This window comes from Chlorocebus sabaeus, chromosome 11 (assembly GCF_047675955.1).
Source record: "Chlorocebus sabaeus isolate Y175 chromosome 11, mChlSab1.0.hap1, whole genome shotgun sequence".
Taxonomy (NCBI): domain Eukaryota; kingdom Metazoa; phylum Chordata; class Mammalia; order Primates; family Cercopithecidae; genus Chlorocebus; species Chlorocebus sabaeus.
Window position 1 is genome coordinate 118,415,321 of NC_132914.1, and position 118,792 is coordinate 118,534,112.

The window sequence follows — 118,792 nt, forward strand, 5'->3', positions numbered from 1 at the left end:
ACAGGGAAGTAAGGCATGAGTCACAGTTGGACAAGCAGGCAGGGGCTAGCAGCCTGTGGGCCATGGTAGAGTTTGTCTGTATCCTAAGACCTAAGCCAGGTAAGGGTTCTAATCAGGAGCCTGTTAAGATCACATTTAATTTTTATTTTTATTTATTTATTTTTATTTTATTTTATTTTATTTTATTTTATTTTATTTTATTTGAGATGGAGTCTTGCTCTGTTGCCCAGGCTGGAGTGCAGTGGCTCAACCTCAGCTCACTGCATCCTCTGCCTCCTGGGTTCAAGTGATTCTCCCGCCTCAGCTTCTCGAGTGTCTAGGATTACAGGTGCCTGCCACCACGCCCAGCTAATTTTTGTATTTTTAATAGAGATGGGGTTTCACCATGTTGGCCGGGCTGGTCTCGAATGACTGACCTCGAGTGATCTGCCGGCCTCAGCCTCCCACAGTGCTGGGATTACAAGCATGAGCCACCACACCCAGCCTTATTTTTCTATTGTATTCTATTGTATTGCATTGTATTCTATTCTATTCTATTCTATTCTATTCTATTCTATTCTATTCTATTCTATTCTATTCTATTCTATTCTATTCTATTCTATTTTGAGATGGAGTTTCACTCTTGTTTCCCAGGCTGGAGTGCAATGGCACTATCTCAGCTCACTGCAACCTCTACCTCCTGGCTTCAATCAATTCTCCTGCCTCAGCCTCCTGAGTAGCCACGATTATAGGCACCTGCCATCATGCCCGGCTAATTTTTATATTTTTAGTAGAGATGGAGTTTCTCCATGTTGGCCAGGCTGGTCCCGAATGCCTGACCTTAAGTGATCCACTAGCCTCGGCCTCCCAAAGTGCTGGGATTACAGGCATGAGCCACGGCACCCAGCCACCATATTAATGTTTAAAAGATCACTGTGATCGCTGTGTGGAAAATGAGCTGGGAGTGGTGGTGGATATAGTTTTTGTTTCAGTCTTTTGCTACTCCATGAAACATTTGCCCCACATATGCAGCCACATCGAAGGTTTTTTTCTCCCCTCCTCTTCCTCTTGGGAAGTCACCAAAAAAGAAAAAAAAGGAAAAAAAAATCAGCAGCAAGAGAAAAGGAGGAAAAGCTGTGGTGTGCCTTGAATTTTGTAATGGCCCCTGTCCCAGGCTGGCAGGGATGAGTCTACGTGTTGAGCTTCAGATCACAGGAAGGAGTGCACCAAATCAGGAGACAAAGGGCAGTCAGCAGGACCCACTGGGTACACACCCTGCGGTGTAAGGCTTAAAATCAAGCTCTAATATGAGGTGCTGCCTTGACATCAGGTGAAATCAGGAGTGCCTGGAATAGCCTCACCCCAAGTTTCTCTCCCAGTCCTCCCTTGGCAAAGGGTGCCCAGTGAAACAGCCTTCCTTATCAAACAGACCAGATGCAGTTCCTACTAATCCCTAAGCGGCAGGCGTGAGTCTCTGGCCAACCCATGGAATTGTCCAAATGAGCCAGTCACATCCTCCAGGGAACCAGGGCCTCCTCACCCTCTTGGTGCTACAATGCCTGCCCCCCACTGGCCCTGGCTGTTCACTCTGTTTCTGTGTGGCCCTGCACGGCATGTGGGGTCTTCCTCCCTGAGCTGTGTGACCAAAAACTGCTGCCAATCTCATCTGCCCAGTGTTGGGTGTCATGTGTTCAGCCACCCCCATTACCCTGGGGTGGGAACTGGGAATCCCTCCCTCATCACTGAGGTAAAGAGGAGGTTATTAAAACATCCCTAATTCAGATGGGCGTGGTGGCTCACGCCTATAATCTCAGCACTTTGGGAGGCTGAGGCGGGTGGATCACCTGAGATCAGGAGTTCGAGACCAGCCTGGCCAACATGGGGAAACCCTGTTTCTATTAAAAATACAAAAAATTAGTCAGGCATGGTGGCAGGCACCTGTAATCTCAGCTGCTTGGGAGGCTGAGGCAGGAGAATTGCTTGAATCCGAGAGGCTGAGGTTGCAGTGACCCACAATTGCACCACTGCTCTCCAGCCTGGACAACAAGAGCGAAACTCTGTCTCAAAAAAAAAAAAAAAAAAAAAAAAAAAAAAAAAAAAAAGCCCTAATTCCAGGCCAACCAGCAGCCCTAAAAAATTAATCTTGGTTTGGCTTCTGCCCAAAGTCATGGTCTACACAAAGCCCTGCCTACTAGAGGCAATAAAGAACCATGACCACCACTCCCGTTTATTCAGATTACCCACTGGAATGCACCGAGTGGGGTTTTGCCCTCTGCTGCTTGTATGTTTCTCAACCCATGTTCTAATCCCATGCAGTCATCATTCAGGGATCCCCTGACTCAACTTTTCCTTTTTGAATAGATTAGAAATTCCTATCTTCTTTCACTTTTATGACTTTTCAGCTTCCTGTTTTCCATTCCTGAGGGCTATGAATCATATTTCCAAAATAAATGATGATCTATGGAGAGGATTTTGCATTTCCAACATCCTTAGCTAATTTTAATGAATTATCATGGTCACATGATCCTAAGGCTTCAGGAATCAGAGGAAGTGGCTGACAATGACTTACCATTTTAACCAAATAATCACCGCACCTAAGCTTGGATAAGGGTTAACTAAAAGTAACAGGGCTCTTATGCAAGCCCTTCGAGTCTGGTAAGTTATGAGTATTTATGTTTTATCTCCCCCTAAAAAACAATAAGACCCTCAGAGGCAAGGAACTCATCTTGGTTTTTGTCCCTTACACACCTATCTCAGCCCAGTGGTATGGTGGGCACTGGAAACAGACCACCTGGGTTCAAATCCTGGCTTGGTCACTTATTGGCCAAGTGGCCTGATATGGTTTGGCTGTGTCCCCACCCAAATCTCATCTTGAATTGTAGCTCCCATAATTCCCATGTTTTGTGGGAGGGACCTGGTGGGCGATAATTGAATTATGGGGGCAGTTTCCCCCATACTGTTCTCGTGGTAGTGAATACAACTCATGAGATCTGAGGGTTTTATAAGGGGTTCCCCCTTTTGCTTGGCTCTCATTCTCGTTTTGCCTGCCACCATGTAAGATGTGGCTTTGCTCCTCCTTGCCTTTGCCATGATTGTGAGGCTTCCCCAGCCCTGTGGAACTGTGAGTCAATTAAACTTTTCCTTTATAAATTACCCGGTCTTGGGTGTGTCTTTATTAGCAGCATGAGAACAGACTAATACATGGCTTCAGGCAGCTTCTCATGTCTCGCCATGGTAGCTATTCTTATGATTTGGATGGTACCCAAGCATCACTCCTGAGCTCCAGACCCATATATTAAACCACCTCCAGAAATTATATACTTAAATGGTTTAGAGGCAACTCAAACAGGTACAAAAGACAAATCATGATCTCAGTACACCCCACCCACATGTGAGTCCCAGAGCTCCCAAGATCAGCCAGTAGCACCACCTGCCATCAGTTCAACTTCCCAAACCAGAAATTCAAAGGATACCTATTGGGGGAACGAGCCCCCAATATTTCAATGTACATTCTTTTCTATTTTCCCTAAGTGTCAGCCAGTCTGAGAAACAGAGAAAGAGTACAAAGAGAGAAATTTTACAGCTGGGCCTCCGGGGGTGACATCACATATTGGCAGGTTCCAGGATGCCTACCTGAGCCACAAAACCAGCAAGTTTTTATTAGGGAATTCAAAAGGGGAGGGGTATATGAATAGGGAGTAGGTCACAGGGATCACATGCTTCAGAGGGCAATAAAAGATCACAAGGCAGAGGCAGACAGCAAAATTAGAATTACTGATGAAGTTCCATGTCCCACTGGGCATGCATTGTCTTGATAAACATCTTAACAGGAAACAGGGTTCGAGAGCAGATAACCTGGTCTGACTAGAATTCACCAGGCTGGAATTTCCCAATCCTGGTAAGCCTGAAGGCACTGCAGGAGACCAGGGAGTATTTCATCCTTTATCTTCAACCGCATAAGACAGGCCCTCCCAGAGCAGTCATCAATAGGCCTACCCCTGGGAATGCATTCCTTCCCCAGGGTTATTCCTTGCTGGGAAAAGAATTCAGCAATATTTCTCCTATTTGCTTTCTGCAAGAAGGAAAATATGACTCTATTCTGCCCAACCCTGCAGGCAGCGAGACCTTAAGGTTATCTTCCCTTGTTCCCTGAAGATTGCTGTTGTTCTGTTCTTTTTCAGGGTGCCCTGATTTCATATTGTTCAAACACACATTTTACAAACAATTTGTACAGTTAATGCAATCATCACAGGGTCCTGAGGCAACATACATCCTCAGCTTACAAAGATGACGGGATTAAGAGATTAAAGTAAAGACAGGCATAGGAAATTATAAGAGTATTGACTGGGGAAGTGATAAATGTGCAAGAAGTCTTCACAATTTATATTCAGAGACTGCAGTAAAGATAGGCATAAGAAATTATAAAAGTATTAATTTGGGGAACTGATAAATGTCCATGAAATCTTCACAATTTATGTTCTTCTGCCACAGCTTCAGCCTGTCCCTGCATTCGGGGTCCCTGACTTCCTGCAACAGACACCTTGATGTCTCCCTTCTCCTTCCCCATTCTGTCCAATCTCATCTGTTTATTTAGTGAACACTTACTGAGCACCCCAGCACTGTAAAGGAGCTAGGGATGAACAGGTGAATAAGACAGGCTGTTTGGGAGGTTAGGTGCAGTGAGGAAGACAGGCAATCACAGTGAAAATAAATGGGGTGAGGACAGCTTGGGATACAGAGTTTGAAAGAAACAAGCAGGATGCTGTGATAGGAGCAAGGGAGTAACTTCCGACAGGGGGCAGGGATGGTATCTCCAAGGAAGTGACATTTAAGCTAGATCTGAATATCGAGAAGGAGCCAGTTGTAATGAGTTTAAAGAAGGACATTCCAGGAAGAGGGAAGGAAAACACAAAGCTGAGGGGTGAGACAGAAATAAGAGTGTTCCAGAGCCTGGTGCAGGGGCACAGACCTGTAGTCCCAGCGACAAGAGATCATCCCTTGAGGCCAGGAGTTTGAGGCCAGCCTGGGTAACACAGTAATAATCTATCTCAAAAAGAAAAAAAAAAAAAAAAAGAAAGAAAGAAAAGAAATGAGTGTGTTCCAGAAACTGTCAGATGGCCAGTGCAACTATGCTATGAGATACACAAGCTTGCTTGTTTTCTTACTGCCTCCTAAACTGGGTGGTTCCATCTCACTGAAACAGATGCTCAAAGAAAGGTGAAATTCATACAGGCAAGCACAGCCTTGGGAGGGTTATGAAGCTCGTGAGATGTAAGCGGGCCCTCAGTGGGATGAGAGGAAGCATTCCCAACAGGACCAGCTGCACAAGCCAGGCCCAGAAACAAGTGACTATGATAGTGGAGGGAGATTAAATGGGACTGATTTGGGGAAATCTTCAAAAAGAAAAAAAGGCTGAGATGTTTGAACCAGTTGCAAAGTTAAGATGGAGCCATTCTTGTGGCTGACGGAGGACACGAGAAAAGCAATGATTTAAGAACATCCCAGCTGGGCGCAGTGGCTCACAACCCCTGACTGAGGCAGGAGAATCGCTTGAACACAGGAGGTGGAGGTTGCAGTGAGCCGAGATCGCGCCACTGCACTCCAGCCTGAGCGACAGAGTGAGACTCCTTCTCAAAATAAAAAAAAAAAAAAAAAAAAAAAATCCCTCAGACAGACATGAGGACGTGGGATGGGAGTGGAAGCCTGGGGAAGTGACATCATTTAGAAGTCAGCTGGGATTATATAGGAGTGACTCAATAAGTCACCTGTGCTACTGAATTGGTGGTGGTGATAGAAAGAAAAGGAAGATAGATAGATAGATAGATGTTTTTGTTTTGTTTTCTTTTTGTTTTGTAGAGATAGGGTTTCCCTATGTTGCCCAGGTTGGCCTCAAACTCCTGCCCTCAAGCAATCCTCCACCTGGGCCTCTCAAAGCTCTGGGATTATAGGTGTGAGCCACCAAGCCTAGCCTGGTTAAATGAATTTTTAAAAATTCCTTTAAGTCCAACAGGAGGAGATTGGTTACGTAAATTATGGCACATTCATATAACAGAAGGATATGCAGCTATTTTAAATGATGCCATAGAAAGATAGTTAATGGGCTGGGTGTGGGGGCTCACGCCTGTAATCCCAGCACTTTGGGAGGCTGAGGCAGGTGGACCACGAGGTCATGAGTTCAAAACCAGCCTGGCCGATATGGTGAAACCCCGTCTCTACTAAAAATACACAAATCAGCTGGGTGTGGTGGCAGGCACCTCTAGTCCCAGCTGCTAAGTAGGCTGAGGCAGGAGAATCACTTGAAGCCGGGAGGCGGAGGTTGCAGTGAGCCAAGATCATGCCACTCACTGCACACCAGCCTGGGTGACAGAGCAAGACTCCGTCTCAAAAAAAGAAAGAAAATACGATTGATAAAAATCTACATTTACAAAAAATGTAAATGGGAGGGGCGAGAGTAATTTTTACTTTACAAAGGGGTTCATAAGACGACAAGATTCCTTCAAGAACATCTGAATGACATTGTAAGAACTGGGTCCTCCTTTTCAGGAGCTTGTCTATTGAGGAGACACAGGGATGCACAGACCCTGGCTGTGAGAACGCTTTAGAACTCTTCTTGATTTCCTTACTTGCAAAAGAAAAGGATTAGGCTAAGCATGATCTCTAAGGCACTTTTTTTTTTAAGGCAGAGTCTGGCTCTGTCGCCCAGGCTAGAGTGCAGTGGCGCAATCTCGGCTCACTGCAAGCTCTGCCTCCTGGGTTCACGCCATTCTCCTGCCTCAGCCTCCCGAGAAGCTGGGACTACAGGCGCCCGCCACCACGTCCGGCTAACTTTTTGTATTTTTAGTAGAGACAGGGTTTCACCGTGTTAGCCAGGATGGTCTCGATCTCCTGACCTCGTGATCCGCCCTCCTCGGCCTCCCAAAGTGCTGGGATTACAGGCATGAGCCACTGTGCCCAGCCTCTAAGGTACTTTTACAATTTTTATTTATTTTATTTATTTAATTTTTTTGGAGACAGGGTCTCACTCTGTCACCCAGGCTGGAGTGCAGTGGCATGAACACAGTTCACTGTAGCCTCAATCTTCTGGGCTGGACTGATCCTCCTGCCTCAGCCTCCCAAGTAGCTGGGACTACAGGCACATGCCACCATGCCTAGCTAATTTTTTTATGTTTTGTAGAGACGAGGTCTCATCATGTTGCACAGGCTGGTCTCAAACTCCCAGGCTCAAATAATCCTCCTGACTTGGCCTCCCAAAGTGCTGGGATTACAGGTGTGAGCCACCGCACCCAGCCTGTAAGGTACTTTTAATCTCAAAATGTGAGGATAGGACGGGCACAGTGGCTCACACTTGTAATCCCACCACCTTGGGAGGCCAAGCTGGGCAGATCACGAGGTCAGGAGTTCAAGACCAGCCTGACCAACATGGTGAAATCCCGTCTCTACTAAAAATACAAAAATGAGCTGGGCATGGTGGCGGGCGCCTGTAATCCCAGCTACTCCAGAGGCTGAGGCAAGGAGAATTGTCTGAATCCGGTTGGCCAAGGTTGCAGTGAGCCAAGATCACACCAGCCTGGGTGACAGAGTGAGACTGTCTCAAAAAAAAAAGTAATAATGATAATAATCTCAAAATGCTCTCCCCATTGTACAAGATGAGACCAATTTGTACCTGACATTATGCTTCTATGAAGTGCTTGGCAAACCACCCAGTAGGTGTCAGTGAATGTACTGCATCAGCTAAGACTGAAGTCCATACTCAGGCCTTGAAGGCCCTATTCTATCTGGCCTCTGACTGTCTCTCAGCAGCTTCGCTCACATCACTCTCCTCCTTGCCCACTTTGCTCCATTCACATTGATTTTCCTTCTGTTCCTGGAACACATCAAGCTAATTCCTGCCTCAGGGACTTTGCATTTGCTATTCCCTTTGCCTAGAATACTTCCCCCCAGGAAAAGTATTTAGAGAGCTGGCTCCTTCCTGACATCCAGATCTCAGCTCAGATGGACTTCCTCAGAGAGGGCCTCACTCAAGCTATCAGACACAGAGAGAATTCAACACTCAGTCAAGAAGGTACATTTGAGATGGAGTCTCACTCTGTCATCCAGCCCGGAGTGCAGTGGCACGATCTCGGCTTACTGCAACCTCTGCCTCCCAGGTTTAAGCAATTCTCCTGCCTCAGCCTCCCAAGTAGCTGGGATTACAGGTGCCCACCACCGTGTCCAGCTAATTTTTGTATTTTTAGTAGAGATGGGGTTTCACCATGTTGGCCAGGCTGGTCTTGAACTCTTGACCTCAGGTGATCTGCCTGCCTTGGCCTCCCAAAGGGCTGGGATTACAGGCATGAGCCACTGCAGCTGGCCAGTACATTCTTTTTTAGGATGCACAAGGAAGAGTTAAAACAACAGTTATGCATTAGATCATGTATTTTCCTGAATACATTCCCAACAGCAATATGATACAGACCAGGTTCTCTAACCACATTTCAATGAAATTAGAAATTCATTTTCTTTTTTTTTTTTTTTTTTTTTTTTTTTGAGACAGAGTCTTGCTCTGTCGCCTGGGCTGGAGTGCAGTGGTACAACATCGGCTCGCTGAAACCTCCACCTCCCAGGTTCAAGCAATTCTGCCTGTCTCAGCCTCCCGAGTAGCTGGGATTACAGACGCCTGCCACCAGACCCGGCTAATTTTTGTATTTTTAGTAGAGACAGGGTTTCACCATGTTGGCCAGGCTGGACTCAAACTCTTGACCTTAGGTGATCTACCTGCCTCAGCCTCCCAAAATGTTTGGATTATAAGCGTGAGCCACCACGTCAGCCAGAAATTAATTTTTAAAAGGTAGATTTTTAAAATATTTGGAAACTGAATGAAATATTGTAAGAAATATTGCTAAATGACTCAAAAATATTTAGAACTGGATAATGAAGGTAATATATGTCAAAATCGGTGGCACACAGCTAAAGCAGAACTTTATTTTTTATTTTTATATTATTATTATTTTTATTGTTATTGTTATTATTACTTTTTGAGAGACAGTCTTGCTCTGAGGCCCAGGCTGGATGCAGTGGTGCAATCTTGGCTCACTGCAAGGTCCGCCTCCCAGGTTCATGCTTATATATTATAATATTACAACATTATAATAACATTATATATTATATTATTATATTACTTTATTATTATTATTATTGTTATTATTATTATTTGAGCTGTCGTCTCACTCCGTCACCCAGACTGGAGTACAGTGGCGTGATCTTGGCTCACTGCAACCTCCACCTCCCAGGTTCAAGTGTTCTCCTGCCTCAGCCTCCCAAGTAACTGGGATTACAGGTGTGCACCACCACACCCAGATAATTTTTGTATTTTCGTAGAGATGGGGTTTCGCCATGTTGGCCAGTCTGTTCTCGAACTCCTGGCCTCAAGAAATCTGCCCTCTTCAGCCTCCCAAAGTGCTGGGACTACAGGCATGAGCCACCGCACCCTGCCAAATGGCAGATTTTGTCCAAATGGAATGCTAAGGCTGACCCTAAGGCTAACCCTAACCTTGGCCCTAACGCTAACCCTAATAGGATTAGGGTAAAATGACTAAAGGCAAGAGACGAGCATTCTGGATATTTCTCACGGCCAGAAAGAGGTAACTTTTATCCTCCACTGACCCAAATAAATTGACTGTACTTTGTCCCCCACTTCCCACTCAATTTCCTACTTTGATGCCCATTCCCCCGCCCTTTGTCCATCCCAAGCTTCACTCTGGAGACAGTAGCTAAATCTGTGCTAGTTAAACTTGAACCAGATCTGTTAGAAAAGAAGGGGCTATTGCAAGAAGCAGGGTGGCTTCAAAGAAAGCCAAAAGAAACTGACTGTACTGAGTCACCCTGCTTCCCTCTCAATTTCCTACTGCCCAGAGAATAGAACTCATGAGATGGAAAAACCAGAAAAAGGGAAGCAAGTGAAGAAAGGGACAGGGCGCTACTCTCCACAAACACTTCCTGTTGGCTGTGCTGACATCACACTGCACGCCATGTATCTCATGACTTGGGGTGTAGCTCACACACCTAATGCCTTAGACAACAAGAGCGAAACTCTGTCTCAAAAAAAAAAAAAAAAAAAAAAAAAGAATTGGGAAAATCTCAACAGAACGTTTTGTGATTGCTTATGTGAACTTAAAGGTTATTCCTATCGACTTGTAAACAACTGAAAATGCAAAATGTTATAACACGTTGATAGTTTTGGAGTCTGAGGAGTCCTGCTGCTTTCCTTCCCTCTTAGTGACCAACTATTATGTTTTTTTCTTCTTCTTCTTTTTTTTTTTTTTTTTTTTTTTTGAGATGGAGTCTTGCTCTGTCACCCAGGCTGCAGTGCAGCGGCACGATCTTGGCTCACTGCAACCTCCGCCTCCCAGGTTTAAGCAATTCTCCTGCCTCAGCCTCCTGAGTAGCTATGATTACAGGCACCCACCACCACACCCGGCTAATTTTTGTATTTTTAGTAGAGACAGGGTTTCACCATGTTGGTCAGGCTGGTCTCGAACTCCTAACCTCGTGATCCACCCACCTCAGCCTCCCAAACTGCTGGGATTACAGGCATGAGCCACCGCACCCAGCTATCTTTTTTTAAATTATTTTTTAGGACACCATGTCTCACCATGTTGCCCAGACTGACTTTGAACTCCTAGGCTCAAGCCTCCTGAGTAGCTGGGACTACAGGCTATCAACTATTATCTTATGGAGGATAAAGGGAGGCATGAACCAGAAAAATTTGCAAGGACACCTCCAGAATCCTTTACCAGACACAAATGAATTTGAGCTTTTACTCAACTATAAAATAGAATTCTGAGTATCACTCACGAGAAGGTGGTTTTCAAAAGATAAAATGCTGTTCAGAGCCAAAGAAACGTGCATTCTTGTTGTGTCAGATTTAGATCTGCTGGAGAATGCTTACTTAGCTAATAATCCAGTAATTGTTGAGGGATGGGAAAGACTCAGCACTGTGTGTTTCAGAAAACCTGTCTTCAGCAGAGAAAAATGATGGTCTTTACAATGAGACAAGTTATATAAAAGGCACACTTTGTTATTCTGTTTTGATTCAAACTTTCAGGTAAGCCTGAAGATGTCTGATACAAGATCACAAGAAATGTAGTTTTGTATTTTTTTTTCACAGCTTAAAAAAAAAATTCCCCATGGTTTTTGTTTTGTTTTTGAGACAGTCTTACTTTGTCGCCCACAGCAAGTGCAGTAGCGCGATCTTGGCTCACTGCAACCTCTGTCTCCCGCGTTCAAGCAATTCTCCTGCCTCAGCCTCCCAAGTAGCTGGGACTACAGGTATGTGCCACCACGCTCGGCTAATTTTTTGTATTTTTAGTAGAGCTGGGGTTTTACTATGTTAGCCAGGATGGTCTCAATCTCCTGACCTCGTAATCCACCCGCCTCAGCCCCCCAAAGTGCTGGGATTACAGGCCTTTTTTTTTTTTTTTTTGGAGCCAAAGTCTCCCTCTGTTGGTGTAGTGGTGCGATCTCAGCTCACTGCAACCTCTGTCTCCCGGGTTCAAGAGATTCTCCTGCCTCAACCTCCTGAGTAGCTGGCACTACAGGTGCATGCCACCATGCCCGGCTAATTTTTCTATTTTTAGTAGAGATAGGGTTTCATTATGTTGGCCAGGCTGGTCTCAAACTCCTGACCTCATGATCTGCCCACCTCGGCCTCCCAAAGTGTTGGGATTACAGGTGTGAGCCACTGTGCCCGGCCTAATCTAGCATTTTAAGGACAAATACTAGGGAAGAAAAGAAATTGATTCAAAGAATCATTCCAGTCAGGTATGGTGGCACACACCTGTAATCCCAACACTTTGGGAGGCCAAGGCAGGAGGTTTGCTTGGGCCCAGGAATCAAGACCAGCCTGGGTAACACAGTAAGACTCCATCTCTACTAAAAAAAAAAAAAAAGGCCGGGCGCGGTGGCTCAAGCCTGTAATCCCAGCACTTTGGGAGGCCGAGACGGGCGGATCATGAGGTCAGGAGATCGAGACCATCCTGGCTAACACGGTGAAACCCCGTCTCTACTAAAAAATACAAAAAACTAGCCGGGCTAGGTGGCGGGCGCCTGTAGTCCCAGCTACTCGGGAGGCTGAGGCAGGAGAATGGCGTGAACCCGGGAGGCGGAGCTTGCAGTGAGCCGAGATCCGGCCACTGCACTCCAGCATGGGCAGCAGAGCGAGACTCCGTCTCAAAAAAAAAAAAAAAAAAAAAAAAAAAGAATCATTCTCCCTGGATGAAACAAGATGCTTCTCTTCTTCTGATGTGTGTAATTTAGATTCTAACACTTAGGCTGTTTTGTATCTTGCCTTGCCTTTTTCCTCACTTAACATTACAGCATAAGCCTTTCCTCCATATAATTAAATATACTTCATAAACATTTTTATGAGTAGCTTTAAAATTATTTTTCTTTTCTTTTTTTTTTTGTTTTTGAGACAGAGTTTCGCTCTACCACCCAGGTGGAGTGCAATGGCACAATCTCGGCTCACTGAAACCTCTGCCTCCCGGGTTCAAGCTATTCTCCTGCCTCAGCCTCCCAAGTAGCTGGGACTACAGGAGCCCGCCACCACACCCAGCTAATTTTTGTTTTTTGTATTTTTAGTAGAGACGGCTTTTCACCATGTTGGCCAGGCTGGTCTCGATCGCTTGACCTTGTGATCCGCCCACCTTGGCCTCCCAAAGTGCTGGGATTACAGGTGTGAGCCACCGTGCCTGGCCTTCTCTTAAGAAAAGTAATCAACTTCAGAGTAGACATTTGTAATAATGCAGATAAGTATGCAGAGTAAAAATCATCTATAGTTTTACCCTTCCCAGAAAAACCAGTTAAGATTTTAATTTATAATCTGCCACACTTTTTTCTATAAACACAAAAATTTGAAGACCCATACACATATTGCCCTATAATCTTTTTCCATTTAATTATCTTGAATATCTTTCCATAGCATACTATTTTATTTTATTTCATTTTATATTATCTTGAGATAGAGCCTCATTCAGCCAGGTGCAGTGGCTCACACCTATAATCCCAGCACTTTGGGAGGCCAAGGCGGGTGGATCATCTGAGGTCAGGAGTTTGAGACCAGCCTGGCCAACATGGGGAAACCCCATCTCTACTAAAAATACAAAAAATTAGCCAAGCCTGGTGGCAGGCGCCTATAATCCCAGCTACTTGGGAGGCTGAGGCAGGAGAATTGCTTGAACCCAGGAGATGGATGTTGCAGTGAGCCAAGATCGTGCCATTGCACTCCAGCCTGGGGGACACAGCAAGACTCTGTCTCCAGAAAAATAAATAAATAAAAAATAAAAAAGCTTTTCAATAGTTTTGCCTTGCTGGACTCACTGGCTCACGTCTGTAATCCCAGCACTTTGGGAAGCAGAGGTGGGAGAATTGCTTGAGGCCGGGAGTTTGACATCAGCCTGGGCAACATAATGAGACCCCATTTCTAATTTTTTTTTTTTAAGAATTTGAAAAAACGGGCCGGGCACAGTGGGTCATGCCTGTAAGCCCAGCACTTTGGGAGGACCAGGTGGGCAGATCACCTGAGGTTGGGAGTTCAAGACCAGCCTGACCAACATGGAGAAACCCTGTCTCTACTAAAAATACAAAATTAGCTGAGCATGGTGGCGCATGCCTGTAATCCCAGCTACTCGGGAGGCTGAGGCAGGAGGATTGCCTGAACCCGGGAGGCGGAGGTTGCGGTAAGCCAAGATCACACCATTGCACTCCAGCCTGGGCAAAAAGAGCGAAATTCCATCTCAAAAAAAAAAAAAAAAAATTTAAACAAAGTTTTTAAAAAAATCATAAATGTTATACATTTTCAACAACTAAAACAAACATAAAATATATACATTTTACATTATTTCCACTCTATATATTACTATTTTTTCTTTGTGGCACAGTGACATGAAATTTCATTGTGAAATTAAAAAAGAAACAAAAATTTGTTGTGAAAATCACATACAGGATTGATGAATTTGGGGCTGCCTCTTGTTTTCAGCAGTATCAGACAGTTCCCCCACACTGCCTCTTGCAGTCACGGGTTATTCTCCATCCACCTTTTATTCTATGCTGCCTATCAAAGGGTGTGATCTCTGAGATCTTTTACAGCCTAGAGACCGAATGTCAAATGTGCTAAGATGTCAAGATCCAGGTATTAGAATAGGTCTAGCTCATCTGCAGGAATATCATCCTTCCCCGTCTCCTCCATTTCAACAACCTGTAATTCCTCCCACTCACTGAATAGGAGGAAACATCTATAGATCATATATCTGATATGGAATTTGTATCTAGAATACATAAAGAAGTCTTACACCTTAAAACCATAATACAAATGGCTGGCATGGTGGCTTATGCCTGTAATCCCAGCAATTTGGGAGGCTGAGGTGGGCGGATCATCTGAGGTCAGGAGTTTGAGACCAGCCTGATCAACACGGTGAAACTTCATCTCTACTAAAAATACAAAAATTAGCAGGGCATGGTGCTGGGTGCCTGTAATCCCAGCTACTTGGGAGGCTGAGGCAGAAGAATTGCTTGAACCTGGGAGGCGGAGGTTGCAGTGAGCTGAGATCCCGCCACTGCACTCCAGCCTGGCAACAGAGAGAGACCCTATGTCAAAAAAACAAAAAGGACGTTGGGTCTGATGGGGTTGAGAGGATTATCTGTGATCAACGTATAGCCTATTAGATAAGAGTCAGGGTTTTTCTGTTCTGTTTTTTTGCTTTTTTTTTTGCTTTGTTTTGTTGTTGTTGTTCCACAATAGATTCAGTCTTAAAGACTACCCGGGGAAAGCAACAGAAAAATTATAAAATAATTTATTCCTCACTTCTGCTATCAACTTGTTCTTTATTTAGACGTTCTGTTTCTGGAAGTATATATAATTATACTGTGTGCCACACGTATCTGTCATTCTGTTATACAATGACGTATTTCACAATGTCTATGTGCCAGATAAGCGAGTCTCACATCTTTAAATGCCTAAACATTTAATTTAAACATTTTTTCATTGTAGATTCTCCTGAACAAATGACACTGTCTCTTCTGACTGGCCTTTTGCAGCTCAAGGCCATTGTGACAAATGTCAGTCTTACATAACTGTAACCAAATGACGCCCTAAGGCACATTGAGGTCTCTAAACTAAATGGCCCCAGACTGATGAGTTTTTTGGAGTTCTTGGCTCTGCTTTTTATAGAAACATTTCTTTTTTATGGGCTATTTGTGTATTGCTGCTCTTAGTACTGGTGGCCTTGGGCAATGCGTCCCACCTCTTTCTAATTTACTGCATTCATACAAATGTTTGTTTCACCACCTACTTTACTGGTGACATAATAATACATTTTTCATCTGTTAGATCCTAGGGCTATAGCCATAGTCTTTTCAATTCCAAGTTTCAGAAGGCTAGTAGCTTAAGTAAAAAATGAACATTTATTATAAGATTATGGCGGTATCTCAAAGGTAAAGGTGAACGGGGGGAGGGGACAAAACCAGGAAGTGGAAGCTCAGCAGAAACCAGAGGCTGTTCTCTTTGTCTCTCTCACCTCTGTGCGTCTTTGTCCAGCTGTTTGTTTCATTATTTTGCTTCTGCAGATTACTGTTCTCAGCTTCTCCATGCATGCGATGGTTATGTCAAATCAGTTCCAATCACCTGCAGAGAAGAAAGAGTTGTCTCTATCCCAATGCCAAAGCCAAAGGAGAGACTGGCCCGGTTGGGTCAGTTTCCCACCTGTGGTCCAGTCAGCTATGGCCAGGAGGATAAGGTCACATAGTATAAAAACGGCTGCTGCACCACCTCTGCGAGAAATGACAGCCTAGAGGAAGCGGGTACTGATGAACTGGCTTCACCAGCAACAAAAGAACCAGAAAATCGAAACTGCTCCAGTTGCATCTGAACTAAAAAGAGGCCAGGCGCAGTGGCTCACGACTGTAATCCCACATTTTGGGAGGCTAAGGCAGATAGATCGCTTGAACTCAGGAGTTCAAGACCAACCTGGGCAACCTGATGAAACCCCATCTCTACCAAAAATACAAAAAATTAGCTGGGCATGGTGGCACATGCCTGTAGTCCTACCTATTTGGGAGGCTGAGGTTGGAGGATTGCTTGAACCCAGGAGGCGGAGGTTGCAGTGAGCCGAGATCATGCCGCTGCATTCCAGCCCAGGTAACACAGTGAAACCCTGTCTCAAAAAGAGAAAAAAAAAAAAAAAAAAAAAAAAGAAAGATAAGCTTGGTGTGAGGGCCTGAGATGCTCCCCTCTGAAGAAAGAATATGAGGTCTGGCCCCATAGATTCATGATATATACTTTGCTTTTCTTGAGACGTTGGTTGTTTACTCCCTGTTTATTGGATTATCACTGAGACATAACTCACATATCATACAATTTACTCTTTTTAAATGTACAATTCAGCAGCTTTTAGTATATTCACAGGTTCCGCAACTATCACCACTTTCTTTTCCAGCACATTTTCATCACCTTAAATGGAAACCTTGAACTCATTAGCAGTCACTTTCCATCCTTTCTTTCCCCCAGCCCCTGGCAACCACTAATCTACTTTCAGTTTTCTTTTGTTTTGTTTTGTTTTGAGACGGAGTTTTGCCCTTGTTACCCAGGTTGGAGTGCAATGGTGCGATCTCAGATCACCGCAACCTCTGCCTCCCAGGTTCAAGCAATTTTCCTGCCTCAGCCTCCCAAGTAGCTGGGATTACAGGCGTGCACCACCATGCCCAGCTAATGTTGTATTTTTAGTAGAGATGGGGTGTCTCTATGTTGGTCAGGCTGGTCTCGAACTCCAGACCTCAGGTGATCTGCCCACCTCAGCCTCCCAAAGTGCTGGGATTACAGGTGTGAGCTACCGCACCTGGCCTCTACTTTCAGTTTCTATGGATTTGTCTATTCCAGATATTTCTTATACATAGAATCATACAATAAGTGCCCTGTCACATCTGGCTTCCCTCTCTCAGCGTGGTGTTTTCAAGGGTCATCCGTGGTATGGCGTGTGTCAGTGCTTCATTCCTTTCTGTGGCTGAATCACAGTCCATTGTAGGGATGGACCACATTGTGTTTACGTGTTCATTAGTTGATGGACATTTAGGTTGTTTCCACTTTTGGGCCATTATGAATGCTGCTACGAATACTCACGTACAAGTTTTTGCATGAACATCTTTTTTTTTTTTCAGAGCAGGGGTGAAGTTTATTTGAAATGCCTTAGAACAGGAAAGGAAGCTGCACTTGGAAGAGACCCAAGTGGGCATGGGAAGGTTAAAGAGACAAGGTCAAATGCCAAACATATCTTTTCTTTTTTTCTTTTTTTTACCTTGAGACGGAGTCTCGCTCTGTCACCCAGGCTGGAGTGCAATTGTGTGATCTCGGCTCACTGCAAACTCCACCTCCCAGGTTCAAGTGATTCTCTTGCCTCAGCCTCCTGAGTAGCTGATTACAGGGATTACAGGCGTGCACCACCATGCCTGGCTAATGTTTGTATTTTTAGTAGAGATGGGGTTTCTCCAGGCTGCCCAGCCTGGTTTTGAACTCCTGGCCTCAAGTGATCCACCTGCCTCAGCCTCCCAAAGTGGGATGACAGGCGTGAACCACTGAGCCATGCCCAGAACATATCTTTTTAATTCTCTGGGGAAATCCTGGAAGAGGAATATCTTGGTCCTACAGTAATTCTATGTTTAACATTTTGAGGAACTGCTGTTTTCCACAGGAGCTGGACCATTTTACATTCCCACGAGTAATGTGTGAGGGTTCCAGTTTCTCCACATCCTTGCCAGCTTTTTGATTGTCCATCTTTTTAATTATAACCATGCTAGTGGGGAGGAAATGGTATCTCACTGTGGCTTTGATTCGCATTTCCCTAATGATAATGATATTGAGAATCTTCTCGTGTTTATTGATCTCATGTGTATATCTTCTTTGGAGAAATGTCTATTCAGATATGTTTGCCCATTTTTAAATAGGGTTATCATTTTATTAGTGAGTTGTAAGAGTTCTTACGATATCTGAAATATTAGATCCTCAACAGATATAGGATATGTGAATATTTTTCTCATTCTGTGGATTTTTCCCTTTCTTGATGGCAACTTTGAACCGCAAACTTTTCGATTTTGACTGAGTAGTCCAATTTATCTATTTTTTTCTTTTGTTGCCTTGTTTTAGGCAACAAAATCTAAATCTAAAACACCACTGTGTAATCCGAGGTCACAAAGATTTGCCCCTATGTTTTCATCAGAGATATTTATAATTTTAGCTCTTTTATGTCTTTGATCCATTTTTAATTTTCTTTATCTCTCTTTCCTTATTTTTATTATTAAGACAAAGTCTCATGTGTCACCCAGGCTGGAGTGCAGTGGCACGATCTTAGCTCACTACAGCCTCCACCTGCTGGGTTCGAGCAACTCTCCTACCTCACCCTCCCAAGTAGCTGGGATTACAGGCATGTGCCACCACACCCAGCTAATTTTTGTATTTTTAGTAGAGATGGGGTTTCACCATGTTGGTCAGGCTGGTCTCAAACTCCCAAACTCAAGTGATCTACCTGCCTCCACCTCTCAAAGGGCTGGGATTACAGGTATGAGCCACACCTGGCCAATTTATTTTTTTTTTAATTTATATAGCCAGGACTACAGGTACATGCTACCATGCCCAGCTAATTTTTGTACTTTTTGTAGAGATGGGGTTTCACCATGTTGCCCAGGGTGGTCTGGAACTCCTGAGCTCAAGTGATCCACCCACCTCGGCCTCCCAAAGTGCTGTGATTACAGGCGTGAGCCACCGCGCCTGGCCTTCTTATTTATTTCTGAGACAGGGTCTCACTCTGTCACCCAGGCTGCAGTGTAGTAGCACAACTGCAGCTCATTGCAGCCTTGACCTCCTAAACTCAAGTGATCCTCCTGCCTCAGCCTCCCAAGTAGCTGGGACCACCAGCATGCACCAGCATGCCTGGCTAATTTTTAAAGTATTTATAGAGATGGGGGTCTCCCTATGTTGTCCAGGCTAGTCTCAAACTCTTGGGCTCAAGCAATCCTCCAACTTAGTCTCTCAAAGTGCTGGGATTATAGGAATGGGCCACTGTGTCTGGTCAATAAGTTAATTTTTTAAAAAGACAGAAATCAAGGGCAACAGTGTAAACAAAATAATTTTCTTTTCCAAATCATTTTTAGGATCAGCTTCTTTGGTCAGGCCTAATGATGTTACCTACTAGTAATTTATAAAAACTTGCATTTCTACATTTTTCTTAACCGACCCCATTCCAAAACACAAGCAAACCATCTAAATTCAAGATTTGTAAGGTTGGGACTAATACTATAGGGTAAGTATGAATGAAGGCTGGAAATGTGTTTTGATTGCTGCCATTATTTTTTATTTATTTTTTTCTGAGATGAAGTTTCACTCTTGCCACCCAGGTGGAGTGCAATGGCGTGATCTCAGCTCACGGCAACTTCTGCCTCCTCAGTTCAAGCAATTCTCCTGCCTCAGCCTCCTGAGTAGCTGGGATTACAGGCATGTGCCAGCACGCCCAGCTAATTTTTTATATTTTTAGTAGAGATTTTTTGTATTTTAGTTTCTCCATGTTGGTCAGGCTGGTCTCAAACTCCCAGTCTTAGGTGATCCACCCACCTCAGCCTCCCAAAGTGCTGGGATTACAGGCGTGAGTCACGGCGCCTGGCATTTTTGGGGGGTTTGTTTGTTTTGAGATGGAGTCTCTGTCACCCAGGCTGGAGTGCAGTGGCACCATTTCAGTTCACTGCAACCTCCGCCTCCCAGGTTCAAGCAATTCTTCCTGCCTCAGCCTCCCAAGTAGCTGGGATTACAGGCACCTGCCACAACGCCCAGCTAAGTTTTTTGTATTTTTAGTACAGATGGGGTTTCACCACGTTGGTGGCCAGGCTGGTCTCCAGCTCCTGACCTCACATGACCATCCGCCCACCGCGGCCTCCCAAAGTGCTGGAGTTACAGGTGTGAGCCACTGTGCCCAGCCATCTTTTGATTCTTAAGGAAATGATTTTTAAGTCTCCTTCCAATGAGGATTTAGCAATGGAGTTTTCTTCTTCTACAGATAATCTGAGGCTTCCCAACTGCACCAAGCTCCATTTGGGCAGAGACCTTACTTGTCTGTTCACTCCATATCCCTAGCATCAAGAAAACTGCCAAGCACAACACAGGCACTCAGTAAATTTCTGTCAAATGAATGAATAAAATACCACCACCTTTTCCTGGGACCATTTTGGACCAAGGTTGGCATAGGCATCTCTGTTCCTCCCTGTAACTTAACAATTCCATCTCTTAGAGGCAGATGCTGCCTGTTTTCTGCAAATTTTATTATTCACCTCTCTATATTGGGAAAAACAATTTGGTGTGGTTTACTTAGGAATCTCACATCCAGGAAATGAACTAAAAATGTTGTATCAAAGATTATGCATAGGATCCACAAACTAAGAAGCAAGCAGATGAGAGCAGTTAGAGGCATCATGGGATATTTTCCAGAAGAAATGGTCCATGGATTAAAAATTATTATGATGAGTCTGCAGTAATATAGAAACCAAGTAGTGGGAATCAGAAAATGAAAAGTACAGCCATTGACTGTGATTACAAACCAAAACTTTATACCAATTACCTGCTGGAATTTATGCTGCATGAAGGCAGGATATTTTGCTTGTCCTGTTCACTGGACAGTACCTGGCATATGGGATGTGCTTATTAATATTTTCTGAATGCATTAGGGAAACTAAATATAACATTCACCTATGAAAACATATCTGGGCCAGGCGCAGTGGCTCATGCCTGTAATCCCAACACTTTGGAAGCCCGAGGCGGGCAGATCATGGGAGGTCAGGAGCTGGAAACCAGCCTGGCCAACATGGTGAAAACCTGTCTCTACTGAAAATACAAAAATTAGCTGGGTGTGGTGGCGGGTGCTTGTAATCCCAGCTACTCAAGAGGCTGAGGCAAGAGAATTGCTTGAACCTGGGAGGTGGAGGTTGCAGTGAGCCGAGATGGTGCTACTGCACTCCAGCCTGGACAAGAGTGAAACTCGGTCTCCAAAAAAAAAAAAAAAAAGAAAGAAAGAAAAGGAAAGCATATCTGAAGGGAATGAACAAATAAATATACATACGGAAAACTGTATTCATGGGGTAGAACCCTGGCTGTTTCCCCCACTTTTGCTATTTCTCAATTCTCCCCTAAACTTGTGATAGCGTTTTCTCAGTGGAAAGGATGACCACAGAATCATCTCCCCTGGGCTGCAACTAAGGAAGTGTCTGAATTGGAGAATGTGGCCAGGCTTCAAATCCAGGAGGGGCATTTTACAGGGTGTGTGGCTCTCACCCAGGGCTCACAGGACACCTGATACTTAGGCCGTTTCCCAAGAGGCTGAGGACAGCGCGGCCCCAGCTCCCCCAGTTTAGGAGCCTGCACTGGTGAGCGATGGCTGCTCCGCACAGCCCCTAGGTCCTCTACGGAAGTCCCTGGCACCTATCTGGACCCCTAAGGGAGGTCGCTTATTACCCCTCACTCGAACTCGGTCCCAAATGAGAAGCGGCCCCCATCTTCCCCGAAAGGGTCTCTTGTTCTCCCTGGCCCTCCTGCGAAGGTCATTACTCCCCAACTCGCCTTTTTTGATGTTTTTTGGTTCCTGGTTTTTTAAGGCAGGGTCTCGCTTCGTCTCACAGACTGGGGTGCAGTGGCGCCATCACAGCTCACAGCAGCCTCGACCTCCCGGGATAAAGCGATCCTCTCACCTCAGCCTCCCCAGTACCTGGGACCACAGGCGAGCGCCACTACGCCCGGCTTCTTTGCTTTTGTGTTTTGTTGTTTGTTTGTTTGTTTGAGACGAGGTCTCCCTATGTTGTCCAGGCTGGTCTCTAACTCAAAGGATCCTCTCACCTGTGCCTCCGAAACTGCTGGGATGACAGGTGTGAGCCACCGCGCCCGGCCCCTCGCCAGCCTTCTGAAGGAGCCTTTCGTCCTCAAGGCCAAGGGCAAGGCCACCCCCTCCCCGCGAGTTCCATGCCCCCTAGAGGGTCACAGTTCCAGACGGGGAGGTGGCGCCCTCCCCTAGGCCCGGGGCCCCGACCGCCCGGTGCCGCCTCCTTCCGGGCCCTCCCCGTGATGACGGCGCTGCGGGCAGGCCAGGCGGACTGGGCGGGGCTCCGAGCGGGGACTGGGACCCAGACGGGCTCGGGGACAGGGAGCAGGCGGCGTGGCCATGGCGGGCTGCTGCGCCGCGCTGGCGGCCTTCCTGTTCGAGTACGACACGCCGCGCATCGTGCTCATCCGCAGCCGCAAAGTGGGGCTCATGAACCGCGCCGTGCAGCTGCTCATCCTGGCCTACGTCATCGGGTGAGCGCGGCCGCGCGGGGCAGGGCGGGGGGGCGCCGCGGGGGCTGCCGTCGGGTCAGCCCCGTGCGGCGGCTCATCCCGGCTTCGGTCACCTGGGCGAGTGCGGGGGCGGCGAGCCGAGGCGGTGACACCTTCCCTGGGCCCCAGCCGCCGCGCCGGGTCCCGGGGGCGGGAGGCTGCTTGCTGCTGTTTGCTAGCCTGGGCCGGGCACGGTGGCGCACGCCTGTAATCCCAGCACTTTGGGAGCCCGAGGCGGGACCATCGCCTGAGCCCAGGAGTTCGAAACCAGTTTGGGCAGCATCGTGGGACCCCGTCTCTGCAAAAAATTAAAAATCCGCCGGGCCTGGTGGCGCGCGCCTGGAGTCCCAGCTACTCAGGAGACTGAGGTGGGAGGATCGCTTGAGCCCAAGAGGCTGAGGCTGCAGTGAGCTATGATCACACCACTTAACTCGAGCCTGGGAGACAGTCCGAGACCCTGCTCTTTACAAAATAAAGGCAAAGCCTGGCTAGGCCGTTACCCTCTCCTCTCTGACCCCCCAGAGTGCCCCTTGGCTGTAGGGGCTTCGCCCTGAACGTCTCAATCTTCGCTCTCCACTTCCCATCCTGCTGATTTGCCGACAAAACCAAAGCTTGGAATTTCCGCTTGGTTCCTTCTGGGTCGGTGGCTTCTGGTCATTTCTTTTGATCACTAGGCAGTATCGCTATGTGGTAGTAGCGAGGTCAGACTTCAAGAGTAGTTAAAGTTTGCTTCCTTTGTTTTGTGGGATTGTGGGGCTTTTATGGTACCTGCCCTGGCCTAGTCAGTCATTCCCCATGCTGCCCCCTTAGGCTAGAGATGCCCTGCCGCCCTCAGGCCTCGCTGAATGTGCCATTGTACTTGAAGGCACCTGTTAGTTTTGTTGTGTTGTGTTGTGTTGTGTTTTTGTTTTTTTTTTGAGACGGAGTTTCTCTCTTGTCGCCCGGGCTGAAGTGCAATGACACGAGATCTCGGCTCACTGCAACCTCCGCCTCCCGGGTTCAAGCAATTCTTCTGTCTCAGTCTCCCGAGTGGCAGGGATTACTGGTGCCCGCCACTACGCCCGGCCAATTTTTGTATTTTTTAGTAGAGACGGGGTTTCACCATGTTAGCCAGGCTGGTCCTGAACTGACCTCAGGTGATCCGCCCACCTCAGCCTCCCAAAGTGCTGGGATTAGAGGTGTGAACCCCCGCGCCCAGCTGGCACCTGTTACTATTGAATACAATCCGAGAGAGAAGATGAAAATTCCTTGCCACTTGGGGCCACTTTAAAGGCTTACCTGGGGTGTTCTTGTGTCTACAGCTGCTGGGCTGACACGTATTGCCTAGTGCAGTGGTCCCCAAACTGCACATTGGAACCATCTGAGAATCTTTGGCTCCCGTCCCCAGACCCTTTTTTTTGTTTTTTTAAGATGGAGTCTCCCTCTGTCGCCCACGCTGGAGTGCAGTGGTGCAATCTAGACTCATTGCAACCTCCACCTCCCCGGTTCAAGCGATTCTCCTGCTTCAGCCTCCAGAGTAGCTAGGATTTACAGGCGCCCACCACCATGCTCGGCTAATTTTTGTATTTTTAGTAGAGATGGGGTTTCGCCATGTTCTCCAGGCTGTTCTCGAACTCCTGACCTCAGGTGATCCACCCGCCTCCGCCTCCCAGAGTGCTGGGATTACAGGCATGAGCCACCGCGCCCAGACGCGCACCCAGACCACCTGATTTAATTGCTGTAGAGTATGATCAGCTGCCCAGGTGATTCTGATGTTCAGCAACGTTTGGGAACCAATGAACTGTGTTTCCCAAGTTTACCTGATCATGGAAGACTCGTGTGCGGAATTGTTTAAAAGCAACAAATCCCCCTCTTTGGGGTGAGGTTTGGAATCTTAACACTGCCCAAGGGAATTCCCATGATGGAGCAGGTTTGGCTTCCAGTATCTGTCAGCAGCAGCAGTAGGTACAGACAGTATTCAAGAGGATGGCTTTCCAGGTGCAGACTCAACATCAGAACCACCTGGCCCACACCCAGATTTGGACTCATTGGCTCACACCTGTAGTCCCAGTGCTTTGGAAGGCCAAGGTGGGAGGATTGCTTGAGGCCAGGAGCTCAAGACCAGCCTGGACAACATAGTGAGACCCCATCTCCAAAAGAAAAATAAAGGTTAAAATGGTAAATTTTACTGATGGAGTTGTGTAAAACAAAAAAAAAATTTTTTTTTTTTTGGCCAAGCGCAGTGGCTCATGCCTATAATCCCAGCACTTTAGGAGGCCAAGGCGGGTGAGGTCAGGAGTTCGAGACCAGCCTGACCAACATGGTGAAACCCCGTCTCTACTAAAAGTACAAAAAATTAGCTGGGCCTAATCAAAAAATTAGCTGAGGCCTGTAATCCCAGCTACTTGGGAGGCTGAGGCAGGAGAATCGCTTGAATCCAGGAGGTGGAGGTTGCAGTGAGCCGAGATTGCGCCGCTGCACTCCAGCCTGAGCCACAAGAGCAAAACTCCATCTCAAATATATATATGTATACATATTATATATATACACATACACATATGTGTATATATACACACACACACATATATATATATTTGAGACCCACTGCTAGCCAGTGAATTGAACTCACATCCCTGGTTGGACCTGAAGCATTGGGGGGCAGGAGCTCCCCTGCAGCTTTTTGCTTTTGGCATTTGCTGCCAGTGGGAGTATCAGTGCTCATCTACCTTAGGGTACCTGTAAAATTACGACTGTGGAAAATATCCATAGTGGTGTTGCACTGTATGGTAGCCACTAGTAACTTGTACCTATTGAACACTTTAACCGTCCCTACTCTAAATTGAGATGTGCTATAACTGTAAAATACACACTGGATTTCAAAGACATAAGTTCAGAAAAAGAGGCTGGGCACAGTGGCTCATGCCTGAGATCACAGTACTTTGGGAGGCTAAGGTGGGAAGATCGCTTGAGCTCAAGAGTTTGAGACAAACCTGGGCAACCTAGCGAGAACTTGCCTCTACAAAAAAATACAAAAATTAGCCTGGCATGGTGCACACACCTATAGTCCTACCTATTTGGGAGGTTGAGGCAGAAGGACTGCTTGAGCCTGGGAGGTTGAGGCCGCGGAAAGCTGTGATCGTACCACCACACTCCAGCCTGGGCAACAGAGCGAGATGCTGTCTCAAAAAAAAACAAAGAGTACCACTGTCACATCAATACATTTTTTATTGATGGCATGTTAAAATATTTTGGATATATTGGGTTATACAGAATATATCATTACAATTCATTTTTCCTGTCTCTTTTCTTTTTTCTTTTTTTCTTTTTAAACGGGGTCTCGTTTTGTCACCCAGACTGGAGTGCAGTGCACTGCAACCTCCACCTCCCAGGCTCAAGTGATTCTACCATCTCAGCCTCTGGAATTATGGGACTACAGGTGCACACCACCACAACTGGCTAATTATTGTTTTGTTTTGTTTTGTAGAGATGAGATTTCTCATCTCTACAATCATGAGGTTTCCAAGTTGCCCAAGCTGGTCTCGAACTCCTGAGCTCTAGCAATCTGTCTGCCTCGGCCTCCCAGAGTGCTGGGATTACAGGCATGAGCCACCGTGCCTGGCTCTTCCTATTTCTTTTTACTTTTTGACATGGCTATGAGAAACTTTTAAATTACAGGGTCTTGCTCTGTGGTAGCACACGCCTGTAATCCCTGTACTTTGGGAGGCTGAGGCAGGTGGATCCCTTGAGCTTAGGAAATTTGAGACCAGCCTGGGCAACATAGTGAAACCCCATCTCTACCAAAAATACAAAAAATTAGCTCGGCATAGTGGCGCACACCTGTAGACTCAGCTACTTGGGAGGCTGAGGTGGGAGGATCACTGTAGCCTGGGAAGCGGAGGTTGCAGTGAACCGAGATTGTGCCACTGCACTTCAGCCTAGGCAACAGAGCAAGAGCCTGTCTCAAAAAAAAAAAAAATATGTGGCTCGCGTTATGTTTTTATTGGACAGCACAGCTCTGTAGGATTGCTTATGACGTATTCACTATCTCAGTCATGAGAATCTTTAAAGCAGTAAATGCTTTGCTTTTGTCCATCTTGCTATAATCAAAACTGACTCAGGACCTGAATTAAGGCTTTTTTTTTTTTTAACCTCGTCTCTTAACTTTTTCATCCAACTCATCTTGGTGAAATTGTGGTCTCTTCTTATAGCAACCCTTCCTCAAAAAGAGACCAAACACACAATTCCCATCTATCTAACTCTGTTAACAATCATGAGATGAGGAAATAATCACATGATAATGAGTGGCATGAAACCCTGTGTCTCTAAATGAAGCAACTCACTGTGCTTGATGAGTACATCAGTCTTCCTGCCCCAGGCTTTTGTGTGTCAGACTGGAATTAAATGGAAGCTTACACTGCAGCTGAATTCCTAGAAGCCCTGGACTTGTCAGGGGAAAAGCCCATTGGGGGAAAGCCCATCTCTAGGCTGGGCAATGAACTTGGAGACTGCTTGATCAGACACACTCTTAAGTAACCAAAACCGTTCATTTCTTTTCTTTTCTTTCTTTCTTTTTTTTTTTTTTTTTTTAAGACAGTCTCACTCTGTTGCCCAGGCTGGAGTGCAGTGGCATGATCTCAGCTCGCTGCAATCTCCACCTCCCAGGTTCAAGTGATTCTCCTGCCTCAGCCTCCCGAGTATCTGGGACCACAGGCACCCACCACCACACCCAGCTAATTTTTTGTATTTTTAGTAGAGACGGGATTTTACAATGTTGGCCAGGCTGGTCTCAGACTCTTGACCTCAAAAAAACCAGTGAATTTCTGAAGTCTCAGCATCTAGGACTTAAGGAGAAACCTAGCATTTCCTGATTCTATAAATAACAACACTAATAGTCTCTAGTAGATGTTTAACAGCAGTTCGGAGGGGAGGGGTTCTGATTTGTAGTACTGGCCAATTTCCACGGTGTCAATACTTGCTCCATGACCAACCATGACTCACAAACGTTGTTGTAAACATTTGACATACATTAGTTCATTTACCCTCACAACAATCCTGTGAAGTTCTACTGTCATTCCCAGATTATAGAAGGGAAAACTGAGGCACAATGAGGTTAAGCACCTTGGCCAAAGTTATGTCTCGTGAATGGTGGAGCTGAGCCATGAACCAAGACCTGCTGCCTCTAGTGTGTCCTAACCCCTATAAGCTAATGCCTGTAGATGTTTTTTTTTTGTTTTTGTTTTTGTTTTTTTGAGACAAGGTCTTGCTCTGTCACCCAGGCTGGAGTGCGGTGGCATCACAACTCACTGCAGCCTCCGTCTCCTAGGCTCAAGTGATCCTCCCACCTCAGCCTCCCAAGTAGCTGGGATTGCAAGCATGTGCCACCATGCCTGGCTAACTTTTTATTTTTGTAGAGATCCCTGTGTTGCCCAGGCTTGTCTCAAGCTCTTAGGCACAAGGGATCTTCCCCTCTTGACCTCCCAAAGTGCTGCGATTACAGACATGAGCCACTGTACCCAGCCCCTTTGGATTTTTAATTGTTCAAACTGGTAGTCATATTCCCACTTCAGAGGAGAGAACCATATATGTGACCAGAATTCTTGGGGAAAAGTAAGAAACTACAAACTACCCTTAAAAGTTCCTTAAACGGTAGAATTCTCTTTTTTAGAAAGAGTAGCCTAGGGGTGTCCAATCTTTTGGCTTCCCTAGGCCACATTGGAAGAAGAAGAATTATCTTGGGCCATACATAAAATACACTAACAATAGCTGATGAACTAAAAACCAAAAATTTTTTAATCACAAAAAAAATCTCATAATGTTTTAAGAAAGTTTACGAATTTGTTTGGGGCTTCATTCGAAGCCGTCCTGGGCTGCATGCGGCCTGTGTGCTGTGGGTTGGAGGAGCTTAGAGTAGAGCATAGTGGGTGAGAGAAAAGGCTTCAGATGCTTCTAGCCTGAATTCAAATCCTGACTCTGCCACTGACTAGCTGTGTGACCTTGGGCAAGTGACTTAACCTTTCTGGGTCTCCATTTCCTCCTCTGTAAAATGGAAATAATGATACGTGCCTCATAAAGTGGTCAGGATTAAATGAGTTAGTACATATAAAGAGCTTAGATCAGTGCCTGGTGCCTATGAACACTCCAGTGGTAACTATTATAATTTGTATTATCTCTTGGTGATTCCCATAGGTCATAGGCATTGAAAGTGCTCAAATGGCTGGGCACAGTGGCTCATGCCTGTAATCCCAGCACTTTGGAAGGTTGAGGTGGGCAGATCACCTGAGCTCAGGAGTTTGAGACCAGCCTGGCCAACATGGTGAAACCCCGTCTCTACTAAAAATAGAAAATTAGCCGGGCATGGTGGCGCATGCCTGTAATCCCAGCTACTTGGGAGGCTGAGGCAGGAGAATTGCCTGAACCCTGGAGGCAGAGGTTGCAGTGAGCTGAGATCGTGCCATTGCACTCCAGCTTGTACAACAAGAGTAAAACTTTGTCTCAAAAAAAAAAAAAAAAAGAAAAGAAAGAAAGAAAAAGTGCTCAAATGTAATAAAGACAATATTCATGGAGCGTTTTCTCTGTGCTGTCAGTGTGCTGAGTGCTTTACCTGCACCACCTCATTTGTTTCCCACAAACGCTACTGTGGTTTAGGTGCTACTATCCCCATTTGGCAGAAGTGGAGATGAAGCCCCCTAGAAGGTATGTAGCTTTGTAGAAAGTCACGTAATTAGTCAACACCGTACTTTCAGCCACTGGCCAGCAGAGGGTTCCCCATCAGTTCAAATCCATTGAATCCTAATGGCAATTTAAGAGACCTGTTTTATTTTATAGGTGGGTGTTTGTGTGGGAAAAGGGCTACCAGGAAACTGACTCCGTGGTCAGCTCCGTTACGACCAAGGTCAAGGGCGTGGCTGTGACCAACACTTCTAAACTTGGATTCCGGATCTGGGATGTGGCGGATTATGTGATACCAGCTCAGGTGTGTCTCCCACTGTGTCTTCTAACACTGACACCTTGCTCTTTACTGACTTTGCACACTTGATTAATGATTGACGTGGACTGAGTCCTGATGTCATCGATGCCCAGAATAATTGTTTTAGTCCAAGAAAGTGGTGCAGCCAAATCTCTTTTCAGCTTAGGCTCTAACAGAGTGTATCCAGGCAGCTGTGGTTGCTCAGCTTGAAAGCATGGCAGGCTGAAAGACGAGAAGCTTTCCAGGTGGACATCTCGGCCTATCTCAGGCCCGGAAAGATGAGAAAACAAATGTCATAAATCCTGATAAAAATTCAAGTGGAAATATCACCTTTCCACATTTGGGGTTTGCGTTATTGTCCCAAATCCATAAGGTAAATCTTTTCAGACAGTGTAAAAACTTTAGGCTGGGCGCGGTAGCTCACACCTGTAATCCCAGTGCTTTGGGAGGCCAAGGCAGGCAGATCCCTTGAGCCCAGGAGTTCAAGACCAGCCTGGGCAATGTGGTGAAACCCTGTCTCTACAAAAGAAAAGAAAAGAAAAGAATTAAAAGACCAGAACCCAAAGAAGAAGGAAACAGAGACAGTAGCACAGGACTCCATGGAGAACAAAGGGAAGGGAAGATGTTGTTTACTGCTGCATACTAGTCTTCAGGCTGTTAATCTGCAAAGTGCCAAGTTAAACATTGACTCTTTAGTCCTGGTAACAGCCTCTGCACCACACAGTCAAACCCTGACATAGCCCTCCAGATGGCTTATGTGCTAAGGGACCGAGGGTAACCAGTATAGATTAGCTGCCAACTCTTGGCTCAGAGCTCTTGCCAGGGAAAACAAGAACTTCAGAAACTCTTCAGGTGTGTTCTTCCCCCTGCCTTCTTAAGAGAAGGGTCTTATGGGGTGCCCAGAGAGGAGACCGAGCTAATGAGCCATAAAGGTCAAGTGGAAGGGCTGGGCACGTTGGCTCATGCCTGTAATCCCAGCACTTTGGGAGGCTGAGGCAGGTGTATCATGAGGTCAAGAGATTGAGACCATCCTGGCCAACATGGTGAAACCCTGTCTCTACTAAAAATACAAAAATTAGCCCAGTGTGGTGGTGGGTGCCTGTAGTCCCAGCTACTAGGGAGGCTGAGGTGGGAGAATCGCTTGAACCTGGGAGGTGGAGGCTGTAGTGAGCTGAGAGCACACCAGTGCACTCCAGCCTGGTGACAGAGCAAGACTCCATCTCAAAAAAAAAAAGATCAAGTGGAACAGGGGATTTGTAGTTGGCTGGAGGGGGCAGTGCTGTTAGCATACACCTGTCTCAGCAGAGAGACAGCTGCCGTCTGTGCAGGCATAGCCTCGTCCCGGCGAGCTCTGGGAATGTCATGCTTGGTGTGTTTACTGGGCGGATGAGGAAGGGCACAAGCCCTGCTTTTGTCTCTTGGTGGAAAGGAGGACCCCACAACTCAGCCTTCCGTGGTGGATCTGGGCAGGGGCCGTGTGAGTTCCCCAGGGCTTTCCTCATGAGCTTTCACGATGTCTGTGTTCTTCGTAGATGGAACACAGTCATCTGTTGGCGGCACCTTGGCTCATCTCCAGACTGAAAATCCCCTTCATCTGAAGTAGATAAGAGATAGGAAACAGGCCACGTGCTGTGGTTCAAGCCTGTAATCTCAACGCTTTTGGAAGCTGAGGCAGAAGGATCGCTTGAGCCCAGGAGTTTGAGGCTGAAGTGAACTGTGGTCACGCCACTGCACTCCAGCTAGGGCAACAGAGCAAGATCCCAACTCTAAAAGAGAAAGAAAAAAAGGAGAGAGAGGAAACAAAAAGTAGACCATACCGAATTGTTCCAAGTATAACTCAGGAGAGTCTCAGGAGTGGCCTTGTCTAACACCAAACGAGGAGTGTATTTGTACATTGAACACCTGGGAACATGACAGGGTGGCAGGAGAGAAGCTGCAACTCATGCCACATCCTCATGCCTCCTCCTGTGGCCTTCTCCTTGTCTCCCAACATAGTTTGCCCTGGGCCTTTGGAAGATGCCAGCTATTCCTAGAGCTTCTACTACTTGTCAGACGTGGGGTTGGGGATATCTACAGACTGATTGGTTTCTGAGTTGCCCTGATCCCCAAGATGGCTCCCACTACTGACTGTTCTTCTCAGGAGTGTGAAATGCTGAAAGCTTTGGGCATCTCCTTTTAAAATGCCTGGGCCCAGCCAGGTGCAGTAGCTCATGCCTGTAGTCCCAGCACTTTTGGAGGCCAAGGCAGGAGGATCATTGGAGCCCAGGAGTTCAATACCAGCCTGAGCAATATAGTGAGACTCCATCTTGATTGCATGGGTGGTGGATAGATGGATGGATGGATGGATAGATGGATAGATCGATAGAGAGAGAGATAGAATAGATAAATGATAGGACAGAAGAAAGAAAGGAAGGAAGGAAGGAACAGAAGGAAAGGAAAAGAAAGGAAAGGAAAGAAGAGAAAGGAAAGAAAGAAGGATGGAAAGGACAGATTAGATAGATGACAGATAGATTATAGGATAATTAGATAGGTGATAGATGATAAATAGAAAACAGATGGTAGATATAGAATAGATTAGATAGATAGGATAGATTAGATAGATAGATAAAGAGAGAGAGAGAGATAATAGATAGATTAGATAGATACCAGCACCCAATGAGAGGAGGATCCAACTAGAATCTTTTGGGGTCTTTGCCTTTTATTCCTTAGATGAGGAGGTCATTGTCAGCAATTCTTCAGTCTCATCCTAGCAAATTGCTTTCCAGAAACTGTAAATCAATTATTTGGCACCTTTATATGTATGAGGAGGAAACAGAAACTTCTCAAAGAGAAATGTCACTTGCTGACCCTGACCGAGTCTTCTCTAGAATGTTTTGTTTATAATTTCAGTTAGGAAAGAAAACCAGCCAGATTTGAGCCCCGTGAGGCCTCATGTTTTTATTCCTCTGAGATAATCTGGTTGGCAGGGAATGTTTTTAGCACTCGTTGGCTCTTTCCCTCAGTAAGTCAAGCTCGACTGAGAAACCATTGCTTCACCTTGCAGACCCCCCGCTTTTTTTTTAACTGCAGTCAAATTCACTTACAGAAATTAACCATTTTAAGTCGGGCACAGGGGCTCATGCTCGTAATCCTAGCACTTTGGGAGGCTGAGGCAGGTAGATCACTTGAGGCCAGGAGTTTGAGACCAGCCTGGCCAACATGGTGAAACCCTATCTCTACTAAAAATACAAAAACTAGCCAGGTGTGGTGGTATGCACCTGTAGTCCCAGCTACTCAGGAGGGTGAGGCTGGAGAATTGCTTGAACCTGGGAGGCAGAGATTGCAGTCAGCTGAGATCACGCCACTGCCCTGCAGCCTGGGCGACACAGCAAGACTCCATCTCAAATAAATAAATAAGAAAGAAATTAGCCATTTTAAAATAAAAACTTCAGCACATTTATTGCATTCACAGTGTTGTGCAAGCATCACCTCTATCTAGATCAAAACATTTCCATCACCCCAAAGAGAAGCCTCGTATATTACCCAGCCGCGCCCCATTCCCCACTTCCCTCACTCCATGGCAACCCCTAAGTGCTTTGTCTCTATGGACTTGACTGTTCTGGAAATTTCACATCAATGTGATCGTATCTTATGTGGCTTTTGTGTCTGGCTTCTTTCACTCAGCATCATGTTTTTGGGGTTCATCCATGTTGTAGCCTGTGTCAGTGCTTTATTCCTTTATTTTATTTTATTTTTTTATTTTTTGAGACAAAGTCTCACTCTGTCACCCAGGCTGGAGTGCACTGGCGTGGTTTCGGCTCACTGCAAACTCCACCTCCCAGGTTCCAGTGATTCTCCTGGCTCAGCTTCCTGAGTAGCTGGGATTACAGGTGCCCACCACCACACCTGGCTCCGTGTGTGTGTATGTGTGTGTGTGTGTGTGTGTGTGTGTATGTGTTTAGTAGAGACGAAGTTTCACCATGTTGGCCAGGCTGATCTGGAATTCTTGATCTCAGGTGATCCGCCTGCCTCAGCCTCCCAAAGTACTGGGATTACAGGTATGAGCCACCGTGCCCAGCCCCTTCATTCCTTTTTATTCATGGCTGAATCACATTCCATTGTGTGACTAGACTAAGACAGACATTTGGGCTGTTTCCACCTTTTTTTTTTTTGAGACAATCTCGTTGTGTCATCCAGGCTGGAGTACAGTGTCACGATCTCGGCTCATTGCAACCTCCGACTCCTGGGTTCAAGCAATTCTCCTGCCTCAGCCTCCCAAGTGGTTGGGACTACAGGCACCCGCCACCACACCCGGCTAATTTTTGTATTTTTAGTAAAGACAGGGTTTCACTATGTTGACCAGGCTGGTCTTGAACTCCTGACCTCATGATCCGCCTGCTTCAGCCTCCCAAAGTGCTGGGATTACAGGCTTGAGCCACCGTGCCCAACCTGTTTCCACCTTTTGGCTCTTATGAAAAGTGTTACGCTGAATATGTATGTACAAGGACTTGTTTGAGTCGCTGTTTTCCATTCGGTTATAAACTTTGATGGGAGAGAGCGGGAGACCATGCAATCAGTTTTTGAGTTGTCCTCTTCAGTCAACGTCTGCCTTTCTCGTCTCTCTGTGAGTCCTCTGAGCGTGACTTGCCCGTGCTCCCCTCTGCAGCAGGAAAACTCCCTCTTCGTCATGACCAACATGATCCTCACCATGAACCAGACCCAGGACCTGTGTCCCGAGGTAGGAGGCCCCCCGGGAAGAGCCCCAGGCCCCACATGCCTCTCCACGCCTGTCCGCCTGTGTGTGGGGCTGGGCCACATCGACCTTGTTTTCACTCCTTCTTTTTCCAGATTCCAGATGAGACCACTGTGTGTAAATCGGATGCCAACTGTACTGCTGGCTCTGCCGGCACCCACAGTAATGGTACGAGCTTGCAGCCTCCTGGGGAGGGCAGCCCCTGAGCAGATTGCCCCCACCGTGGAGCCTTTCTGATAGAGAAATCCCCCCAGTTCCTTCACATGACCATGGGTGAGCCAGATGTCAAGGCTGGGGTCCTGGAACCTTCTCTACATTCACTGCTGTCAATGGAGCCCCAGAAGCCATCCCAGCTCTTGCCCTATTCTGTTTTTCCTCTTCTTCTTCTTCTTCTTCTTTTGAGCCAGAGTCTTGCTCTATCGCCCAAGCTGGAGTGCAGTGGCATGATCCAGGCTCACTGCAACCTCCACCTCCCGCGTGCAAGCAATTCTCCTGCCTCAGCCTCCCGAATAGCTGGGATGACAGGCACCCGCCACCACGCCCAGCTAATTTTTGTATTTTTTGTAGAGATGGGGTTTTACCATGTTAGCCAGGCTGGTCTTGAACTCCTGACCTCAGGTGATCCACCCACCTCAGCCCCCCAAAGTGCTAGGATTACAGGCATGAGCTACTGCGCCCAGCCTCTTGTCCCATTCTTTAGCTTGGCATCACCCTGGCTGAGATGTGGCTGGCACACAGGTGACTGTCTTCCTCCAATTCTAACTCCTGGATGCTGACACTGTCTAAATCCCAGATTTGCACAGCTTAAGATTGGCTACATGGGAGGCTGGATGGGGCTCTCCCTCTCTACTCCAAAAAGGTAGAAAATGGGAGACCCCTGTGGACGTGGGATCCCCCTTTGTGCTTGTAGGAGTCTCAACAGGCAGATGCGTACCTTTCAACCGGTCCGTCAAGACGTGTGAGGTGGCAGCCTGGTGCCCAGTGGAGGATGACACACACGTGCCACAGTGAGTCCAGCACTAGGGAAGGAAGTGCCTTTTTATTTATTTATTTATTTATTTTTGAGACACAGTGTCACTCTGTACCCCAGGCTGGAGTGTAGTGGTGCGATCTTGGCTCACCACAACCTCCGCCTCCCGGGTTCAAACAGTTTTCTGTGCCTCAGCCTCCCGAGTAGATGAGATTATAGGCGTCCACCACCACGCCAGCTAACTTTTTGTATTTTTAGTAGAGACAGGGTCTTGCCATGTCGGCCAGGCTGGTCTTGAACTCCTGACCTCAAGTGATCCACCTGCCTTGGCCTCCCAAAGTGCTAGGATTACAGGCGGGAGCCACCACACCCAGCCGGAAGCACCTTCAACTCTGGGTGTCAGCCTTGAGCAGAGGTGGTCAAGGAGTTACACCTGTGTGCTGTGGCTTTTTGTGTGTTTCTGGTGTCTATGTGGAGTCAGACTGCCCTAAGATGGCTGCTCTCAACCACAAGGCAGTGACCATCAGTGGCAAGGTGGGCCACAAGTGTCTGTCACTCACGAGAAGGGTACAGCTGACTTCCTTGTATGTTAGGACTCTGTCAGTTGCAAATAACTGACCCGAAACAGTTCTCAGTGCCGTAAGCACATGTGCACAAACACACACACACATACACATGCGTGCATACCGGGGGGCAGTGTATTGTTCGGCTAACCAAAAAGATCCAGCATGGCCATGAGAATCTCGTGCCAGGCTGAGGTGGAAGAATCTCTTGAACTGGGGAGGCAGTGGTTGCTGAGCTGAGATGGTGCCACTGCACTCCCTCCTGGGCGACAGAGGCCACTGCACTCCTGCCTGGGCGACAGAGTGAGGGATAAAGGACAACACCCTAGTCTCCCCTCCTGGCTCTGCATCCCTCCAACCCACAGCATAGCCGAGGAGGCAGCACTGCACTTACAGCCCCCCAAGCCTGAGTGTCCCTTTCCGGCTGTCCCTGGAGATTCTAGACCTGTCCATCACATCAACGGCCATATCTCTCAACCCATCTCCGTGACTGGGGCATGGGTTTCGCTTATCAGCTTGGTCCTGGGTCACATGCCCACCTCTGCAGCTGGGGTTAGAGTCAGACCCACCCAAGTGACACAGGCAAGCATCAGGGAGATATGGCTTCCAAAGGACATTTGGGGTTCTGTTACCAGAAAAGCTGGGCGCAGATGCTGAGAAGAAAACAACAGATATTTGCTACAATATATACAATATATACAACTAAACTAGACAGGTTCGTCCTGGTGCAGTGGCTCATGCTATAATCCTAGCACTTTGGGAGGCTGAGGCAGGCAGATCATCTGAGGCCAGGAGTTTGAGACCAGCCCAACATGGAGAAACCCCGTCTCTACTAAAAAATACAAAAATTAGCCAGGCATAGTGGCGGTCGTCTGTAATCCCAGCTACTTGGGAGACTGAGGTAGAAGAATAGCTTGAACCCAGGAAGTGGAGATCCCGGTGATCTCAGTGAGCTGAGATGGCGCTTCTGCACTCTAGCCTGGGTGACAGAGACTCTGTCTCAAAAAATAAAAATTAAATAAATAAATAAATAAGTAAGTAAAAATTTAAATATCAACTAAACTAGCCAGGTTCAAGAGTTGCTCTAGAATAACATTCTTCGGTTGTAATTGGTTGTACTTCATGGGGTGGAGTCTGGGCAGCGCTCTGAGAAGTGTGTGCAGCCCAGGGCCTTTCTCACCAAGAGCTCAGAACGAGGCCTCCATGAGCCCCGGGGAGCAGGAAGCCACTAAACCTCATCCTGGGTATGTTGAGACAGAAGGAAAGGCTGAGAACTGCAGATTTAGAGATTGCTAAGGCAAGGGAAGGAGATAGAAAAAGAAAAGGAATCCCGGCATCTTAGAGCCGGAGAGGATCTCACAGAGCTGTGCTCTCCAACACAGGAGACTCTGGCCACGCGTGGCTATTGAAAATTGAAATATGACTGGGTCCAAAAGGAGATGGGCTGCCCATAGGAAGTGCACTCATCATCGAATCAGATTTTTTTTTTGTTCTTTTTTTTGAGTCAAAGTCTCGCTCTGTCGTCCAGGCTGGAGTACAGTGGCGTGATCTCGGCTCACCGCAACCTCTGCCTCCCAGGTTCAAGTGATTCTCCTGCCTCCGCCTCCTGAGTAGCTGGGATTATAGGCACCCACCACCACACCTAGCTAATTTTTGTGTTTTTAGTAGAGAGCAGGTTTCACCATGTTCACCAGGCTGGTCTAAAACTCCTGACCTCAGGTGATCCACCTGCCTCAGCCTCCCGAAGTGTTGGGATTACAGGTGTGAGCCACTGCGCCCAGCCTGATTCCGAACATTCATTCATTCATTCATTCATTCATTCATTCATTTATTTTGTTTTTTGAGATGGAGTCTCACTCTGTCGCCCAGGCTGGAGTGCAGCGGTGCCATCTCTGCTCACTGCAAGCTCTGCCTTCTGGGCTCATGCCATTCTCCTGCCTCAGCCTCCCAAGTAGCTGGGACTACAGGCGTCCGCCACCATGCCCAGCTAACTTTTTTGTATTTTTAGTAGAGACTGGGTTTCACCATGTTAGCCAGGATGGTCTTGATCTCCTGACCTCATGATCTGCCTGAATATTTGTTATGAGAAAAAGAATGTCTTTTTGATTGAATAATGTCTCATTGATTTTTTATGTTGGTTACATGTTGAAGTGATATTTTGGGTTATTGTATAAAATTGTACTTGTTTCTTTTATTTTGTAATGTGGCTATTAGGAAACTTTAAATTGGAGTGTGGCTTGTAGTTGTGTCTCATAAGATACTTTTGTTTTGAGACAGGATCTTGCTCTGTCACCCAGTGCAGTGATAACATCCATGGCTCACTGCAGCCTCAAACTCCTGGACTCAAGTGATCTTCCCGCCTCATCCTCCTGTGTAGCTGGGACCACAGGGGCGCACCACCATGCCCAGCTAACTTATTTTTTGTAGAGATAGGGTTTCGCCATGTTGCCCAGGCTGGTCCTGAACTCCTGGGTTCAAGCAACCCACCTGCCTTAGCCTCCCGAAGTGCTGGGATTACAGGGTGAGCCACCACACCTGACCTCACGATATATTTGGACCTCACTGTTATAGCTCTAATCCAGTGTAGAATGATTTTTAAGTGCACACTGATATAAGAAATAACATTGACCAGGCACAGTGGCTCACGCCTATAATCCCAGCACTTTGGGAGGCAGAGACGGGTGGATCACTTGAGGCCAGGAGTTCAAAACCAGCCTGCCCAACATGGTGAAACCCCCCTCTACTAAAAATAGAAAAATTAGCCAGGCATCGTGGTGCGTGCCTGTAATCCCAGCCACTCAGGAGGCTGAGGCACAAGAATTGCTTGAACTTGGGAGACGGAGGTTGCAATGAGCCGAGATCATGCCACCGCGCTCCAGCCTGGGCAACAGAATAAGACTCTGTCTCAAAAACAAAACAAAAACTAAAACATTTTGGAACTAGATAGAGGTGATGCTTGTACAACATTATGAATGTACTAAATGCCACAGGATTGTCCAGTTTAAAATGGTTAATTTTATGTTACATGAATTTCATCTCAATTTCTCTAAAAAGGTGAGTTGATCTTAAAGTATTACATATGAGGTACACAGGTGTGGGGGGGTGTTATGGTACAGGAAATGACAAAAACTTGAACACCCCTGTTGTAAGCCATCCCTCTTGAGGGAGTGGGGACTTTAAAAACCTGAGAGAAGGCCAGGTATGGTGGCCCGTGCCTGTAATCCCAGCACTTCGGGAGGCCGAGGTGAGTGGATCACCTGAGATTGGGAGTTCGAGACCAGCCTGGCCAACATGGTGAAACCCCATCTCTACTAAAAATATGAAAAAATTAGCCAGGCGTGGTGGCGCATGCCTGTAACCCCAGCTACCCGGGAAGCTGAGGCAGGAGAATCACTTGAACCCAGAGGTTGCAATGAGCCAAGATTGCAGCATTACACTCCAGCCTGAGCAACAGGAGCGAGACTCCATCTCAAAAAAAAAAAAAAAAAAAAAACCTGAGAGAAGCCCCTTGGTCCCAGCCTTTCTCTGACAGCAGCGGTGACAGGCTCAGCTCTCCTCAGAGCACAGCCCTGTCACTGGCCTTGCTCCTGTCTCAGGGCTGGGAAGACCGTTGATGTTGTCATTCCAAAGATCCCACCTGGATCAGGGAACATTCCCCACAGAAGGGTCAGCCGTACAGTGCCAGATTCTCCAGGAGAAATTCACCAAAGAAGTGGAGTCCCCTTGGGGACAGATTCAACTTGTATTGTCAGCCAGGAGCTGACGTGGCACTTCTGAGAAGAGGCGGGTGCACCTGCTGGCAGGTGCTTTGTGCACTTTTCAGACAGGTCAGGATCCAGCCTGTAGGCAAATTTACTTTTGCTTTGGCTTGTAAAACCGGACCTGCCCAGCCTTCATTCTTTTCCCGGAGAACACCTAAGGCCCCGAAGCCCCTAAGACCCGGAAGCCCGGCCTACTGATTTCCAGTGAGGCCACGAATCCCCTCCCTGGTTAGCAATTTGGTTTTCACTGCCTTTGGGGAGAGGGCCTGCCCTTGCTTGAGAGGAAGAACCTGGAAGGCTTGGCTCAGTCTCTTCTCTTGGAAGAGAAGAGTGTGTGTGCAGAAGGGAGTAGAAAATGTTAGAGGTGTTTCATCTTCTTGACAAAATGACATTGTAAGATGTGTGTATATGTTTTTAAAAATAGTACATAGGGGCTGAACATGGTGGCTCACTCCTGTGGTCCAGTACAGGGAGGCGGAGGTGGGAGTATCGCTTGAGGTCAGGAGTTCCAGACCAGCCTGGGCAATGTAGGAAGACTTCATCTGTACAAAAAAAAAAAAAAAGAAAGAAAGAAATTGTAATTAGCCAGGCATGGTGATGCGTGCCTATGGTTCCAGCTACTTGAGAGGCTGAGGTGGGAGACCTCCCTTGAGCCTGGGAGGTTGAGGCTACAAGAAGCTGTGTTCATGCAACTGTACTCCAGCCTGGGCAACAGAGCAAGGCCCTGTCTCAAAAATATTTATAGGCTGGGCGCGGTGGCTCACGTCTGTAATCCTAACACGTTGGGAGGCTGAAGCAGGCGGATCACTTGAGGCCAGGAGTTGGAGACCAGCCTGACCAACATGGTGGAACCCTGTCTCTACTAAAAATACAAAAAAAGTTAACCAGGCATAGTGGCGCACACCTGTAATCCCAGCTACTCAGGAGGCTGAGGCAGGAGAATTGCCTGAACCCAGGAGGCTGAGGTTGCAGTGAGCTGAGATCACACCATTGCACTCAAGTCTGGGTGACAGAATGACTCCATCTCAAAAAATAATAATAATAAATATATATATATGTGTGTGTATGTGTACATATATATATACACACACATAATATATATAATATTATATATATATAACATGGGTATGTGAGTATTTGTATATATTTGTATTTCATTAACAGTAATGTAATCATTGTTTTTCAGACCTGCTTTTTTAAAGGCTGCAGAAAACTTCACTCTTTTGGTTAAGAACAACATCTGGTATCCCAAATTTAATTTCAGCAAGTAAGTGGTGGCCGCGTGTGTTGCGTGAGTTCACCAGGGTCTTGGAGAAACTTCTGGCTCTTCTCTCTTCTCTGAGGTTTTCATTGCTCTGATTTTCTGCTTCCTCTCGACTTTAGGAGGAATATCCTTCCCAACATCACCACTACCTACCTCAAGTCGTGCATTTATGACGCTAAAACAGATCCCTTCTGCCCCATATTCCGTCTTGGCAAAATAGTGGAGAACGCAGGACACAGCTTCCAGGACATGGCCGTGGAGGTGGGTGCGGGTCCTGGCTCTCCTGACCCAGCCCTGGAGGCATCTCGTGCCAGGCGCTGAGGAAAGCCTCGCCGTGTCTCTGCTGCTCACCCCCAGGGAGGCATCATGGGCATCCAGGTCAACTGGGACTGCAACCTGGACAGAGCCGCCTCCCTCTGCTTGCCCAGGTACTCCTTCCGCCGCCTCGATACACGGGATGTCGAGCACAACGTGTCTCCTGGCTACAATTTCAGGTGGGCGTGAGCTTGGACCCCTCGCTCATGTGTGGGGGGTGCTGGTGGCTGGGTACATGCCAGTGGGGGCACCCACGCCCGCTGAAGACTAGCACTCAGGCAGCACCCCAAGGACAGGCTGCTGGTCCCCCATCCAAGGCAGCAGGAAGGCCATGCCGGGAAAATGCGCTTAGTGGTGTCCTGCTCCAGGGCCATCCCAGCCCCCGAGAACCCTCCTTGCCCTTTCCTGCCGCAAGAAACATGTTGAGATAGTTCTTAGAGCAGCCAGGAGAGGCTGGGGGCTTGAGCTTTCCAGCGCTAGCCTCAGCCATGACCTCCATTCACTGTCTCGAGGAGGGGATGATCCATGATCCTCCAGTCCAAAGGCCTCTGGGGCCTGGCCCAGGAATTGGTTTCTCAAAGGTTGAACTTGTGCCAGAATCTCCAGAGTGCAGGGGACACAGGTTTGAGGCCCCTGAAAGGCCTTTCTTGATTCCCTGCTGCAAATGCTGGCATCTCGGTGTCCTGGGGTAGTTGTAAGCAAGTCCCACAAACAGTGGCTTGCAACCACAGGACTTGATTCTCTCGCAGTTCTGGAGGCCACAACCTAAAATCCAGGTGTCAGTGGGGCCGTGCTCGCTCTGAAGGCTCTGGAGAGTCCTTACTTGTCTCTCCCGGCTTCTGGTAGCCCACGGCATTCCTTGGCTTGTGGACGCATCACTCCAGTACTCTGCCTCTGCCATCATGAGGCCTTCTGCCCTGTGTGTGTCTCTGTGTCTTTTCTTCTTGTAAGGACAGCAGTCACTGAATTTAGGGCCCACCCTACTCCAGTATGACCTCATCTTAACAAATTACGTCTGCCAAGATCTTATTTCCAAATAAGGTCACACTCCCAGGCTTCAGGTAGATGTGAATTTTGGGGGACACACTGTTCAACCCACTACAGCTGATGATCTCATGACAGGGTCTTATTGCCAGTTCTTTGAGGCAGCAGAATCTGTAGCCAGGTACATTTCCACGTACCCTTTGTTGCATTTTTCACACTCCTTAAAAAAGAGGCCCTCCAGGCTGGGCGCAGTGACTCATGCCTGTAATCCTAGCACTTTGGGAGGCCAAGGCGGGCAGATCACCTGAGGTCGGGAGTTCAAGACCAGCCTGGCCAGCATGGCGAAACCCCATCTGTACTAAAAAAAAAATACAAAAATTAGCTGGGCATGATGGCGCATGCCTGTAATCCCAGCTACTTGGGAGGCTGAGGCAGGAGAATGGCATGAGCCAGGGAGGCAGAGGTTGCAGTGAGCCGAGATCGCACCACTGCACTGCAGCCCCCGTGACAAAGCAAGTCTCCGTCTCAGGGGAAAAAAAAAAAAGAGGTCCTGCAAGGACCTTCCTGGGCACCTTCAGCGGCGCTTTGGGCTGTACTTGCCTCCCTCTAGTGGTGACATGTGGAATCCGATCCATACGAGGTCCTAAGACCTCTGTAATTGTGGGATCTGCTGTCCTTTTGAAACTTCTGGCTCACTGAGTAAAGCAGGTATTTGAATTTTTCTTTTCTAACAGTTAGATTTGTGTTATTCCATCTCTGCTGTCACATACTTCTTGTGGAAACCTCAAGCTTAGGTCAGAGCCCTAAAACAGAAAGACCTCAGGACGCCTATCCCCTGACCTCGGCCAGCACCAGGCCCTGCCTGTGTCTCCCAGGCCTGGCCCATGGCATGGAAGTTGTGGGCCAGATAAAGCATGGACCTAGGGTGTGGGCCAAGGCTCCTGGTGGATCCCTGGAGAACATGGGGTAGCAGATGGTATGTCTTGATGGTTCTTCACCAACCATCCATCCCCTGCTCACGCGTGTGCGTGCTCTCACTCTCTCACTCGCTCGCTCGCTCTCTTTTTTTTTAAGGGAGTGATTTGCTCTGTCCCCCAGGTTGGAGTGCAGTGGCGTGATCTCAGCTCACTGCAACCTTTACCTCCCGGGTTCAAGCGATTCTCCTGCCTCAGCCTTCTGAGTAACTGGGATTACAGGCACCCGCCACCGCACCCAGCTAATTTTTTGTATTTTTATTAGAGACGGGGTTTCTCCATGTTGACCAGGCTGGTCTCGAGCTCCTCACCTCAAGTGATCCACCCACCTCAGCCTCCCAAAGTGCCAGAATTACAGGCGTGAGCCACCACGCCTGGCCATATATTTTTAAATGGTCTTATTGAGATGCAATTCACATGCCATACCGTTCACCCATTTGAAGTGCAGAATTCATCATTTTCACTATATTCACAGATAAGTGCAACCTTCACCACAGTGCATTTTAGAACATTTCCATCGTCTCAAAAAGAAACCCTGCACCTTTCTGTCATTCCCCTGCCCCTGGCAACAGTGGTCTGCTTTCTGTCTCTGCAGATGTGCCTCTTCTGGGCATTTCATATAAATAGAATCAATATGTGGCCTTTTGTGTCTGGCTCCTTCCCCTTAGCCTGATGTTTTCAAGCTTCATCCATGTTGTAGCCTGTGTCAGTACCTCGTCTCTTTTTATGGCCAAATACTCTGTTGTGTTGACAGACAACGTTTTGTTCATCTCTTTATCTGTGTGACAAATCAGTGGTTCTTGTTGTTGTTGTTGTTCTTGAAGACTGTGTGCACAGAATCAATGCTTCTTTGAAAAAATAAAAAAGAAAGCCCTGAGTCAAGAGATTGAGATCATCCAGGCCAATTTGGTGAAACCCCGTCTCTACTAAACAATCCAAAAATTAGCTGGACGTGGTGGCGTGCACCTGTAGTCCCAGCTACTTGGGAGGCTGAGGCAGGAGAATTGTTTGAACCCGGGAGGTGGAGGTTGCAGTGAGCTAAGATTGGTGCCCCTACACTCCAGCCTGGCAACAGAGGGAGACTCCATCTCAAAAAAAAAAAAAAAAAGGCCCTGCACTGATGCTGTGTTTGGGGCTGGCTTAGTCCCCTCCTGCAATGCTGGCTGGTCACATTCTTACTGTTAGATGTTGGAGGCCAGGGTCCCTTGAGGGAGGCAGGTGGGATGTACCAAGTGGGATGTTGAGAGCAAACTGTTCAGGTTCAGGAGGGGATGGTGGTGCTGGAGAAAGAGGCCTATGTCCCTCCACCTCATGGGCCCCGCGTCTTCCTGCTTGCACAGCCCACCTCAGCCAGGAGAGGCCCTGAGCTGCTCCAGCATCTGTTCAGCCAGCAGAGTGGACCATTCGCCCATGCCAGCTCCACTCTAACATCCTCTCCCAGGGCCCAAGGTCCTGCCCCAGCCATCTCTCCCGATCCATCCTCCTTCTCCTCAGGTTTGCCAAGTACTACAGAGACCCGGCTGGCAAGGAGCAGCGCACGCTCATCAAGGCCTACGGCATCCGCTTCGACATCATCGTGTTTGGGAAGGTAGCTCGCCGCCACTGGCTCCCCTCCATCACTCCCTGCAGGGACAAGGGGCCTCTCCCTGCCCCTGCAGAAACACTTTTTTTCTTTTTCTCTGTCTTGGCAGGCAGGGAAATTTGACATCATCCCCACCATGATCAACATCGGCTCTGGCCTGGCACTGCTGGGCATGGTGAGTGGGCTAGGCCCTGCCTTCACCCTCACGGTGAGGTGAGACCCTGGGCTGGGCTCCTGGTCCTGGCCCTGGGCCCGAGACCTCAGATGTGTTTCTAGACTTGACCCGTCCCTTGGCCCCCAGCCTTCCTCCCACCTTCCCTTCGCCAAGACCACACCCCTTGGGTCCCAGCCTTCTCCCAAGAGATGGGGGTGCCTTTCCATTCCGGTAAAGATTCCAGGCTTCTCAGGAAGGGGCACGCAAAGAATAAGAGGGGCTGCAATCCTGGCTCACTCTTACCCTGTGCTAAATTCAGGCGACCGTGCTGTGTGACATCATAGTCCTCTACTGCATGAAGAAAAGACTGTACTATCGGGAGAAGAAATACAAATATGTGGAAGATTATGAGCAGGTACACCCCTCCTGGCCCCTAGCAGGTGCAGGCCTCTTATCTCCCAGGTGCGGGAGCCCTGGGCGTGGGCCCATCGGGGGAGGCTGTTCTGCAGAGACTGGCGCCAGTGTGGCGCAGTGTCCCCTGTTAACTCGGCCGTCCCGCCACTCAGCAGCTGCTCCATCCCTAGGTCCGTACTCGATTGACTCTTTAAACCCAGCCTCATTTCAATGAGCGTATCTCAAGTTGGTTATGATAATGCATGCTCTGAGAACGCCTGTGTGCACACACTACTTCAGTTCACCTTGTGGAACAGGAAAGGTCGGGTTCCAGGCCTGGGACCAACTTGAGAACCCCTGACAGTGAAGTCCCCGGAGCACACCGCCCTCCCGCCTGCAACAAGGGGTCCCAGGGGCACCTTGATCTGCTTATGTCCTTCTTTGCAGGGTCTTGCTAGTGAGCTGGACCCGTGAGGCCTACCCCACACCTGGGCTCTCCACGGCCCCATCGAAGAACAGAGAGGAGGAGGAGGGAGAAATGGCCACCACGTCACCCCAGAGAAAGTTCTGGAATCTGATCGAGTCTCCACTCCACAAGTACTCAGGGTTCCCCAGCAGCTCCTGTGTGTTGTGTGCAGGATCTGTTTGACCACTCGGCCCAGGAGGTCACCAATCTGTTCTTGGCTGGGTCAACTCTGTTATTCCCGCAACCTGGGGTTGTGAGGGGGGAGTGCTGGCCTGAGGAAGTGGCACTGCTGTGACTTTCAGGGCTGGAGCTGGCTTTGCTCAGAAGCCTCCTGTCTCCAGCTCTCTCCTAGACAGGCCCAGTCCTCTGAGGCACGGCGGCTCTGTTGGAGCACTTTATGTGGCAGGGGAGGCCGCCTGGTTGCAGTCACTAGACTTGTAGCAGGCCTGGGCTACAGGCTTCCCCCAACCGTTCCCTGCAGCCATGAGGCAGAGCTGGCATTTCTCCTCAGAGGAGCGCTGTGCTGAAGTGATCGAGGACCAGACATTAAAGCGTGATTTTCTTAATCCCTGTCTGTTGTCTCGTAGCATGTGCTAGAACTTTCCTTCCTACCCTTTACGACAACCAGTAAATCCACTTGTCCGGCTCACTGTGCTCAGAAAAGGTCCATGGGATAGTCTATTTCTGGCGCTTATGCACATTTTCCCCTACTTCTTTATTTCTGAGGCAGAGTCTCACTCTGCTGCCCAGGCTGGAGTGCAGTGGCACAACCTCTGCACACTGCAACCTCCACCTCCTGGGTTCAAGCGATTCTCCTGCCTCAGCCTCCCGAGTAGCTGTGATTACAGGCACACGCCACCATGACCAGCTAATTTTTGTATTTTTAGTAGAGACAGGGTTTCATCATGTTGGCCACGAGGCTGGTCTCGAACTCCTGACCTCAAACGATCCGCCTCCCTTAGCCTCTCAAAGTGCTTGGATTACAGGTGTGCGCCACCACGCCTGGCCTATTTATTTTTATTGCCCAGGCTGGAGTGCAGTGGCACGATCATTGCTCACTGCAGCCTCCATCTGCTGGGCTTAAGTGATCCTCCTACCTCAGCCTCCCATAGTGCTGGGATTACAGGCATGAGCCACTGCACCCAGCTGCCTACTTTTTAAAGCCTAATAATTTCTGTCATTAGCTTATCTTCCTATACAGTTCACAGGACACTTTTTCTATAGTGACATCTTACCTGTGCTTCCTTTTGACATAATATTACAATTCTATGCTGTGGGTAACAATTTTTGGTAACATGGAAGTGGCTTCCTCTCCCTTCCCCGTTTGCTTCCCAAAAGTCTCCAACCAAAAGCAGCAGCATGCATACCTAGCTCCGCTCAGGTTCAAGATGTTCATGAAGCTATTTCCGGCTGTGTCTATGTACCAACTAAATTGTTTTTTTGTGCTTTTTTGTTTTTGAGACAGAGTCTTGCCCTATTGCCCAGGCTGGAGTGCAGTGGCACAATCTCGGCTCACTGCAACCTTCGCCTCCTGGGTTCAAGCAATTTTCCTGCCTCAGCCTCCCAAGTAGCTGGGATTACAAGCATCTGCCACCACACACAGCTAATTTTTGTATTTTTAGTAGAGACAGAGGTTCACCATGTTGGCCAGGCTGGTCTCGAACTCCTGACCTCATGATCCACTGCCTCAGCCTCCGAAAGTGCTGGGATTACAGGCGTGAGCCACCCAGCCCGGCCACACACCAGCCGAATTCTGCTTCAGGTATTCAGAATCTCCCTAGAGGAAGCAGTTTGCCCTTCGCCTCTGCCATTAATTCACTTCCAAGTACTGAGGGGAACCATTATTTTAGAAATACTCTGCATCTGCTAGATAAATGGCTAACCTGGGCTCTTCTTGCTCTTGGGAAAAAAAAAAAAAAAAGTTTACCAACTCCCTTTATTGAAGCTCTGGTTCATGCTGCCTTTAAAAAAAAAAAAAAAAAAATGCTTGTTGCCTGTAATCCCAGGACTTTGGGAGGCCAAGGTATCCACTTAAGTATAGCCATTCAAGACCAGCCCAATCAACATGGTGAGACCCTGTCTCTACAAAAAGTTAAATTAGCCGGGTGTGGTGGTGTATATCTGTAGTTCCAGCTACTTGGGTGGCTGAGGCCGGAGGATCACTTGAGCCCAGAGGTTGAGGCTGCAGTGAGCTATGATGGTGCCACTGTACTCCAGCCTGGGCACCAGAGTGAGACCCTGTCTGAAAAAATAAAAAGTGCTTGCCTGGGCACATGGGTCAAATGAAGCTGGAATGCTTAGGACTGCTGATATGGGCTGAATGTGTCTACCAAAATTCACATGTTGGAAACTTAATCCCCAATGCAACCTTATTGGGAGGTGAAGCCTTGGGGAGGTGACTGAGTCAGGACTGTGCTGCCTTCATGAATGGGGTCGGTGCCCTATACAAGGGCTAGAGAGGGAGATCATGCCGTCTGCCCTGCCAGTGTCTGCCATGCGAGGACAACTCTTCCTCCCTCCAAAGGATGCAGCACCAGGGCACCCTCTCGGAAGCAGACAGCAGCCCTCACCAGATACCAAACCTGCCAGCACCTTGATCTTGAGCTTCCTGGCCTCCAGAAGTATGAGAAATCAATTTTTATTCGTTATAAATGAGCCAGTCTTAGGTCCTCTGTAACAGCAGCACAAAACAGACTGAAGGCAATGGGTGTATCTATGACCTTGCTCGTTAAGGAGTGATGGTCACTGGCTGTCTTCCGAAGTGGGGGAGATGTTGTTTAGCCTCCTCTTTTCTAAAATAGAAGAGTGAAAGCCAGCGTTGGGGTGCGGGATGGGTGTGTTTTCAGATGCCATGAACACCAGCAGGGGGCTGGGTGTGGTGATGTGCACCCGTCATCCCAGCACTTTGGGAGGCTGAGGCAGGAGGATTACTTGGGCCAAGAGTTTGAGACCGACCAGCCTGGGCAACATATAGCAAGACCTAATCCCTACAAATAATTTAAAAATTTGCCAGGCATGGTGGTGCACACCTGTAGTCCCAGCTACTTCGGAGGCTGAGGTGGGAGGATGGCTTGAATCCAGGAGTTTGAGACCAGGCCTGGGCAATATAGTGAGATTCTGTCTCTATAAAAAATTTAAGAATTACCTGGGTGCGGGGGCAGGTGTGGTGGTGGGCCCCTGTGGTCCCAGCTACTTTGGAACCTGAGGTGGATGGATCACTTAAGCCTGAGAGGTGGAGGTTGCAGTGAGCCGAGACTGCCACTGCACTCCAACCTAGGTGACAGAACGAGACCCTGTCTCAAAAAAGAAAAAAAGAAAACCAGAAGGGTTTTGCTGCCAAATTCTAACCCTTGGACAACTGACTTAACTTTTGGAGCCTCACCTCACAGATGATGATCCATAAAACGGGGTTAATCCCTACCTCAGGGGGTAAAGTATCACGTGGCATACCAGGCCATAGTTCAGTGTGACTGAGACTGCTCCAGGGCTGCACACCTGTCTGGCCTCCACCAGAATCTTGCGATTACCTGCCTGCGAGAGCAGTGCTGTTAAAACTTCAGCATGCAGATGAGTCACCTGGGGAGCAGGTTTAAGCCAAGCCTGGGCATCTGCATTTCTTTTTTTCTTTTAATTTTTGAGACAGGGTCTCGCCCTGTTGCCCAGTCTGGTGTGCAGTGGCATGATCACAGCTCACTGAAGCCTTGACCTCCAGGGCTCACCCAATCCCCTCACCTCAGCCTCCCGAGTAGCTGTGGGACCACAGGCATGCACCACCACACTCAATTAATTTTGTAATTTTTTTTTCTTTTTTTTTTAGAGAGATGGGGTCTTGCCATATTGTCCAGGCTGGTCTCGAACTCCCTGGACTCAAGCAATCCTTCCGCCTTGGCCTCCCAAAGTGCTGGGATTGCAGGCATGAACCACTGTGCCCAGCTGGCACCTGCATTTCTAGCCCACTCGCAGGTGACACTGGCGCTGCTGGTCTGGGAACCACACTGAGGAGCGAGGTCCTAGGACATGCTCTAAATTAGAGATCTGCTGAATACATCAGCCTTGACTTGGGCGTCTGACCTCACTGTCAGCCTGAGGAAGGAATACAGACATCAGGGCAGATGGCCTAAATAAACAACCACCAATACAAACCTCCCAAAGAGGCCCAGGCTTTGCACCATTTTGCTGTCTGTTTATTTCAACTTTACAGAGAATCTTAAACATCTGTGGAAAAACACGAAAGGCTTATTTTTCTCTTAAGTTCATGTACTTTTTAGTGATAAATACACAGTATTTAACTTTATACACCTGATAAAAGGAAAATGCATAGTAGAAAGGGTCAGGAATGAAACAGAAGCATCGGGCGTTGAATTGATCACAGAGTAGAAAAGTCTGCAGTCCCCAGAAACTTGGCCTCCAGCTGGAGAGGGGAACCAGCGTACCCTGAAACTTCCCTAGCACCTTGGAAGCAAGTGGAGGTCATGGTTCTTCCACTCGGCAACGTGAAGCTCCCTGCTGGAAGACAAGTGACAGCGACAGGCCAGGCCTGTGTCCACCTGCACAGGCATTCTTGTTCCAGAAAGGCTCTGAGGATGGGAGCCCTGCCTCTCAGGAAAGGCCAAGCCAGTGGGGAGAGGCCTCTGCAGCCCTAAGTGTCAACAAGGGGCTCAATAAGGCTTTCTGGGAGCCACTGGCAGCTGGTGGGATGGAAGGGGGAGGTGGAAAAGGGTAGAGGAAATGGGAAGTGGATGGAGGGTTTGTGCTTCCTTCGAGGCCACAGGTGCAGGCCACAGGTTGCTTACACCAAATTGGTCCCACAGATGAGCCAGCAATGGAAGAAATTATGGGCGTCCTCTTTGCCCCCCTGGAAGAGCTGCTCATAACAGCACCTCCTTTCCTGATAGAGCTGGCTTTTGAAAAATCAATGTGCTCCAACAGAGTGGCAGCTCAAATGCTTTGTGTTTACAGCTATCTTGGCTTATCCTTTTCATGTGGGGTGGGTCCTTTCCACAGCTTGCTTTGGTGTTTCTTCGTTTAAAAAAAAAAAAAAGTCATCAATGTGGGCCTCCCCCACCCCACTGCCCCCACAGCTGAGTGCTGCCTGACTGCTGGCATTCCCTGGAAGAAATCTTAGATGGAAGGTTCCATGGTGGGGAGAAATGGCATTGTCTGATGCAGCTGTGTAAACAAGAGAAGCCCTGCAGAAGCTCTGAGCACTGCCGCCCCCTGGGCCAGCCACCGGGCCAGGCCAGAGCCCACACAAGCAGGCTGGGCCTAAGACTCGGGACCCGCTGGCTTTAACCTCTGCAAGGTGCTTATTGCAAACTAATCAAGCCCCTTCTGGTGCCAGAAGGGGTGGAGCTAGAGTCCTCTCCCCATAAATGTAAAGTCAGGAGGGCAAGAGGAAGTGCTGGGTTACAAAGACCCAGCAGGCAGGCCAGATGGCCCTCTCTAGACTACCTGTCCTTTGCTCTTCAAAACCAGCATTCCCTAATTCTGAACTGCTTATAAGACAGCAAAACAAGTCTGGCTAAACTATAGTCAAGAGCTTAGGATCTATGGAAGCCAAGAAGGCCCAGGGCTCCAGGAATGAGCTGGGCAGGGGCACACGGTCTTGCCCTTGTCTGAGAAGTCCTCACACCAGAGCTGATCAGATGTAAACGACGGGGAAGCAGAGTTTCCCGGTGCCGTCTTTCTCCAGTCCAGATTCTGCCAAGCCCTGGAAAGCAGAGCTGGAAATCTCCCAGAGTCCTTCCAGCTTTCCTCCCCGTCAACTTCACACTCCCCTACCTGTGACTCTGAAAGGTGTCACACTTGAACCTCAACCAAACTTCCCAATATTAATTGGAAGTCAAAAAGATGAACCCTTTCTTGCTGGACTTTTAGCTACAAAGGGGAACTTCCTGTGCCAAGCCCTGGTTTCCTCATAGCCCGAGGAGTGCTGTGGGTTTCAACAATCTTCTCTAAAAGGGTGTCCCAAGGTTATTGTGTGGAGTCTAGGGAAGCTCAGATCCTCAGGATGAACATTTGTCTTTCGGTCCAGTGAAAGCATTTCCCAACTGGCCCTCCAGAAACTGGATATGTCATTGACCACAACAATCAGCTAGCATTTAAAATGAAAGCAAAACCTTAGCAGTCTTTAGAATACACAGGTTATGAACTAGCTAAGCTGCTAATATATACAGGCGGGCATAGGTTTCATCGGCTCTAACTGATCACATGTCTGAAGCCGTGAAATATATCCTGGAAGCTCTAAATAATTTCTGAACTACTGTGCTTTAGAGTTCAGTCTAGTTAGAGACTTGAAAATGTTTTTTTGTTTAATCTTAAGCCATGTAATGTACATGGAAGCATAGGATTTCACCCTGAAGTTTTTGTAATTGGACAAATGGATTTACCAGAGCTCGGTCAACTATCTCAGAAACCTACTTTGAGCAGCTGTCATGAAGAAACACGTTCAGTCTTTCAGGAGAAACTTTTTCCCACCACAGCTGCTGAATACCCTTCCAGGCTTGGAAAATCCCCTTCCAGAAGCACTTATTAAATTTCAAGCCCTTTCCGCCTTCCTGACAATTCTACCCATTAAAAAATTTAAAAATCCTTCTTACAAATAAGTGGCATCAAAGCTCCCTGCAGCTACTGAGGGCCAGCCCTGCTCTGACTCCTTGAGACCATGGCTCTGGAAGGTGCCACGGTTTGGGGTTTGTACAAGGAGCCAATCTAGCCCCCTACTCCCTATCAAATGCAGCAAACACCTCCATAGCCTGAGACCACCGGAGTTTTCTGCTCACCTTTCCACCGTTGTCAAACCCCACACACAGTCACTTGGTATATCTGACACGGTTCTGAAAATCACAATGAAGGATTTTTGGCATAAAAACGTTTTAAAAAGCAATTGTCCCAAAATGCACATGGGTTTGGGTCTGCAACTCCTCACACCCGCCTGTTCAGCCAGCCAGCGGCCAAGGTCGACGTCATGGAGTCAAGTCTTTTTTTTTTTTTTTTTTTGGCCCCTTTAAAACAACAAAGGAAAAAACAAATAACCAGAGATGACGATCGAGGCTCTACACACGTGCTGGGTTTCCGTAGGACATGCTGCTATGGAAACGCGGTGCAGCAGCCCCCAAGAGGCGATGCGGCGCGCATGCGAGGTCGAGCAATCCAGGCAGCTACTCGGGCTCCATCGCCTCCTCCGGCCGCCGCGGTGGATGCATGCGTGCGGGGGAGCCGGGGGCGGGGGCCCGGCATCTTTCCACGCAGGGACTGCCTCTCACAAGAGCACTTCCTCCTCCCCCACGGGGGGCGGGTCGGTGCCCTGGAGGTTGTCTTCGCTGCCTTGCTTCCTGCTCACCGAACAGAAAACCAACATTAAGACTCCGAGAAACGCCAGCGAGGCCCTGAGCCAGCTGCTCCCACATCCGGGCCCCCTGCCCAAGTGGGCCGTCGCGCACCCCCTGGAACGTGATCTAGGTAACTCAGTCTTTGAGATCCTCTCCCCTTTTCCTTGCTCACATAAATTTTTCAAAGGAGACTTTGCACCCAACTCCTCTGTAAATGAAAGACCAGTATCATTTGCCAGAAATAGCAAGGAACTGTACAACTGTTCCAAAACTATGTAACACCAAAAATCATTGCACAAATCCCACGTAGAAGGCACCCCTCACCCTATGGAGCCTGTCATACCAGGTTTTTAGGTACTTCGACCCCCCACTTAGGCTATGAGCTCTTACAGGGAAGGGACTGTGACGCTTGTCCTCAGTCACCAGATGTTGAGTTCCTTGTGTGGGGGGTGATCAGAGCCTCCCCTGCCTGGCCTGGCACACAGCTGGCCCTCAAGAAAGGGCTGCTGACAACTGCTCCAGGGATCCTCCCGCCTCAGCCTTCCTGCAGCCAGCCCTGAGGGAGGAGCACCTCAGACAGAAGAGGAGGCCCCTTCCTTCTTGGAAGTGGGAGAAGGAGAGCCCTTGTGTCCCTGAAGAGCCCAGGCTGGAGCCACCAATGTGACAGCATGGATGGTGTGACAGATGCAACAGGAATCCCCAAGGAGGGGCCCATCCCCTCACCACCATCACACAAGCTCCCCCGTTCTTAGGGAGGCCACTGGGCATGCCATGGGTTACTGTCTGTCCCTCCCCAACAACAGTCCATGTCTCCTGTCCAGGAGGGAGACTGTCCTTACACAAGGGAAGAGAAAGCGTGATGTCTGGCTTGCCATGTTTCTGATGGAGAATGTGGGTAAGGTCCCCGGGGAGAGGTCAGGCCTTCAGTCTCTGCCCTCGCAGTTGCCTGTTGGTAAGGGCTGGGTCTCACTGCAAATGGCAGGCAGGCCTCCAGTCCAAGACCCCAATGCCTGAATCAGCTCTGTGAGCTCCCACAACCAAGGCATCCCACATGCTGGGGGCTGAGGGCAGGGGATCACAGGTGAGGGAAGGAAGGGGCAGTACAGCCCTTTGGGCCAGTCTCCATCTGCTGGTGTCTTGCAATTTTGATCTCATTGAAATTAAGGTCGGGCACAGTGGCTCACGCCTGTAATCCCACTACTTTGGGAGGCTGAGGCAGGCAGATCACCTGAGGTCGGGAGTTCTAGACCAGCCTGGCCAACATGGTGAAACCCTGTCTCTACTAAAAAAATACAAAAATTAGCTGGGCATGGTGGCACACATCTATAATCCCAGCTACTCAGGAAGCTGAGGCAGGAGAATCGCTTGAGCCTAGGAGGCAGACGTTGCAGTGAGCTGAGACCACACCACTATACTCTAACACTCTAGCCTGGGCGACAGAGCGAGACCCTGTCTCAAAAAAAAAAAAAGAAAGAAAGAAAATAGAAAAGAAACCAAGAGCAGACTTGCTCACAGACAGGAGGCAGCCCCAGTTTGGCAGACCCTAAAATGGAGATTGAGAGGAGGAAGGCCGAGGAAAGGCCAACCCGCTGGGTTTCCACTCCATCATCCGTGAGGCTCACACCCAAGGCTGAGCTGCCCAAGCATCTGTGTGGGCACAAGCTGGGGACTGCATCTGCCTTCTGAGGCTGCTGAAGACCGGTTGTGAAGGACTGCCGTCTTCTGTGCTCTATGCTGGAGGGCAAGGTTTCTCTCAAAAGCATAAATAATTCCCAAACAGGTGTTTCTCCTAGATTACCATATAAGCCCTGACTCCCACAGGATGGGTGGCCAATCCATTTCTTTTTCTTTTTCTTTTTTTTTTTTTTTTTTTTTGAGACAGATTTTTGCTCTTGTTGCCCAGGCTGGAGTGCAATGGCGCAATCTCAGCTCACCGCACTCTCCACCTCCCAGGTTCAAGTGATTCTCCTGCCTCACCTCCTGAGTAGCTGGGACTACAAGCGTGTGCCACCACGCCTGGCTAATTTTTGTATTTTTAGTAGAGACAGGGTTTCACCATATTGGCCAGGCTGGTCTCGAACTCCTGACCTCGTGATCCACCTGCCTTGGCCTCCCAAAGTGCTCGGATTGCCCAGCCTGGTGGTCAATCCATTTCATCTTGTAAGCCAGCTCCTAACACTTGTACAGGAATGTTCATAGCATCAGTCTTCATTCGATAGCCAAAAGGTGGAGACAAGTTCATCCACAGAGAAATGGATGAACAAACTGAGGTGTGTCCATACAATGGAATATTATTTGGCCACAAAAAGGAATGAAGCACTAATACATGTAGAGCATGGATGAACCTTGAAAGCATGATGCTGAGTGAAAGAAGCCAGACACAGAAGGCCACGTAGTGTATGATGCCATTTATATGAAATGTCCAGAATCGGCACATCCATAGAAAACTAAAAGACGGGTGGTTACTGGGGTGGGGGAGTTGGATGGGGACAGCTAAGGAGTGTAGGGTGCCTTCTTGGGCTGATGAAAATGTCGTACAGTTGATGGTGGTGATGGCTGCAGAACTCTATTAGAAACCACAGAATCAAACACTTCCCATGGGTGAATTGCATGGTATGTGAATTGAACCTCAATAAAGCTATTTTTAAGAAACAGAAGTGACTGGAGCTCCCACCAAGTCAGGTGGCCACGATGGGCTCAGTGGGAAGGGCAGTGGGGTCCCCACCCACCACAGCACCTGCAGCAGGGGTGCCCAGCAGGTTCTCCCAGTCTCACAGGGACACAAGGCCTCATCTGTCCTGGGAGGTTCTGGTCACCTGGGCTGGGTATGCGTATGAAGGAAGGGTGGCTCACAGCAAGGTCTGCATCCACTCGGGGGAGGGAACTCTTACATTACTTTGCAACAGGTGGGAAGGGGACTTATTTTCTAAGTCTAAACACATCAGAGAAAGAGAAGTGGAGGCTGGAGAGCCCCTAGCAAAGAGCCACACAGTGCAACATGCCTGATCTATGCACTGACCATGCGGACTCGGCGGGGGGCACCCACGGGCCCCGTGACAGAGCTTCAACGCCATTGACGTGCACTGAGAAGACGTGGGTGCCACATGGGATCTTCAGACCTGGGTGCATTCTCAGGCATTCCAGCTGGAGCGCCATGCACCCGCAGCCCCAGCCCACATGCATGACCCACCATCGGGTCCAAGCCCCCGAGGCCCCTCGTTCTAATACTGGGTCTGGAGGCCCGTGGTGAGCCCGGCCACAGCAGCCCAGGCTGGAAGGAGCGTCTGCCTGGGTGGGGATGCCCCCGTGCTCTGCAGCTGCCCGCCCACCCCCCTCAGGCCCCAGCAGAGGCTACGGCACAGGCAGGCAGGTGTTACCTTGAGCTCAGACAGGGACTCACATTCCCTGGTTGGTTTTTTGCTGGAATCACCAGAGGGAGGGAAAAGGGAAGTGAGAAGGGACGCCTGGGATCCACGAGATGCCCATTCCCCCACCCAGGGACACTCAGACCCCAAACGCCAGCTTCACAGAGCTGGAGCCAGGGTGGCATTGACAGCAGGTGAGTGGACACCCCTCTGCATGGACACACAGAGTCCTGAGTGAGACCACACTGCTCGCCCAGCACAGAGCCCCAAACCTCCCCATCAGGCACTCACACTCCTGGGCCACAAAAGTGCTTTTCTTCTGACTGCCAAGAGCCCCCCAGCTACAGTTTAAGTCCCCGAGAAAGGTCAACTTCAGGTGGATTAGCTGTCAGCAAAAGGTGAGCTGAGCCCAGGCTGGGGTGCTGACTGTCCCAGTGCACCAGGTGGGTCTCATCTGAGCCTCTCCAGATGGTACCACTTCAGGGAGGACCTGTGCAGAGTGCTTTGGGCAGGGCTGCCCCAAGCTCAGCCTCCAGCCCCCACTCCCCCACCCAAGAAGGCAGGCGGCCACTCACGTGAGCAGGTTTCCAGGCGCTGACAGGGAACGCTCCTCCCGCCGGCTGCCCTCGAATGGGTTCCCAAAGGAGCGTTTACGTATCATGGTCTTCACCAGGATCTGAAGAGGGAGAAAAGAGGAGGTGGCAGGTGACTGCTTGGCCAGGTGGGGGCGATTCCAGGCAACATCCTCCCTCTTCCTTCTCCCCAGCCCCTGCCAGCGCCCAGGGCTGGTGGCTGATGGCAGGCCTTTGAGAGAAACTGGACAGCCCCCCGCCGCTGCAACCCCCACCGAAAGAATCCTCTGGAAAAATGTGCTGTCCTGCACCACACCCTCAGTCACTGCTCAGCGTCTCTCCCAGGCCTCCCTGCTTTCCACCTCCTTCCCATCCCTTCCAAAACCCAGATCTGGTCCCCTCACTACCTGACTCAGAATCCCCACCCAGAGGGGTCTGGAACTTGGCCTGTGGTCAGCCAGAGAGCCCCGGAAAGTTCTGGAGCAAGGACGTGAACCAGTCACTCTTGGTGATGCTCTCGGCTGCCATTTCCCATGAAGGGAATGGCCTGCAGACCCCGTAAGAGTCACTGGGCCCCTCACCCCACCCCAACCAGGGCGCGGTGCCCCTTCAAGCTGCTTCGGGAATTCATGGAGCTTCTGACTTCTTAAGCATTTGCTGCTAACAAGAAAAATAAGTGTTTAAGAAACACTAATTTACCAAAAGGTGCAAACACCCAAATGCCCATCAACTGAAGAACAGATAAACTCAAAGCGGTCTGTCCGTGTAATGGAACATGATTCAGCCATAAGGAGTGAAGCACTAATCCTTGTACAACACGAACGGACCATGAAAACCTGCTACGTTAAAGTAGCCAGGCCCGAAAGGCCTCAGAGTGTAGGATTCCACCAGAATACACAAATCTATAGACACAGAGGGCAGGTGAGTGGGTGCCAGGGCTGCGGGGAGGGGAATGGAGAGTCACTGCTGATGGGCGGGGGTGTGAAGTAATGAAAATGTTCAGAACTATTGAGGGGATAATTGCATGCCACTGTGAATGTCACAAATGCCACTGAATTGTTCACTTTAATTTTATGTTATGTGAATTCTACCTCAATTTAAAAGAAGGAGTGGGGGACCGGGCGCAGTGGCTCACACCTGTAATACCAGCAGTTTGGAAGGCTGAGGCGGGCGGATCACCTGAGGTCAGGAGCTTGAGACCAGCCTGGCCAGCATGGAGAAACCCCGTCTCCACTAAAAATACAAAAATTAGCTGGGCGTGGTGGTGGGCACCTGTCATCCCAGCTACTCGGGAGGCTGAGGCAGGAAAATTGCTTGAACCCAGGAGGCGGAGGTTGCAGTGAGCCAAGACCACGCCACTACACTCCAGCCTGGGAAACAAGAGCAAAACTCTATCTCAAAAAAAAAAAAAGAGAGAGAATGAAGGCCTCTTCCCCTACTGAGGTTCTTACAGTCAGTCACTGGGACACACCAGCCCCTCTTTCCTCTGAGTCTGGGCAAGTGTCACTCCCCCAGGTGAGCCCACCCTGCCACCTCCCCTGTGGCCTTGTCACCCCAGGGCAGGAGCTCCTCCTCTGTGAAGCCCCCAGCCCTTGCACCTCTCTGCACTGGCCTCTGATCACACAGGAGGCTGATTCTTCCCAGGTCCATCTTTCTTATAAGGCCAGGAGCCCCTCCCCCAGCAGCCCACCCCCAGCCCCTGCCCCTGAGAGCAGGCACTGGGCTGTGCTCCTCTTTGACACCTGTGCCTGGCACACACTGGCTGCTCCATGAGTGTTTGCTGAATGATGAACACATGCAGGGGGCCTGGACCTTGCCATCTTGTCCCAAGTCAGACCACTTCCCAATATCTACCTGCCCATCCCTGCTCCAGCTGCCCTGGTTCAAACCCTGATTCAAACCCATGCTCTAGGAGTAAAGATGGGAAACCTCACCACACACTCCCTCCACCTTCCTTGCCCTGCTTCAGTGGCCCCGCCCAGTGTGTGTGAGCCCCTCCGCCCTCTCTCAGCGGAGTTAACACCCTACCATCCTCTCGGTGTCTATCCACTTCTTCCCAGTGGGGCCAAGCATCCCTCTATTAGGGGCACGTCCTGCGGTCCCTCTACTGCACTGTATATACATTTGTTGGTTTGACCAGCATCTGCCTCTCAAGCATGGCAGAGGCCATAGGAGTTTTGTTCATCACTCCACCCAGCCCCTGCTCCCAGCGCAGGCCTGAGAAACCACTTGGTATTCCACAAGTGATTCCCGAATAATAAACGCCTACTCCAGACCTCCAGGGCCAGACACTTTCTCCCAAGAACCTGCAGCTGAGACCTGGGGAGGAAAGGGAGGGCAACTGATTCAGAACTAGAACATCCTGAGCCTGGAACGGAGTAACCCATGGCGGGTGCAGAGTCCGACACCAGCTGCCTACTTGTCTATGGGTGCAGGGGGTGGGAGGGTGGCTGAGGAAGGGTGAGTGGGTGTGGGTGAGTCTTCAAACAGTGAAGGTCACACGCAGCCCTGGCTGGGGAAAGCGTGGAGGAAGATGCGGCTGGGTGCCCCAGCCAGGGCTCAGCTTTGGGAGGAGGAGAGAGGAAGTGTGTGGGGAAGCAGAGAGGAGAGGTGCAAAGCTGGAGGAGCAGGTGCAGCATCCGGGCTCCTACAGGGGCAATCCTTCACAGCTGGACCTTCTGTGCCTTTCCAGCCAGTCTCACGGGTCCCTTCCAGAGCCCAGGGGCCTACCGGCCCACTGGGACTAGTGCTGGCCAACTGCAGCCAGGCCTTTCGAGGTGGCTGTGGTGGGACAACCTGCTGGTCTCTGTCCCCAAGCCTGCTGCCTGGAACCTGGATCCCTGGGACTCCTGGTCTCCCTCTTGGAGCTAACTGCCCTCCTGGACAGGGACTGGTCAGTGGCGATTCCCAGAGCCTCAAAGATTAGGCCTGAGGACTCTACATTCTGGCTCCTTCTTCCTGGGTCAGGATCCAAATTCAAGGCCATAAAAGGGGACCTGCTGGCTCCTAAGCAGAACATTCTGAGCGTGTGCATGGAAGTCCCTGCCTCTATCCCTGGTGGCTACCCACATGGCAGACGTGAGATATGCTACACCATCCAACCTGGAGCCTAAAATTCCAGCCAGGTGGGAATCCTGGCTTAGAGACCTCAGCTCCGGCTCCCAACCCTTGCCTGCCTGGTACTTCCCCTAGTTCCTCTCCCCTGATGAGCTCTGAAAGCAGGAATTCCAGAGGGAGAAACTCCCCTTCCTTATGGTAACACGGAACCTGGCTCAGAAGATGCAGGGGTCACCTGGCCTGATGCGTGACCGAAGCCCAGGGGTCAGCAGCTGTGGGTTAGGGGCGGCCCCTGGCCATCTCCTGACTCCCGGGCACCTGCCTGTGTCCAGCCTGTCCTGGCCAGGCCCCACCTCAGGCTCCTGGGTCCCTGCTGTGGGTCAGGGGTTCATCTGCCTTACCACGGTCGCCAGGCTGGGAATGTGTTTGACTGAGTTCTCGACCTCCTCTTCAGTCACTTCAACCAGCGTGCAGTTCTCATCCTCCGACGGCAACGGCTCCGCCCCGTGCCTCGTGACCCAGGGGTGCAGCTTCAACGAACGACAGGAGGGGTGAGGGGCAGATGCGGCTGGCTCTCGGAGGGCCCTGCCAGCGAGCGGAGCCACGAGGGCATGCAGGAGGGAGAGGCGAGGGCCTGTGGTCAGGCATGCAAGACAGCTGGCGAGCAGAGGGCAGGGGTGAGCGAAGGGGCAGAAATGTGAAGACGGAGAGACAGAATGGGAGGAGCTTTGAGGCTGAAATGGGAGCGGGGTGATTCTCCATCCGGCCCCAGGTCTTGGCCGAAGTGACGGGAATTTGGCATCTGCCTTGCCTGGCTGCCTGAGGAGCATCCATCACTCCTCAGCCACAATCCCTGACACCTGGGAGGCTCGGCACACGGCAGGCAGCATTCCCCCCATCTCACAGCAGGAGAGAGAGACTTGGAGGCATGGTGGGACCAGCTGGCAGGACACGAGCAGGAGAGGACCCAGACAGGAGTCTGTCCCCTGGGGTCCAAGCCCCAATCCATGATTTTTTGGGCTGCTTTCTGTTAAGACCTTCAAATGCCAGTGAGCTAGGTGTCTAGGAGGTCCCAGGGCAAATCTCTAGATTTCCTAAAGGGCCAGATATATGTGTGTGGTATTAGTGGAGATGTTTTGGGGGAGTACACTTCCCAAAAAGTGCTTTCTGCAAGAGGGTGGGATTCAGCAGGCTGGGGAGGTCGAATAGCTCATTAATTTCCTCCCATCTTCACTGCAGTTTCTCAAAGGGACTGGCCTTTGGAAAGGACCTGAGCTCTGGGAGCAGGGTGTGGAGCACGGAGGCCCCAGGCTGGTCTGTAGAGGGTGGATACCGTCAGCCCATGCCAGCTGGAGCAAGTGCAGGCTGGCCGGTCATAGATCCCACTCCCACAATCACAGTGCACACAATGCCCAAATCTTCCTCCCCAACCCTCAACAGCCGCCAGCAGCTCAGAGGCCCTGGGGCATGGGAGAACAGCGGTGCCAAGGAGGGTGTGGCGCTGTGGACACATGGGTGTGGGGTCTGGTTGAGGCAGGGCTGAGTCAAACAATTCCAAGCACGGGGCACAGGCCAAGCCAAGGGTACCTTGATTTCCGGCACCACGATCCTCGACTCAGGGTTCTTGTCCAGCATACGAGTGATCAGGTCCTTCAAGTCCTCAGCTATGTCGGGCCTGGGGAGGGAGACGCGTCAGGGTGGGAGACACGGGACCGCCAATAACTCGGACAGGAGTGATACGAGACAGCTGGAGATACTCACTGGTCTGGAAATTCCAGGGCCTGACTCTTGATCTTACTGTGTAAACACATGATCCGCTCGTCCATGAATGGGCACTGCAAAAAGGCCAGCGTCAGAGTGGCAGTCAATGATGGCCACATCTGCCCTTCGGGGGCCACCTGTGCTGTGCCACTCCACATAGGATACAGCAGAGAAATCAATCGTGGCCCAGGCTGGGGGCAAGCAGCTCCCATTCTCCCGGAGAATGGCCCAGACATGGGTGTGGGGCCTGGCCGGCGCAAGGCGGAACCAGGAATGGCCCAGACACAGGGGTGGGGTCTGGCCAACGTAAGGCGGAGCCAGGAATGGCCCAGGAATGTCCCTCTCAAAGGGCTAGAGCCTTTCCCAAGCACACTGCAGCCTCCCTCTGTAGCGGGGCCTCAGTTTACCTACTTACACCAAAGCAAACAATGCTTATCACCCACTTGCCAGGTGAACAATAGGAACGACATGAATAACACAAAAGACTTTGTGGCGGCAGCAGTGATTTTCAAGGGCTTAGCCTGGACTGCGCCATGCCCTGCCCTGAGGTTTTCATTCACTGTTCCCCATCCCTGGAATGTTCTTCCCACCAACATCTACGTGGCTTGGTCTCTCCCACCATGCAGGTGTCTGACTAAAGCTCACCTTCTCAGGGAGGCCTTCCTGAAGCCCTGTCTAAAACAGACAACCCCCAATACCGCCACCGCCCACATCACTCCTCATGGTGGCACTTATCCCTGACGTTATCGTACAGATTTGTTTATTGTTTAACCCCTCCCACGGGAACGTTAGCACCAAGAAAGCAGGGATTTCTGTCTGTCTTGTTCACTGCAGACTCTCCCATGACTAGGTGCGTTCCTGGCACAAAGTAAGGGCTCAATAAATAACTGCTGAATTAATGGATACTTAATTATTTCTGTCAATCCTCTCAGAAGTCATCAGAAATAACAAGTAGTATTCTCATTTTACAGAAGAGAAAAACAGAAGTTCAGAGAAATAATGTGCCCCAGGAAGTACGAAGAGGGATTTCAGCCTAAATTCAGCTGACTCCGAAGCCTATTGTTGCACCACCTTCTGGGTGACAAATCGATGCTTTCACCCAGCCGAGGGCCTGACTCAACGGGAGCTCGGCCATGTGTGCTGGAAAAGGAATCTTTACATGGGGCACTGAAAACGCTGGAAAAGGTGGCAGAGGGACCTGAACCACCCCGTCTAAGGAAAACGATTTCATTAAGAGCAGTGGCTTGAGCTCTAGCTAGTCACTACCTTCTAAGGCATTTGGAAGGAAGAGCAGAGATGGTGGTAACTTACTCTGAAACACAGTAAGAAACCAGATGGACTGAGGGATGGGTAAGGAAGGAACAGACAAGCACAGGAAAAAGTTAATAGTAGAATCCAGGTGGTGGGTATGTGGGTGTTCACGGGACAATTCTTCCAGCTTTGCTATATGATTGAAAACTTTTCTAATCAAATACTGAGAGGCAATCATTATAAACTCCTTTACTTCTTCACGGGACCAATTTCTCAGGCTTTCCTCAATAAGAACACAAGCTCAGGAAAGGGAAAAACCTATGTTTTTATTGCTCACATAATCAAACTGAACTTCAGAGTTAAAACAAGAAGGCCAGGCATGGTGGCTCAGGCCTGTAATCCCAAAACCCAGCACTCTGGGAGGCCCAGGCGGGCAGATCATTTGAGGTCAGGAGTTTGAGACCAATCTCATGGCAAAACACCATCTCTACAAAAATACAAAAATTAGCCGGGTGTGGTGGCTGGCATCTGTAGTCCCAGCTACTCAGGAGGGTGAGGCAGGAGAATGGCGTGAACCCAGGAGGCGGAGGTTGCAGTGAGCCGAGATCGCACCACTACACTCTAGCCTGGGTGACAGAGCGAGACTCCATCTCAAAAAAAAAAAAAAAAAAAGAGAAGCCCCTAGATATCAATAATAACAAAATAACAACAACAGAAAAGCCCAAACAGCACTCCCTAAATCAACAATGGTAAACAGCTTTTAACTTCCATTCCAGTGTTACCCCTCTGACAAGAGCTTCTAGGAATACCCTGATGGAAAGAACATCAGAGCAGTATCAGGCTCAGGAGGAACGAGTACGGTTATTGATTAGTGATGTCTGTCTTGGGCTCAGAAATGCGAGAGGTGGCAGAACTGCTGTCCTTGCCCTAAATTTATCGACTATTTATAAACTCTAGAGCCTCTGCCAATCCTTCTGTTTTAACAGATCATTTTTTCATAGATATGATTATGACATACATACACATGTACATTTGAGAAGGCATCCTTTTTCACATTGAGATCTAGGTGTAGAAATAAAATAACTCTTATCTTATTTTATTTTATTTTTTGAGACAGAGTCTCGCTCTTGTTGCCTAGGCTGGAATACAATGGCGCAATCTCAGCTCACTGCAAACTCCGCCTCCCGGGTTCAGGCGATTCTCCTGCCTCAGCCTCCTGAGTAGCTGGGACTATAGGCACGTGCCACCACGCCTGGCTAATTTTTTGCATTTTTAGTAAAGACGGGGTTTCACCATGTTGGCCAGGCTGGTCTCCAACTCCTAACCTCAGGTGATTCGCCTGCCTCGGCCTCCCAAAGTGCTGGGATTACGGGTGTCAGCCACTATGCCCAGCCTAAAATAACTCTTAAGTAAGTACTGTCTCCCTGCAAGGGTGACTATTAACCCAGGGGCTACCCAGCAGCACTGAGGGGACAGGACACCCCACCCTCTTACCTGGCCAAAGACAAAGCAGTATAGAGTCACGCCCATGGCCCAAACATCCAAGGCCTGCAAGAAAAAGAGCTTAGTGTGAGGGTACAAGGGGCGGTCCAGCCTCCAATCCTCCAGCTTTCCTTTGGGGAACCACCTCTTGACTCTCAGCCCTTGGAGTTAGGGTGAGACCAATCCTGTCTCCTAAGCTCTGGGGCAGGCACAGGATCCAGGCCAGGCCAATGAGAGCACAACTACCCCCAGCCATAGTGATTGGCTCAAGCATGGGCACATGACCCACGTTGGGCCAATCAGAGCCAACCCCAGGGTTTTCACAGGAGCTATTCAGAACAAGGAATGCTCTTGCCACTGAGGTTGGCAAATGATAGAAAGTAACCTGGTCCCTGGGTGCCTGACCCACCTGTGGAGGAAACCAAGTAAGAAAAACAACTGAAAGATGGAGAGAGATGGTTTCTGAGTCCCTGGATCTAGCCAAGCCTGAAGCCTACCCCTCAGTATCATGATCCAGTGGCTTCACTGTTTAAGTCTATGTGCGTTGGGTTTCTGCTGCTTACAACCCAAAAGACATTGACATAGGTAGAACTCTGTGGCTGAGGCAGGCCCAAGCTTACCTTCCCAGAGAAGATCTTGCGGGTCTCAGAGAGCGACTCAGGCGCCATGAAGGCGGGTGTGCCCACGGTGTTGGAGAGGAGAGCATCACTGCCCTTGAACTCATTGCTCACACCGAAGTCGGCAATCTTGATGTGCCCATCTTCTCCGACCAGGAGGTTGGAAGGTTTGATGTCACGGTGGATGATCTTCTGGTAGTGTACTGGGGAGGCGTAGACAGCAGGTGGGAGATAAGGGCAAGAAAACCCCATGAGCACCTCTATGCGGCCACATGGCCTGGAGACACAGGCATGGCACCCTCTGGTGCCTGGTCTCCCACAGACCCAGGCCTTTTCCAACCTTCCGCTCCCCAAACCCGCTGCGCACTGACAGGCTCTAAAAGATGAGGGGGAAAGTGTCTTCAAGGAAGTCCCAACCCACTATCTCCCCACCCCTTCCCGACAATGACACATGAACACTGCCAACAGCAATTCGTAATCACCTGTTATTAACTCACAAGTGACAGTGCATGGAAAGTTTTTGCTGCGCTTGGCTCACAGCCAGGAGTAAGAATGACAGCAAAACATAGTTTAATTTACCAACAGCCAATACTCAACCGATTTACCAAACTAACAAATGACCTGAGCATGCCGATTTAAAATGTGAACCACACATAGAACTGAGGGCTTGGCTAACTCCTCCTGGCTGGATATCAGCCCAAGGTACAGGCCAGCTTTACGGCCTGGAAGACCCAGCTGCCATTTCTGGGGTGATGATGATGATGAAGACGATTTCAGTAAAAGCAGTAGCAGCTCCCTCTGCAGAGCACCAAGTGAGGGGCCCGGCCCTGCAGTAGGTGTTTCACATTCATGTTTTACATTTAATTAAACCTCATAATCATCCTATGTGACAGGCAGGGATAAGAGCTAACATGTTGTCCAGGCACGGTGGCTCACACCTGTCATCCTAGCACTTTGGGAGGCCAGGATGGGTGGATCACCTGAGGTCAGGAGTTCAAGACCAGCCTGGCCAACACGGTGAAACCCCGTCTCTACGAAAAATACCAAAACTAGCCGGGCATGGTGGCTCAAGCCTGTAATCCCAGCTTCTTGGGAGGCTGAGGCACGAGAATCACTTGAATCCAGGAGGTGGAGGTTGCAGTGAGCTGCGATCATGCCACTGCACTCCAGCCTGGGCGAGAGAGTAAGAATCTCAAAAAAAAAAAAAAAGAAAAAAAGAAAAAAAAAGACTAAGATGTTTAACAAGCAGAAGCAGAGAGGACGCCTGCCAATCAAACACTGATGTGTACTGGCCGATCTCAGCCCTGGCGAGAGATACGTTATCCCCATTTACAGATAAGGAAGCTCAGGTTCCAGGAGGTGAACAGGACTCTGATCCCAGGGTTGCTGGCAGGAATAAGAGACAAAAAATGAAAAAATAAAAAATAGAGCCCCAAACAGTGCCTGGTGCACATATAAAGTGCTAAATAGTCACTACTGCTACTGCTCTTCATTTTGCCAAGTGGCAGGAAGAAGGCTTTTGGCTCACCTGGGCCGTGGCCCTAGAGTGGCTCTCTGTAGCTGGCCCTGATTCTGCATCTCACATAATGCTGTTTCCCACTATGATGGTTCATACTGAGTGTCAACTTGATTGGATTGAAGGATACAAAGTATTGATCCTGGGTGTGTCTGTGAGGGTGATGCCAAAGGAGATTAACATTGGAGTCAGCGGGCTGGGGAAGGCTGGGGAAAGCAGACCCACAATCTAATCAGTTGCCAGTGAATATAAAGCAGGCAGAAAAACGTGAAAGGTGAGACTGGCCTCGCCTCCCAGCCCAAGTCTCTTTCCCATGCTGGATGCTTCCTGCCCTCAAACATCAGACTGAATTTCTTCAGTTTTGAGAGTTAGATGGGCTCTCCTTGCTCCTCAAGCTTGCAAGGTCCTTGTGATCGTGTTAATACTTAATAAACTCCCCTGTTTGTATATAAATATATCCTATTAATTCTGTCCCTCTAGAGAACCCCAATCCACCCGCCCACCTCCTTGTGCTCCAGGAAGAAAAGAGACACTTTCCAATTTGCACCCACACTCGGAATGCTAACTACCCACTGGGTGAGAGCCCTCCCGCAGGCCCTGCTTACAGTACTCGATGCCTTTGATCAGATCCTGGAAGTAGAAACGGGCCTGGTCTTCAGAGAGCGGTTTGAGGGTGGGCACTTCCATCACGGGCCTGAAAGGTCGACACACGCATGAAACACAAACCAGACCCGCCCGGCCCTTGCCCTCTCTCATGAGCAGAGCCCAGTGGCACCTCACTCAGCTATACAGCTCGAGAAGCTTCTCACATCACCCCTGCTGGGAGCTGGGACACTCACCCTTGGTTGACCAGTTCGAACACTGTAGGGAAGAAAAGGGAGTGAAACTGTTACATGGGAAACTGAACATCCCTCTCTCTCTCTCTCTCTGTCCTCCCCACCTCCTAACCACCTCCAGAAACACCGAGAAAGACAGAAACTAATATTAGAGCTGGGGAGAAGAACAGTCCACTGAACCAAGCTGGCCAAGGTCCTGCTTTGCTAAATTTCCATCAGAAGGCAAAGAACCAGGAATTTCTGACGTCCCCAGGCCCACAGTCTGGCTTGACTTCTAGTGCTCAAATTGGCCCAGGATCCACTGATCAAAGAAAACAAGGCAGGGGGTTGGGCACGGTGGCTCACGCCAATGTTATCCCAGCACTTTGGGAGGCCAAGGTGGGCGGATCACCTGAGGTCAGGAGCTCGAGACCAGCCTGGCCAACATGGCAAAACCCTATCTCTACTAAAAATACAAAAATTAGCTGGGTGTGGTGGCTGGTGCCTGTAATCCCAGCTACTTGGGAGGCTGAGACACAAGAATCACTTGAACCTGGGCAGTGGAGGTTGCAGTAAGCCGCGACTGCACCACTGCACTCCAGCCTGGGCAACAGAGCAAGACTCTGTCTCAAAAACAATTTTTTTTTAGATGAAATTTACATAACATAAAATTACCCATTTTAAAGCGTGTAATTGAGTGGCATTTAGTATATTCACAATGTTGGGCAAGCATCACAACTACCTAGTTCCAGAACATTCTCATCACCTCAAAAGAAAACCTCATACCCATTAGCAGTCACTCCCCATTCTTCCCTCCCTCAAGCCCCTGGCCACCACCAATCTGTTTCCTGTCTCTATAGATTTGCCTGTTCTGGACATTTCATATAAATAGAATTGTACACTATGTGGCCTTTTGTGCCTGGCTTCTTTCACTTAGCATCATTAGCACGTTTTTGAGGTTCATCCACACTGGTGCATGGATCAGTGCTTCATTCCTTTTAATGGCTGAATAATATTCCACTGTATGGATAGACCACATTTTCTTTGTCCATTCATCTGTTGAGGGGCACATGGACTGTTTCTACTTTTTGGCTATTGGGAAGTGCCGCAGTGAACATTCGTGTACAAGCATTTGTGTGGATATCTGTTTTCAGTTCTTTTGGGTATATACCTAGGAGTGGAATTGCTGGGTCACGTGGTATAGTTATTTAATTTGATTCTGCTGTGACAAGCATAACTGGGAATACAAGGCTGTACTTTAGGAAGTAAAAAAAAGAGCACAGTCAATTTCAAAATCCAGTGGAGAATGACTTTGGGGCTGCTTGTTGTTCTGGAATCATACACCCACGAAGAGATGAGCATGTAATAGAAACCAGAGGGGATACCCCATTTTCCATGATGTGATTATTATGCATTGCATGCTGGTATCAAAACATCTCATGTAACCTATAACTATATCCACCTACAATGTACCCACAAAAATTTTTAAAAACTTTTTTTTTTTTTTTTGAAATGAAGTCTTGCTCTGTTGCCCAGGCTGGAGTGCAGTGGCACCATCTTGGCTCACTGCAACCTCTGCCTCCCGGGTTCAAGCAGTTCTCCTCCTCAGCCTCCCGAGTAGCTGGGACTACAGGCACTTGCCACCATGCCCAGCTAATTTTTTATATTTTTAGTGAAGATGGGGTTTCAGCATATTGGTCAGGCTGGTCTCGAACTTCTGACCTCAGGTGATCCGCCCACCTCAGCCTCCCTAAGTGCTGGGATTACAGGCAAAAGCATTTTTTTTTATTGAAACCAAAGGGTTGTTTCAAAGCTCTCCAAGGGCTGAGGTGGCCAAGGGGAACAGGGAAGCTACTCAGACAAAAAGAAGGCTTAAAGGTTCTGATCAGGCCAGGCGTGGTGGCTCAAACCTGTAATCCCAGCACTTTGGGAGGCCGAGACAGGCGGATCACAAGGTCAGGAGATCGAGACCATCCTGGCTAACACGGTGAAACCCCGTCTCTACTAAAAAAAAAAAGAAATACAAAAAACTAGCCGGGCGAGGTGGCGGGCGCCTATAGTCCCAGCTACTTGGGAGGCTGAGGCAGGAGAATGGCGTGAACCCGGGAGGCAGAGCTTGCAGTGAGCCCAGATCGCGCCACTGCACTCCAGCCTGGGCGACAGAGCGAGACTCCATCTCAAAAAAAAAAAAAAAAGGTTCTGATCAGGAAAAGAACTAAACTCTCCCAGGCCTTCCCCATCTTCAGTTTCATCAACCAGCGTGAGTTAGGGCAGATTTGCTGTTGCTTCAGGCTATAGTTAAAAGCAAAGGCAATGCTGCTAAGGTGCAGCTTCTATAGAGAACCCAACGCTGGCCCCCTCAGCTCCGGCCTTTCCTGCCTTGGTTATTTAAGTCTTAACTTGCAAGCTTCATGAATTTCGGCACCATCCTCCCACCCACCCAAGCACCATAAATCCGGTGGCATGAGGGAGGGTGGCCTGTTGAAACAGGTCTATTTTCAGTCGCTGACAGTTCAACCACTTTTGGGGCTGAGCAGTAGGTGGGAATTTTTTAACCTCTAGAAATAGAGATGGAGTTTTCTACCTTTTTTTTTTTTTTTTTTAAGACAAAGTCTTGCTCTGTCACCCAGTCTGGAGTGCAATGGCATGATCTCGGCTCATTGCAACCTCCGCTTCCCAGGTTGAAGTGATTCTCCTGCTTCACCCTCCCAAGTAGCTGGGATTACAGGCATGTGCCACCACATCTGGCTAATTTTGTATTTTTAGCAGAAACAGGGTTTCACCATGTTGGTTAGGTTGGTCTCGAACTCCTGACCTAAGGTGATCCACCTACCGCGGCCTCCCAAAGTGCTGACATTACAGGCATGAGCCACCATACCCAGCCCCTCCCCAACCTTTTTTGTTTTTTGTTTTTTTATTGGGACAGAGTCTTGCTCTGTCGTCCAGGCTGGAGTGCAGTGGCACAATCATAGCTCACTGCAGCCTCAAACTCCTGGGCTCAAGCAATCCTCCCACCTCAGCCTCCCAAGTGCTAGGGTTACAGGCATGAGCCACCGCACCTGGACTGAGTTTTCTGTCCTTGGCATGTCAAGCCTGTAGCTGCAGACCCTTCCTGATACCTACTACCTGGCCTCATGCACTGCCCTGTCTGTCTCAGGCTCACACAGCTGTGACTAGAAAGTAAAATATAACCGTGTCAGGATTTTCGAAACCACTAGAATCACATACCCCAAATTAGCATGGCTCCTTTCTGCAACTGCCACCTCAAGGACTGAAAAACTGTTCCTGCAGCTGCCCAGCTCAAGTAAATCAGGAAACTGTTCCTTGAGGCTTGGGCCATGCTCTCTTTATAATCATTCCACCCCTCAGCTCAAACCCCCCAATGGCTTCCATCACCCTCAGAGTCAAAGCCAATTTTATTTTATTTATTTATTTATTTTTTTGAGACAGTCTCACTTCGTTGCCCAGGCTGGAATGCAGTGGCGCCATCTTGGCTCACTGCAAACTCTGCCTCCCAGGTTCAAGTGATTCTCATGTCTCAGCCTCCTGAGTAGCTGTGATTACAGGTGCACACCCCCATGCCCAGCTAATTTTTGTATTTTTAGTAGAGACGGGGTTTCGCTATGCTGCCCAGGCTGGTCTCAAACTCCTGAGCTCAGGTAATCCACCTGCCTCGGACTCCCAAAGTGCTGGGATTACAGGGGTGAGCTACTGCGCCCGATCCAAGTTCTTTACAATGTTGTAAAATACCTTCTGCCACCTGGTCCCTACTGTTCTGCCCAAATGTCACCTTGGTGAGACATTCCTTGGGGAGCCACTGTACTTCTCCATCCTCCAAAACTCGCGGCCCCTCGTGCCCTGCTCAGGTTTTTGTTTTATTACGGTGTTGTCACTTTCGAAACCCATGCATCACACTCAGGTGTGCTCCCCAAGGACAGCGGGTTTTGAATGTTGTCCCTGATGAACCTGGAGCAGGGTCTGACAAACTGTAACATTTGTTGAATGAACAAAGGCATGCCTCAGAAACAGCTCAAAGCCATTCTGACCTGGATCTGGGGTCCCAAGTGAGAGAATTATGCTAAGAATGCCATTCTGGGCCAAAATGACTTTTGACATATTGTGATTTCTGTTGTATCTCCCCAAACTTCATTTATTTGCCTACTATGTTTATAATCTGGCCATCCCTATATGCCACATAAATTATTTATTTAATGTTTTTCTTTAAATTGACTCTGTTTTTAATTTTTTAGCCTTGTCCTAGATGATAATATCCATGAAATCATGAGTTTGGGGTGCTGGTGATAGTTTTTCCTATACAATGTTAAATTAAATCTAGAATTGTTTTTCTACTTTTTTTCTATGTACCGCCTAGAACAGTGCCCACCATATAGGAGGTGGTCAATACATACATGCTTTGGGAGGCCAATGCAGGAGGATCTCTTGAGCCCAGGTGTTTGAGGCCAGGCTGGACAACATAGTGAGACTTTGTCTCTACAAAAATTTTAAAAATTAGCTGGGTATGGTGGCTCATGCCTGTAATCCAGCTGCTCGGGAGGCTGAGGTGGGAGGATTGCTTGAGCCTGGGAGATCAAGGCTGCAGTGAGCTGTGATCACACCACTGAACTATAAGCCTGGGCAACAGAGCAATACCCTGACCCAAAAAAATAAATACATGCAAATGAATGAATAGGAGATACAGATAAAGTTCCAGCAAGAACTCCCTTCCACCTCCTGATCCCAACCAGGGGTATGGCCTCCGGTGGGGCCAGCTGGACCAGAAAAGCGAAAGCTGACTTTGGTGGAAGGTGCCAGGGCACAGGCTGCCTCGAGAGGACCCCTGGGCATTGGCAGGTGTGGTGCCTGGGTGAGAGTGGCAGAAGAAAAGGGCTTCCTTACCCATGTACAGATGGTCCTCGTTGGGGTCATCCAGGACCTTGGCACAGACACATGGAACAGGCAGGAGACCAACAGCGGGGGAGAAAAAGAGAGAAGAGATATGAGCAGGGAGGAGGAGCATCCGCGTGGCTGTGTTTGCCAACAGGAGGGCTGCACCTGGCAGTGTGTTTCCCAGTTAAGATGGAGGGCACAGGGAAAACCCCCAGAGTGTAAGATCCTAATGGCTATTCGGAAAATAAATGCCTCTGTCTGATCCTCAAGGACATGAACACTCAGAAAGGAGGTTGCAAAAGGGTGGGGCCAAAATACCCCACCGGTAATATCTCATGCTTGAGTAAGAGTCCAGCCCGTCTCTGGCCGGGCGCGGTGACTCACGCCTGAAATCCCAGCACTTTGGAAGGCCGAGGCGGGCGGATCACCTGAGGTCAGGAGTTCGATACCAGCCTGACCAACATGGAGAAACCTCATCTCTACTAAAAATACAAAATTAGCTGGGCGTGGTGGCGCATGCCTGTAATCCAGCTACTCAGGAGGCTGAGGCAGGAGAATCGCTTGAACCCGGGAGGCGGAGGTTGCAGTGAGCCGAGATTGTGCTATTGCATTCCAGCCTGGGCGACAGAGCAAGACTCTGTCTCAAAAAAAAAAAAAACAAAAAAACAAAAAAAAAACAGGAATCCAACCCATCTCCTAGGAGACAGCGGTGTTCAGGGTGAAAATTCAAATCCTAACTGGGCTCAAGTGACTCCATGAAGCCTCCCCATTGCCCCTACCCCCACCGGAAACGATGTCTCCCTGCTCAGAACAGCCATAGCACTTTCTCTCTCTCCAAAAGGCAGGCAGCAGGCTACATTCACCTTGGTTTCCTCAGTGGCGTCCTGTACCGGGCATGGCATACAGAAGGTGCCCAGGGAACATCTGATGAATGAACCAACAGATGGGCTGGCAGAGTCTTGTTGGGTGAAAAGGCCAAATGCCATAGGGCAGTGGAGAGAAAAGACACCCTGCCAGGACCAGGGCCCTTTGCTAACCAAATGCCCTTGGGCTTCCCCGAAAACGGCCAACTCCAGCACCAGTGAGTCGAGATTGTGACACTCAGTGTGACTGGTGGTGATGGCCTGCAACTGCCATCTCTCTCCTTTGGGAAGAAACAAATGCAGCTTCCCTGGCTAGATTAGTCCCCCTGATTCTTCCCCCATCACATCCGCTTTCTCCAGCCACCCAAGATCAATAAGACAACAGGTTCCAGGAAACGGAGGCACCCTCGGCAGAGCCTGGGCACGCAGCCTGAAGCCCTGAGCCATGCCCTGTGGGGAAGGCACACCCAGGACCTTGTCCACCTAGAGTTCTGCACCTGATGAGTCCCAGGCAAGGTGGTAGCTAGCCCTCACATCTCCTGAGGGCACTGTGTGCTGCCCCAAACGGAGGCTTCCAGTCCTTTCCACATGCAGCTCTCTGCCCTGCAATGCCTTTCCGTGACTTCTCATCCCAGGAACCACCATGGCCATCTCAAACATCACTTCCTCTAAGAGGCCTGTCCCAGCTTCTCCCAGTGAGCTGGCTGCCCCACTCTGTACTCCCACAGCACTCTGAACATCCAGCACAGTGACAAATCCTTGTCATCTAGACCAGAAGTGCTTCAAACATGATCTGGAGACTTCTGCAGATCCCCAAGATGCTTTCAGGGAGTTTACAAGGTTCACTATTTTCACTTTAAAATGAAGACAATATTTGCCTTTCTGACTCTTTCTCCACTAGTCTACAGGGTTTTCCAGAAACCTGATATGTGATGTCACAACACATTGAATGCAAAAGCAGATATGAGAATCCAAATGTCTCCTATCAAGCCAAACAGTAACCCAAAAAAAGGCAAAAATGAAAAATGAAGCCACTCTTCTACTTTTTATTTTTCATAAAAATGTATTACATAGCCGGGCGCGGTGGCTCACGCCTGTAATCCCAGCACTTTGGGAGGCCGAGGCGGCCGGATCATGAGTTCTGGAGATCGAGAGCATCCTGGCTAACACGGTGAAACCCCATCTCTACTAAAAACACAAAAAAATTAGCCAGGCGTAGTGGCGGGCACCTGCAGTCCCAGCTACTTGGGAGGCTGACGCAGGCGAATCACTTGAACCCAGGAGGCAGAGGTTGCAATGAGCAGAGATTGTGCCACTGCACTCCAGTCTGGGCAACAGAGTGAGGCTCTGTCTCAAAAAAAAGGTATTACTCCTGTTAACACATAATAAGCGTATTATTCTCTTTTTGTTTCTTTTCTTTTTTAGAAACAGGGTCTCACTCTGTCTCCCAGGCTGGAGTGCAGTAGCGCAATCATGGCTCACTGCAGCCTCGAACTCCTGGGCTGGTGATTCTCCCACCTCGGCCTTCAGAACAGCTGGGACCAAAGGCGTGCACCACTATACCCGGCTAATTTTTTTAACTTTTTGTAGAGATGAGGTTTCGCCATGTTGCTCAGGCTGGTCTCAAACTGCTGGCCTCAGGCGATCCTCCCACCTCGGCCTCCCAAAGTGCTAGAATTATAGGCATGAGCCATCGTGCCCAGCCTGTTGTTTTTAAATAATTAATAGTTTAAATTTTCTCAGTTTTAAATTATAATGTCATAAATATTACTAAATATAACTCATATAAGTGGAAGTGCTTTTGAGTCTTCAAAAAAATTGTTTTTTTTTTTTTTGAGACAGAGTTTCACTCTTGTCGTCCAGGCTGGGGTGCAGTGGCACGATCTCAGCTCACTGCAACCTCTGCCTCCCAGGTTCAAGCAATTCTCCTGCCTCAGCCTCCCGAAATGGCTGGGATTACAGGCACCCGCCACCACACCCAGCTAATTTTTTCGTATTTTTAATTGAGCACAAAGGCATCCTGAGACCAAAAAGTATGAGAACTGCTGATCTAGAGCAGGGACTGGCAAACTACGGCATGTGGGCCGAATTCAGCCCTCTGCCTGGTTGGTTTGTTTGTTTGTTTTGTATTTTTAGCAGAGACGGGGTTTCACCATGTTGGCCAGGCTGGTCTCAAACTCATGATCTCAAGTGATCTGCCCGCCTCGGCCTCCCAGAGTGCTGTGATTACAAGCATGAGCCACTGTGCCTGGACTTGTTTCTGTAAATAAAGTTTTACTGGAACACAGTCATGCCATGTGTTTCCATCATGTGTGTGGCTGCTTTTGCGCTACAACTACCCATATGTGCAAGTAGAAAGAGAACCAGCTTCAAAGAGACAGAAATGGGTGAAGGGATCCCTCTGAGCCTCAATTCCTTTGTCCGTAAAATGAGAGCAATAAATATCTGACACAAAAACAAAGCAGGCAAAAGACAGAAGGGAAAAAATAGTTCATGTGAGTAATAAATCGTCTTAGGGAGCAGTAAATACAACTCAGCCCTGCAGTGAGTGGTCTGGTGTGACTTGGCTCTCCCTGGAAACCAGCAGCGGGGTGCTTGGGTATTAACAAAGCCAGGGCCTCCCTCCCTCCTCGGCGCCTCCACCTGTACCTCCACCAGCTTCACCACATTGGGGTGGTCCAGCTTCTTGAGGATGGCGATTTCCTGGTACACCTGCTCGATGGGGCCCCTGGGCTGGATGCAGCCTCCAGGAGCTGGCCGGGTGCCTCGGGGTGGGGGGCGACCTGAAGGAAACAAAAACAGACCCAGGGTCAGGGCAAAGAGACTTTCCTCCACAGACGGCAGCTGCAGGTGGGATGCCAAAACGGGGAGGGTCTCCGCAGGGCTGGAGTGGCTGCTGCCACCAGGGACTTTAACTAGCCCTCTCCTCCTCTGTCTCCTCTGCCGCTGGAAGTGAGTGAGGGCGGAGCCCTTGGCCGTCCTGTGAATTCCCTCCTTCCTGTCACATCCCCAGTCCATGGCCCAGTCCACGGTGAAAGGCGGGAGTGCTGAGGCAACTGCGGTCTAGCTCAGCAATCTCAACACCCAGGGTGCATCAATCACTTCCCCTCTCTGGGCTCAGTTTTTATAGTCCACAAAATGGACATAAACATTAACTCTTACTCCTTAACTCATAGCACAGATGGCCGGCTGGGCGCTGTGGCTCACGCCTGTAATCCCAGCACTTTGGAAGGCTGAGGTGGGGGGATGGCTTGAGCCCAGGAGTTCAAGACCAGCCTGGGCAACAAGGAGAAACCCCAACTCTACAAAAATCACAAAAAATTGGCCAGGTATGGTGGCACGTGCCTGTGGTCGCAGCTACTCAAGAGGCTGGGGTGGGAGGATCACCTGAGCCCAGGAAAGTCAAGCCTGTAGTGAGCTGTGATCATGCCACTGCACTCAGCCTGGGTGACAGGCTGAGACCCTATCTAAAAAAAAAGAAAAAAAAAACTGAAATAGCACAGACGTAAAATGAAGCCAGGGAGAAGAAAAGAAGCATCAGGAGAGAAAAACAAAAGACTATACAGAAGGGAGAGGCACACAGGCCAGTGCTTGATCCTGCAGTAAATAATAGGCAGTCACAAGGATGTACAGGCCCACAGTGAAAACCCTCATGATGGCACACATCCCATGTACGTAAGGCTCTAAGTGTGACTAACAGAATAGAACAGGGATGTGATCGGCCTTCGAAAAGGAAAGCCAAAAGTACAGGTGTCAGAGGGAGGATGTGAAAGGAGGAAAGCTGAGTCCAAAGGAAAAGGGAGGGTGTGGGGAGATGGGAGACCCTCGCCATACAGCTGGAAAGAGGGGGAAGTGGGGGGTGTGTCCACAGAGGAGCGGACCATCAGGAGGGCGTTCCACTGCCTGCTGGGGAAAGGGAGGTGCTATGGTCAGGATGTTTGTGCTCCTCCAAAATTCATATGTCAAAACCTAATCCCCAGTGTGATGGTATTAGGAGACAGGACCTCCGGGAGGAGAGTAGGTCACGAGGGTAGAGCTCTCATGAATGAGATTAGTGCTGTTATAAAAGAGACCCCAGGCTGGGTGCAGTGGCTCAGGCCTGGAATCCCAGCACTTTGGGAGGCCGAGGCGGGCGGATCATGAGGTCAGGAGATCGAGATCATCCTGGCCAACGTGGTGAAACCCCATCTCTACTAAAAATACAAAAATTATCCAGGCGTGGTGGTACCCGCCTGTAGTCCCAGCTACTTGGGAGGCTGAGGCAGGAGAACCACTTGAACCCAGGAGGCGGAGGTTGCAGTGAGCCGGGATTGTGCCACTGCACTCCAGCCTGGTGACAGAGCTAGACTCCACGACTCCATCTCAAAACAAAACAAAACAAAACAAAAGACCCCAAAGAGCTGTCTAGCTCCTCTGCCATATAAGGATGCAGTAAGGCACTACCTATGTTTGTTTGTTTTGAGACAGGGTCTGTCTACCAGGCTGGAGTGCAGTGGCGCAATCAAGAATCACTGCAGCCTCAAACTCCCAGGCTCAAGTGATCCTCCTGCCTCAGCCTCCCAAGTAGCTAGGACTACAGGTGCACACCACCATGTCCAGCTAATTTTTAAATTTTTGGTAGAGACAGGGGTCTCACTACATTGCCCACACTGGTCTCAAACTCCTGGGCTCAAGCGATTTGCCAACCATGGCCTCCCAAATTGCTGGCGTGAGCCACTGCACCTGGCCTGAGATGGTGCTAGCTATGAACCAGCCTCCAGAAGTGTGAGAAATAGGCTGGGCGCGGTGGCTCAAGCCTGTAATCCTAGCACTTTGGGAGGCCGAGACGGGTGGATGACGAGGTCAGGAGATCGAGACCATCCTGGCTAACACGGTGAAACCCCGTCTCTACTAAAAAATACAAAAAACTAGCCGGGCGAGGTGGCGGGCACCTGTAGTCCCAGCTACTCGGGAGGCTGAGGCAGGAGAATGGCGTGAATCCAAGAGGAGGAGCTTGCAGTGAGCTGAGATCCGGCCACTGCACTCCAGCCTGGGTGACAGAGCAAGACTCCGTCTCAAAAAAAAAAAAAAAAGAAGTGTGAGAAATAAATGTCTGTTGGTTAAGCCACCCAGTCTCCGGTACATTGTTACAGGACACCATTTGTTATTTTAAGACAGGAGGTAAGAAGGAGTGTTTAAGCAAGCGAAATCCTCTACTGTCACCAGAAGAAGTCAGAAGCAGATGTCAAAAATTGATAATAGTGACGTGAGGATCATGACCTGGTGCAGCGTTTGGATAAGCAGGATAAACCAGGGTCCTACTGTTAGAATGGGGTTGGTTTGTTTTTTTTTTTTTTTTTTTGAGTTGGAGTCTCGCTCTGTCGCCTAGGCTGGAGTGCAGTGGCGCGATCTCAGCTCAGTGTAACCTCTGTTTCCCAGGTTTAAGCAATTCTCTGCCTCAGCCTCCTGAGTAGCTGGGATTACAGGTGCCCACCACGCCTGGCTACTTTTTTGTATTTTTAGTAGAGACAGAGTTTCACCATCTTGACCAGGCTGGTCTTGAACTCCTGACTTTGTGATCCACCCACCTCGGCCTCCCAAAGTGCTGGGATTACAGGCGTGAGCCACCACACCCGGCTGTTTGTTCTTACCTAATTTGTCTTTTTGGCCCAAGCTGACATTTTGCCCAGCAATGCTGGCAGGGAGCTTATGTTGAAGCAGCCTCCGATACACTCACCTGCAGGCCTATCATCTGACCACACACAGGAGCTACCGGCAACTAAAAGTGCTAAAAGTCAAGGTTGCCTATAGGAGAAGGAAAGAGGTCAGCAAGAAACTGTTCTCCATGATGAGCCCTCCTGTGCTCTGGCCATTTTTTTTTTTTTTTTTTTTTTTTGGTAGATATAATTCAAAGATCTGGTATTTACATGTTTTTTATTTATCTTTTTTTTTTTTTTTTTTTTTTTTGAGAGATGGAGTCTCGCTCTGTCGCCCAGGCTGGAGTGCAGTGGCGCAGTCTCAGCTCACTCCAACCTCCACCTCCCAGGTTCCAGCGATTCTCCTGCCTCAGCCTCCCAAGTAGCCAGGGATTTACAAGTGCGTGCCACCACGCCCAGCTAATTTTTGTATTTTTTAGTAGACACAGGGTTTCACCATATTGGCCAGGATGATCTTGAACCCCTGACCTCATGATCCACCCACCTCAGCCTCCCAAAGTGCTAGGATTACAGCCGTGAGCCACCGCGCCCAGCTAAATTTACCATTTTAAAATGTGTATTTTAGTGGGTTTTAGTGCATTGACAAGGTTGTGCAACCATCACCATTATCTATTGCATAATTTTTTTTCTTTTTTTTTTTTTTTTTGAGACGGAGTCTTGCTCTGTCACCCAGGCTGGAGTGCAGTGGCATGATCTCAGCTCGCTGCAACCTCCTCCTCCTGGGTTCATGCAATTCTCCTGCCTCAGCCTCCCGAGTAGCCGGGATTACAGGCACACACCACTACACTCAGCTAGTTTTTGTATTTTTAGTAGAGACAGGGCTTCACCATGTTGGGCCACGTTGGTCTTGAATTCCTGACCTCAAGTGATCCATCCGCCTCGGCCTCCCAGGGTGCTGGGATTACAGCGTGAGCCACCGTGCCTGGCCAACTGCAGAATATTTTCAATGCCTCTGTAAATATCTATATATATATCTGATATCTATCAGCATTCACCCCTCATTCCCCGTTTCCCAGAGCCCCTAGCAATCACAAATCTACTTTTGCTCCTATGGATTGGCCTATTCTGGGTATTTCACATAAACAGAATCACATAATTTGTGACCTTTTGCATTAGGCTTCTTTCACTTAGTGTAATGTCTTTAAGACCCCTCTGTGTTGGGGCATGAATTGGTACTTCATTACTTTTAAGGGCTGAATAATATTCCACTGGATGTATATATACTCTCTTCCTTCTCTGAGGTCGTGTGTGCTGTTTCCACTTTTTAGTTATTTGACTAAACCTGCTATGAACATTCACATACAAGCTCCTGTGTTGAACATGGATGTTCCATCCTCTTGGGTATATATAAGTGGGAGTGAAATTACTGAGTCATATGGTAATCCCATGTTTAACTTTCTGAGGAATTGCCAGAGTGTTTTCCTCTATTGGATCTTTTGACTTGATACCTATATCACTTTAATAAATATTTTTATTTTTATTTTTTTGAGACAGAGTCTTGCTGTGTCGCCCAGGCTGGAGTGCAGTGGCGCAATCCTGGCTCACTGCAAACCCCTCCTCCCAGGTTCAAGCAATTCTTGTGCCTCAGCCCCCCAAGTAGCTGGAACTACAGGCACACGCCACCATGCCCAGTGCAATGGTTCCCATTCAGAAGGCTCCGCCCTGTCTTGCCTCAGCCCCTGTACCTAAGAACAAAGGCCCGCCAAACTCACGTGGAAAGCCGGCCTGCCGGATCAGCTTCTTTTTGGACAGCACCTTCATTGCCTGCAGAAAAAAAAGACCCCAGGTCCGGGTTAAAGCAGGGAGGAGAAGGGGAAGGAGGGCGAAGTGGGGGTTTGTCTACTCCAAGGCCGGCCCAAGCTCCTGGCCCCCAGCAGGTTCAGGACAACAGAGTGAGCCCCTCATTACCAGAGGGGGTCAAGCGGCCATGGGTTATAGGGAGGCTAGACTCCTGGGGTGCCTCCAGCTCTGAGCTGTTCCTGAGGTTCACGGTCACCTCTCTCGGCTGGGAAACCACGAGCCTCGGGACTTGCTGCCATCGAATCAAAACACAAGCGAGCTGGAGCGATGGGCAAAGGAGGGGCAGGACTGGTTGTTTTATACAGGGGGAAACTGAGGCTCAGCTGTTTTACACATGGGGAACTATCACTTGTCAAGGTCACATGGTTGGCACACAATAGAGTCAGGTTCGAACCTACGCTGGACTGACTCCAAAGCCACCCACGCAGGTATCTGTCTCGCTGCCGCCTTGTTCTCAGTACTATGGAGGATGCAGAGCTGACAGCTCAGAGGAAGCGCATAAAAGGCTTTTGCTGACTGAGTAACTCTTTCTGGGCCAATCCCCTCACCTCCCTGTTTTCCCATCTGTAAAATGGGCATACCACTTCCTTCCTAAGGCACAAAATAAACATGGCCTAAGAATAAAATGGGACAACAGCTATGAAAACTTTCCAGGAAGCTGAGTGCTGCTGGAAAGGAGGCTCTTCTGTGGATAAAGATGGGGGCAGGGAGGAGAATGCGGATACTCACATAGTAGGTATTGTCATTTTCATTGTAGGCCAACTTGACGACACCATAGGAGCCCTGGATAAAGGGAGATGCCCATGACATACTATCCAGAAGTTAAGATCTGCAAAATGAGAACCCTAATACAGACGTTGCAAACCGGCAGCCCATTGGTCAAATCTGTCCCGCAACTGTATTTTGTTGGAGCCTAGGTTTTTACACAGTTTGAATTAGTTGCCAAGATTTAAAAACGGAAAGATCTGGGCTGGGCACGGTGGCTCATACCTGTAATCCCAATACTTTGGGAGGCCGAGGCAGGCGGATCACTTGAGGTCAGGAGTTCGAGACCAGCCTGGTCAACATGGCAAAACCCCATCTCTACTAAAATACAAAAATTAGCCAGGGCATGGTAGCAGGCACCTGTAATCCCAGCTACTTGGGAGGCTGAGGCATGAGAATCACTTAAACCTGGAAAGCAAAGGCTGCAGTGAGCTGAGATTGCAGCACAGCACTCCAGCCTGGGCGACACAGTGAAACTCAGTCTGAAAAAAAAAAAGAGTAAAACAGTCTGATATGAAAATCTATATTCCTTGCCAGGCACAGTGGCTTACACCTGTAATCCCAGCACTTTGGGAGGCCGAGGTGGGCAGATCACTTGGGGTCAGGTTTGAGAACAGCCTGGGCAACATAGTGAAACCCCGTCTCTACAAAAATTACAAAAATTAGCCAGGTGTGGTGGTGCGCACCTGTAGTCCCAACTACTTGGGAGGCTGAGGCAGGAGAATCACTTAAGCCCAGGAGGCAGAGGTTGCAGTGAGCTGAGATTGCACCACTGCACTCCAGGCTTGGTGATGGAGCAAGATCCTGTCTCAAAAAAAAAAAAAAAAAAAAAAAAAAAAAAAAAAAAAATCAAGATTCCTAGTTTCTTTTGAAAAAATGGAAAGATCTAGCTATATGTAGCCCTCCTTTCCATGTGTTGATGGTTTGCCACAGTCCTTACCACTCCCTACTACCTTACAGCTGGCATGCCTTACTCCTTTATATTACTTGCTTGTTTTCTATTGGCGTTCAGATGTTTGACCATGGTAATGATACCTCCCCCCTAATTGGCTAAAACAAAAGCAAAACTAGATATCAGAGTACCTTGGGGTAAAACAAAACCCCAAATGTAATGGGGATGTAACTATCACCAAGGTGATATGGAATTTCTTTGGAAGCTTTCTGAGCTTCTGCAGAAACATATTTAATTTTAAGATACAAGAAAACAAAACTAAACCAAAAACCTAGATCATTAATGACAAAACCCTTTCCACCAACCTCGCCTTCAAAGACTCCTCTCCTGCTCCCAGCTTTACCCCATTCCCTCTACAGTATCTGAACGCCCCCAGTGAATGCAGAAAGCCAGCCTGGCTCCGGGGATATTTACCTTTCCAATTTCATCCTTCAGGGTATACTGATTCAGCTGCACACAGTCCTAGAGAGTAAGCAGAGACGCGTGGAAAATGAATTTTAAGTTTGCAACTAGAGGCCGGGCGTGGTGCCTCACGCCTGTAAGCCCTTCGGGGGGCCAAAGCGGGAGTATCACTTGAGTTCAGGAGTTCCAGACCAGCCTGGCCAACATGGTGAAATCCCGTCTCTATTAATAATATAAAAATTAGCCAGGCGTGGTGGTGGGCACCTGTAATCCCAGCTACTCGGGAGGCTGAGGCACGAGAATTGCTTGAGCCAGGGAGGCAGAGGTTGCAGTGAGCGGAGATTGCACCATTGTACTCCAGCCTGGGCAACACAGTAAAACTGTATCTCAAAAAAAAAAAAAAAAAAAAAAAAGTTTGCAACTAGATACATTTCTCCAAATTAAACACACACAGGTAACCAGAACCCAAATCAAGAAAGAGAACATCCCCAGCTCCCAGAAGCCACTCCCACCACTGCCCTTCCCCAGGGGCCACTCTCCTGACTTCTAACAGCACTGACTTTGCTTGTTCTACTTTGTCAAAATGTAAGCACACACTCTGGACTCTAGTAAAACTCTTTTAGAAGGTTGTTCCTAGTTTTAAAAAGTAAATTTTAAATCAAACAAGTAATCCTTGGCTACATTGTCCTGTAAAAACATAAAGTGATACAAGAAGAGCAAGTCTGTGCAAACTTGGGGTAGACAAGGGTTTCTTAGATAATACGAAAAAGGTACAGACAAAAGAAACAAATGATAAATTGGACTTCACCAAAATTAAAACTTTGGCTCTTTTTTTTTTTTTTTTTTTGAGACGGAGTTTTGCTCTTGTTGCCCAGGCTAGAGTGCAGTGGTGCCATCTCGGCTCACCGCAACCTCCGCCTCCCAGGTTCAAGCAATTCTCCTGCCTCAGCTTCCCAAGTAGCTGGGATTACAGGCACCCACCACCATGCCCAGCTGATTTTTTTGTATTTTTAGTAGAGACAGGGTTTCTCCATGTTGGCCAGGCTGGTCTCTAACTCCTGACCTCAGGTGATCCTCCTGCCTTGGCCTCCCAAAGTGCTGGGATTACAGGCATGAGCTATTGCGCCTAGCCTGTTTTGTTTTTTGTAGAGATGGGTCTTGCTATGTTGCCCAGGCTGGTCTCAAACTCCTGGTCTCAAGTGATCCTCCCACCTCAGTCTCCCAAGTAGCTGGGATTACAGACATAAGCCATTGCACCAGGCCTTGGCAGTTTCTTAACAAACATCTACCATACCACAGGCCATTCTACCCTATGGAAGTGAAAATGTGTTTACAAAGACTTGCATATAAATATTAATAACAGCTTTAGACAATCCAAATGTCCTTCAGGTAAATGAATAAGCAAACTGTGGTACATCCATACAATTGAAATTATTCAGCAGTAAAAAGGAACTACGGATATACGCCACAACATGGATAAATCTCAAAATCATGATGCCGTGAAAGAAGCTAAACTAAAAAGGAGCCATTGCTCATGGGTCCCGGTTCTGTCTCTGGTTCATGCTGTGAATTCTCCCTCCTCTCAACTCTCCAGGGCCCCATCTCCAGTTATGAAAGTTTTTCCTGGCCTTCAAAATGTAGTCCCTATAGCCCCTTCAAAATCAGCCCCTTTGGCTGGGCGCAGTGGCTCATTACTGTAATCCCAGCACTTTGGGAGGCCGAGGCAGGTGGATCACTTGAGGTCAGGAGTTCAAGACCAGCCTGGCCAATATGGCAAAACCCCATCTCTACTTAAAAAAAAAAAAAATACAAAAATTAACCAGGCGTGGTGGTGCACACTTGTAGTCCCAGCTACTCGTGAGGCTGAGGCAGGAGAATAGCTTGAACCCAGAAGGCGGAAGTTGCAGTGAGCCAAAATCGTGCAACTGCACTCCAGCCTGGGTGACAGGGCAACCCTCCATCTCAACAACAACAAAGAAAGGCATTCTGATGTTGGGCCTTCTTCCGATTAACTTCATTCATTCCTTCAACAAATATTTTGGGCTCCTACTATGCACCAGGTACTCTGCTAGGCTCTGGGGATGGGATGGGGTGTGGGGGTGGATGAAATGATCCTATGGAGCTTACGTTCTGGCTGGGTGGAGACAGGCAATAAACAACTAAACCAACACACAGATAATCAGATGCTGATGAATGTTATAAAGGAAAGCAAATAGGGCCATGGGGCAGAGAGAGGCTGGAGGGTGCTTTAGGGAAGGTAGCCCGGGGAGCCTTTTGGAGGAGGTGATACTGGAGTTGAGACTTGGACATTAGATGGAATAGGCCTTACAAAGTTGGCATGGGGTGGTGGGGGAGGTGGTTCCAATCAGAAGGAACAGCGAGAATAAAGACCCCAGGCGGGCAAGAACTTGGATTCCAAGGAATGCGAAGGCAGGCACAGAGGGAGCTTAGGGAGCTGGCAGCAGATGGCAAGGAGGGGTGGGAAAGGGTCAGACCACACAGGGCCCTGTGAACCCTGGTGGGGATCTGAGTTCTAATCTACCCCCCCAGGGTTTACGGTAAGGGTCCTGTGAGAAATGCACAGGAAATACTGAACCCAGTGCCTGGTGCCAACGCATGCTAGGCCAGGCAGGTTGTCGCCAGGCTCTCAGTGACCCACCTCATTCCATCACACCTTCACCCACACCTCAGTCTCTGCTAGAGGCTCCCTCTGGCCCTGCAGCTGCTCTGTCCACACCCCCAGCGGGTCACACACACCCGCCCCAGCAGCCCTCACCCATGAGTATAAACACCCCAGCTCCCTCGCCCCGGCGGGATGACTCTGAGGCTGCTGTTCTGTGCTGTTTCCCAGGGCCCCCCGGAAGGAACAAGCCCCAGGGGCCTACACTCCACACTGGTAACCGGCTCCATAACCTACCCTTTGCTGATCACCTTCCCTTCCCCATGCTGATTCACGACCCCCCCAGGGCCCCTTTTTGGCCCCAGCCACCCCCCAGGTTCCCTGGAGTCAAGTCCTAGGTCAACTGTGGCACTCAAATCCTTCTGGGAAAGCCCAACCTTCCACAGAGACCCTGCTGGGGGCAGGGAAGGGCACCGGGGACCCCTAGGACCTGGCTCGCCACCGGCTCACGCACCTGCATACCCGTGATGGAGACATGGTGAGACTCCACTGTCGGCCGCCGGGGCAGCCGAGGCGAGGACTGAGGGGAGCTGACGGGCGAGTAGGGCAGGGATGGGCAGATGCAGCGTCCGTTCATGTCCAGGCTGCCACCGGCTGCCAGCCCACCCTGGGACCGCTCTTGCAGAGAAAGCTTGCGACTGGAGAGGTGGGGTCGGGCCTGGGACCCGGAGGTGTCAAGGGGGACCTCTTGGCCATCGGCCTCCAGGGGCCGGTCCCGGGCCAAGCCAAGGTCCACAGCACAGCCCGGCTCACACTCGGTGACCACGATGAAGGACTCCATGCCCAGGTGAATGCTCAAGGATGACAGGCCCCGCAGGGCCTCACAGGGCTTCTGGCTTTGGCTGCTGCTGCTGCCCCTGCCCCGCAGCTCATCCTGGGGGGCGGCCCGGTTGCTGCTGGGCTGACTAGAGACACATGATGACATGGTGCATGCGCCAGCTTCATCCAGCACACTGGGACACTCCCATCCGGCAGCGGAGCCACCTGCAGAGAGAGAAAGGGTCAGCCGGCCCAGCTCCTACGGGCAGGGACAGGAAAGGAGCCCCTCTCCTCCTGTCCCGGGCTGCTGTCTCATTCCTGCCTCTAGTTGACATCCTAAAAAAATCTTGCAAAACATGGTGTGATCTGATCTCTGAGTCTATACAGAAAAGCACAGTCTGCATCTTCTTATATTTTTTTATTTTTCTTTCTTTTTTTTTTTTTTGAGACAAGGTCTCTCTCTCTCTCTCTCTCTCTCTCTCTCTCCCTCCCCCCCCCCCTTCTCTCTCTCTCTCTCCAGGCTGAACTACAGTGGCATACTCATAGCTCACTGCACCCTTCAACTGCTAGGCTCAAGTGATCCTCCCATCTCAGCCTCCCAGGTAGCTGGAACTACTTCTCATACACCATGACAACAATTCCTAACTCAATTCCTATAGGAACAAGTATAAGAAAACCCCCAAATATAGCACATGCGTCCCCTACAGAATTGATAGCTGTTTCCAGCCAATTGTTGCTCAGCAGGAATTTGGGCCTACTATTGCTGGTTTTGCCTTTGTTTTTTCCCAAGAGAAGCCCTAAGGAGGTTAATAAGTTGCCTGACTTTTTCACATTAGCAATTATTTCAAATATTTTTAAATGCTGGGCATGAAAAATGCAGGTCAGGGCTGGATGCGGTGGCTAACACCTATAATCCCAGCACTTTGGGAGGCTGAGGCAGGCAGATCTCTTGAGGCCAGGAATTCCAGATCAGCCTGGCCAACATGGTGAAACCTCGTCTCTACTAAAAATACAAAAATTAGCCAGGCATGGTGGCGTGTGCCTGTAATCCCAGCTACTCAGGAGGCTAAGGCAGGAGAATCACTGGAACCCGGGAGGCAGAGGTCACAGTGAGCTGAGATCACACCACTGCACTCCAGCCTGAGCAATAGACCAAGACTGTCTCAAAAAAAAAAAAAAAAAAAAAAAAAAAGGGTTGCAGGGGAATCAAGTATATGCCACAATATGGATGAACCTCTAAAATAGTATGCTAACTGAAGGAAGCCAGTCACAAAAGGTCACATATATATGATTCTATTTATATGAAATTTTTAGAACACGCAACTCCATAGAGACAGAAAGTAGACTAATGGTTGCCTAGGACTATGGGAATGGTGACGTTAGCGGGTGTGGGGAATGGCTGCTTAATGGGCACGGGGTTTCCTTTTGGGGTGACTAAAACGTTTTGAAAGTAGATAGAGGTAATGGTTGCACAGCATTGTGAATGTACTAAATGCCACTGAACTATACACTTCAAAATGGTCAATTTTATATTATATGAACTTTTATCTCATTTTTTTAAAAAAACACTGGGCATGGTGGCTCACGCCTGTAATCCCAGCACTTTGGAAGGCTGAGGCGGGTGAATCACGAGGTCAGAATTTCGAGGCTAGCCTGACCAACATGGTGAAACCCCATCTCTACTAAAAATACAAAAATTAGCCAGGTGTGGTGATGTGCACCTGTAATCCCAGCTACTCAAGAGGCTGAGGCAGGAGAATCACTTGAACCCGGGAGGCGGAGGTTGCAGTGAGCTGAGATCGTGCCATGGCACTTCAGCCTGGGTGACAGAGTGGGACTCCATCTCAAAAAACAAAAAGAGAGAGGTCGGGCACAGTGGCTCACATCTGTAATCCTCCCAGCACTTTGGGAAGCCAAGGCAGGTGGATCACCTGAGGTCAGGAGTTCAAGACCAGCCTGGCCAACCTGGTGAAACCCCATCTCTACTAAAAATACAAAATTAGCTGGGCGTAGTGGCGGGCGCCTGTAATCCCAGCTACTCAGGAGGCTGAGGCAGGAGAATCACTTGAACCCGGCAGGTGGAGGCTGCAGTGAATGAGCCGAGATCGCACCACTGCACTCCAGCCTGGGGGACTGAATGAGACTCATCTCAAAAAATAAAAATAAAAAAGATTAACACATCGCCTTAGGCTGTCAATTCTTACCATCTCTGGGACAGAACATTAACCTTTGGTTAATGTGTTTGACAAATTCTGCTGGACAAATGTCACAGGTACCGCTGGAATTCAGGGAGTACATTTGTGGACAGACACCTGTGGATGATGGCCACTTCGTGCTAGTCACCCACATCACAAAGGGTCTCTCTGGACCAGCCTGGCCAACATGGTGAAACCCCGTCTCTACTAAAAATACAAAAATTAGCCAGGCATAGTGACACATGCCTATAATCCTAGCTACTCAAGAGGCTGAGGCAGGAGAATCACTTGAACCCGGGAGGCGGAGGTTGCAGTGAGCTGAGGTTGCGCCACTGCACTCCAGCCTGGCAACAGAGGGAGACTCCGTCTCAAAAAAAAAAAAAAAAAAAAGAAAAAGAAAAAAAAAAAGGGCCTCTCTAGATGTCCCAGGAAAACAGTGGGGGCTCAGTAGAGATTTTATGAATGAATAAAATGGTATCTCCGATGACATTGGGTGGTTGTGGGGTAACAGAGAGGAACGTACAGACAGCAGAAAGCCAGAGCTCCCTGGAGGATCTGGCTGAGAGGCAGAAATTGTCCCTCAGTGCTCTCGGAACGGTCCTTTCAGAAGAACTGATGGAATAGCTACTATGCCAGCATGTGGCAGGGAAAGCCCAACAGGAAAGACAAAAGGGAAAAACCCAATGTCCCAGCCCTGTCACGGGCCTGACTCATGCACACAGAGTGTGTGGTAAGAGAATGCCAAAGAGTCCAATCATGTGGCAAGATGTTCAACCTCATAGTAAGAGAACTGCAAATTCAAACTACAATGAGGCAGCCTGCTGGCTCCCCAAAAAGTGAAACGCAGAGTTATCATATAACCAGCAATTCTTCTCCTAGGTATAGACCCAAAAGAAGTGAAAGCAGGGATTCAAACAGATACTTGTACACTAATGTTCATAGCAACATCATTAACAATAGCCAAAAGGTATAGCCAAGTGTCCATCAATAGATGAATGAATAAACAAAACATGGCAGAGCCATACAACAGAATACTATACAGCCACAATAAAGAAGGAAACTGACTCATGCTACAACACAGAAGAACTGTAAAGACATATGCTAAGTGAAACAAGCCAGATACTAAAGGACAAGTGCTGTAAGATCGCAGTTACATAAAGTATCTAGAATAGTCACATTCAGGCCAGGTGCAGTGGTTCACACCTGTAATCCCAACACCTTGGGAGGCCAAGGCAGGCAGATCATTTGAGGTTAGGAGTTCCAGACCAGCCTGGCCAATATGGTGAAACCCCATCGCTACTAAAAATACAAAAATTAGCCAGGCGTGGTGGTGGGTACTGTAGTCCCAGCTACTCAGGAGGCTGAGGCAGGAGAATCACTTGAACCCGGGAGGCAGAGGTTGCAGTGAGGTGAGATTGCACCACCGCACTCCAGCCTGGGTAAGAGTAAGACTCTGTCTCACAAAAAAAAAAAAAAAAAAAAACTTTAAAGGAAAGAAAATACCTGTAACCATGATTGGAGTTATGATGATAAGGCCTAGGATGCTATGGGATCAGATGGGGCAGGAGGTCAGGAGAGGGGAGCAGTTGGTCTTATCTCCTATTTCTCTGTCCCCCATTCCCCCTTACTGATCTGAGAAAGAAATCATCAACTCTGTCCGTCTCAGCTTCCCCATCAACGAGAGAATATAACTCAAGTTCAATATTTCTCTGTGGCCCTAGCTGCTGCTACTTGACTTCTCCTTTTCACGATCCTTATCTCTTAGAAGAGGAAACTCAGATCCCCTCAAGCTCAACAGCCTAAGGTCATTGACATCCTGTAAAGTTGGTGCCCATCCCATAGTCATAGGATTAGATGAACCAAGCACTCAGAATCATGCCCGGCACGTGCTTAAGTGCTCAAAAACTATTACTTCAACAAATACCTGTTGGATGCTGATACGGTTTGACTCTGTGTCCCTTCCCAAATCTCATCTTGAATTGTACTCCCATAATTCCCATGTGTTGTGGGAGGGGCCCAGTGGGAGATAATTGAATCATGGTGGCAGTTTCCCCCATACTGTTCTCGTGGTAGTAAGTCTCACGAGATCTGATGGTTTTATCAGGGGGTTCCGCTTTTGCATCTTCCTCATTCTCTCTGCCTGCTGCCGTCCAAAGACGGGACTTGCTCCTCCTTGCCTTCTGCCATGATTGTGGTGCTTCCCCAGCCACGTGGAACTATAAGTCCAGTTAAACCTCTTTCTGTTGTAAATTGTCCAGTCTCAGATATGTCTTTATCAGCAGCGTGAAAACGGACTAATACAGACGCCCACGGCCTGCTCTGGTAGGTAGCCTATGCTCTGGAATGTTCCCATGAGGACTGATGTCCAAGCAAGCTGGTCTGCTCTTGAGTGTGTCTCTCAGCCTGGCCTGCGTCCCCCAGGGCAGGCAGTCAGTCTCTCCCCCATCCCAGAGCTGCCTCTGACAGGGCTGCAAGAGTTCCTGAGAAGAAAATGAGGCCCAGCAGTGCCTGGGAAAGTCAAAGGAGATTTTTTTTTTTCCTCACCAACAATTGCTTATTGAAGCAATTGCTTATCGGAGTCTACGCCAGGCCAAGGGCACCCAGCCATCTGCCCCCAGTAAGGCTGTTTTTAATCGGCCTCCTTGGCAAGCTGGCATCTGGCCCGGGCCTCCCTCACAGCTCTGATGGAGTCTCGGCCTTTGCGATCTGGAGGAGGATGGAGAGGAGAGATGGCTCAGACCCAGGGCAGGGACCTCGGGGCTGGCAGGGCAGGCGTGAAACCCCAGAGCTCAGCAGAGAGGAGCCCCGGGGACACAGGCCTCAGTGCTGCAGGCTCCGACAGGAAGAGATGCATCCAGGGGCTTCTCGCCTCACAGGCACCTACAGAGTCTAGGCCAGTGTCCTGAATGGTGTGGGGGTCACAGACCCTACAAAGACCTGATGAAAGCTACCAACACTCTGTGCAGAAGAAAGAAATCATGCAAAAAGACAATAGTTTAGCCTGGAAACAGCTACGGCTAACATTCAACTGAGCTCTCATCAGGCATCCAGCACCAAGCTAATCGCCTGGCCATGTAACCCTCACAGGACAGGCCCTCTGCCAGCGAAGGACAGTGAAGCATTCGATTCCAGGGGGTGGAGAGTGAGAGGACTTTTTTGCAAAGTTGCTTGGATTTGACAAAATGTCAGCCCTGGCCCTGCATCCTTTCCCATGAAATCCAGGCAGAGGCCATCCCCCAAGGCCGTGCCTCTACCCTGTTCCCTTTCACGGGGCAGCTCATCACGAGCCACCAGAGCCTTCCTGGAGCAGATGGCCCCGGGACCTGGGCCAGGATGAGGGAAACGCTCCTTCCTCTGCCAGGAAGCTGAGTGGCGCAGGCCTCCAGGAAACACCTTCTCATTTCCTAGGGGCTGTTTCCAACCTGCGTCCGCTACCTCCCGTGCGGCAAGCTGCCAGTGGGTGCCAAGGAGGTGCTCCCAAGCCCAGACACACCTGTGCAGGCTCCCCGAGGTTGCCTCATCCCAAGCACAACAAAAAGGCCCAAAACAGCTCCGAGGATCCTGCCAAGGCCACGGACGATGTCCTGCCCAGGACATCAATGTCCTCCCTGGGAAAATGGGCTCAGCCAGTCACACCCTGTCTCACATGAGGAAACTGAGGCCCACGGAGGTCCTCAAGGAAATGCACTCGTTCATTTGTTCTTTCATCTAGTAATCATAAAGCAATGATCATGTGCTGGATAAACAAAACAGATGTGGTTTTTGCCCTCAAGGGGACTGACAGTCCAGTGAGGGGGACCAACATTTAAAAGCAGGTGCACAAGGCTGGGCGCAGTAGCTCACGCCTGGAATCCCAGCACTTTAGGAAGCTGAGGCAGGTGGATCACCTGAGGTCATGAGTTCAAGACCAGCCTGGTCAACATGGTGAAACCCTGTCTCTACTAAAAATACAAAAATTAGCCAGGTGTGGTGGCAGGCGCCTGCAATCCCAGCTACCTGAGAGGCTGAGTCAGGAGAACCCCTTGAGCCCAGGAGGCAGAGGTTGGTGAGCCAAGATTGCACCACTGCACTCCAGCCTGGGTGACAAAGTGAGACTCCATCTTGAAAAAGAAAAAGTAGGGCCCAAGTGAATCTATAAGCACAGACTGGGGCAGAAGACCAGGATGTGAGCAAAGAGAATACCAGAGGGGACTACTTTAGATTTGAAGGGAGGCGGGGGGTGAAAGAAGGTCCCTCTTTGTGAACGTCTATTAGGCTGAGACCTACAGGGTGAGCAGGTACTAAGGGAGCAGGAACTTGTTCCCAGCAGGGGAAACGGCTTCTGAGAAGGCCCCCTGTGGAAAAGAGGTGGGAGAGTGGAGGCAACAGAAACAAGTTCCCTGGGTCTGGAGCCCCGGAACAGGAATGAAGTGGGGGAGGAGGGGCTGGAAGGGGCCAGAGCTTTGTGGGAAGTGGATGATGATGAGGAGAGCGGAGGGCGGCCCAGGGCGATGCTACAGGGACTGGGCTCAGACCCTGCTGTGAGTTGAACTGTGTCCCCCAAAAAAGTTATGTGGCAGTTCTAACCCTCAGGACTTCAGAATGTGGCCTTATTTGGAGACAGGTCTTTAGAGAGATTATGAAGTTAAAATGAGGTCATTAGGGTGGGCCCCAGTCCAACAGGCCTAGTCCAACAAAGGGGAAAGGTAGACACACAGCCTGGCAGCACGGAGGGGGAAGGCCACGCGGAGGCGGAGGCGGAGATGGTGCTCCTTCTGGAGGCCGAGGAGCATCAAAGATTATCAACAGCCACCAGCAGCCAGGAGAGAGGCCTGGGACAGATTCCCCTCGGAGCCCTCAGAAGAGACAAACCCTGTTGAGGCTTGATCCCAGACTTCTGGCCTCCAGAACTGACAGAATATATCTCTGTTTTTGTTTTGTTTTGTTTTTTTATGACGAAGTCTTGCTCTGTCCCCCAGGCTGGAGTGCAATGGCGCAATTTCGGCTCCCTGCAACCTCTGCCTCCCAAGTTCAAGCGATTCTCCTGCCTCAGCCTCCTGAGTTGTTGGGATCACAGGCATCCACCACCACGTCTGGCTAATTTTTGTATTTTTAGTGGAGACGGGGTTTCACCATGTTGGTCAGGCTGGTCTCGAACTACTGACCTCAGGTGACCCACCCGCCTCAGCCTCCCAAAGTTCTGGGATTACAGGCGTGAGCCAGTGTGCCCAGCCTAATATCTCTGTTCTTTAAGCTGCCCAGCGTGTGGGACTTGGTCACGGCTTCTCTAGGAAGACAATACACCACCCCGCCCAACCAGCGGGGTTCGGAGGAGCCGGCTGCCTTGGAGGCCACAGACTCTGAGGCGTTTCCCAAAGCTCGAGGGGGAGACCTGAGAGGCTTGGCTGCATCCGCGGAGGAGGTGCTGGAACATTCCAGACCCAGGGCCCTAGCCCAGCTAAGCAGGGTTATCAGATTGTGACACCAACTGTTACAACCGGCTCTCCTTCAGTGCTCTTCAGTTTGGGGCCATTGAAACGACTGGGTCCGCAAAAACAAAGGCCCTCCCTTGTCAGATGGCAATAGAGACATCTCAGGCTTCAGAGACCCCATCCCCATCATAGTCCCTAGAACAAAAACGTTGCAAATGGTGACTTCTGGGTGACATCTGGCCACCGATATACTGGCCTTACACCAGGTTTAAAGCTCTTTGAAGGAGAGGTGGCTCATGGCCGTAATCCCAGCACTCTGGGAGACCAAGGTGGGAGGATGACTTGATGCTAAGAGTTCAAGATCAGCCTGGGCAACATAGTGAGACCCCATCTCTACAAAAAAAAATTTAAAAATTAGTTGGGCATGGTAGTTCACACCTGTAGTCCCAGCTACTCAGGAGACTGAGGCGGGAGGATGGTTTGAGCCCAGGAGTTGGAGGCTGCAGTGAACTATGACTACACCACTGCACTCCAGCCTGGGTGGCAGAATGAGATCCTGTCACTAAATACATAACAATTTGAATGAGATGCCAACATTTCAGAGCCAGGAGGTTTCAGATAAAAGTGCAAATTTACAGATTCTCTTGAAGAACTGCACACTGATAGCACTGGGCCTGTGTTCTATCATGGCAAGCACGCGCTGCAGCTCTGGGGAGCGGACACACTGGCCGGCACGCCACAGTCCTCACCACTCCCCAGTGCCTCCCCGAAGCTGAGGACAGGCTGCCTGCCACAGGCCATGCCCTCCCCTGGGCCCACATCTCATGCCCAGCTAATTTTTGTATTTTTTTGGTGGAGACGGGGTTTCACCATGTTGCCCAGGCTGATCTCAAACTTCTGACTTCAAGTGACCCACCTGTCTTGGCCTCCCAGAGTGCTGGGATTACAGGCGTGAGTCACCGCACCCGGCCGGGCTGAGTTTTTCAGGAAGGGGCCAACAATTACAGGCATAGCCTTGCCATGTCCACATATTGCGTCCTGAATAAAGTCCAGGCTGGGTCAAAATCTCTAACAAGGGGGAGCACGCAGCCCATTCCTCTGCCTTCCTGGGACCTCGACCTGTGTTTGAGAGAGATGAGAGCGAAGGTACAGGGTCTCGAAGTGCTTGGAGGAGAAATGCGCAGGATTTGGGCACAGAGACATGGACATGGTGAACTCATGAGAGCTGTGGCTTTGCCCTCCTTGTTTATAGCTGAATTCTCAGGCCTAGAACTTTCTAGGACACTGCTCTTACTCAGTAAATACTGGCTAGAAGTTGTTTATTTCTTCTGTCCCAAGGCCACTCAGAAGGTCAGAAGCTTTCTTTAGCTGGCCCAGAGTTGACGTTTCTTTAGTCTGATAACAGCAGTCCAATTTATGTCTGGGAAGCCATCCCTGCATGTGAGATACGGCCCTACAGGGTTGACCCCACCATCAGCTTCAGAGATTCGCATGTGACTCAAGCCTGGCCAGCTGGGTACCAATTGCTCTAGTCAAGTGGGTAACTCAAGAGTAGATGTGAGGCCGGGCACAGTAGTTCACGCCTGTAAACCCAGCACCTTGGGAGGCCGAGGCAGATGGATCACTTGAGGCCAGGAGTTTGAGACCAGCCTAGCCAACATGGTGAAACTCCATCTCTACTAAAAATACAAAAATTAAGCCGGGTGCGGTGGCTCACGCCTGTAATGCCAGCACTTTGGGAGGCTGAGACGGGCGAATCACAAGGTCAGGAGATCGAGACCATCTTGGCTAACATGGTGAAACCCCGTCTCTACCAAAAATACAAAAAATTAGCCGAGCGCGGTGGCGGGCGCCTGTAGTCCCAGCTACTTGGGAGGCTGAGGCAGAAGAATGGTGTGAACCCGGGAGGCGGAGCTTGCAGTGAGTCGAGATCGCACCACTGCACTCCAGCATGGGCGACAGAGCGAGACTCTGTCTCAAAAAAAAAAAAAATTAGCTAGGTATGGTGGCACATGCCTGTTATCCCAGCTACTCAGGAGGCTGAGGCACGAGAATCACTTAACTCAGGAGGAGGAGGTTGCAGTGAGCTAAGATCACACCACTGCACTCCAGCCTGGGCAACAGAGCAAGATCTTATCTAAAAAAGAAACCGAGTAGATGTATGGCCCAGGCACAGTGGCTCACACCTGTACTCCTAGCACTTTGGAAGTCTGAGGTGGGCAGATCCCTTGAGCCCAGGAGTTTGAGACCAGCCTGGGCAACACGGCGAGACCTAATCACTACAAAAATACACACACAAAAAAAAACTAGCTGGGCTTAGTGGCGTACACCTGTAGTCCCAGCTACTAGGGAGGCTGAGGTGGGAGGATTGCTTGAGCTGGGGAGGCTTAGGCAGCAGTGAGCTGTAATCATGCCACTGCACTCTAGCCTGGGTGACAGAGAGTAGATGGCCAGGCGTAGTGGCTCATGCCTGTAATCCCAGCACTTTGGGAGGCCGAGGTAGGTGGATCATGAGGTCAGGAGATCGAGACCATCCTGGCTAACATGGTGAAACCCCATCTCTACAAGAAATACCAAAAAATTAGTCAGGCGTGGTGGCAGGCACCTGTAGTCCCAGCCACTCGGGAGGCTGAGGCAGGAGAATGGCGTGAACCCAGGAGGTGGAGGTTGCAGTGAGCCGAGATCGCGCCACTGCACTCCAGCCTGGGCAACAGAGTGAGACTCCATCTCAAAAAAAAAAAAAAAAAAAAGAGTAAATGTGTGACCCAAGTCAGTCTATTGGGTCTTATTCTGTGATTTTGTGGAAGTGTTGAAAAGAAAGAATGTCCTTTCTGTTGAACCTAGAGCTCAGAGGATATATTCCTAAAGCTACCAGGGGCTGGGGAGAACCCTGCCTCAGAATGAAGTCTAAGAAGAGAGAAGAGAGGTAATAGATGGAAAAGAGCTGAGGTTGAAGACACTGTTTAGGCACCTGGATTCAGCCATGCCTGAAGCTCACGTACCTCAGTTTTTAACTACATGAGCCAACATATTTCCATTTTTACTTAAGCTATTTCGTGATTAGTTTTCCCTCATTTACAGTCAAAGGCCCTGACTTACAAATGACAAAGCTGATTGACAGAGAAGCTGCTGTCTCCCTACACCCCAGGGCTCTCATCCAGGCCAAACTGCCAGGCAGCTACGAGGCCTCTGGCAACCTGGACAGTCTTCACCTTGATAGGCAGAAACCAGCACTTCCAACACTGCTTTGCTTCTTTCTTTTAATCTTAAAACATCAAGGATGGGGCAGGGAAGGGCTGATGAACAGGGAGAGGAGAAGAAACTGGCATTTTCAATGCAAGAATTGCATTGCTGCAGATGCAGTGATACTAATGGCTAGCCTTCTTGAGTGCTTGGCACTCTTCTAAGCCTGTGTCATCTCATTTAATTGTCACAACCACCTTATGAGTTATAGATACTGTTTGGTTTGGTTTGGTTTGGTATGGTTGAGACAGGGTCTCACTCTGTCACCCAGGCTGGAGTATAGTGGCACAATCTTGGCTCACTGCAGCCTTGATCTCCCAGGCTCAAGCATTCCTCCCACCTCAGCCCCCAAGTAGCTGCAACTACAGATGCGCACCACTATGCCTGGCTAAATAGGTCCTGCTATTATCCCTGTTCCACCAGTGAGGAAACTGAGGCACAGGGAGCCTGGCCGACTTGCCCACAATCGTCCAGCTATTGAGTGCCTCAGGAGGGCACAAGCGTGAATGCTCAGTACATAAAAGCTGTTGCCAAGAAAGAACTTTGGCAGTTACTGAATTCAAGGCCCTCAATTGGCTTCCTTTTCTGGGGGGGGGCGGGGGGCGGGACATGGTCTCACTCTACTGCCCAGGCTGGAGTGCAGTGGTGCAATCATAGCTCACAACAGCCTCGAACTCCTGGGCTCAGGTGATCCTCCCACTTACCTCCCCAGTATCTGGGACTACAGGCACACACCACCACACTTGGCTAATTTTTTGTATTTTCTGTAGAGATGGGGTTTTGCCATGTTGCCCAGGCTGGTCTCAAACCCCTGGGCTCAAGTGATCCACCTGCCTTGGTCTCCCAAAGTACTGGGATTATAGGCATGAGCCACTGTGCCTAGCCGGTTTCAATTTATTTTAAAACAAAATATCTTAAATCTCTAATCCCGCCATGCTAACTCTTCATCTTCCCCTCTAGCCCTTGTCCATATGCATCACATTTTACAAAATTAAAAATAGCATATGCATATCATTTCACATCCTTGCTTCCATGTGTCATAAGAGCACATTCTCACATGGCTTTTGCAATCAACGCAACAGAGGCTGCAGATGGAGTCACTGAGACTCAGAGAAGTTGAGATGACCTCATCCAGGCAGCCCGGCAGGCTCGCAGTTGGACCAGGAGGAGATCCAGGTGGCCTGCCTTGCAGCCCAGTGACCCCTGCGGCCCTGGATGCTCACAGAGTAAGCAGCTCCCCTGTCTTGCTGCTCGCCAGGGCCAACTGTCTTAAGAGTTCTTAGGCAGCTATTACTCAGTCAATAATGAAATATCATTGAAAGAATGGCCCCAGTCACACAGTCAGGCATCTAAATCAAGGTATGAGCCATGCACGGTGGTGGCTCACGCCTGTAATGCTAGTGCTTTGGGAGGCCGAGGCAGGAAGACTGCTTGAGGCCAGGATTCAAGACCAGCTTGGGCAACATAGCAAGACCCCATCGCCACCAAAAAAAAAAAAAAAAAACTTAAAAATTAGCCAAGTGTGGTACCGCACACCTGTGGTCCCAGTTCCGTGGGAGGCTGAGGTGGGAGGATCCCTTGAGGCGAGGAGGCTGGGGCTATATTGAGCTGTGATTGCACCATTGCATTCCAGCCTGAGCAACAGAGAAATGCTCTGTCTCGAAAAATTTTAAATTTAAAAAATAAAAATAAAGCCAGGTGTGCACAGGTAGCCCCAGCCTTGAAGCGTGAGGAAGTTATGAATGTGTGGGTGAGTTTGGGTATGTGTTTGGGGGAGGGAGGTATTTGGAAATAAAGTGTAGAAACCATCTTCCTTCCTTCCTTCCTCTTCCCCCACTGCATCCCTCCCAATCTTTCATTGAACCAAAGGAAGAGGTTGGAAAACAACTGGAATTTCAGTTTGTGATGAACAAGAAAAAGACTTCTACTCCAACACACTCTTGGCAAATCAGAGATGGACAAGGCCAGCTCGAAACCCACAGGCATCGGTGCCTGGGCCACCCACGGCCCCTCTCCCTCCTCCTCCCCACCTTTTGGACATCATGCTAAATCTAGCTGTAAGCCTCCTCAGCCGAGGGACAAGAAGAACGCAGGGGGCCAGCTCTGCAGCTGTGCGGGGCCCAATGTCCCCATACCTGGACCCAGAGGGCAGAACTGTCCGGGATGAACCTAAATAAAATATTTCTCTGCCAGAAGCCTGGAAGGCAATACCCCAAAGCACATTTCAAAAACAAAAAGGGGAGTGTGTTCTCCCTCCTGCACCCTGGCCCCCGCAAAACACTAGTTCCCCATTTAAACTTCTCTAACAGAAGCTTCTCTCAGGCACCACCCACAATGCTCCTTCCCCACCCACTGGGTTCCTGCCTCATGCCTAAGCCACATGGGCAGAGGGGCAACACCTTGGCCTCCCCCCCAACTCCCACCCCCCTTTCCTCCAAGGACCACCGTCCCTCTCTCTTTTCCAGGTTGGGATTAGCATTTTTATCTCTGCAACTGCCATCTCTCAACTATTTACAGAAGCCACCAGGATAAAAAGAGGCAACATAAAAATAGTTGCTCAGCAGCTTTCAGGATGGGGTGGGGTGGGGGTGGGGGCACACCAGAATCTTCTCATTTTCTTTCATTCCTTTCAAAAGGGAAAGGATGTCAGAATTGTTCATCTTTTCCAAAAGGCTCCGAGACCACTCACCTGGGAGCTTCTCGGGGGACAGGAACCAAGTCCCAGCATTTCTCAGTTCCCCAGGGCGTAGTCTGTCACCAGCACCACCACCCCACCCCACCCCAACCAAAAGAGCAGGCTGGGTGAAGGGTCGACGCTGCAGAGCCAGGACGCCCCACTCTGCCCCATTTCCGTCACCTCCTGGGCCTCCTTCCAGCTTTCCAAAAAGCGAGCCAGTCCAAAAAAACAAAGCAAAACTTTGGCTTTTCTCTATGCTTAAAATGTTTCATAATTGAAAAAAAAAAAAAACTTCAGTGGCAATACTACAAACATGATTGAAACCGAAAACACTGGCAGCTAAAATAATTCCTTTCCCATTTTCATCAGTAACATCCCTGACGGGGAAAGCAGGAGCCGGGGGTCTGCCCTACAAAATCTAACAGAACTCACATCATTTTAAAGATGTCTTTTTTATTATTATTATTTTGGTTTTGTTGAGAAAAGGGTCCAATCAGGGAAGAAAACAAATAATAATTCTAAATCTTATTTCTCAGAGTCCAAAACTATTCAGAAATGCTTTCCATTCCAGAACTTCCTGGGGGAAGGTGGACTCCACTCCATCAGAAAACGAGCATAATTTGCCAGGATAAGGAGCCAAAGCTGGGCACGGTGGTTCACGCCTGGAATCCCAGCATTTTGGGAGACCAAGGCAGGCGGATCACCTGAGGTCAGGAGTTCAAGACCAGCCTGGCCTACATGGTGAAACCTCATCTCTACTAAAAATACAAAAATTAGCCAGGCGTGATGGGACATGCCTGTAATTCCAGCTACTTGGAGGGTTGAGGCACGAGAATCACTTGGATCCGGGAGCAGAGGTTGCAGTGAGCTGAGATCACGCTACTATACTCCAGCCTGAGGGATACAGCAAGACCCTGCCTTTAAAAAAAAGGCGGGGGGGGGGGGGCGGGGAGCCAAGGGAGGCCTGAGACCTCAGGAAGAGAAGGTGCATCAGGAAAGGATACAGATCCCAGAGGACCTTGAGCCTTGATTTTCTCATCTGTGAAATGGTGCCGGCCAGACCTACCTAGAAGGTGGCTATCGAGTCGATCTTCTCTATAGAAGTCCCTAGTAGACAGTGTGGCTCAAGGTAATTGTTCCACAAGGATCACCTCCTCCCTTCCTTTCTGCACTCCGCCTCCCTCATCTGCAACATGGAAGGGTTCAGGAGCTGATCTCTGCTAGGCTTCCTCTCAGGCCAGCTTTCCATTTCTGCTTTCTTGGCCGGTATTCCTGGCAAAGCTATCAGGACAGACTGGGCTGACTCCACTCATGGCCACAGGGCCGTGGCACTATCTGTCTGATTTTCTCTACTTTGTGGATTTACTTACCTGGAAAAAAGTCTCACAAAATATATACTAACAAAATCACATGGGGACCTACATTTAACAAAACATGGCCGGTTGCAATGGTGGACAACTGTAATCCCAGCACTTTCGGAGGCCAAGGCAGAAGGATAACTTGAGCCCAAGAGTTCGAGATCAGCCTGGACAGCAAAGCAAGACCCTGTCTCTACAAAAAAATTAAAAAAATTAGCCAGGCATGGTGGTGCAGGGCGGTAGTCCCGGCTATTCAGGAGGCTGAGGCAGGAGGATCTCTTGAGCCTGGGAGGTTGAAGCTGCAGTGAGCCACGATAGCACCCCTGCACTCCAGCCTGGGCGACCGAGTGAGGCCCCATCTCAAAAACAAACAAAAAATCATCATAACTGAAAGGAATGGAGCTGAATAAAATCAAGACTGTCCCTGAAAAATCGTGCTTGTAATGAAATGACCATGAATTGATCCAAGAGGCAATGGGTTTGTTTTGTTGTTATTGTTGTTTATGTGTGTGTGTGTTTTTGACACAAAGTCTCGCTCTGTCACCTAGGCTAGAAGGCAGTCACACTGATCTTGGCTCACTGCAGCCTCCGCCTCCCGGGTTCAAGCAATTCTCCTGCCTCAGTCTCCAGAGCAGCTGGGATTACAGGTGTGCGTCACCACGCCCAGCTAATTTTCATATTTTTAGTAGAGACGGGATTTCACTATGTTGGCCAAACTGGTCTTGAACTCCTGACCTTAAATGTGATCCACCCACCTCGGCCTCCCAAAGTGCTGGGATTACAGGCATGAGCCACTGCACCTGGCCAGCAATGGGTTTAAATGGGGAGCCACGATTCTTGTAGAGGGGCAGGTAAGGTTCAGTGAAGGGAATCCTGAAAACCTTGGGTCAGGAAACTGGTTCCTGAGTGACTTCAAGAAACCTTTCTTCCATCACCTTCTCCCTCCAAACAGAGTGACAAAAAAAGTCTTACACCCAGAAGTTCATTAACTGAGGGGCTACAGAGACACAGGAATGGACAAAGTAGCCTTAAGATGCCCTTATGGGGGAAACAACCCAAATGTCTATCAATGGATGAATGTATACACAAAATGCGGTCCATCCACACAATGGAATAGTACTGGGCCGGAGCAGGGAACGAAGCACTGACAGCCGCTACGGCATGGATCAGTCTTGAAAGCATGATGCTGAATGAAAGAAGCCAGACACAAAAGTCATATATTACATGATTCTATTTATGTGAAATGTCCAAAACAGGCAAATCCAGAGAGACAGAAAGTAGGCTGGTGGTTGCCAGGGGCCGCGGGGCACTGGGAAGAGAGAGTGATAGCTTAATGGGTACAAGGTTTCTTCTGGGGGTAATGAAAATGCTCTGGAACTAGACAGAAGTAGTGGTTGTACAACATTATAAATGTACTAAATGCCACTGAATTGTTCACTTTAAAATGGTAAAGTTTAGGCCGGGCGCGGTGGCTCACGCCTGTAATCCCAGCACTGTGGGAGGCTGAGGCGGGCGGATCACAAGGTCAGGAGATCAAGACCATCCTGGCCAACATGGTGAAACCCCATCTCTACTAAAAATACACAAATTAGCTGCGCGTGGTGTCACGTGCCTGTAATCCCAGCTCCTCGGGAGGCTGAGGCAGGAGAATCGCTTGAACCCAGGAGCCAGAGGTTGCAGTGAGCCGAGATCACGCCACTGCACTCCAACCTGGGCAACAGGGTGAGACTTCGTCTCAAACAAATAAATAAATAAAATAAAATAAAATAAAATGGTTAAGCTTGTATTATGTGAATTTCACCTCAATTTTTTTTTTTCTTTTGAGACAGAGTCTTGCTGTGTTGCCCAGGCTGGAGTGCAGTGGCACAAGGAGTGCAGTGGCACGATCTTGGCTCACTGCAACGTCCACCTCTGGGGTTCAAGCGATTCTCCTATCTCAGCCTCCCAAGTGGCTGGGATTACAGGCACAAGCCACCATGCTCGACTAATTTTTATTGTATTTTTAGTGGGGACAGGGTTTCACTATGTTGGCCAGCCTGATCTTGAACTCCTAACCTCAAGTGATCTACCCGCCTCGGCCTCCCAAAATGCTGGGATTACAGGCGTGAGCCACCGCGCCCAGCCCTCCTCAATTTTTTTAAAAAGAAAAGAAGCCCTTACGAATCTCTACTAACAGGTCAGTAAGGCAACAAGCACAGCCTGTAAGAAGGTCAATTTCGAAAGGGAAATGCAGTTTCCTCAACTGTCAGGAAAGAGACAGACACAAGGCTGAGGTTGTAGCAGCACCATGCAGCCAGCCGGCCTGAACCCCATATCCAGGTTCTCTAACCCCATCCAAAGGGAAGAAGTGAATGGGAAAGCAAAACATGGAAGAAAAATAGCAATAGGCCAGGCACAGTGGCTGTAATCCAATCCCAGCACTTTGGGAGGCTGAGGCAGGAGGATCACTTGAGTCCAGGAGTTCGAGAGCAGCCTGGGCAAAATAGTAAGACCCTGTTTCTATAAAGAAATTAAAAATTTAGCCAGGTATAGTGGCATGCACCTGTAGTCCCATCTGCTCTGGAGGTTGAGGTAGAAGGATCACTTGAGTCCCAGGAGTTGGAGGCTACAGTGAGCTATGATTGCACCACTGCCTTCCACCGTGGGCAACAGAGCAGGATCCCATCTCTTAAAAAAAAGAAAAGGAAAGAAATAAAGGCTGGCACGGTGGCTCATGCCTGTAATCCCAGCACTTTGGGAGGCTGAAGCGGGCGGATCATCTGAGGTCAGGAGTTTGAGACCAGCCTGGCTAACATTGTGAAACCCCGTTTCTACTAAAAATACAAAAAATTAGGCCGGGCGCGGTGGCTCAAGCCTGTAATCCCAGCTCTTTGGGAGGCCGAGACAGGCGGATCACAAGGTCAGGAGATCGAGACCATCCTGGCTAACACGGTGAAACCCCGTCTCTACTAAAAAATACAAAAAAACTAGCCGGGCGAGGTGGCGGGCGCCTGTAGTCCCAGCTACTCAGGAGGCTGAGGCAGGAGAATGGCATAAACCCAGGAGACCGAGCTTGCAGTGAGCTGAGATCCGGTCACTGCACTTCCAGCCTGGGTGACACAACGAGACTCCGTCTCAAAAAAAAAAAAAAAATTAGCCAGGCGTGGTGGCGGGCACCTGTAATCCCAGCTACTCTGGAGGCTGAGGCAGGAGAACCGCTTGAACCTGGGAGGCGGAGGTTGCAGTGAGCCAAGATCATGCCATTGCACTCTGGCTCGGGCAACAAGAGTGAAACTCCATCTCAAAAAAAAAAAAAGGAAAAGAAAAAACATAAACAAAGCAATATAAGATCCTCTGATTTAAAGGAAAATCTGAAATAGCATTTGCCCCAAATCCCCAGGATCAGGAAATGAAATGTTTCCCATAACCACCAGAAGAAAGTATCCTGGGGAGGGAAGAAGATCACAGGTGACCCTAAGCAAATTAGCCTTTCTGAGACCTTCCATAAAATGAGTTGATAGAATAATGGTAATTCTGTGGCCCATGTTAAAATTTGAGCCAAAATGCCTTGAAAACAGGCCTGGCCTACCCCACTTGGCCTGGTCCTCTCCCCTGAGAGTGGTATCCAGCCACTCATCTTCCATCTAGGATGAGGTTCTCAAAGAGGAAACCCCCGGCTACTGCACAGAGGTCCCTGCTAGGTCATCCCACCCTATCCCCTTCCCCTCCTACTCCCATCCAATCTCCCATTTCTGGCCCATCCTTCAAGGCTCTGCACAAATGACGCCTCCTTCAGGGAGCCTCCCAGATTCACACCAGTCTGAGGAGATTTCTCCAGAACCCTCAGTGACCTGTGCTCCTTCCATCGCAACAGCACTCATTCCTTGTGGTGTTTCTCAACAGTGGCACTGCTGGCATTTGGGGGAGGGTGATTTTTTGTTGTTGTTGTTGTTTGTTTGTTTTTTGAGAGGAAGTCTCATTCTTGTGCCCCAGGCTGGAGTGCAATGGCACGATTTCAGCTCACTGCAACCTCCGCCTTCAAAGTTCAAGCAATTCTCCTGTCTCAGCCTCCTGAGTAGCTGGGATTACAGGCGTGTGCCACCACTCCCGGCTAATTGTTTTGTTTTTTTAGTAGAGACGGGGTTGCACCATGTTGGCCAGGCTGGTCTCGAACTCCTGGCCTCAGGTGATCCTCCTGCCTCAGCCTCCCAAAGTGCTGGGATTACGGGCTTGACCCACCACGCCTGGCCAGGGTAGGATGATTCTCTATGTTGTGGCCCTGGCCTGCCTACAGGACACTTTAGTAGGCATCCCCGGCTCCTGCACACTAAAAGCCAGAAGTGCTTAGCATCATGACAACCAAAAGTCGCCCCCACACTTTTCCAAATCCTTGCCAGGAGGGTGGGACCACTCCCAGATGAGAACTAGTGCGTTGTTATTAGTGACTGTATTTGGCTACCAGCCCACTAGCCACATCTAAGGATGGGCAGTACTACGGACCCTGCATAGAGCTGCATCGGTGAACACGGATGTAGTGAAGAAACAAAACAAAACAAACACCTGGGCTCCTCAAGAAGCTCAGGGCAGCCTTGCAAGGGCCTCTGCTCTAGAACAGGTGCACGAAGGTTCTAAGGCCTGACATGCCTGCACTGGCTGTGTGACCCTGGGCAAGTTACTTAACTTCTCTGAGCCCTTCTATAAAATGGGGCTAAATCCTAGCAACACTGCAGGATTTCTGTAAACCTCAATCTCCTAATCTCTACTATGGGGTTAAAATTCTCTACCTTGTAGGATTTGGTAGGCATTAAATGAGATAATGCATGCAACACACAGCACAGAATCTGGCAGGCAGCAAGAACTCAATAGATATTCGTTATTAATTACTGTTATTATTATTATTAATATTGTCCACGGTCGTGGCAGTTCATGCCTGTAATCCTAGCACTTTGGGAGGCTGACGTAGGCGGATCGCTTGAGGTCAGGAGTTCAAGACCAGCCTGACCAACATGGTGAAACCCCTTCTCTACTAAAAATAGAAAAATCAGCCAGGCGTGGTAGCAGTGCCTGTAATCCCAGCTACTGGGGAGGCTGAGGCATGAGAATCGCTTAAACCCGGGAGGCAGAGGTTGCAGTGAGCCAAGATCGTGCCACTGCACTCCACCCTGGGCAACAGAGTGAGACTCAGTCCCAAAAAATAAATAAATAAATATTCTTATTATTATCCAAGTTAGGGGCTCATCAAATGATGGCTATTACTCTTCATTACAAAAATACATTTTGCGTCCTCATCATCAGTGCCTGCTTCCTCTATAGGAAGGGTGTATGAGCATCAGTCTGGAAGGGGTATCTGGGGCTTGCCCTAAAGCTGCATTTGCATGGCATGCACACTATTTATTCTGAAACTGCATGTTTTTGTGGGGTGATTAGGGAAGAGGGTGGCTAACTCCCCCAAAGCCCTCCCCTTGTTGCAGCCCCCGCCTCCTCCAAGGAACAAAGGAGCTTATGGGGATATAAAGCCATCCTCTTCTCTCTCCTCTGGGGGCAGAACTAGGGGAGGGGGAGTGGTAAACGGCAGCACAGCTCTAGGGCCCCTGAAGTTTCTATCTCCTGCGTGGGGACTCTAAACACCAGGCTGGGGAAGGTAAAAGTTGCCTGCAGGGAGACGGACGCTGCAGGTCCCATCTGGAGGCCAGGTATCCCTCTCTTGCTGACAGCACTGAGACGCCCTCCCCAAAGTTCAACCTTCTGGGAGGGGCTGGAGGGGCTGAGCTGCATCCTGCCCTGCACCAAGTGAGAGCGGCCAGGGGGGCAGGCTGGCAGAGCTGTGAAAGCACCCCACTTCCCCAGCTAGGCGGTGCAGGGGCTGGGTGAAAGCCAGGAAAAGCTCAAGGCTGGGTCGGGTGGCACCCCAGGCACCGAGCCCCAATGCTGAGAGGGGCTGGGGCCAGCGTCCCTGAGAGTCAGGCGGACGCCTCTCCGCATTCACAGCATACTGCAACCCCGAGGTGAATTTAGGTCAGAAGGACCAAGCCTGTGAGGCTCCGGCTGAGACAAGAGGTGCGGTGGGGGTGGTCAAAGGGCAGACCGAAGACAGCCAAAGGTCCCCTAGGTCACCACAACTGCTGGCCTAGGGTCCTGCCACCTGGTGTCCAAGCCACCAGGGCCTGGGTTTGCCCCGAGACAGGCAGGCTGCGGGGTGGGGGTGCTCAAAGTCCGCTGGTCGTCTCTTCCCCGGAGCGCTCCAGATTTCCCCACCTGTCAAACGCGAGGGGCTGGGCCTAGGCCGCCTCCACGAACCCTGACGGACCCGGCCCCCAGTGACAGCGGTTCCAAACTCCAGGACCGCCCCTGCCACCCGGACAGGGCGCGGCCCAGCTGAGGAGGCCATCCCGCGGCCCACGGCGCCCCGAGGACGCCGGGGAAGGGGTGTCGGGGACCGTGTCCCTCCACGTGGCGGGGCGTGGGGAGGCGCACGTGGGGTCCCTCGGTGTTGGGAGCCCCAGGCCAGCCTCGGGGCTTTGTGTGCCATTCCGGCGCGGTCCCCCACCTCGAGAGGGAAACGGAGCGGGCGCCCGGGGCCGCGGCGGCTGCGTCCCTTGCCCCGGGCCCGGCTACCGCCAGCTCACCTGGGCTCCGCGCCGCCGCCGCCGCCGCCTCCCGCGCTCTGCGCCCCCAGCTCGGCTCGGCTCAGCTCAGCTTGCTCTGCACGGCCGCGCGCTCCTCTCCTCTGCCCGGGCGGCGGGCGCGCGGGGGGCGGAGGCGGGAGGAGCCACCCGGCTCGGCTTGGGCGCGACACCGCCCCGGGCAGCGCGGGGATTGGCCACGGCCGCGGGAAACCCGAACGCGGAACCGCCCGCGCCCGCTGCGCACCGCCCCCTGCGCGCCCCCGCCGGCTCGGCCCCGCGCCGGGGAGGGGTGGGGAGGCGGGAGCCTGCAAAGACGAAAGTAGCGGCGAGGCGGAGGGCAAGGAGAAGAAAGGGAGGAAGCGAAGAGCCGGGGAAGAGAGGCCCGGCCGGGAGGATCGGAGGCGGCGGGGAGGAGAGCCTGGCGGGGCGCGGGGCGCGGGAGGGGGCGCCGCAACTTTGTCCCCGCTCGCCCGCGGCGCGCACCTGCCCAGGTTCTTCCCGCGCGCCCTCGGGCGGTGCAGCGCCGACGGCGCTTGCTTTGTTTAGCCAAATGCCGAGGTTGCAGGAAGCCTCCGGGCTGACCCTGGGAAAGTTCCCCCAAGCCGGCGAGAACACCTGGGGCCCCTCCTAGCGACCCGGCTGCTGCCCCTGCGCTAGGCGCCGGGCGGTGGATGCGGCCTGGATTTCGGGCCACCACCGACTCGGGGGAGCCCCCTTCCGCAGCCGCCTACCGACTGACCACTTGCTCAGGGCAGGCCCTAAAGGCTGGCGAAAGGCGTTCCTCTCCCATCCCCAGCCCACCTGGATGCACCATAGAAGTTCATTCTGGCTTTTCCAGATGGTTACTTAGATGCTTTTTGTGAGATACAGCATATTCTTCCCATTCTCCCCTTTTTGGCACCTACTTTGCTGGAGCCTTAAGTGTGTGTTGGGTCCCCCAGCTGGATAACAACACTGTGCGGGGAAGAGGGGAAACGAAGACCTGGAGGGCTCCCTGAACCGTCCTACGGGGTCGAGTGACCCAGGGGATGTCTCTCTGACCCTGCCAAACAGCCAAAAGGGAATCGAGTTGAGAGGAGAGTCAACCTCCAAATTAATAAAAGGTTCAAAGCCCTCTGGTCAGCTGGGTGGATTTCCAGCCCGTTCCGATGAGCTTATCTGGTAATTCTAGGCCGTAGGGACACTCACATGCAATGAGCCAATGAGAGCTCCACCCCGACTCCTTTTTTTTTTTTTTTTTTTTTCTTTTCTGAGACAGAGTCTTGCTCTGTCGTCCAGGCTGGAGTGCAGTGACGCGATCTCGGATCACTGCAACATCCGCCTCCCAGGTTCAAGCAATTCTCTGCCTCAGCTTCCTAAGCAGCTGGGATTACAGGTGCCCGCCACCACACCCGGCTAATTTTTGTATTTTCCTTAGAGACGGGGTTTCATCATGTTGTCCAGGCTGGTCTTGAACTCCTGACCTTGTGATCCAGCCACCTTGGCTTCCCAAAGTGCTGGGATTACAGGTGTGAGCCACCGCGCCTGGCCCACTCCCTTTTTTTTTTTTTTTTTTTCCCAGACAGGGTCTCTCTGTGTTGCCCAGGCTGGAGTGCAGTAGCACGATCACAGCTTGCTGCACCCTCGACCTCCCCAGGCTCAGGTGATCCTCCAGCCTCAGCCTCCTGAGTAGCTAGGACTACAGGCACACACCACCACACCTGGAAAAAAAAAATTTTTTTCTATTTTTTGTAGAGAGAGTTCTCCCCCCAGCTGGTCTCAAACTCCTGGGCCCAAGTGATCCTCCTGCCTCTGCCTCCCAAAGTGCTGGGATTATAGGCATGAGCCAACACGCTCAGCCATGCACCTCTTCTGATGTTACTCAACATGCTTGCATTTGTTGGAAATGGCAAAAACCTGAGGCCGGGCATGGTGGCTCACGCCTATAATCCCAGCACTTTGGGAGGCCCGGGCAGACAGATCACTTGAGGCCAGAAGTTCGAGACTAGCCTGGCCAGCACAGTGAAACCCCATCTCTATCAAAAATACAAAAATTAGCACGGTATGGTGGCGGGTGCCTGTAATTCCAGCTACTCGAGAGGCTGAAGCACAAGAATCACTTGAACCAGGAGGCAGAGAGATGGCACCACTACACTCCAGCCCCGGCGACAGACCAAGACTGTTTAAAAAAAAAAAAAAAAAAAATTCTGGGCACAGTGACTCACGCCTGTAATCCCAGCACTTTGGGAGGCCAAGGTGGGCGGATCACGAAGTCAGGAGTTGGAGTCCAGCCTCACCAACATGGTGAAACCCTGTCTCTACTAAAAAAAAATGCAAAAATTAGCCAGGTGTGGTTGCGTGCGCCTGTAATCGCAGGTACTCAGGAGGCTGAGGCAGGAGAATCGCTTGAAACCCGGGAGGGAGAGGCTTCAGTGAGCCGAGATCACGCCACTGCACTCCAGCCTGGGCGACAGAGCGAGACTCCATCTCAAAAAAAAAAAAAAAAAAAAAAACACCTGAGAACAACTTCCTATATGTTCATCAAAGGAATGGATACATGAAACTCGTTATAGTTGTTTGACAGAATACCATCTAATAGTTAAAAGGGGTGCACTGAATCTGTACTGACATAAGGAAATCCCAAAAACATAATGTTGAGGAAAAAAGCAAGTTGCAGAATACAGCATGATGCACAATTTATGTACATCTTAAAATCCCACGCAGTAGATACTGTTCATGGACACATGCTCACATACAAGATTTTTAAAGTGAAAGGGAAGAATATACATTAAATTCATGACAGTCTGCCACAAAGAAGGAAAAAAGCACAGAATGGGACAGGGAGCATAAATAAAGTTGTAAAGTTTTATTTCTTTTAGTACTTATAAATTGCTGTGAGGCAAATGGCAAACTGTTAGCAACAGTCAATTCTGAATGGGGGATGCATAGTCCCATATTTTTCTATATTCTCATATTTTCTCTCCCCTCCCGCCCCCAAAATATGTATCAGGGTTGGTGGAGATTATCTGGAGCACTTATGACTGTAAGGCAGGGGTCAGCAAACTTTGTAGAGGGCCAGGTAGTAAATATTTTAGGCTTTGCAAGCCATAGGCTCTGTAATGCAGCTACTCCACCCTGCCATCCTAGCAGCCACAGGAAATAGTAAATGAATACATGTGGCAGTGTTCCAATAAAACTTTATTTACAGACCCTGAAAACTGAATTTCATATAATTTTTTTTTTTTTTTTTTTGAGGCGGAGTCTTCACTCTGTTGCCCAGGCTGGAGTGCAGTGGCACCATCTCAGCTCACTGCAAGCTCCGCCTCCCGGGTTCGCGCCATTCTCCTGCCTCAGCCTCCCGAGTAGCTGGGACTACAGGCGCCTGCCACCGCGCCCGGCTAATTTTTTGTATTTTAGTAGAGACGGGGTTTCACCGTGTTAGCCAGGATGGTCTCGATCTCCTGACCTCGTGATCCGCCCGCCTCGGCCTCCCAAAGTGCAGGGATTACAGGTGTGAGCCACTGCGCCCAGCCTCATATAATTTTCATAAGTCACAAAATATTACTGTTTTGGTTCTTATTTAACCAGTGAAAAATGCGAAAGGCCGGGTGTGGTGGCTCACACCTACATGTGCGATTACAATCTCAGCACTTTGTGAGGCCGAGGTGGGAGCATCACTTGAGCCTAGAAGTTTGAGACCAGCCTGGACAACATGGCAAGACCCATCTTGACAAAAAGAAAAAGGAAAAACATAAAAACCATTCTTAGCAGGCCATAAAAAACAGGTGGCATGACAGATTTAGCCTATGGGCAATAAATAGTTTGGCAACCCTGCTTTACTAAGGTAACCAAAATAGATTTGGGTGTCCTTTCCTGTTACTGGATGTCTTTTCCTGGTACTTGTTAAACAATTCTGTATGTTTACATCATGTTACTAAATTGCCTATGTTTTATTAGAACACTGTAGCTCACACAGGCAGAAACTTAGGTATACACACAGCTGTGTAAACTTAAAAGCCAATTAAGTAAGAAAGGTTAGGAAGTGCCCCTACAAATCCAAACCCTAGCTCAAGAGTTGCTTTTTCCTGATAGATTTCCTGAAATGCTGTGAGCCAGGCCCTCCCTGCCCTCTCCTCTCTCTGGTGTCTTAAAGCAAGGACTCTACCATTTATTTGATGCTCAGCCACCTCCCTTCCTTCTTTATTCCTTCGTTTTTCACTCTTGTGTTTTGACTTGCCAATAGGCCTATATCTTCGTGGCGTCTAGGCAGGTACCACATGTGAAACATTTGTATACTGTCCGCGTTGTGGGTGACAGCAATGACCCTGAAGTCAGATAGATTTTGTTCAAATCCTGGTTTCACTAGTTACCAGCTCTATGGCCTCGGGCAAATGACTTGATCTCTCCCAATTTGGTTTCATCAGCTGTCAAATGGGGATAATAATAGTATCTAGCTCACAGGTTTCCCACGAGGTTTAAATCTAATGATGTATGTATGTAAAGATACTAGCTCTGTGCTTGGTATATAAGTCTTCAATGATGCTAACTAATTAAAATTAGCACAGAGCTAAAACCCCCATCAATTTATGTACCCTCCTTATTAAAGTGAATTAGAGCAAGACAGAAACATCACAATTGCAATTCTTTTTTTTTTTTTTGAGACGGAGTTTTGCTCTTGTTGCCTGGTCTCACAGTTGCAATTCTTCTAAGAATCATCCCACTGCCGGGCGCGGTGGCTCACTCCTGTAATCCCAGCACTTTGGGAGACTGAGGTGGGTGGATCACCTGAGGTCAGGAGGTTGAGACCAGCCTGACCAACATGCAGAAACCCCATCTCTCCTAAAAATACAAAACTAGCTGGGCGTGGTGGCGCATGCCTGTAATCCCAGCTACTTGGGAGGCTGAGGCAGGAGAATTGCTTGAACCTAGGAGGCAGGGGTTGAAGTGAGCCAAGATCGTGCCATTACACTCCAGCCTGGGCAACAAGAGCAAAACTCTGTCTCAAAAAAAAAAAAAAAAAAAATCCCACTTAAGGAAACCATTTTCTTCTTAGAAAGATGAAAACAAGAATTTGCTTTGTTTTTTGGATTTTTCTCCTCCAAGAACACCAGAAAATTCTATTCTAGGCAAACAGATCTTGTTGTCCTGACAACAGATTGCCAAGAAAATAAGTAAACAAAGCATCTGAATCTTATTTTTACAGAAAACTTGAACAGTACAAGGGAGGAGCTAGAAGCAAGAGTGTAAAATTACCTCACCCCCCAGGACAGCACTGTAATCTCTTGCAGAGGCTTCATCCTTCCTTTCTGAACCGTGTGCCGCTCATGTTACTCACTGGAATGTTCCACCTCCCAAACCTTGAACATCCAGATGCAGACAGCAGGATTCATCACACCAATGTACTGTGAAAGGAAAAGAAATCTGGGGACCCCAAACTCACTAAGCCAAAGGGAAAAGTCAAGCTGAGAATTGGGTCTGCAAACCTGCCTCCCATTTTGGTTCCTAAATAAGGTGACTACAAAGATGAAAAGCTACACGCCTCCCTCACATTTTGCCCGCAAGGAAATTCCTGGTGGCCCCCAAGATCCTTACCCTAAAGTAGTTCTGTTGAAGTTCTCCAAGGCAATGTAAGTGGACAGCTTATCTTCACAGGTGTGGCGGACATAGGCCAGAACGCAGTCATCCTTCTACTCACCTGAGACAAATGTGTATCTGATTGCTTCCTCGGCCCTATCTTCTATGTTATCTTATATAAAAATTCAGATTCACCAAGCCAGGCAAAGGGATGAATATTTTTCCCCTACGCAGGCTCACATGAAAACTGTGTATTTCTCAATATCCCGCCGTTTCCTCTTTAAATACTGAAGCCCTCAAAATCATCTTTGGAAAAAGGCATAGACCTGTCTCCTGGGCAGTTCCTTAACTTTGGCAAGTAAGCCTCCTAAAATGATTGAGACTTGCCTCCGTCATTTTCTTTGATTTACAGCACTTGTTGAATTTTTTTTCCCAGTCACCAGGACAGTAGAAAAATGCTGTTGCTAGCTAGGTGTGGTGGCGGGCACCTGTAATCCCAACTACTCAGAAGGCTGAGTCAGGAGAATCACTTGAACCCAGGAGGCGTCAGCTGCAGTGAGCTGAGATCGTGTCACTGCACTCCAGCCTGAGCGACGAGGCCGGACTCTGTCTCAAAAAAAAAGAAAGAAAAATGCTGTGGGGCCGGGCACAGTGGCTCACGCCTGTAATCGCAGCACTCTGGGAGGCCAAGGCAAGGGGATCACTTGAGGTCAGGAGTCCGAGACCAGCCTGGCCAGCATGTCTCTGCTAAAAAAAAAAAACTCAAAAATTAGGCAGGTATGTTGGCGCCTGCCTGTTATCCCAGCTACTCAGGAAGCTGAGGCACGAGAATCGCTTGGACCCGGGAGAAGGAGGTTGCAGTGAGCCAAGATCATGCCACTGTACTCCAGCCTGGGCAACAGAGCAAGACTCCATCTCAAAAAAAAAAAAAAGAAAAAGAAAAAAATGCTGTCAAGTCAGACTCAGTGGCATTCGCATGCAGTCCCAGCTACTTGGGAGGCTGAGGCAAGAGGATCACTTGAGCCTCAGATTTCAAGGCCAGCCTGGGCAACATAGCAAAACTATCTCTAAAAAAGAAAAATGCTGTCAAAAAGATCTTGAGAAGTTTCCCTTCAACAGGCAGTGAGATTACTAGTCCCAAACATAAACAACATCATAGAAGGAGAAGTGATGGGGGCACAGATGAGGAAGCTCTTTATCTCAGCATACATCTTCGTGGGAAAAAAAAAAAAATGGCTGGGTGTGGTGGCTCACACCTGTAATCCCAGCACTTTGGGAGGCCAAGGCGGGCGGATCACCTGAGGTCAGGAGTTCTAGACCAACCCTACCAACATGGAGAAACCCTGTCTCTACTAAAAATACAAAATTAGCTGGGCGTGTTGGCGCATGCCTGTAATTCCAGGCTGAGGCAGGAGAATCGCTTGAACCCGGGAGGCAGAGGTTGCAGTGAACCAAGATCATGCCGTCACACTCCAGCCTGGGCAACAAGAGCAAAACTCGGTCTCAAAAAAAAAAAAAAAAAAAAAAAAAAAAGAGAAAAAGGAAAAAAAAAAAAAGCCAATGTAACCACCCAAAAAAATTAGGACAAAATTTAAAACCCTTTGAACAAGTAGAAATATTCAGAGTATGGCGGTGAATACAAAGGCAGCCTGCTGATGAGAGAAAGAGCCTAGGCTGTGGAGCCCGTCACACCTGGGGCTGAATCCTGATTCTGGTCCTCACCAAGGTGGGGGCTGGGTCAGGCCCAACCTCCAGGGCCCGCTTTCCTGCCTGTAAAACAGGGATGATGTTTAGCTCACAAGCATTAGAGATGGTATGTGTGAAAGTACGTAGCAGCATCTGGCCCATATTGGGTAGTACATAAATAACAACTAATATTATAATTTATGTGTTCAATAAACTGAAAAACAATGTTCACAAAAACAGGACAGCACTTTTCAAAATTCTAGGGGTATTTTGAAAATATATACCCAGCTCTGGAACCTATCAGCTATGTGGCCTTGAGCAAGTGACTTAACCCCCTTATGCCTCCATCCTATGCTGTTCAATGGAATTCATGCTATTGCTAACTCTTGGAATTACTGTGAAGATTAAATGTGTTAATATAGCAAAGAACTTAAAACAGGGCACTTGGCTGCTGGCTAGAGTTCCCACCGTGCCACCAGGTCAGAACACCTTTTTCCTTCTCTCCCTTAGAGGATATGTCCTGAAGATCTCGGGTATAGACCCAAATGCCTGCTGCTTAAAAAGCTTCAATTCCGGCCGGGTGTGGTGGCTCATGCCTGTAATCCCAGCACTTTGGGAGGCCGAGATGGGTGGATCATGAGGTCAGGAGTTCGAGACCAGCCCAGCCAATATGGTGAAACCCTATCTCTACTAAAAATATAAAAATTAGCCAGGCATGGTGGCGGGTGCCTGTAGTCCCAGCTACTCGGGAGGCTGAGGCAGGAGAATCGCTTAAACCTGGGAGACAGAGGCTGCAGTAAGCCGAGATTGCGCCACTGCACTCTAGCCTGGGCAACAGGGCGAGACTCCATCTCAGGAAAAAAAAAAAGAAAGAAAAAGCTTCAGTTCCCTCCTCATCTAACCCTTTCCCCATTTAACCAGATGATCAGTTCTTATACTCTTAAACCACTGATAATCATATCATTATGAAATTATTGACTCTTTTTTTCCCGCCACCAAATGCTCTATTAGGAGAAAAGCCAGTTAGCTGTCACCCTGACAGTTCTGAGTTTTGGGGTCACCAATGTCTCTACTTTTCATTCAACCCACTCTTCCATCAGGGAGGAGACAAGCCCCTCAGTCAACAAATCTAAGTCACAGATAGCAGGAGACCCCAGACCCCTTCTATTAGCTTTGGATCTAGGCCGTCTCCCTGCTAGAGTGAAGCTGAGAGTCATTCTGGGCAGGCTGGCTCATCAGCTGAGAGCAACTCTGGGCAGGCTGGCTTTTCAGGTGTGCAAACTGTGCAGGGCTGTGAGCTCAGAAGGACCCTATATTGGTTTAAGGCTCTGCCGTTGCCATTTTGAAATTATTTTTTGTTTTTTGTTGTTGTTGTTTTTGTTTTTGAGACAGGGTCTCACTCTGTCGTCCAGGCTGGAGTGCAGTGGCACAATCTGAGCTCACTGCAACCTCCGCCTCCCGGGTTCAAGCGATTCTCCTGCCTCAGCCTCCCAAGTAGCTGGGATTACAGGTGCCCGCCTCCATGCCTGGCTAATTTTTGTATTTTTAGTAGAGATGAGGTTTCACCATGTTGCACAGGCTGGTCTTGAGCCCCTGACCTCAGGAGATCTGCCCTCCTTGGCCTCCCAAAGTGCTGGGATTACAGGTGTGAGCCACTGCACCCGGCCTTTGAAATTCTTTTTAATAGAGGCCTCACATTTTTAGTTTGCACTGGATTCCATGAGTTGCATCGCTGGTCCTGGTCAGGCGTGATGACGTCAAGCTTTTATGTTAGTATCTGTGGGGTCACCTGAACAACCTGACCCCATTTCTTCAACCTTCTGCTGAGGCAGAGTAGCTAAGGCCACTTCTTAAATTGAAAGGCTCTTACTTTAAGCACATTAATCAAAAATGACATCAGATGAAAAAATATACTTGAAAGATAAAAAGGAACTGATAACAGTTAACTCCTAAGAGGAAGTAGTACTTTTTTTTTTTTTTTTTTTTTTCTTGAGATGGAGTTTAGCTCTTGTCACCCAGGCTAGAGTGCAATGGCACGATCTTGGCTCACTGCAAACTCTGCCTCCTAGGTTCAAGCGATTCTCCTGCCTCAGCCTCCTGAGTAGTTGGGACTACAGGAGCCCGCCACCACGCCCGGCTAATTTTTTGTTTGTAGTAGAGATGGAGTTTCACCATGTTGGACAGGCTGGTCTTGAACTCCTAATCTCAGGTGATTCACCCGTCTCGGCCTCGAGAATTACTTTTTACTACATAGCTTTTAATATTACTCAATGTTTACCATCTCTATATATAACCTTTCAAATGAATTTAAGGAAAGATTTTCAATCAACATACCAATTAGTCTCTATCTCTCCACCAAGTCTCTTGTTTCCAGAGCAGCTGTCTTTGGCCAGCAAATGTACTATAATGGATACAACTGTTTTATAGTGCCTCAAAGAGCCCTGAAGAGAAATTACTTCCCATCAGAAAAACTTTCTGATGGGAAATTTAACAGAGAAAGAGCCAATAACAGGAGCTGCAGGCCGGGCGCGGTGGCTCACGCCTGTAATCCCAGCACTTTGGGAGGCCGAGGCGGGCGGATCACAAGGTCAGGAGATCGAGACCATGGTGAAACCCCGTCTCTACTAAAAAATAGAAAAAAAATTAGCCGGGCGCAGTGGCGGGCGCCTGTAGTCCCAGCTACTCGGGAGGCTGAGGTAGGAGAATGGCGTGAACCCGGGAGGCGGAGCTTGCAGTGAGCCGAGATTGCGCCACTGCACTCCAGCCTGAGCGACAGAGCGAGACTCCGTCTCAAAAAAAAAAAAAAAAAAAAACAGGAGCTGCAAAATTTAGTCGGTGGTTCCCTGTTGCTTTATAAAGAGTATTTGGGGCGGGCATGGTGGCTCACGCCCGTAATTCCAACACTCTGGGAGGCCGAGGCAGGTGAATCAGCTGAGGTCAGGAGTTTGAGACCAACCTGGTCAACATGGTGAAACCCCATCTCCACTAAAAATACAAAAATTAGCCAGGTGTGGTGGTGCACGCCTGTAGTCCCAGCTACTCGGGAGGTTGAGGCAGAAGAATCACTTGAACCCAGATGGATGTTGCAGTGAGCAAAGATCACGCCACTGCACTCCAGCCTGGGCAACAGGGCAAGGCTCTGTCTAAAAAAAAAAGAAACAGACTATTTGGATATAGCTGCTGCTTTGGACTTGAAACAATAGCATTTTTCTGTGAACACTCAAGGATAAGAAATTCATGAACAGAAAAAGCAATAACTGGCTCCTACTTACTTGCAGAGTTAAGAAATGTAAACTATAATTCACTGTATATTTGGTGATAGCATCTCACACCTTTGAGCTTTGGACCCTTTCTTATTTTTATTTTTACTATTATTATTTTTTTGAGACAGAGTCTTGCTCTGTCACTAGGCTGGAGTGCAGTGGTGCAATCTCGGCCCACTGCAACCTCCACCTCCCGGGTTCAAGCAGTTCTCCTGCTCTAGCCTCCCAAGTAGCTGGGATTACAGGCATGCACTGCTACTTCCAGCTAATAAAATTTTGATTTTTTTTTTTTTTTTTTTAGTAGAGACGGGGTTTCACCACGTTGGCCAGGCTGGTCTCCATCTCCTGACCTCGTGATCTGCCTGCCTCGGCCTCCCAAAGTGCCGGGATTACAGGTGTGAGCCACGGCAGCTGGCCCCCTTAATTTATAATCACCTTACTCATGATGAATTCCTGGACTTAACGTATCATCATCCCTCATTTATAGAGTTAAATATAGAAAAAAAGAAGTGCCCATGCAGAATATATAAGAAAGCCAGCACCTACAAAGGGACTGAAAAATGCTTCTGGTCATTGGTCCAAAAACTATGAAAAAATCTCTTCCTTCTTAATCTCCAGTCAGGGGCCAACAAGTACTCATGAGGACCCACAGGAACCACAAGCCCTGGTTCAGTCCAACAAGGCAGAGAGGCCTCAGAAGAAAGTCCAAGCCTCATACAAACCTGCACTGACCACCCTGGAGAGATCTACCAATTCCCAGAAGAGCTCTTGTCTGAGA

General features: G+C 49.2%; 2 protein-coding genes and 1 long non-coding RNA gene across 11 annotated transcripts; 1 reads left to right on the forward strand and 2 right to left on the reverse strand.

The window, feature by feature from the left end:
* Window positions 1–15,398: 15,398 nt before the first annotated feature.
* On the reverse strand, window positions 15,399–22,236 carry LOC119623340 (uncharacterized). The gene is made up of 3 exons (XR_012094607.1): window positions 21,875–22,236; window positions 16,061–16,166; window positions 15,399–15,637 (listed from the first exon to the last, which is right to left on the reverse strand). It is a non-coding gene; the product is annotated as an uncharacterized lncRNA (long non-coding RNA).
* Window positions 22,127–46,018, forward strand: P2RX4 (purinergic receptor P2X 4). Of its 2 annotated transcripts, none has more exons than XM_008004980.3 (12): window positions 22,127–22,330; window positions 29,153–29,300; window positions 33,943–34,011; window positions 34,122–34,194; window positions 34,937–35,033; window positions 40,507–40,587; window positions 40,704–40,845; window positions 40,942–41,078; window positions 44,352–44,445; window positions 44,549–44,614; window positions 44,913–45,008; window positions 45,434–46,018. In XM_008004980.3, the coding sequence occupies exons 1-12, from the start codon at window positions 22,197–22,199 to the stop codon at window positions 45,458–45,460; spliced, it is 1,164 nt and encodes a 387-aa protein (XP_008003171.1). In that variant the 5' UTR covers window positions 22,127–22,196; the 3' UTR covers window positions 45,461–46,018. The 2 variants fall into 2 exon arrangements, with proteins under 2 accessions (XP_008003171.1, XP_008003170.1); XM_008004979.3 differs by having other exon boundaries at window positions 22,128–22,330; window positions 33,940–34,011.
* A 3,596-nt stretch (window positions 46,019–49,614) lies between these two features.
* On the reverse strand, window positions 49,615–107,643 carry CAMKK2 (calcium/calmodulin dependent protein kinase kinase 2). 8 transcript variants are annotated; one of them, XM_037995981.2, is made up of 17 exons: window positions 107,513–107,639; window positions 85,719–86,248; window positions 82,597–82,644; window positions 81,195–81,248; window positions 80,378–80,429; window positions 75,619–75,752; window positions 72,116–72,152; window positions 67,244–67,265; window positions 67,010–67,098; window positions 64,892–65,091; window positions 64,284–64,337; window positions 61,539–61,612; window positions 61,365–61,452; window positions 60,179–60,307; window positions 56,724–56,824; window positions 56,161–56,203; window positions 49,615–52,786 (listed from the first exon to the last, which is right to left on the reverse strand). In XM_037995981.2, the coding sequence occupies exons 2-17, from the start codon at window positions 86,187–86,189 to the stop codon at window positions 52,613–52,615; spliced, it is 1,770 nt and encodes a 589-aa protein (XP_037851909.1). In that variant the 5' UTR covers window positions 86,190–86,248; window positions 107,513–107,639; the 3' UTR covers window positions 49,615–52,612. The 8 variants fall into 8 exon arrangements, with proteins under 8 accessions (XP_037851909.1, XP_037851919.1, XP_037851926.1 ...); XM_037995974.2 differs by lacking the exon at window positions 49,615–52,786 and adding an exon at window positions 52,796–55,349 and having other exon boundaries at window positions 107,513–107,642; XM_037995991.2 differs by lacking the exon at window positions 60,179–60,307 and having other exon boundaries at window positions 107,513–107,640.
* Between the last annotated feature and the right edge of the window lie 11,149 nt (window positions 107,644–118,792).

Coding starts and splice junctions, on each gene's coding strand:
- P2RX4 (XM_008004979.3), top strand. CDS start 22,197: ATGGCGGGCTGCTGCGCCGCGCTGGCGGCCTTCCTGTTCGAGTACGAC. Junction 44,446..44,548: donor ACATCATCGTGTTTGGGAAG/GTAGCTCGCCGC, acceptor CTGTCTTGGCAG/GCAGGGAAATTTGACATCAT. Junction 45,009..45,433: donor ATGTGGAAGATTATGAGCAG/GTACACCCCTCC, acceptor CCTTCTTTGCAG/GGTCTTGCTAGTGAGCTGGA.
- CAMKK2 (XM_037995974.2), bottom strand. CDS start 86,189: ATGTCATCATGTGTCTCTAGTCAGCCCAGCAGCAACCGGGCCGCCCCC. Junction 81,249..82,596: donor TGAAGGATGAAATTGGAAAG/GTAAATATCCCC, acceptor CCCTTTATCCAG/GGCTCCTATGGTGTCGTCAA. Junction 55,350..56,160: donor AGTCCCTGTCTGAGCTCAAG/GTAACACCTGCC, acceptor GGTTTCTAATAG/AGTTCTGCAGCCATCACCAC.